The 144,179-nt window shown below is 43.2% G+C and overlaps 2 protein-coding genes and 3 long non-coding RNA genes across 12 annotated transcripts in view; 1 reads left to right on the forward strand and 4 right to left on the reverse strand.

The window, feature by feature from the left end:
* The window catches only part of LOC142055521 (uncharacterized), a 17,360-nt gene extending 14,440 nt beyond the window's left edge, over positions 1-2,920 (reverse strand). The window contains exon 1 of one of the 2 annotated variants that reach the window (XR_012659964.1): positions 104-2,920. This is a non-coding gene — a long non-coding RNA (uncharacterized LOC142055521). The other variant, XR_012659963.1, reaches the window with a different exon arrangement.
* A 28,330-nt stretch (positions 2,921-31,250) lies between these two features.
* Positions 31,251-87,131, reverse strand: FAM120B (family with sequence similarity 120 member B). Of its 7 annotated transcripts, none has more exons than XM_075089550.1 (11): positions 87,035-87,131; positions 82,639-83,684; positions 79,512-79,692; positions 72,750-72,845; positions 66,404-66,576; positions 62,198-62,290; positions 44,792-44,998; positions 40,840-40,948; positions 39,493-39,606; positions 35,280-35,358; positions 31,251-33,145 (listed from the first exon to the last, which is right to left on the reverse strand). In XM_075089550.1, the coding sequence occupies exons 1-10, from the start codon at positions 87,075-87,077 to the stop codon at positions 35,297-35,299; spliced, it is 2,124 nt and encodes a 707-aa protein (XP_074945651.1). In that variant the 5' UTR covers positions 87,078-87,131; the 3' UTR covers positions 31,251-33,145; positions 35,280-35,296. The 7 variants fall into 7 exon arrangements, with proteins under 7 accessions (XP_074945651.1, XP_074945654.1, XP_074945655.1 ...); XM_075089553.1 differs by adding an exon at positions 84,154-84,328 and having other exon boundaries at positions 31,251-35,358; positions 87,035-87,056; XM_075089554.1 differs by lacking the exon at positions 87,035-87,131 and adding exons at positions 84,154-84,299; positions 85,487-86,961 and having other exon boundaries at positions 31,251-35,358.
* Positions 87,132-92,605: 5,474 nt separating this feature from the next.
* LOC142055526 (uncharacterized) lies at positions 92,606-93,442 on the reverse strand. The gene is made up of 2 exons (XR_012659967.1): positions 93,364-93,442; positions 92,606-93,268 (listed from the first exon to the last, which is right to left on the reverse strand). It is a non-coding gene; the product is annotated as an uncharacterized LOC142055526 (long non-coding RNA).
* Positions 93,443-93,510: 68 nt separating this feature from the next.
* On the forward strand, positions 93,511-102,685 carry DLL1 (delta like canonical Notch ligand 1). Its single transcript, XM_075089556.1, has 11 exons — positions 93,511-94,486; positions 94,703-95,014; positions 95,454-95,514; positions 95,803-96,060; positions 98,533-98,593; positions 99,074-99,204; positions 99,341-99,510; positions 99,649-99,865; positions 100,572-101,364; positions 101,482-101,596; positions 101,981-102,685. Exons 1-11 carry the CDS (start codon positions 94,427-94,429, stop codon positions 101,984-101,986), a joined length of 2,184 nt encoding a protein of 727 aa, XP_074945657.1. The 5' UTR covers positions 93,511-94,426; the 3' UTR covers positions 101,987-102,685.
* LOC142055525 (uncharacterized) lies at positions 95,327-97,896 on the reverse strand. The gene is made up of 3 exons (XR_012659966.1): positions 97,842-97,896; positions 95,901-95,998; positions 95,327-95,518 (listed from the first exon to the last, which is right to left on the reverse strand). It is a non-coding gene; the product is annotated as an uncharacterized LOC142055525 (long non-coding RNA).
* Positions 102,686-144,179: the final 41,494 nt, after the last annotated feature.

Here is a 144,179-nt window from a genome sequence, read left to right on the forward strand (position 1 = left end):
GAAAAGCAAAGGTCTGTCATTTTTTGCAGATTTTCTTATGCTACTAGTAAAACACCCTCGTACATGGAGATACTCTCCTCTTGCCCATTTACTCCCCTCTCACCTCTCACCTCCCTCCCAGTTCCTGGCAGGGTAACTGCCAGGAGACATCCACTGTTTGAGAGATGACACTTCACAGGTCTTGGGCATGTCTCAGCTGTGCCCCACGCTACGTTTTTCAGCCTGCATGGAGAAGTGTAGAGGTCCCCAGATCGAAACCCTGAAAAATCAGGTGGACTAGGTTAAAAATATCTCTTCCACTGGGGACGCTCAGCCCTTACACATACGCATATGTCTTGTTGCACTTCTTTGATACCTTGATAAACTACTTCTTTCCATAGCTGCCTCCCAGAAGCAAACTACCAAACACGATTTCTGATTGCTAACAGTACCCAAAGGGGCTGCTTTGCACAGGTTCTGCATTTGCACTAAAGCTCTGGAATGTATGGTGACTTCCAACAGGATCTGGATCCATCCATCCATCCATCCATCCATCTATCTATCTATCTATCTATCTATCTATCTATCTATCTATCTATCTATCTATCTATCCATCTATCCATCTATCCATCTATCCATCTATCCATCTATCCATCTATCCATCTATCCATCTATCCATTCATCCGTCCGTCTGTCGGTTTACCAACCCAGAGCGACCAGTGTTAACTGGTGTTAAACACTGCATAATATTTCAATGTTTAGAAAACCCAACAGCATGAGGTGAGATTTAAATAAAAGCACATGTTTCAAAGTCATAAAAACGACCATCAAAGATTGACTTCTTATTACTCTCTCAGCTGGCTGCTGTCAGGGCGAAGAACTAAGCAATTCCATTTTTTAATGCCATGTAAATTATACCGCGGTGTTGTGATACATCAATTAAGTTCTTTGAATAAATTAATCAGAAAATTCTGTAAGGATGCTTCTTTCCTTTCTAAAGGGGAAAAATAATAAACCCAAACACAAACCCAGGCTTTGTGTTTATCTGGTGGTTTGTTTTCCTCTGGAGTTAATTCATGGGTTGAGATCTCCGTGCATATATTTTCACACATGTAAATAAGGAATGAAAAGCTTCACATTCTGTGTGAAAGGCCTCAAAACACTTCTCATAATTTGACTTAATAGATGTTAGCAACATGCCAACTAAATAAAGCGCCTTACACACATTTAGATGAAGCATCAGTTTTGCAGCTGACTGACTACTGCTCCATTATTTCTACTAATTACATATTTATCTGCCTTAAGGAGCAGTTTTACTATTGATTCAACTAGAAACAGCTTGCACAAAGCCAAAAATAAAGCAGCATTATGAAGTCAGACTTTTACATGCAAATACAGGACCCAGTTAGCAGGGTCTAACGCGGCACAGTCGTGTACTTCACTAAGAGCTGCACCACCTCGTCACACAACCAAAATTGTTTCATTTCAGGTTTTAACGTGAAAGCAGGGAAGGTGGTTAAAGTCAGATGAACTTATGAATAATATGGTACGTGTGAACGCCCTCTGGTTCGTGTAAACCCATCAGTGCTACGCAAAAGAACAAGAGTCAGATTCACAGATGCCGAGTATCATCAAAGCCCTCGCCATGGCACGAAGAGCTTGGGTCCTTTGTGAGGGAGTAATGCTGTGTTTTGAACAGCACCTAATTTCTCAAATACTAATAGACTCTCATCTCTGCTTTAGTACACACAGAATGAGCCGAGATCAAATCGTGGTTATGCCTGAGTTTTGCTGTAGCGTGACCTATATTAAAACATTATGAGAGTCAACATCCTTCCTACCTAATCCTTGATTGCTGCATCAAACTTAAATTCTGATTTCTAATTTGAAACCTGAATTTTATTTATTTAAATTATGATTTTTAATGCTTACAGTTTCTCAGGAGTGGCTGTCTGGGGAAATGAGTGCAATGTTTATCTGTTGCACAGAACTCTCAGATGCTGGCTTTGCTCAGGCATCTCCAGGTATAACGTGCTTTCATTAACTAATGAAACAGGCATCCTATCCCTTCTCTCCTCCAAACACCCCACACAAAACAAAAAAAAAACTTGAAAAAAGGAAGCATCATCAAATGTCATCGACCCAATCTCACCTGGTGTGAGCCAAAACACTTACGCTGAGAGGCTGCGGAGTTGCACTGATTTATGCGAACAGCCTACATGCTGAACTGCTGCAACAGCACGCCCATTCTCAGAATCGGTCCCTGCAACGTCCTCCAAAACTCAGAGCCCGCAAGGGAACACCACAGCCAGGTCAGGCAGCAAAAGCTGAGGAGTCACTGGTCACAAGACAGTGGGAGGTGATCTCACAGGGTGGCTTTCTTTTCTTTTCTTTTCTTTTCTTTTCTTTTCTTTTCTTTTCTTTTCTTTTCTTTTCTTTTCTTTTCTTTTCTTTTCTTTTCTTTTCTTTTCTTTCTTTTCTTTTGTCTTCTCTTCTTCTCTTCTTCTCTTTTCTCTTTTCTTTTCTCTTTTCTCTTTTCTCTTTTCTCTTCTCTTTTCTCTTTTCTTTTCTCTTTTCTCTTTTCTTTTCTCTTTTCTCTTTTCTCTTCTTTTCTCTTTTCTCTTCTTTTCTCTTTTCTCTTCTTTTCTTTTCTTTTCTCTTCTTTTTTCTTTTCTTTTCTCTCTTCTTTTCTTTTCTCTTTTCTCTTTTCTTTTCTCTTTTCTCTTCTTTTCTCTTTTCTCTTCTTTTCTCTTTTCTCTTCTTTTCTTTTCTTTTCTCTTCTTTTCTTTTTTCTTTTCTTTTCTCTCTTCTTTTCTTTTCTCTTTTTTCTTTTCTTTTCTTTTCTTTTCTCTTCTTTTCTTTTTTCTTTTCTCTTCTCTCTTCTTTTCTTTTCTTTTCTTTTCTTTTCTTTTTTCTTTTCTCTTCTCTCTTCTTTTCTTTTCTTTTCTTTTCTTTTCTTTTCTTTTTTCTTTTCTCTTCTCTCTTCTTTTCTTTTTTTTCTTTTCTTTTCTTTTCTTTTCTTTTCTTTTCTTTTCTTTTTTCTTTTCTCTTCTCTCTTCTTTTCTTTTCTTTTCTTTTCTTTTCTTTTCTTTTTTCTTTTCTCTTCTCTCTTCTTTTCTTTTTTTTCTTTTCTTTTCTTTTCTTTTCTTTTCTTTTCTTTTCTTTTCTTTTCTTTTCTTTTCTTTTCTTTTCTTTTCTCTTTTCTTTTCTCTCTTCTTTTCTTTTCTCTCTTTTCTTTTCTTTTCTCTCTTTTCTTTTCTTTTCTTTTCTTCTCTTTTTTCTTTTCTTTTCTCTCTTCTTTTCTTTTCTCTCTTTTCTTTTCTTTTCTCTCTTTTCTTTTCTTTTCTTTTCTTCTCTTTTTTCTTTTCTTTTCTCTCTTCTTTTCTTTTCTCTCTTTTCTTTTCTTTTCTCTCTTTTCTTTTCTTTTCTCTCTTTTCTTTTCTTTTCTTTTCTTTTCTTTTCTTTTCTTTTCTTTTTTCTTTTCTTTTCTTTTCTTCTCTTTTTTCTTTTCTTTTCTCTTTTCTTTTCTCTCTTTTCTTTTCTTTTCTCTCTTTTCTTTTCTCTTTTCTTTTCTCTCTTCTTTTCTTTTCTCTCTTTTCTTTTCTTTTCTCTCTTTTCTTTTCTTTTCTTTTCTTTTCTTTTCTTTTCTTTTCTTTTCTTTTCTTTTCTCTTCTTTTCTTTTTTCTTTTCTTTTCTCTTTTCTTTTCTCTCTTCTTTTCTTTTCTCTTTTTTCTTTTCTTTTCTCTTCTTTTCTTTTTTCTTTTCTCTTCTCTTTTCTTTTCTTTTCTTTTCTTTTCTTTTCTTTTCTTTTCTTTTCTTTTCTTTTCTTTTATTTTCTCTTTTCTTTTCTTTTCTTTTCTCTTTTATTTTCTTTTCTTTTCTCTTTTCTTTTCTCTTCTCTCTTCTTTTCTTTTCTCTTTTCTTGTCTCTTTTCTTTTCTCTTTTCCTTTCTCTTTTCTTTTCTTTTCTTTTCTCTTTTCTTTTCTCTTCTCTCTTCTTTTCTTTTCTCTTTTCTTGTCTCTTTTCTTTTCTCTTTTCCTTTCTCTTTTCTTTTCTTTTCTTTTCTTTTTTCTTTTCTCTTCTCTTCTCTTCTTTCTTTTCTTTTCTTTTCTTTTCTTTTCTTTTCTTTTCTTTTCTTTTCTTTTCTTTTCTTTTCTTTTCTTTTCTTTTCTTTTCTTTTTTCTTTTCTCTTCTCTTTTCTCTTCTCTTTTCTCTTCATTTCTTTTCTCTTTTCTCTTCTTTTCTTTTCTTTCTCTCTTCCTTCCTTCCTCCCCTCCCCTCCCCTCCCCTTCCTTTCCTTTCCATTTCCTTTCCCTTTCCCTTTCTTTTTTTTAAATAATTAATTTATGCATCTAGGGATTTTGACATCTAGCATATGGAAGGCATGTATGTGATTACTGTACGCAAAAGGAGAAAGGGTATATATTGTATATAGGTGCTGAAGGTGTATGCATGCGTGTGTGAAAATGCCCATACATGTTATATATTTTCAAGGGAACACAGGAGTGTTTCTTTTGGAATAACGAACAGAGCACTAGTTTATGGGGAGGATGGAAAAGTTCCCCCACCCCCTTGTAAAACCAAGCATCATCTGTACTGCATTCTGGCAAAGAACAAGCATTAATGCCCTGAAACAATGTATGCTTGAAGAAAAAGGCTGGATGGATCGAGGGAGAGGAGGTTTGTAAATATTGCCCACAAATCATTCAGTACTTCTTTCACAGTGCAGTATTAAAGCCAGACTAAATTAGCAGTCCACTTCCCCCGCTCTCCTTCCCACTCAAGTCATGTCTGTTTACCCTCAGTAATGACAAAATGTAGACAACTGTCTGCTAGGGCTGTGGTGACATTGGCACACACATACCAGACAAGCAGAATGTTGTGGGAAACAGAGATTGAAGCATCTTGATATACGAGAAACAATTATCATGGGAATTGTTGTTTCTCAATGCAACAGCTATAATAAATAGTTGCCATATGCTAAGCACAGATGCCTCCTTGAAAAGCAGCCCTGTGATGGCACAGCCCAAGTTCTCCAGAGTCTGGGGCTTTGATGAAATGATTGGCTTCTTGCAAGCAGAACTGCTGCCCCAAGGAAAGGTATCTCAGGCCACTGAAGAGCTTAAGGGAAAAAAAGGCTTGTGTTTTGCTGGTAGGTTTTGCAGGGGAATCTGAGCTGATCTCTTCGATCGGGCGAGAGAAACTGGGATGCCTCTTGGTAACGGGGATTTCACCTCTGCTGGTTTCTCTAAAACCAGATTAATGGAGAGGCACAGAAAAGCTTTTTGGGGAAGAAGTACTAGTTGCCTGCTTTTCTCACGTATCAGAACGGCAAGAGGATTTGGTGCACTGCAGGGGTCTCAGCCTTTGTTTGATTTCAGGAGTTACGGGTGGAATACTTCGAATACATATATGCACACACATGCACACACATGCACATACGCGTGTGTCTTCGCCCATATACCACAAGATTGTTCTGTCAGTCTAGACAGGAAAAAGCTATTTTTGTAGCAGAGGAAGATAAAGAAGCAAACGGAAGCCTGTGAGGTTCTTCCACCTATTTCACTAACACATCGCAGGAGGCTTGTGCTGTTCAACACAGAAAGCAAAACAAAACCAACAGGTCAAAATAAGCCAGGCAGACCAACGTACACAGTTTCCGCTGAGGCTGGCAGGACTGATGCTATTTTATCAGCACTCTTGTTTTTGCATCTGCCTAGATCCCAAGTTCTTTAAAGCACTACCTTCCGTGCATTCACAAAACCCCACAGGCACATCTCCAGCCTTTCCCCCTGCACAATGCAAAGGCTAGATTATCAAAGTTGAGTGCCTAAAAAGGCAGAGACAGCCTGGATCATGAAATGTCTGAAGGCACCTAACTACCAGATTTCAGTGAGAGAAGGGCAGATTCTTCTGGGGGGGAAATAAAAACAAAACAAAACAAAATAAATAATTAAAATAAAATAAAAATTTTATCTGTATCATTAGGCATCAAAAATTTAAAAGAAACCCTGCCTCTGTATTCTTCATGATTTTACAACACTCAGCAGTCTCAACCCTTGCACTATGCTACAAGCAACTATTAATTTCTACTTCTTCACTGGTACTAAAATGGGATTACAGTCTCAATCTGAGCACCTGGGTAGCTACTGTAACAGAAACATCTGTTTAACACTCAGGGCTTCGCTGCCAGCACACACAAGACCTGACACTCCAGCCGGCTCCGCGAAGCAAGAAAACTGGATGAAGATCTAAACCTGCCAATGATCTTGGTGTGTGTCCCTTTAAGAACATGGCAGGGCATATATTTGGAAAGCCAGCTGTAAACCCCTTAGATAGGCTTTGGAAAAAGCCAACCCTTCATGCACAGCAGATGCTGGCTTCATAAATGTCACAGAAGGCAATGATGTAACCCGCTGTACTCTTTGGCTGACGTAATTTATGTGGGCTATCATACAGAATGCTAATAGTTTTTAAAATACATTTTTTTAAAGTGTTAACCAAATTAATAAAACATGTTACAAAAACCTTGGCTAGTTTTTCATTTCTCATGTGATTAACATGTGACAGTGATTAACAACTAAGAGACATTTCCAATAACTTTTCAAATTTTTCATTCATACGGTCCCTTTTAGTCAGAAACTTTCTTTTATCTGAGGTCAGTTGTATGCTTTGTCAGGAACTGTAACATCAACAATACCAGGAACTTCCTTATTATTATCCTATTTATGCCAAGGATTCTGATTGCTACCCCCCGCTCCCACCCCAAATTTAAAGGAAAATGGAAAACAGTTAAGGAAAATTAAACCCTGCCAAGTGGTTGCTATGCATTTTGAATAGCCCTTTTGTGCATTTATTTAACATACATACATACTACAGGAACCTTTTATTGGCTAAATTTGTATCTAGTGTATGTTTATTAAACAGCCAAAAAAAAAAAAAAAAGCCACTGTTAAGAGGCTGCCTGTTTTCAGCTCTTGCTGCATTTGCAGCAACACTTGCAAGATAGCTGAATAAAGCACAAATGCTCAAGCGTTAAAGATGCTTTTTTTAGCATACGAAGACTTTACAGCTTCACACTTGGAGTTCTCAGAAGTTCCCCTGTTTCCAGGATCTTTTGGGGCTCTTACTGAAACCTTTGAAACGAATTCTTTTTTAAAGCTGAGCTATGGGTCATCAAAAAAAACCAACAAAAAACCACAACAGGATTTTTCTCACCAGCCTTACTATTAGCCTATTAAAGATATTGTACAACAATGACAATATCAATATATGAGCTATTTTAACTCTGTGAATTCCACAGCACCGTTTTATCTGAGGGACGTACAGACCCAGACCCCACTGCTGCACCTGGCTGCTGACAGAGCAGCCTTTCAGCCTCTCAGAGCTGAAGAGAAGGCATGAAATTCAACACTGGCACCAGGGTCTGTTTTAATTTAGATCTAGGACTGGAGGCGTTTTGCAGTCCTTACTTAAACCCTCCCCTCACAACATTTGTACTGAAATCCAGAGAAGCCCCAGCTGGAGTAAGGACCCCTTTGGGTGCAGCCTGTAGGTAACCCCACGCCTAACAAACTCGTTGCTGAAATGAGGCTGCCCTTGGCTAGAGTGGCACGAGGAAGCAGTTTAGCCTAACAAGTCCTACCCAACAGTTTAGGTCAATACATGCAGGAGAGAACTGAAACCATGCGAGGAAGAGAGAAGCAAAGTCCAGTTATTCCAAAATGAAATTTATCTGCAATGCACAAGTTGGCACTTGGCAGCTGAGAAAAGCACCGGGAGACACGCAATAAGAAGGAAAAGTCAGGATGCTTTAGAGTTTATTTGAAGGAGAAGTTCAGGCACATCAAACAGCATCTATGATGGACCTGAACTGTGTTTGCAGAGGGCAGGAAGCTTTCCTCCTCTTTTAGTCCATGCTCATTAAGGAGGGCAATTTACTTCTGCTTCCTCTGGATGCGAAAGCTTGTTCTGGAGATATTTGCAAGTGAAAAATCTGACACTCAGATGAAGGGAAGGGCTAGAAAACCAGTAGCGGATGGAGTTAATGACAAGAGGTATATGCTCCTGAATGTTACATCATGGTGTGTCTAAGAGATGTGACACAAAGCACTCCACAGAATAGATCAAGTTGAACAGAATGGCAATAACCTCCTGAGTTACACATTTTGCCAAACTCTTCTACCAGGAACCTCGCCCTAGCCTCCCTGCATGGATCCTCCCAGCTGAGACCACTGCTGAGTTATCAATACATCAGGGCATGCTTCAGGAGCTGAGTTAAAGCTTGTAGAAAAACTGCAGCTCCAAGTTATTCACAGAATCACAGGATCACAGTCTGGAAGGGACCTCAGGGATCACCTAGTCCAACCTTTCCTCATTTCTTCTTACAAGCTAAGGTTGAAGTGCTTTTACAAGCACTGTTATGATACACTGCCCACAGGGAGTTCTCCAGGTAAGCCCCGAGCTTGGACTTCAATCATAAGACAGTGTCTCCACCATTCCTCAACACCAGCAACAACAGCCGTGCTTGGCAAACACCCTCCTCCGCCTGTCCTCTGAGTTGCAGCAGCAGTGGGGCAAGGCAGCCGTCGCACCCGTGCCTCATCAGCCTTTGGCCGCCATGAGAAGGACAAGTATGTATGGCACCGACATGTCCCGCTACAGTCTGAATGCCACCACGATGGAAATACTGAGGGACAGATGGCCAGAGAGACACAAGCGCAAAATTGCTAGGGATGTTACTCTTTGCTGTTGCCATCGTGCTTCTCTACAGCCAAATAATTTGAATGCTTATTTCCTCACCTATAAGCACCTCAGACAATTTATTTCAGGTGTTATATTTGTATTTTCTTGTGGCAGATAAGATCCTAAGTATTGTTGCAAACCTTATTGGCAGCAGTTATCTTACAGCACTGCTCTGAACGGGGGTTATCGCAGCCATCCACAAGCAACACCTCCCGCTCATGTGGCTCGCTAGGCTTGCAGGGCCCGAGAGGAAGATGGTGGTTGTTTCTGGCTCTCCCTCTCTTTCACTTCTGCTGCCCCGATGGCTAATTTCTGATGGATGCAGCCTCCGGGGAGCACAGCTCAGTCTGCTGGGCCCAGTGGCTATTGTTAGCTCTGCTTTCTGACAAGTCTAATTCAGGACAGGCTCTTAAGCTTGTGTCTGCAGTGTCAAGAGTTCCTGTCAAGGGATCTTCATCTAATCTCCTCTGGGATAGTCTTAAGTGTCTTGTTTTCCCTTTTCCTCCTGCTCGGGCTTTGTCTCTTTTGGTTTGCATGGCAGCTAAATTCTCAAGTTGACGACAGTTACTGAGAATCTGGAAGTAACTTCAAGTAACTCTTTCACAGGAAGAAATTCCTCCTATTTTCCTCAGCTCCACTTTGCACAGAGTGAGTAGTTGCCTTGGCTGATGACCTTAATTGCTCTGCTCAAAGACAGATACGGTGTCTGTCTTTGGCGCTCAAGTTTTCCAAGGCATTAAAAAAAAAAGGCAAGAACAACCAATGGTTTCAAGCATGTGGTGCATGTTTTAAATAGGACAAAACCTTACCTTGAAGAGCTGTGTCCATGTTCCTCTGCAGTAGGCTGGGAATAAACACAGGAACTTTGTACTTCACTACATTTTCAAAGGAGATAAGCCATTAGAAAAGTGACCTTCACATCAGATTCCTAAATGCACACGTAAGCAGATAAGAAAGTGCCCAAAGCACCAAGGATTCATAACTGCAATGCAGTCACTAGGGGCTGATTGAATATTACCGCACAGAGGTAAGAGCCTGATGTTCAACAACCATTTTAAGCCAAGTTTACTGAAAAAAAGGCAGGTTTGTTCAATAATTTTCTGCACATTTGCCTATATTCATGTATGCTCAGCTCTCTTAATGGCCTTTGAGTTAAATAGCCAGTTTCCACCAAGTCTGATGGAGGTTGAAATTACACTCCAAGATACTAAATTCCTGCAAGTCTCACGAAAATGGACACCTGGGTTGAAGAAGGTGGCTCTGTTTGTGCCATTATCAAGGAAAATTCTTCAGCAGAAGCTAAAGCTTATTAGGTGCAAGGAATCCATAGGGGAGACCTTATGAATGTCTCGGTCATGGGGAAAACCCTCAACTAGAGCCAACACTTTATTAGGCATCAGAATACACAAGCACAAAGCAGAAGTCCCGCAGAGATCGTGCTCCTCCAGTTCCTCTGCCCTTGCCACAGAACTTCTCGTCTTAAATTTTTTAACAAATATTCTTAGGTGGATGATTCTCAGGTTTCCCTGTCTTGGTCACTGTGGGCCATTTAAAACATCCAAACCAAAGGAGAAATACAAAGTATTATGCAGGCAGTCACGCTACCTTATTCATAGATGATTTAGTATGTTACCACTTGTGTGCTGCTTCCATTTACCATCTAAATGCAGGTAATCAAAGAAAGATGAGTGCAAGAACTGTGCTAACAGTGTTCTGCACGGGCAATTACTTTCTGAGGGTGGTATTTATTTCATTTATGGCACTACCAAATACTACCAGCCAGGGCTGATGGGGGCATTTACAACCACATGAAACTTAGCCAAACATGCTGTTCTGCTAAGGATGAAATGCTTCTCAGAAACACATCCATTTCAACAATTTTCTGGTCCCTCTGGTCACTTATTACAGAGTAGCGAATGAACGGAAAAGTTTGTTTTCAAGACTATATATATGAAAATCCAATAACAAAGGAGTTATCCATCTGATTCTGAAGGGCAGTCAGAAAAATATCAGTAATGTCAGAAGTTTATGTGAGTTGAATAACACAAAGCACTGAATGAAGCAGTTTGTTCTGAGAGGAAGCCACCTTTGCACTATTTTGCTGTTGTATCTTACCCAGCTGTTGAATTCTGCCCTGTCGCTAAAATTTCATACCCTCTGCTTCATTAAGGAAAGTCAGGTATAGAGTAAAGAATATCTATCTCCTCCTCCTATGACTGTTCAAGTGCTTGCTGAAGTGAAGATAACAGCACTTTCCCTCTTAATCAATGACTCTGGGTAGTTAAGTGGTATAATTTGAAGGGGCAAATTTTGAGTTAGGTTGGATTTATCTGTATGAATCAACAGGCCTCTCATTATGGTTTGGCTGTTGTTACAGAACTTATCTATGTGGTTTAGCAGTTTCATGGCAAATCACAGCTGTCCGTCTGGTTAGCTTTTCCAAGATGGTCACCAAAAGAAAACTGAATGCCAAATATCAGTTTTTGTTATACATATGCTCATTCTGTTTATGTTTATGTGATGGTGAACTTTGCTGCTGCCTCCAATACAAGCATCTTTTATTGCAGGTTTGAAATACTAGTGTCATCAGTGAAAGTAAGCAGTAAAGAGAGGAATGACCACCTCTGAAACAGCACAGAAAATGCACACACTTCACACAATTTCAGAAGTCTAAGCTCTAACCTAAACCCACACCTGAGAATGTATTTGCAAACACTCTTCTGAAAGCTGCCTAAGTCTGCAACCAGGTTCTGTTTCGGGACGTTGCCAAATGCTTGAACAAAAACAAAGCATCACAGATTCAGGATTATGACAACTATGAATAACCATGGCCAAAAATAGGTCTTTTGGGACGTCATTGGGTCAAAGGAGTAAGGCAACAATGGCTGAGAAGGGAGAAACTTCTAGGAAAACAAAGAAACAGGGTCCAAGCAGTACGAATGCGTCTTCCACCAGAAAAAAAGCCCAAAACTTAAAAAACCCAGCCCCCAAAACAAACCCCGCCAAAGGACTTGAAACCACCTGTAAAATGTAATACACCATGCGCTGATGTGCAAGTAAGGAATATCGCAACGAACGAGGAACCCTGCAGCGAAACTGTGGCTTCAAGAGTTCATTAATTACTGGTGGTGTTGCTATTTGTACTCAAAGGCAAAAGCAGCCAAAATAACAGCGCTGAAGAATTCCAGATGGAAAATCCAAATTCTGAATACTCTGCAGGAAAAACCCCTCTGTATACCAAGTGATCTTTGCATTTATGATAATCCAGAGATGGTAGCAACTTTTATCTCAAAGCAATAGCGGCTCTATCAAAAACGAAACAGTGTAAACCAATAAATAATAATTCAACTGAGAAACAAAACCTTTGGAGCCCGAAAGACCAGGTTTGAAGGAGACACTAGGTATGTATCAGCCAGGGTGACAACGGGAAACGGATCATGTATCCAGACAACTTGTTGATGGACATGCTTGCCAAAGATAATTTAGTGCTGAACACAGAGCTGAAAGCAACCGAGTGAAAATCAATAGGCATCCAAGTGGTGCTGCGTAGAGCAGTTTTACAGAGGACAGCAGACATCAAAGTATGCAGCGAGAGTGAGCTGTGGCCTTTTCAGCCCTCAGAACTGAATTAAGTCAAACGCACATGGCTTCTTCATACAATGCTAACAGGATAGAAGGAAGACTTAAGCCCATCAGCAAGAACAGAGCAACGGATAAACCTCTTTGACTAAGACTTAGTTTATTTAGTCAGACGGGGGAAAAAACGATCCACCAAAGCCCCCCTGCAACCATCACTATCCCATCTGTCTGTGTTATTAACAAAGACTTGTCCAAAGGCTGAGTGGTGTTAACAAGGCATCTCTGCTCATTTGAGCTATACCAAGGTGCAGAGAGTCATAAAGTTAATACATTGTTAAACATTTACCAGACAATAACAACAAAAGGTGGTGAGAAATCCAAGAGGATCCACTACCTGCGTTTATTTCAAGGATACAACTGCAGGCTATGAAACCCAAATAAGAGACAAATTTTTCTCTTGTCCCAGCAGCAAGTCAAACATCATCAAATTCTTGCTTAAAAGATAGCGTGTGTTTGTAAATCACAAAGGTAAAGTGCACCACGTCTCTATTCAACTGCGATGATCATTTTCTTCCGAACCAGAGACCATCACAAGAAAACCGAACTTCTCGATGTACCATTAAAGAAGGAAGATGTGTGTTATACTGCATGCTCAAATGATGAGTAAAATCCAGCAGTAATACAGATCTTGGATAATGCATGAGAAAGTCAGAAAACAGACACAAAGCATCACTCACTGACAGTAATATAATAGCGTGCTCCCCCTGGGACGGACGCATGCGGAGTCCTGATTGGCCTGCATCTCTTTTTGGGATGCAATGATGGTAGTGGCTTTTTTCAGACAAAGGAAAACTGGGAGCCCTAGAACTCATGCAAAGAAAATGCCATTATCGATATAACTTTTCAGTGTTTGGACAACCCTGGGAGCTTTCATCAGGCTTCTTTCAGAAATTACAAGAATTCACATGCCAACTGATTGCCCCTAAAAGTGCAACAACTGATGCCATTATCAACCCTTCTCTGCCAAAAGGGATGAAATTGGCTCCAGCCAGCTTCCCCCATGCAAAGACTGCTTATTCCAGCATGAGCTGCATGCAAACTGTTACGCGGGAATTTGGAGACGATTCCTGCAATGTGAACCCACTCTGCTGGATCCAACAAGTTATGGCTGGACAACTGATGCCAAAGGAAATTTGGACATTCAGTGGATGCCTGAATCGTCATCACCCATGACTGCCTTGAAGCTTATGAATTACAGATGCGTAATGTCCTTTCCTGCCAAATTGATGAAGGCTTATGCATTAGTAAAGGATTCAAATGCACAAAGATACTCAAGTTCCAAGCCATACCAACTAAGTGACTGATGGTGGAAAGGAACAGAGTTTGCAACATCACTCCAGTGAAGATTTGGCAGAGGAAGATGAAAAAGAGAATAATCACGTTATCTGAAATACCGTGTACAAGAAGCGTAGTGTTATACAAGACCTGTGAAATAAATATCTGACATGCTTCTACAGGGGGAAAATATGTTTATTGATGGTATATTTAAACTTATCAGTTCCTTACTTGTGTTCAGGGTCACTTTTTTACCCACAAACTGTGTAATCAGATCGAGTGAGGATCATCATCAAAAACATGCTTAGCAGGGCTGAACTATGCCACCGAGAAAGTTATCACATCCAGACAAAGCCTAGAGGTAGAAACACATGCAAGGAGATTCATAAGACACTTGGCCACAGGAATCACCAGCAACAGCAACGCCTGACCTTGGCTCACCAGCTGCTGGCTGGACAAGACACTCACTCATATTTTGCAAGATCTCCTCGAGCGGTTTCTTTTGGCAGGTGCTAAAAATGGGCAAACTGGCCTTACCAAATGGGAAAACAGGCTTCAATGGAGACAATAAGCTAGTGCTAATAGAAGAAAAAGTGGTGTTGCTCGCTCTCTGCCCTGGCTGCTCGGTTACCCTTGGTGGTACCACGTGTTATCCACTGACACAAGGGTTTGTGTAGTCATGCAGTGAACTAGACTGGGGGAAAAGGGTCCAGCTACATCCCCCCACCCCCAAACTCTGAAGTAATTTGAAAAGGTTGTTTCCAGCTGAATCTGCTCCAGTGCACCATTAGGCTGCAGAAAGAAAAGCATGGTAAAAGGAAGAGACTAGAACAAGGGTGAGAACAAGCAGCCAGAAGCAGACGAAGTGCGCAACTTCTGCTTTTATCAACACTGACAACTTATGCTGCCTTGAAGTATTTGTCTGACTACAGCCCTGGGATCTTCCAAATAGCATCTCATTTCAGCTTATATATTACCACTCCATAATCCTGTCGTCACTGCGTGAAGCTGGTCAAAACACTGCAAGGAAAGAGTTTTTTGGAAAGGAAAGTTTATCTTCAAAAACTAAATTCAAGACTTTCTTCAGGTGTGTGAAGGACTGAATACCTGAAGAGTATTCCTGCACATTTAGATCCAGCATGATCCCTCACCCCAAAATATGTCTTGCCTCATCAACCTTGACAAGCGCTACTTCCCAATTACCAAGCACCAAAAGTTTAAATCAGAGAACCTCCAGTTGGGAAGACGACTGAGAAGGAAAACCCAGAATAAATTCGGGAAAGCCAAACCTGAATAAATCAATCATGCATATTCAGAGACCCTTTCACCTCGTGCCTGACTAACCTAGCTTTAGCACTCCTCTCCCAAGCTACAGAGGCAATAACCATTACCTACTCCCTTCTCTTCTTGCACATCATGCCCAGTTTGTTGCCCAGGTCTGAGAGTGTGCAAAACCTGTGCAGGACTCTCACCTCCAGTGGGAAAAGCAAGCAGTTCTCACGCAGCTCTAGACCACTCATTTCTGCTCACCAATGGTGTCGGCTACAAGTGCCAGCTTGAAAGCTTTAGGCCAGGATTTTAAAAGAAATGTTTTTCTGTCCATTAGCCCCCAGCCCCAGGATGCTTGAATTTTTTACACTGCTATGAAAAAAACCTTCGAACATTCATCTTACGCTTTCATTTTGTTCGGTTTGGCTCGACTTCTTAGCTTCAATTCATTTGTTATTAAAGTGAATTGACTTTTGATATTAAAATATTTTTAAACACATTATACCAAATATTTTATTTTAAAGCTTACCATAATCTGCTATATTTTATCACAATTTAATGTGCATTTTAATAGTGCATTTTTGTGTATTTTAAGATAAAAAGCATAGAGAAACTGGCACGACTGAAATAAGAATTTCAGCCTTACTGAAATAAAAATATTCAATCAATCCGGAGGAATAAAAAGTGGCATATCTCTTCTGTGACCAGTATAAGCACTGACTCTGAAAATAAGCGCCCATAACATTCGTTCCCCGTGTACTCCCCACCCCTAACGACAGCGACTGTGGAGCGGCCGTGGCGGGTACCCCGGGCCTGCGCCTGCGGACTCAGTGGCAGGGCTGCCGCCGATCCGGGGGACAAAGCAGGCAGCCTGCAGCACTCTCCCCGAGCTGCAGCTCACCAGTGACAATTTTTCTTGTACTTTTTTGTGAAATTGATTGTTGGGCTGAAACTTTTCACATTCAGCGCCAGTCCTCTGGCACCTGCAGACTCATTGACTTCACCTGAATCCAAAGTTTCTTTGAAATGAGGTTTTTTTGACACACGAAACAAACTCAGGCCGATTCAGATGATGATGATAACCTTCTCGGTGTTCAGGTGATGCAAGAGGTCTCATTTCAACCTAGCGACTCAAACCCACCTTTGCTTCCTATCCCAGGCAGCCTTTAAGACTGTCTGAAAAACTCCTTGAGCTACGACAGTCATTCTCTTTCCCTCATACACCTCTCCAGGCACTCGCATCAGTGCTGAAAATTATACCAGAAACAAGAAATTCCTCTCGGGGGAGGGACCGCGCTTTCGGGAGGGAGGCAGGTAACGCAGTTCCCTCCTCCTCCCCAGCAGACCCTCCCCTCGACGGGAGCACACCCCAAAGGTTTTATGAAAGTGACATATGTCTAATTGGCTGAAAGGTAATATTCAAAGGCCCCGCCGCTCCTCTCTGAGCTCAGGGACTGCAGCTGGCAGAGTGTTAAATCAGTTAACAGTTGGGCCCATTACTGCGCTGCACCACTGCTGCCGCTGCTGCTGTTACCGGGGCTGCTGCCCAGTTTGGCTCATTGAGCTCCACAGTCAATGGAGAAGGCATCTCTATTGTGCACCTCAAAGCACGCTCACAGCCCCTGAAAGAGAAACAGGCCCCAAACTACTGGGGCAGATCGTATGACAGGATTACTTGCTTGTTGTTCCTCTTTCTTTCTTTTTTTCTTCTTTAAAGGACTTCTATTGGACTACAGGAAGGAATTACGTGAGGGGGAGACCGTATTACATAGTGACAGCTGGAAAACTGGGGATTGCAGACTAGTAACAGAGCTGGGTTCCTTCTGTGCCGGCTGGACACCTACCTAAGGCATCTTTTAATTAATTTGTGCGGAGAGTGATCTCCAGGACCCAGAGCAAATCCCCGCGCAACTGATGCTAGCGGCAGCCCTCCCCCACGCTGCGGTGGGGACAGGATTTTTTACACAAAAGCACACGCAACGGCCCCGCTTTGCAAACCTTAGAGCGCAGCAGTGCAAACAAGTAAAATACTTGTGTTTGTACAGGATCCAACCATCCAGATGCAGGAAATGTGTTAAAGCTGTGATTAAGCAGAGCCGGGAATGCCTAACGCTCCAGCCATGGCAGAGATCAGGTTCTTAGCTGGTAAAAATCAGTATTTCTTTAATGGTGTCAAGGGCCATTGACCGGCTCAGGAACTCCCCTAGCAGCCCAACAGTGCTTCTGTAACTAGTTCTGATACCCCTGTCTAAGCAACATCAAACAGGTAATTTGCATCGACTCCTCTGCTTTTTGCAAGCCACGGCTACGTGTACACATCTCAGAAGCCCATATATGTGCTTGCAATGAAACACCTACAGTTTCCCTTCCAGTGCTGTAGACAGGCACAGCACCAGGGACCTCCACCACCACTTAAGATGAGGACGGTAATCGTTACATAGCTGCCCACGAAGGCAGCAAGGGCACTGCTATCTGGAATTTCAACATGACCCTTTGCTGCTACACTCTCCTGGAAATGTGCAGACATTACAAATTTCTGGTAAAGTATATGCATATGCCTCATCTCGCCTTGTTAGTAGCATCTCGGAGCTTTGAAACTCTTTAATTTACAGCTCTCACTGTTCAAATCCTCAGTAAAGCCATGCTATAATCTATCTTCTCAGCCACATGTAGAAAACAGCGCAATCATTTAATCTGAGTCTAAAAACTGCACACAACATGCATTCCTGTCCTGGGTAAAAATAGCAATTTCAGCTGGGAACTGCAAACCCTGCTGGAGGCTGGGCAGATGGTGGCTCATGCTACCAGTTTTCCTTCACATTTTTTGACTGAGGGAAAAATCAAGTTGTCAAATCTTAAAGCAAAGTGTTAAATTCTGCATTGTTTTGATCTAAAACGCATAGCAGTCCAGGCCTGTAAAGCCAGCAAAAACCCCAAGCTCTATGACGTTCTTGTTGGGGAGAAAAGATTGGCCCAATTTTCATCCATGTACTGGCACATTTGCACCATTCTGGCACCAAACAAGGACACGAAAGTGGATTTAAAAGCAGACTGGCACCAAACGAGTTGCCACAAGAGAGGGTATAAATTTAGAGTGCTGAGGCTCCGCTGTGGTAATTGTGATAAACTGCAGATAAATGCTTTTATCGTTACTACGATAAAGGCAAGGTGAGAGACCCAGCTTGCCACTCAACAAAAGCAGAGCACACTGCCTCACACGTGCCACGGAGTAAGACCCAACACCCAGGCACTCACCCCAAAGCAGATGAGGCAATGTAAATCCCCACCCTTGCTGGCTTTGCAGTAATTTGTTCATGTACTCATCCCCAGGGTGAATAAAACCAGCCTGTTAACGTCCTGAAATAGCAACATATGCTGAAGCTGTGCATTATTATTAACACCTAGGATTATGTCAGTATGTATCATATCTTATCCAGCTCTACCACACACACCACATAGTCTCTGAGCACACGGCATTATTGTACTATTCAGTCATTTAATTAAAACAATAATTGATGTATAAGGTGAAAAATAAATAGCCCTTTTTCTGACAAGCTTACAGCTTGGCCTTATGAAAAGATGGTATAGATATCTGACAGGATGCATTAAAAAATGGGAAGAGGATTTTTGTGCTAGGAACAGAAGAAAATTTTAGAAACATGAGATGCAAGGGGAGCTGGCAGAGAGGCCAGCCAGAGTATGACTGACCGGCCAGGCTACAGGTTCGATAGACAGAGGACCGTGGTAGGGGGTAGAAAGGATAGGCTGGAGGAGAGAAAGTCTAAAAAGTTTGCTTTTGCTGTGTAGGGATTGCAAGAGACAACATATCTGAGAGATTACGGGAAAACAGTGAAGAGGCCAGGCTGGACAGCAGGGAAGGGAATAAAATGGAAGGACGACGGGAGAGTCTTCAGCCCTGAGGCTGGGGCTGAGAGATCATATATGTGGCTGCTGCCTTGCAGGGACCAAAACGCCAGGGTCAGTGGGGAAAACACCGAGGAATACCAACACAGAAAACAAGAGACCAAGACATTTCACAGATTCAGAGCATTTAACTTGACAGAACATCCAGACTTTCTGCATCCTAAAGGCTTTTTACCCTAGCTATCATCAGCAGCTTTGGCAACAAAGTTAATTTATCAGATGCTGCTCTATTCCCTTCACATGTAAAGATGGAAGGAACTCCAGGACACAGTCTACTCGGCCCTCATCGCTGGTACGCAGCTCCTGTTGGCACCAAGGCTGAGCTGGGGCTCTTGGGAGTGTAACGAAGGGCAATATGGTCTGGTGATCTCAGCAGGCAAGGGCCGGGAGGTGGGCACACCGTGCTTCTCGTGCCAGCTCCCACACTTTGCTTCTCCCTTTTAAAATGGGAATAGCACCTGCCAGCCCCACAGGCTTGTCATGAGGATTGATTAACGTTTGTAGACATTTTTAAGAGAGGCGGAAAGCTCACCAGACAGAGCTGCAAAAAGGCTGCGTGCGGGCAAACGGTTTTATTATCACTGCTCGGCTTAAGATCGCTTTCACTCCACCAACCGAAGCCTACCCCGTAAAGGAATGGTTACATTTGGATTCAGTTATGTCTGAAAGATTTGTGGCTGTCAGGCACAGCTACAACACACAGCAATTACAGAACAAGTAACTCTTGAACAACGGAAAAGTTGCCCATCTCTTGCCTTTTGCTTGGCTCCAAAAATCCCTCTGTAGCCTTGCGTGTCTTCAGGGCTACAGGTGTTTCTGCGTGATGCCAGTCACAGTCTCATCACGCAAACTTTCTAACCACCACCAGACGTGCTCCCTCAACCCTGCGCTTCCATCGGAAAGCGTGCCTGCCCCTACGTCCGAGCCTGTAATGCCAGCAGTTTATCATGGGCACATTAGCTCTGCTGCAGCCTTTTCCAGTTGCCCTAAAACTCGTAACTTGAATTTTGACTGCGCTCCCCCCGCGACTCGAGGGAAAAGGCAGGGATGGGGTAACCCGTACCACGGCGGGGCTGCCATTCCAGAGCACAGATAAAAGTGAAACCTGAGCGGAAAATGTTTGCGGTGCCACCGGCAATCAGGGGCCGGGTTGTCCCAGCAACGGGAACACTTCATCAGCTCAGCTAACAGATGGTCAGTGAGCAACAGGCAGCATATGTTCCAATAAGCACTGACATCAGCACAGATGGAGGGTGGGCAGGAGGCTGGCCCTGAAACATAACCTGACATTTCCTTCTCATTTGGTGCTGCATTGTTATAACTCACACAGGAAGATTAGCAGGGAAAAGTGAATAGCATTAGGGAATCTGCTCAGGAACCGATTACTAACACTTCACTGCAGTTTTAGATTTTTACTTAACCAGAGTGCAACATTGTTAACAACATTCAAGGGCAGAAAAGGAAAATGCAGTGGGTTTTAACGATGGGGCTTTATTTTCATCACAGGCAGGTTTTCCCAAGAACACTAATTAACAGATTGCCACCTTCTAGGACTCTAGATCTCCAGTTCCACTGATTTCTACAGCTTTTTCTTTTACTCCTTCCATCCCTCCCCCAACAGAATGCATCCAAATACCCCACAGGATTAAATAAAGCCCCACAACACATTGTCACAAAGAGTATAACTTTCCTCAGCCCGCAAATAAACTTCAAGCGTTGCTACAAAAGACAGAAAAACAGCCACAGAAGGAAAAAAAAAAATCAAGCATACATCCCTGCTGATAAGCATTCAATAAAAACTAGGAATCAAAGGAGACTATAGTCCTTGGAAATTGACAACAGATTGATCTGGGCACAGGGAATCAGTATGCAAACAGGTTACACACGAGTTGTATATTTATAGACTTGCATTGAGGATAACGGGAAAGCACCCTGGACCGCTCCGAAACGCCTCTTTGCGACAGACAGCAAGATGTCAAGTAGATACATCCAAATGATGTAATCATACAGCTGTGTCACAGGCAAATATTAAAGAAATGCGACATGTGCAGCAACAACCTTCTGTTACCTCGCGAGATACCCTTAGAAGTCTTTTCCTCCGCTGATGTGTGGGAAAGTTTAGCAGGCACCTCCCTTCAGTGCTAATGGGACCTGTATGTACATCCATCTCTCATGTCAGCAGAAGAACAGACCCTCCCGTGAAGCCCGTCTACAGTTCTGGGGGACTGCCAAGCTGTTTTGGGGATGGCAAACCCTTCCATCTCTGTTCCTTGTGCCTTTCTTTGGAGAGCATGAATTTGATCAGAGATTCACAGTCTGGATAAGCCCCTGTGCACCCCCCTATTTATTCACAGTTTCTTCTCTGAAGCTTTACACAGACACTGCAGTCCTATAGCCCGTTCACATAAGGATCTCCTGCCCTTCTTCACGCTGTAATCTCTCTGAGAGGTGAATATCATCAGCCCTTTCAGCAAACAGCAGCACAGGGAGTCAATTGCTCATATTTTCAAGTGGCTTCTAGTTTTGCACACCTTGGCACCTGGCCTCAGCATTACAGAGTTATTAGCAGCAGTATTCCACACATTTAGTGCCTACCCACTACAGCAATCGGTGCCAAATGGATCTAAGCTTCATAGAGGCTTCTAAAGACGGCAGGCTGTGCTCCAGCAATGACGGCAGGCATCACGAAATATTAGTGTGTCTTGACCAAGGTCACAGAGTTGGCAAATGGCAGGTCTAGGAAGGTGCAGGGGAATTAATCAGGTTTCCTCTCTCCCATATCCTACTGATGAGATAAAACCTTACAACAGACCAAATAAGACACTCATCAACTCTGAAAATATGTTCAGTGAGAACTCCCTAACAAATGATGTATGGCCATGAGCGGACAACCACACAGAAGCTGCAAATTTCTGCATAAGGAGCAAGGTGTCCCAAGCTCTCATTGCTAACTTCCAGAGGCGAGCACTGTAACACTAGTAAAGCCATTTAAGAACACTTTTAACCTGAAAAGACCGAGTAGCTGAACCATTTTTGATTAATTTCAAGTACAAGGATGCCAGACTGCTGAGAGGTGCCCATTTTATGTTCTGGCCTGCTCTACGCTTTACGCCATTAATGACTTTTAGTGTATCAAAAAGGCAATCTGCAAGTCTGGGATTGTGCTGTCGGAAGCCCACCTCTTTCAGTGCTGTTTGGGGGACGCTCTTCCAGTCATAGGGGGTGTTTTCTTCCTTTCTTCCACCACATGCAAGCAAAGCTTGTACATACTTACTAGTTTGGTGCACCCTCGCTGTCCCGATTACACCAAAGACTTTGTATTTCATTGTCATTTAGTTCTTCAGCAAATCCTCACCGAGGTTAAAGCAGCACAGATCCTTTACGATCAATGGTCTTCTTACATGGTAGTTGAAGATGGTCAAAGATACAAAAAGTCAAAGTGGAAAAATTCAAAGCATGTGTTTTAATTGTGGCAACAATGCTGACTGTTTACAAAACAACTGCAGGGTGAGCACATACAGCCAGTATCTTCCACTGAAGGACATGTGGAATGACGTTTAACAAATGAAGCCTTTCAGGATCCAGAAGGATTGGTCTGGTTTTGTATAACGTGCTCTTCATCAGAAAAAGTATCTTCTGTATCTCTATTTTTACTATGTATGTTCCAAAATATGAGGAAAGTAGGGCATTGGGATTAGTTGTCCAACAAGACAGACCCTGAGTGTGCCATTTCTCCCCACATACGTTTGAGACAGCATCTGGACAGAGGTAATTTCTCCAGTAAAACCAGCAGCCTAAGGCTGTTAACATTGCCTAGACCTCCAGAAGTCTCCTGCTTCCACGTACATCCATTAAAGAATCAGGCTGGCCAAGGTACCACAGCAACCCCTTCCCTCACTTCTCTGCAGCAGTACGGGTAAGGGCTTGGACAGGTGGCTAATCTGAGCAAGGAACAGAAAGAAAGGAGATTGTTTCCACCTCTCCTTCGCTCTCCAACTTCCTCATCCTCAGAATGAGCAGGACATTCATCTTTATTGAAATAAAAGTTATATCTCCCTCCCATTCACTGTCTTTGTTCTGACTCACTGCAGCCATCATGCCTAATGTAAGGTACCCACTTGTCAATGGTTAATCGATTTTGCTGATGACACTGAACTGGGTGGTGAGATGGACACGTCAGAAATGAGAGACATCCTGCAGAAAGACCGTGACAGGCTGGAAGAGTGGGCTAGCAAGAGCGGTATGAAGTTTAACAAAGACAAGAGCGAATTCCTGCGCCTGGGACAACGTAACCAAGGTGCCCAGTACAGGGCAGGATCTGTGTGGCTGGGGAGCAGCCTTGCTGAAAGGGACCTGGGGGTCCTGGTGGACAACAAGCTGAACAGGAGTCAGTAGTATGTCGCTGCAGCAACAAAGGCAAATCGCACCCTGGGCTGCATCCGCAGGTGCGTTGCTAGCAGGGATAGAGACGCGATCATCCCGCTCTACTGAGCATTTGTCAGGCCACACCTGGAGTACTGTGTCCAGTTCTGGTCCCCATAATTCAAGAAAGTCACTGACAGACTGGAGAGGGTCCAAAGGAGGCCATGAAGATCATCAAAGGGCTGGAGAACCTGCACTGTGAGGAAAGACTGAAGCAGGAAAGACTGAAGCAGGAAAGACTGAAGCAGGAAAGACTGAAGCAGGAAAGACTGAAGCAGGAAAGACTGAAGCAGTTGGGTCTTTTCTTGCTGGAGAAGAGAAGGCTCAGGGGGGACCCTATCAAAGTTCCAGTACTTAAAGGTGCACCAGGGGAGGTTTCATCTCAATATAATAAAGAAATTCTTTCCAGTGAGAACAACCATTCACTGGAACAACCTCCCGAGGGTCCTCACCATGAGAGGTTTTCAAGATGCGATTGGACGGGGTGCTAGATAATGTCATCTAGGCTCCCCTTCCCATGAAAGGTTGTGCCAGATGATCATTTGAGGTCCCTTCCAACCTGGGCTGCTCTATGATTCTACGTCCCCCACTGCTTTAAAAAAAAAAAAAAAAAAAAAGGAAAATAAAAGAAGTTTTACAAAATGCTTTTGGGAAGAGAGGCTGGGTTCACCTTAACGTGGAGCAAATCCTTCCACTAACGGGAAGGTCCTGTGCTCCCACAGCCGCTCCCAGCTACCAGTTCCTGCCTCTCCTTTGTGCTGGCACCAGCTTTCGTGCAGCCACAGCAGACGGATCGAGTAACTGATCAAAAACGTATTTATTTTTAGTTTCTTGAGCAGATTAGCTTTCATTCAAGCCAAGTCCCTGACTTTGTAAACAAGGCTTGAGCAAAGCACATCTGCGGACAGTAGTTTTTAATTTGCTATAAGGCAGCCCACTGGATATTTTCAGGACGACCGTAGCAGCGGTTGACTTCAACTTCTGTGGACATGTAGCCACAAAGGTGTCCAAGAATTAAGTGGCAGACAGTGGGCAGCGTGGGTCTCGTCCTGAATTTTACCCATCGAAGCTGCAAAGTACTAGCACAGGTAGGACCTACAGCAGATGCCCTACACCTACAAGTGAAACCTCTGACAGGGCAGAGAAACGAAACCAGGGCATTAAAAGTCAGTTCACTGGGGGTTTCCTGAACACTTGCCTTTGGGACACAGAGAGCAGGGGCCTTAAAATATAGAATCCTTACTGAGAGCAGGTCCTGGAGCCTATGAGAGAGCACAGCAAGTGGTGTAGTCGCTTCGCCTAAGGTCCCCATCAACATGAGGGCTTCAGTGACCTGTTAAAGCACTGCAAACAGGGACACCCCAGCAAAATTTGCTCTGAGGAAGCATAAACAGAGCAGTTCTAATGAGGCTCATGCAATGTTAGGAGCATATCTGTGCAGGGACCAGCAGTGTTTTACAAGCAATTGCAGGTGCCTGATCTTAATGCTAGCAACCGCTTCTTTTTGTCTGTACTGTAGCCAGGACTTGTGAGCCTGAGAGAGATTGAATGCTTTGTAATGAAGGTATATTGTAACATTTCTCTCCAGGTGGCACTTTGTTAACAACAATTAGATCCTGATTGATCTTTGAAGGGCTAATTCTTATGTGGTTTGCAAGGGTCCTACAAGGAGCAAGTGTTGAGTGGGGGCACTTTAAAAGTATTAGTGAGAAAAAAAAGAAGAATAGTGCCATAAGAAATTTGCAATACAATGCCCAAGCCTCCTTTGCACCCCATAGTAATTTGTTCTTATTCCTGTTATTATCCCCTCGGGCACTAATGGTCACTTTATTAATTAGTTGAAAATTGCATTCTAGGTCAAATGGCAGCTTTTTTCCCTCCCATTGTTGCAAATTGCTAGTGGTATGGCCCAGTAAATGGCAGTGTTACTGCAAAATGGGAAAGATCCTTTGCTTTTCAAGATAAAGCCCGTGGACCAGCTGCACTTTCCATGACATTTCTAAGCAGAGCATTTCCCCAGGCCTGCTTTTAAGCAGTTGGAAATTAAACAGAACTCACTGTCATTGTTAAGATTTCTAATCATAGGCTGTTACTGTATTTGCTCTCACTCTCCTCACCCTCCCCCCCATTTTAATTCTAGCTGAGCCTGTTTTCTAAGGTGCATCTCTGCAGTGCTTAGACCCATTTTCCAGGAAAGCAGTCAGTGTGTTTAGGTGCCTTCCTTTCTGGTGCTCTAATATAAATACTTTAGAGACATCTGCTTTAGCAGAAGAGGACAGATGCTTAGCCATTTCTGAGAAATAAGGTCCTGTCTGTGGCATCTGAAGTTAAAGACTCGAAAATTACAAATTGCTTTTGAAAATATTTGCTCGCTACTGAATGCAGAAAGAGAGCAAACCACAGACTCAGAAAACAAAATGAGAAATTACAGATTTTGTGAAGGTTTTTCGTAAAGAAAACTCCAGCTGAGGACAATAGATGTTTAGCCTTTAAACCAGAGGATCAGCCCACCAGAAGTGAACATCAAAGCAGTCTATTTTCCATTAACTACTTTCTGCAGCCTACTGTGCTGGATGCAATCTGTCATGCGAGTTTTTAGTCCAGCAGTCAGGAAAGCTACCAGAAGTCAGAAGGCCTGGGCTAATTTCCCAGCACTGTCAGCCTAAGACGTCTAAAAGGGTGCAATTAATCTGAAGTCAGTTGCACAAACCATCTAAGACAAAACATAGTCCTTAATTTCTATTTTTCAAGCACTTCTGGCCTCATATCCTCTTAATCTTCTTCTGCAAAGTTATCTTTAAGTTGATTTATCTCCTTTTCTGGTGGGCCCAATTAGAAACCAACAGAATTCAGAGGAAAAACACCCTCCCTCTGGCCCTTCAGAGATTTAACTGAAGTCATAAAAAGAGTGAGGAAACCTTTTGTATGGGACAAAAATGCTACAGAGCCTCCTACAGAAACTTTACATGCGCTACCCTCACATACCTAGAAGTACAACTGTTTTGGGGTTGAAACTATTCCTTCTCGAAGGATAAATCGTATCCAGCACAAGGAAAGGCGAATGCATCTTATCCCCCAGCAGGCTGGACACTCATCCTCTCAAAATCTAAACGCAGCAGGCTGGCACCAGCTGTAGCCCCTAGTGAGCATTACACGGGGCAGTTAACACCCCCCTGAATCACTGCACTCCTGGAGCACAAGCAACAGAAGAGAAGCTTCCCCCCCACCCCAATCCTAATTTCTGAAACAACAAGCTATCAGCCTTGCTAGGTTGAGCTCTCTACAGTCAGATGGGGGTGTTTATCAGGGAGAGGGATGGTGAATTGATTAAGCAATAACACGTTAGCGTAAACAAATGCACAACGACAAATTTGGGATTTCTTTCCTACTCCCAACAAGTAAGTGATAGGACACAAACTGGCTCCTATTAGCGCTTAATATTTTTCTCTTTGATGCTATTTTTTAGCTTGCTTGGAAGAAAAGTTTCTCACAGCACTATTTGTTGCCAAGAGTTAACAGAGTAATCGGTAATGCAAAGAAGTAAAAGAATTCCTTCCTCAAAATATAAGGAGGATGAATTTGCAGGCTATTAATTACTTCTTTTGTTCGACCACTTCAGGAAATCATTCAAAATGTAACCTTTATGTAAAGCATAAACCACAGTCACTGTCTAGACTTGCAGAGACACCACACAGAGCTGCAAAGTCAGTCTAGATATGAAGATAACCCATTAAAAAAATATATATAACTGCATTAAGTGTACTGCAGCGATGACGGAAGTACAGTATGCCCTAGGTTTCTGAATTGTTTTTAAAACCTAGGACTTCTGGTCTCCTCGATGCACTAGCCACCTTCTTAACGCTCCGCACTGCTGCGCATCAACTGTGTAGCTGCTCTCCCTCTTTTGTTTGGAAATGCAACATCGCTAGTGGATTATTTTGAACTTCTCCTATTTGCTCCTTTGTGGAGTCTCCCCTCTGCATACGGAAGGTAGAGTAGAAATTAAACCACACCTACGAAACGAAGGCTTTGCTGAAGAGAGAAGTATTGCAGTTTGCCCAAAAATGGTTACGATTCTGAGCCAGCCTTATCACCATATTTAAATGCGGTGATCTTTCACATGTGTATTACATAACGAGGTCTAACTTTATCATCAGCATGCCTCAAACCTGGATAAACTTTACTCAAATTGAAAACCCTCCAGCATAATGTAGATCAAAAGGACTAAAGGATCTGATGGGTAATTAAACCAGAGGGCGAAGATGATTATCAAAAGGCAGCACATTATAAACTTACATCCTTTTAGATGCGCTGCATCATCATCACAAATGAAAATTAAAGTGTTGTCAGAAAGTAAATACAGAGCCTGCTGGGCCTCTGCTATTAGCAAACAAACCAACCCTTGACTAAAATAATGCTGGATCTGATAAAGCTAACTCCTGAATGGTTACCTTGACTTAAATTCTTCAAATGCCATAAACAGCATGGAAGTTTCTCACTGCTTTTCTGAAAATTATGATTGCTTTCACTGAACAATGACTTTTTTAGCTACCTGCAGCATATTTAGAAATCACACCTGGGATCAGAACAGCTCTTACAGTAGTTTTGCTCTTTAATAAGAGCCCAAGGGCCAGCTGCAGACTTGGCTATCCAATTTTTGAGACAGGGGGCACCATTCTCTATTTAAAAAGCCTTCAGTTACCAAGCATTTTCAGAGGGCTTATACCCAGGACTGGCTTCTGTGCCTAGTATTTCTTGTATCTTCTGGCATGAAAAAGAGAAGATTAATATATTTGAAATATCAACGTATTTCACATCAAAATTCATGCCCTGATGAATATATTAACATTGAATATATCCCTTTTATCTATGTGACCACTATTAATAACAGGGCATTCTGTAAGTGGTCTCATGACTAGCTATGGGAGAATAAAAAGAACCAAAACAAGGAAAAAAGCCTAAAAATATTAAATGTCGTATACATCCCTCATATTCTATGTCTCTTCCTTGCTTCCTTAGACTGTGTAATTTGCAGGTCTGTGACTGTATCAGATTAGCAAATCACATCTTTAATCTCTGAAGGACTGGTGACCAGTAGCTGCAAATATAATCAATGAGGAGAGTCTTTTGGCGATGATTACTGATGAAACACCATTTTCCTATCAAATATGAACACCCAGTGCAGAACGCAACACTCTGTGTGACCGAAATTCTGTGGTCAGAGCGGTTCTTCGGCCAAAGTTAAATGTCTATCTCCCTATTTGTAGTATATAGAGATACAGGAGACAGAACTTGAAATTATTACAGCTGAAGTCATGCCTGCACTGATTTCAAGCGTGTTAGAGACTTCTCAGCTGTGCGCTACCATAACTCACGCTCATGCAATGAGCAGCACAGTACAAAATCAGGGCCAGTACTTGGTTTTGATTCCTTACCTGACAAACATTTGTCTACCTACCAGACTGTAGGACTGGTTTTAATCCAATAAAGATATATTTTCCCAGTTGGCAGATGCAAAAACAAACATTAGTCCTTAATTTTGTAGTAACATTAAATAACACATTTAGGCTGGTGAGTACTCACACAGAATACCCTGCCAGATGCCTCTTTGTCTTTTAGAGACAACTCTTCAACTCGTGTTGTCTCAGCTCCAGAACCCTAAGAGAACTATACACTTCCAGGTACAAAATCCTAGCCAAGATGCTGTAGGTTAAACTTAACGCCTAACATCCTACCTAGGACTTCAAAAGCAGTACAAGCCAGCAGAGCTCTAGGAGTATCAGTTGCAAGAACATATTCTTTAACAACAGAGCTTCCGTGTTCTGAACCAGCTTCACGTTTGTGGTGTGCAACGTTGAAACACGGTGTACTCAGTAGCCTGATTATGGGTGAGGAAGGTCTGGATGTCAGCTGCAAGGTCTTAATTTGTATAGAAATACGCAAAGGACACTTTGCTGGTTGTAGCTGTTTTCAGTTTTTCAAGTTGTTTTCAGCAGCAAGTAATCCCACAGGCCATATCTATTATTTTGACACTGTAATTCTGACACTTTCTGACCACCTGTGCTGTCAGAGCCTTAAAGCCCACTGTCACAGAGCAGCAAGGGTGGGCTGCTCCATGAGGGAAGGCAAGCCAGCAGCTGAGTGGCAACGCAGGTAGGGCGGTGACCTCGCTGGTGAGGGTGCAGTCCCACAGTACCTGAACAAGGGCAGAGCAGGTCTGATGATGGTAACCAGGTTCACACAACAGTCCTGTGATCACTTGACAAGCCTGGGGCGATGCGGGATGTCTCAGGTCAAACCAGGAAGTCAAATCAGCGAGGCAAGGGCAAAATCAGCAAGGTGCCAGGCTGGACACAGGCATACCTGCAAAGTAGATTAGGCAAGGACCTGGGCTTAAATGCCGCTCTTGAGCCAAGAGGCAGAGGCCTCCCATGAGACTTTTCACAGCTCTCTCACATATGTCTTTCTCACACACCAGCTGGACCCAAGGTCACCCAGCTGCTGGCAGCCAACCGCCTTGGGGCCAGGAGGAGAGCCTGGAGAAGCACTCCGGGTGCAGAGGGCCATGTGGCTGTCAGACACCTCTGCGCCTGGGACGCTAGGAAACACAAGCTTGAATACTCACCATCGCTGAGACCTGTCCTGGGCAACCTCAGCAAGCCTGAATAACCTACCTTCAGGAGCAACCTTACCAGGTCATCAAAATATATCTAAAAGGGCAGCTTCACCAGGCTCATAAAATGCCATGGTATTCTACACTCTCAAGCATGATATGCCTATGTGGCTCAAACAAGCCAAGATTTCTGCTTATTTACTGGGCTGACCATGCTTCTATATCACCAAAAGATATTCTCTAAGAATTAGCCCCTGCATCACAGAGGAATCACAAAGGGAAGGAGCATACACTAGCCTGCCTCCCAGCTTAGCTGACAAGAGGGAGTCAATGTTTAAACATGAACATGTCAACTTTTGATCTTCTTCCCCAACATTTAATTAAAGACCACCTTTGCAAAATAATACCATGTGTTTGATTATCCTTATAACTTTGCCCAGACAGCACACCACAAAAAGAATTGTAGAGCTTTAGCACTGCTGTTCCCCTCTGCCTCAGCACAGCACTTGCTAAAATAGCAACGCAATTAAAACTGTAGTTTTATAAGAGAGGCCTAAACTATATGCGTTTATACTTACAGTGCCACAGCATACTAAGATTAACTCAGTGTTTTCTGCAGTCTAGATGCAGATTCCCAGGGTGATGCTGCCACAAATGAGCAAAGTAATGTACGGTGAAGGGTACGTAATAGATAAAAAGAGGAAAGTTGACAAACGTCTTCCTGGCGGTCACACTTTCTCTCACAATGACCACGTCATGATTTCTGTTGAGTCACAGTTGACTGAGTTACTGATGTTAATGAATGTTCTCTGAATCCCCTTCCAAAAGGGGAATAAATAAAGCTAGTAAATAAACCCACAATTTCAGTGAGCACTTGATGAAAGGCAGCTACCCAGTGCACCGGTTAGAGAAGACAGTAAGCAATACAGCCAAGTAGGAGGAATTCTTTCTTCACAAACATAGGTTCCTTCCTTTCAGATCCACACGTCTGTTTTTCCTCTGTCCTGTGCCCATTCAAACTAACCCTGTAGTCCACATATTAAGGAAACCTAATTAGACTGGAATCTTTAAGGTCATGTTCTTGTGTATGATTTCATTCCACAGTCCGTAAGCTTTATGGTACTCTGACCAATTTAAAGTTTTGTGAGACAGGAAAGTATCACCCTTCTCTTTCGTCTTCATGCTTCTGCTTTCACTGTATGATTCCTGGTGGGAAAAAAAAATCTTTTGACTTGGAAATAATAATAAGCAGCTTCTGCTTATGGTCTAACATTAGGAGGAAAAAAACCTCACAGAGAAGCTAACAATTCTTCAGTAGTCAGGGTAATTATTACCAACAATTCATAACATACCACAACTAGCACAGCAAAACTCCCACTCTAACTGCATTTAACTTTGTTTATTGAAGCCAACAGAAATCTTTTCTCATATCAAAGCCTGAAGGGGGAAATACCAAAAAAATTTCTGGCACACAGTTACATTCTTTTCAAATACACTACTGTACATCATGAGATTCCTGAAACTAGAGAACTTTCCATAAAACTCAGAACACATTATTCCAAAAGGCTGGGGGGGGGGGAGGAAGAAAAGGAAAAAAGTGATAGTACAATTACAACCAGTGACAAATCAACAGAAAAAGGAAGCAGGAATGCCCCTATCATGACAGGATTCATGGAACGCAAATCAGACATTGTGTTGTGTAAAAATTGTGTCTGTCCAAACTTTTAATAAAACTAGAAATGCTGTATTGCTGCCAATTTATTTGTTTAGCTGGACTGTTGCTATATGCAGAGTACGAAAGGATATATTTATTGGGTTACAAACAGAAAAATACATGCGAGGAAATTATAGTATTGAGTTACAGATGTCTGACAATACTATACATTTTGATGTAATGTGTATACTAAATAGGAACTAATTTCCACTGACAGTTGACTCAAAGGAGTTACCTGCGCAAGGCCTAAGAAACAACATTAACTGAGCAAATAACAAATCAAGAGAGTTTAAATCAGTCATCACTGTACCATAAAGATAAGTGCAACTTGTGCAATAGCTATAGTACTTATTCTGGAAACAGATTTCAAAATTAGAGGTAAAATTTTTCTTTGGAATATGAAAATAATGCCTTTTCCTCATGCTAAACGCTTCTAAAAGACATTTAATTTCAAGTGTACATATGTACTATTCTAAAAATACACATATCTCCAAAGTAATAAAAAAGTCTGTGTGATGAATAATAGACCAGTGGAAATTAAGACAGGAGATACCCGACTGCCCTACCTGTACTCTGACATTTACTTAGATCTCTTGGGACTACCTTATCAGTATGGAGTGAAATCACAGTGCCGCTAATATCTGCAAAAGAAGCATCGATGATGCCAACAGGAAACAAAAACTTACTCTGCGGGCTTCAAACAACTGCTTGCACTCAAAATGTCTGGTAGTTTCCCCTTGATTTAGAATTTTCTCTGAAATGATACTGGCCGAAGGTTCACATGGACACCTTTACTTAGAGGCTAAAGACAGATGTAAGGTTTGGCATAAACCTTAAACGCTCCATAAATGACTCACTACACATGGAGGAGAATTCTAGGTATTCCAGAAGAGGACTATATGTTTGACTCAGCTCTGAAAGGCCCCAAAATAAAAGCCGTAGCAGTTTTGTACATAGAAACTAATGTTATAACTTTCTGGAATGTTTTAGTTACCCCTTTCTCATTCTCCGAGACTGAGGAACTATAAAAGTAAGCCACATGACAGAAAAGTAAAATTTTTGAAGCGTGGTATGATTGTAAATGCCTTAGAAGTACCCTTTTTTGTCCAAGACTGGGCACTTTCAGCATCATATAGCATAAAGGTTTAACAGAAGAGATAACAGTTTTCATGACAGAACTAGATGAATTCATTAAATTTTTCTAGCCTTCTTCAACACCTAGGACTGGCCTCTACTTTTGAGACATAATTTTTCAATCATCATCTTTCATAACTGTGCCAAGAAGGTTTTTGTAAACTGCTCTGAACAATACTATCTGGAACCTAAATTATGCTTCACAACACTCCATAATTTACTTCTCTAAGCTATAGGCTAGGAAAAAGTATACAAAATAAAATGGAACCGAAAATGAGGCATGATAAATTTCCAATTAAAGCCTTCCCACCACCACTTTTGAAATACCGAAGTTTTTATGATCTTCAGCACATAGCATTTCATAAAAACATTTCTTGTTCTCTCATGCATTTTCATCCACTTCCAGAAATGAGTAGGGTCACCTGGGTGATCTAAAAGACAAACAGTTGTGAGGAACCAAACAGGACACATGAACATCAAGACCGAAACAATTTTAGAAGTTACGGCCTGTTGCAGGGTAAGATTTCGTGATCTGTATTATGCAGGTGATTAAACTACTGTAATGATGCGTTCTGGGTTAAGTGATCTGTATAGTAATTACCCAGATCAGCACTTATGTTTTGAACCTTAAGTTTTGCAAGCATTAAGTTTTCTAGTGTCTGCTACTCTCTGTTAGTGTGGATCATGAGATAGTTTTCAGATACAAATTTAATTTTCAAATTCTTATAAAAATAAATAATCCTGGCAGTAATACAATAAGAAGCCTAAGGCTGAGAACTACACTAACGAGACACTAATCAATATTATTCAAAACAAAAAAGAAAAATAATGCAAAAGAGTGGATTTTCCAACATGATAAGCATCCAAGCCACAGCTCTCTGTGTAAATAGAGAGTTTTGTCCATGTGCAACACCACTGACTTCACTGTTTGGAATAGTCATCGTCCTCAAGAGCTAAACATGCTCTTACGAAAATCTGCAAACTGTATCAGGTTTCAAAACTCACTCTTAACATTTTGCCTCTATCTTTGTATATCCTTTTTTCTCCTGCTCACTCACTCTATTTTTTTAAGAGTAGCAACAGGACATCAGGCTTTCATCTTCCTTTCATCATATAATTTCTCTTCTTCTCATACAGGAGGAATTATTTAACTTCATGCAGTGAAAATGCTGAAGTACAAAACCAAAAATCCTGTGATTTCAAAGCACATAAACAGATGAAAACCGCTCCGTTCCATAAACATCCGTTTGAGCCAAACCTATTCAGAAATTGCTAGAAACCTAAGAAAAGCAGGGAATCGTTGGAGATTACATAGACGGAGACAATTTTCAATTAGGTTGAGATGCAGATCCGTAAAGAGATAAACACGGTTCTGAGTGTGCCACCCATTTGCTCTGCAACGTAAGTGCTGTTGACACTTTTCTCCTCTGGTACAATTTTTACACTTCATGATTTAAAATGGGATTGCTACATAACGGCCTAATATTTGTTGGCCTGAAGACAGTAACTAAGTAAAGCACGTCTGATTATTTTTAACTGAATGGGTATGCAAATGAAAGACATAAGAAAGTTGTTGTAATCTCTAAAAGAGTTTCTTAAAAACACATGTAATATGTTTTTTGTGACTTTACCAGGATATGATCCGACGGTGCCGTTAAAAATTGATGTGCTCTGTTATTTTACATTTCTTCAGTATTATTTATATTAACTCTATTTACAATTCATTGATCTTATAATTAAAGAAATACATACATGACTGGAATGGAATCAAGAAGTGAAATATACCAAATTTTAAGAAATAATTCTGAAGATTGTTTAAATTGGAGTTCTGGATAGGAAAAATACCTAGTTCTCATACATATTATTTATTACACAAGTAAAGCATGACTGAATCCTCCTCTCCTCAGCAGCGATAAGGCTCACTCCACACCGTCAGCTGAGATAGAAAAAGTTGCTTAACTACAAGTGCTAAAAGTAATGGCAATTTTTGGCTCTTGTAAGAAAGTGCTGCATTTTACAGGAAGGCCATTTTGTTTCACTGGCAGATGACATTTACGTCAGTGATGTCATGTTTCCAGCTTTTCAACAGGTTTCAGTAACAATGGTATAACCCTTAAGATAAACATATAATCCGCAATTAAGACACAAGCCACAGTTCAACATGGATGTGCCACATCAGTCATGGTGAGCAAACTCCTGTAATATACACAACTGTAACAAAAATATGCAAAACTTACAGTTTAAGTCATTAAACTTACAGTTAGGGATATCTAATAATGGTGTCAAAATACTTCAGACTTTCCAGTGTCAAACGGGCAAAACAATGAAGCTATATTGGGATGCTACTGTGCTTCAGCTGGTACCTTTACCTTAAGTTTTAGTGATTCCAGTCTCATGGGAAGCTCAGACCTAACATGACAAGTGATTAAAAAGTGGAATAGCCTCAGCGTTGAGCGATTTCATCCGTAGTCACATGGTTCAGTTACTATGTAAAGTTCATAAAAAGAGGCTCTCATAGACAAAAATTATCTCAATGGCAACTGTCCCATCATCTCGGTTTGCTACCTGTACACGTGTGTTCTTTACTGAGGAGGAAGGTGGAATCTTCTCTTCCGGCCTGGATGTCCCAATCTGTATTCTCTACCTGGAGGGAGTAGGAGAGGGATGAAATATTTTTAGTTAACATTAAAGCAGGAAAACAATAGCTTATTCAGATAGTCTGCAAGAAAAATAACATTTACACATATTTTGAAAAAACACCATATCCCTCTCCATTTGGTGTATAATTATGGCTGGTATTTTGAGATGTTAGAGGATAAAGTCCATGGTGGCATCGCTCTTAAAGCTCCTGGGACATGGTAACTTTTAAAGCTAGTCCAATTAATGGGTTGGCATAGTGAATCGTACAGATCATACACTGTGTTTGGTAGATCAGACTGTGTGAATTCAGGAAAGGAAAATACACTATTTAGAACCAGACATAAGCTATATTAACAAACATTTTCATACTGGTTTAAGTGTGCCTGTGAGCAACACAGCTTTAGTTATAGATTCCTGTAAGCAAAGTGGTACTCAAACTGTAAATGAAATCTTTTCTTCAGCACCAAAGTTCTACCAAGTTCCACCTACATTACAGTTCCATCAAAATCCTATTAATCAATAACATGCGTGAACACACAGTACGCAACATGAGTGGGGAAGCCTTGATTAAACATCTAGCAAATGAAAACTTGCTTCAAGCTCAGATCCTTCAGTAGAGTTGCATTACGTTCAGCTACGTGGTTTAGCTTAGCTACAGTGTGCTAAGGCTCAAGTGAATGTACCCTTTTGCTGCAATTACATCCCATGAAGAAATGGGACTCTGGATAATTCCCTTTTGTCTTGGGCAAAAGAGTTTCTCTTAAGTGAGATATACCTCCAACAATTCTTTTTTCCATAGCTTTACTTGACAATCATATTTCCTTTCCCCTGAAAAACTGCTTTCAATTTTCCATAAAAGCTTTTCTCCAAGACCTTGTTTTTAAAGAAAAATAAATCACTTTTGAAAAAGCGATATTTTCTAAGTTGAATTCTTTAAAAAACAGAAGCTGCCCATTTCCCTTTTTCTCTTCTTTTCCAGTAGAGAGATGGAAGAAAAACAAGGCAAAGGTGGATGGAAACAAAGAAAGCAAAACTATTTTTTGGGAGAAAACATTATTTTCTTAGGCAGGATAGAGTTGACCCCTAAATCCAACAAACAAATTCTACATGCAAGTATGAAATTGTCAAAACGCTTCACGATCTCCCCATCCAACTGTTTATGATTCTGGCGGTAGGTGACTGGTAGCTGAAATGGTTATCCATTACTTCTGGCTCTCTCACAGCTCTTACTCATTATGTCCTCATCCCTCCCCTGGGTCCATCATACCGAGAGTTCTGCTGTTTACTTTACCACTGGCAGAAATTCTATATCCTTGCCAATACCTTTCACTATTTCCAATGCATCAGGGTACCCTTGATTTCAACCATTCATGTAGCTGTTACAACCAGTCCCATAGACTCTCTCCTATGTCTCTCCCTCTCCCTTATCTTCAGCTCATTTTTCAGGCAGGTTTTCAAATAGTATGAGAACTGTTGTCCAAATCACTGACATTTTAAAATATAGCTATAAAAGTATATAATACAATGCATAGATAAGACTGGAATTACTTTTTATTTTCCTTTTTTTGCTAACTTTTGTATGTTGATTTAGATATAGGTGGTTATTTGTATGCTATGGCAAAAAATCTCAGTGTTTATCAGTTGGACTGCTGAAGAGAGTGACAAAGACACACGATCTCAATAGTCTCAATACTGATTTCCATAGTTCTTAGTGCTCAGTTTATTTTTAGCGTTTTGTAGAACGAGGTAACAATGTGATTCAAACTAATGTATTAGTGGTCTTAACCGCTAATTAATGAAGTTTTGTCTACCAATAGGGTATATGGCATGTGGTGTTTCAGCCACGAACCTAGAATCCATAAAGTCATGCTTTATTACAGACACCTATGCTACCTCAGACAAGACTTTTACATTCAAAGTGCACAGATTATGAAGTGCTGCAATGCAAAGTTTTATATCTCGATAACAGAAGCCTAACCTTAGCTTTCAAATGGTCAGACGCTCAGAATGGGATACACAAAAGCCAGCGTGCTAAATAGGAAGTCTTCCAAATTACCCAACAAGAAACACTAAGGGAGAATCTACCTCCCTGTGAGGCTTAGATGTCCTGCTCGGAGTTACATGGATGCACTCTCCGTTTGTGACACACAGCAAGAAATTTATGAAGAGAACTTAAAATAGATAAATACAATCAAGCCAAAACAAAAATACCCAAACCCTCTGAAAACCCCAAAATCCCACAGCTGAATTCCCTTCTCTCAAAATACAGCTAGAGGATGAGATGTTAATTACAACAGATCAGTGCTTAGAGTTCACCATAAAATGAGGGATGCCTAAATTCAATTCTTGTTCTGCCTGAGGGGATTCAAACCATTATCTCAGAGAAATACCAGCGTTTCTTAGGTTTATGTGTTCTGGGTGGAGGCACTCTTGCCTCCACTGTTCAAGTTAAGACATTGTCATGGAATTCTTAAACATTAACTGATAAGAGAGAGCAAAGGCTGCCTAATCGTTAGGTATGTTCCTGCCACAGAAGATATGGGTCCTGTGGTTACTGTTCTGTTACTATTTAATGCATTTAGTTCAATGATTTATATATAATATGCAACAGCAGGAACCATAACAGTATACCACGGGAAGATGGTATAGGATGGGATAGATAGGTATCAGTAATATTACTAGGAAGGTTGGTCAGGTAAGCTATCATGGAACACAAAATTGGTACATTTTTGTTCTACTTTTTCCTCTCTCTTTGGTGAGAGACACATGCATACAGCAAGACAACAGCTACATAACAAAGCAACCCAAATACCTGTCTTTAATATTAGCAAATATAGGAAAAAGAAACTGTCAAAATCAGTCATCTTGGCAGATCAGTGTAAAAGGAGCTCTAACACATTGCAGGGCTCTTACGTAAGGACACATATTTTTCCAACAAATCTATTTTACTTATAACAGAGGCAATTTAACTGCACTTATGGGATCACGTTTTAAGAGCATCCTGAGGGTAGTAAATAGGATTAGCGTAGAAGAAACCATGATGTTTTAATAATGCTACTGAAACACATTTATAACAGTTCAGCACAGTTATTACGGAACACACTTTGTGGAATACATGCAGTCGTAAGATCTCTGGAGCTGGTCAGAGATGACCTGACCCCTGAACAGCAGGCTTCTTGATATGGTCCCAGTAAAAATGACCAGTTTTGGTTTTGCTCACGGCCAGCAAACACGCTCTATATTTTAGCCTTACATTTTACATACACAATCAATCAATCTTATCTGTGAATCAGATAATATTTCACTCTCAAGCATACAACAGTGGAAGCTGAAACACACTGAAGACTTTACTGGACTTATTTATTATTTATCCTCCCTAATCGTATCATCAATCTTCTTTGAAAACCTCACCTGGAAACATAGGAGAAATTTAGGCTCTGAAGACTTAATAAAATAATTGATCGTTCTTAGACACGTCTCTTCCTTTTGCTTATTTTCTTTAATCTACGTGTATATACTTTAACTCATAATAATGAGGAAGTAAAACTGAATTACGTCAGCTCAACAGTGTTATCCTCAGTGAGGCTTCATTGAAATGCCTGTTCTGTTCAAGAAGTGAGATGGGTGAATGACTTGAGATTAATGCCAAGACAAGAGAGAACTTGCATTTGTGTTACTTAGGCAATGATCTGGAAGCTGAGACCCTGATCTAGAAAAACACTTAAGAATGTGTTTAACTTTATTAATATGCTTAACTGTTTTGTTGAAGTATGAACTAAGATCTGCAGCTAAAGACTTCAGACAGATATTTCTGTGCAGCTGTGCCAATTTGTTTTAGCACTATTACAATTTTAAACACAGTTCAGCTGAGACCAAGCATGGAAAGTTTAAACACCACATGAAAGCTTTTTTTGCCAGAACACTGTGAGTAAAAGATGACTCCAGATTATACCGCTACGCTCTACTTCACCTTGCAGAGGTAGTTTTTGCTAGTGGTAGTACACAACTATAACTGAAACAAGTTTTGTTACCAGCTGCAGTAGCCACAGGGTAACTGCACACAAACTGCATACAGACACAGAGCTGTCAGAGTGCTGATAGACAATTCCAGATACACACACGCGCACGCAGTTTTTACCTTGTGGTTGAGGATTTCTCCATGGGAACGCCCTCATCTGGTTATGATACGGAGGAATAAAAGAACTTCTGTGTGTTTGTTGGAACCTGGGATTAAATTCTCTTTGTTGCGTTCCTGGAAAACAGTATTTACTAAGCAACTCCAACTGTACATAAGATTAAATGACGAAAAAGAGAGACAGCATATTCTTTCTCAGGAAACAACATTTCTCAGTTTTATGCCAAAATACTTATGCACAATTACAATTTTTCCAACCTAAAGTCAGCCTAATAAGTATGGTTCTTGCCCTCATTTCCATCTATGCACGTCATGATTACAAGCTGTTAACAAATGTACTTAGAAACCAGACCAAAATTTTATGACACAGATTTGGAGACTGCAGTTATTAAAACAACACAGAAATCTCTGTCCAAATTGGAATCACAAATCATAACTAAAATGGTTACGTACAGCTCTCAAGCCATGGCAGATGCTAACAAGGACTGGTATCATAAATCACTGACAGATACCCTTCGTTTTCAATGTCCAGCGCCAGTACGGTGTAGTATATCATCAGAATTATTGCTGTCACGTAATGCAGAGTACTGAACTAGCAGAAAATCATTCTGTCTGTTGTAATTTGCTCAAGAAATTTTGAAGGGGTAATATTTATCCTCACAGACATTGTAACTGATCGGGTATTAAGCAGGTAATAAACACAATATCAGTGTAAACACTGAGATTCAGTGTGAATTATTTCAAAGCCTCAAGAGCCTCAACATTCAGGCTCATGATGCTAAAAACCTTTTAGATGTTTTTTTCCCCTGAAAGTCAGGCAGATCAGGTGGGGAAGAGAAATGCCTTTAGTAAGCCGAGCCGTAAAGTTGGGGGAAAAAAAGAGCCATTCTCCAGGTTGCCAGAAGCTTTCTTGTATTTTGAACTATATCAGTCAGTCCAATAAGGAGTATTTTCTCTCCAATGCCTCACTCAGAGCTTCAACTACCAATGTTAAAATAGTTCCCCTGAGGGAAAGGAAGAACGAACTCTTGAGTCATCCAATTCCTCCTATAAAAATAACTTTAGTCACTGAGCAAATAGCAGTGATGTTTCTGTCAGTAAATTATATTTCATTTACTGCACATATCTCACTAACTACGTAGCTAGATGGAAATATTCTATCCGAACTTAGGTAATCAGATTCACATGAATTCCTAAAATCAGGAAATACTTAGTTCTCTCCTTTGGTTTCTTGGAGAAGGACCAATTTACTTAGCTTGATGGGCTGCCTATGTAAATGCTGCTGCTGTTGAAGAATAATTGAGCTTACCCATATATTGGCTTTATTGAGAAAATTAACACAATGCCAACCTGGGATAAATCCATTCCCTCTTGGTCTGCTCTGTATCGTTCTTTTCTTTGCCATGCAAGCCTTGCAAATGAAAGACTTCAGATTCTGGAAGGGTGTATACAAAGACTCCTGCAGACAACAGGGTTAAAAAATCAATGACTGTTCTGCTTTCCTCTCTTCAGGTGCAGCACAAATCAACAAGCACATGCAAGGACATACACACCAACTAAAAGACTTCTCTTAGCCACACTTGTGCATATACAAAGGTGGTAGACCTGGTTTGCATTTTTTTAGGAAACAAAGTTCAAACATTTCATATTAAAAGTGGATCCTTGGAGGGATGAGTAGGGGTGCCGAAGGAATGTTTTCCCCTTTCTCAGTGAAGTTTGCTTTTCTCTGCTCACCTCTGTAAATCACTCGCTTTCCTATTCTATTACCTTGCACCTGTAGATATACTCAACTTCTATCAGCAATACCTCAGGCAGAGATGGTTAAAGCCTCCAATAAGGACTGATGAACTCGGGGAAAACACACCAGCGAAAATCAAACTCTCTTCATCTCATACATTAGAAACAAAGCTTAACGCAATAGCAATACATCTGCCCCAACTCCTGACTGATAAGATATAACCAAACCTAATGAGAAATGGGGGAATTAAATAAAACTGTTTACCTTGTGGTGTGATGAAAAGTTCTACTGTCAAAAGGACAAACGGAAGCTATTTAAAGACACAATACTAAGACATGATATATCCTTAACTTTCACTGATTTCAGTGAGCTCTGAAGTGTCAGACCTTAGAATCTTTTTCTTTCTTATTTATTTGTACTGGGCAGGTGGGCAGTAGTACACGTTGAAAAGAATGATGAAAAGACAGGTTTCAGAGCAATAGCATAATTTGTGATTTTCATAAAACTGATTTTTACAGGATGACAATTCCTTTCAGTAACCACCAAGGTGGAGGGGGAGCAGGAAGGAGGAGAGGATTACAGGATATTACAGGATATCCTAGCACATTTTTTGGGTTAAAAAGTCTCACATAGAGCCTTAAACAAAGCCCACAGATTTTTTTTTCCCCCACACAAAGTGAGTACAGTCTGCGAAGAACACCCACTAATGGGAAAAACCTTTCATTGTATTATTGGGAGAATAAATTTAGAATGTGTTTATGAAGGTTGGATGAAAGGCATGATCAGAAAAGGACAAAACATATCACTTATGCTGGCACCATTACATAATTTGGTTTTAATTTTAAAAAAATTCATCATGAACATACTCATTATCGAGAAGCACAATAAAAAGGCTAAGAAAGTGATAATATCATTGTCTCACTGCTTTGTGAGACTATTACATCCAATTTTCTGTGTGGATAAGCAAACTAACACGATTACTGTTATGAAAAACAGAGAGCTAGCATTATATGAACTTCGCATATTTTTTTAAAAAGCAAGATGGCTCTGTTTTTAATTCTTATCAGAAGCTTTCCATTTTTTCATCTTTAACAGATGCTAGGCTACAAAGAGCTGAGCTGCACAAAAACTAGCCCACAAATGTATCGACTGCATTTGATTTATACATTTTCTTCTTTTGGTACAAGAATCTGTGGGAAGCAAACCCTAAAATGTTCAAAATTTCCAGTATACGTGTAACTTTAACCAAGACTGTATTTCTACTGTAATTTTCATAAAGCTATTAGCCATATTTAAGTCCCTCATAATCAAAACAACACTGATTCTGAGATCTCCTGAACTCCCTCAAGTAATACAATTGTCCAGATCATAGAGAAGGGACCTTAGGAGTTAGAAGTACCGAACGCCAAAAGGAGTAACTTTTTCCTATTACTTATCTTTTCTATAACAAAACATCCCATGTAGAATAACCTTTTTTTCTGAATACAATGCTTTCGCTATCATCAGATTAGATTTATGGTGCTCAAGGGTAGATTGTTAACAAACAAGTGCTGAAAGATCTTGGCTTCCAGCGGTACATTAAGCTCTGCCAGGAACTAAGTACTCATTTTATTTATTAAAGTTGAACTTATAATAATAGGAAAACCCAATCACATATGCTTGTTGCCCTGCCAGTGTCCCCAGCTAAACTGGCATCTCTTGGCAATTCTCTCAAAAACAGATTCTTGCCTCAAACTGATAAGCTGGAAAGCCTTTTTATTAGTCTGGGAGCTACCTCTGCCATATATGTGCCACAAAATCGTACATAAAAAAGATATTTAAAGTATATGTACATGTACGTAAAGGACATTTAAAAATCACAGGGCTAGACTATTCTTCCCCACAACAGAATGGTTTATCTGGGGTTTAAGTTAAGAGTATCGGGCTTTTAAAAATCCTAGCTTAGATATTTTACTCGATCAAGAGGATTTCCAACTCTCTTTCAGGGATCTAAGCATCCTCCTCCATCTTACTTCTAAGACGGGTTAGAAGATTACTTGAACCTGACCACATCATGATTTTCAAATGTCAGCTAAAACATACTACCTAACACATTGAAAAATACCTCTCAGCCAATATAAATTTTGTATAGATTCAGATACATATTGTAAAAGTTATTCACTAATCTGAATTCTACCCAGATGGAAAAGAAGCACCAATTTCACATAGAGCTGTATAGTTTTGCGTTTTCCCATTTATTCTTTAGACCCTTTGTTGTTCTGCAAAAGTCCTACATGAAGAACTGGATGAACCACTGGCCTAATCGAAATCTACTGAAATCAACAGACCAATTAATGGGAACCACAGGATTTGGATAGAGGCTATAGTCCTAATGATGTGACTGATGTGATATGGAAAGGATTATCCTCCTCCTCCATGCAGAAAACACATACATTCCACCCAACCACAAGCGTTCCACTCATCACTCCAGATCAGGATGGTAGGTAATTGGACACAAAATTAGAAAAGAAAGCTAATTATACAACAACTGGTAGAGAACGCATGAGAGGAAAATCATTCAAAAGAAAAAAAAATTATCTGTAGTCACTTTCATTTATTTTAACCTCAAGTGAAAAAAAAATTCAAAGGTAAAATTTCCAAAAGTAATTAAATGATACAGGATTTTCAGTTCCACATTGAAGAGAGACACATTAAGTGAAGGTCTTAAGAGCTATCTACACAGATGAGTACAGATCTATCCCAGGCACCTCTCCACATATTCTGTACTGGTGGGGCACGAGCCAGGTCTGGTCCGAGGCTTCACTAGCGCATTAATACAGCCTTGCCCCCAGTCTAGCAGACCCTAACTCTGAGCCTGGACATGATGCCACCCTCATGTGCTAGGTATGGCTCATATCCAGCGAGACGCTGCTGATATCTCCCTGCCCTTGCCTAGGCAGACATATTTTAAATCATACTGTTTTTTTGGTAACATAGCACGCAAAGTGTACAAATCCCCAGCTTCTGGAAAGTGGGACTGAGAACTAAGTACTTAGAGGTACAGGAAGGTACTTGGTGATAATTTAAAAAAATACCTGGACACATACCTTCCTCTGATTTCCAGTTCCTTTTTGATTTTACCAAACCTTCATCTCAAACTTTAGGTTCCTTAATACCTTTAAAAATATCACTCTTAAAAACTTTAAAAATTATACTCAGTATGCTTATTTGAAGACATTCTTAATATGTTGACCAGAATCTTACAGGAAGAAGACCTAATTAGTATCTTAGTACTAGAAAACCATTACATGCATTTTCATTCTTTGAAAATGACAACCATTTTGACAATTCATTATTTTCTGAGTAATGGAAATAAAAATAAAGGGAAAATTACAGCTTCCCTTATATTCTATTTCTACCTACTTAGGTTTTTTTTTTTTGGCAGAGAGGATGAAAAGGAATAAGAAAGAGGGGTAAAACACAAAGAAAAGGGACCAGCGTAAGCATGGATATTAAAACAAACAAACATGGACGGGTACATTTTTCAAAGAACGCAGAACTGCCTAAGAGGATGCAGTTACTCACTTTGCCCTCCAAAAGCTCTTCCAAAGAGCAACCTCGGTGTGACCGCTGGTATTTTTCTTGAAAAAGTTTTCCATCAAACACTTCCCAAGGCATCAAATCATCCATTCGGAATGGTAAGCCACAAGCACTGTTGGCCATGAGCAGAGTTGTAAGGCCACGAACAAAGACAGCACCAAGATGTACACCTCTGGAGTCCACTTGTGTAAGCTGTTAACACGTTAAAAAAATAATTTAAAATAAAAGGTAGGCCTCACAAATCAGGAAATATAAGCAATCTTACCATCGTGTAAAACCACGTGAATGGCAGAGCAAATGATAAACAGTCCCAAAGTTGTGACAACGATGGTCCTCTACTGCACAGCAGAATCCATCAAAGGATTCCGTATCTAGTTTTAGTCAATAAAGTGAAAGAAGTGAAGTTTAACAAATACAGCATCTCACTCAAGTTTTTAAGATGGATATATTCAAAATGAAAATGGAAAGACAAAATAAATGGCTATTCTCCATAGTATTTCTCAAGCTCTAGCAGTTCCCCAGAAATAATTGTTAGTGGAATGCAAAGCATGAACTGGGAGTATAAAATGATGTGCAGAGTGATCCATTGACCTTCCCCAGTTTGATCAACCGGCAAATGTTACAGCACTTAGAGATCATTTAAATTGGAAGATTTGACAGAACAAAGTTTATTGTGCCCAGGCTTTTATTTTAAACACTCTGAAATTTCCTCTGACTACAGTCTGAAACTCAAATTATTTCACTTCAACATGGATGTCTCCAGAAGAAATACCGGAATGGTATGACAACATCCAGAAAATGTAAAATGAGAAATTCAACAAGACAATTAAAACTCACGGCCAAAATAAACTTGATGGGTGAATTTAACATCCTGCTCTGGCAGAGCACAGCAAACTATAAAAGCCTTGAATGCGATATGGGGAAAACTGTGATTTTAAGTATTGCTTAAACAATACAAAGCTCCTCTGTGGGGAATGCCTTTTCCATGGTCTGTACTGAAGCAGTCTGTCAGGACCAGGAGGGATTCATAATAGCGTGGCCATCAATACTGTAATCCATGGCAGCTGTATACCCTTACAGTACAGTTTCCTTCACAGTGTAAGTTATACCAGGTATGGAACAGCACCCAAAATAGTGCAGAACAGAAAGGACAAAAAATGTGGTTCAATTTTCTTAGCCCTAGCTCCTGAAGAGCTGTGAATTGTTTGTTTGAAATGCAATGGAAAGGGTTGGCCCATTATTACTGACAGTAACAACATCTCACATATTGAAAGATCCCCAAAAGACTTATAGGTATGTACATACACCAAAGTAATAGCGGGCAACATGAAATGGTGTAACTAATGGATCAGAATGTTTTCCTCCCCCAAGCTCTGCATAACAAAATCAGGAAACCTTTGCTAGCAACACGGAACTACAAAGCTTCTTCCAAAAGAGACAAACACAGTAAATCATTTGGAGAATATAGTTGGAACATGGTCAAGAATTTAGGTTTTCCATATTTTTGTGCAATGAGCTGATGTCTCTGGCATAACTTGACTATGTGAAACTGGCCTCTATGACAGGGTTCCCTCTAACCACAGACAAAGGGCAGTCGGGTTCTGTTAAGGCCATATGAAGATATGAGGTGTACCTCCACTGGCGGTTTCTTCTACAGTACAAAAGCAAAAGAGTACATAGAGATGATGACAATGATGCAGGCAAAAGATACCAGGCAGGGTGGTCCAGAGCCCTCTGGGAAGAGCTACTTCTGCCTCCAGTGATTTCTGGAAAGAAACGCTGGCCGCCAGGGCATGACACTCAGTACTTGAAATTCACCCAGTACAGACACCTGAAGACAACAACTGACATCCAGACAAATGCAGACAACACGAGCTAATTTGAGCAGTCATTTAGAAAATGAAAGGCCCATCCTTTTCTGACTGGGACACTTCATACTTGAGTAAGGGAGACCTTCTTCTCCCCTTCCTTTAAAATAAAAGTACTTTCAGTATGGGAGAAGGCTATTGAGTTTCAAGAAGCTATTGCCTCCAGATGTAAGCTATCATTTTGCCAGCTGAGACTAGTAACTATACGCACACTCATAACTCCCTCGCTCCAGCAAGTAAAGCGGGTTTTTGCAAACCATTTAATGACACTGAAAGGCACTTGAATGAGGAATGGGGTTTAAGTGAACCGGTATTATTTGTACTAGACAGTAAGAGCGCACACAGCCAGTTGGCGTGTTGCAGCCGAGAGATTCTTATATTGCACTAACCAGATTGTTTCTGATCACCTGATCAAATCTTAAGACCTGCCAAGGGAAAGACTCCACATCATTACAAGCTTTAAAATCAAATCTGCTTGGTTTGTGATCACAGCGAAAGACTTTAGGAGCAGGAAGTACAAAGAGTAAGAACTGCTGGGAATCCCCAGAACTCCCTTTTTTTGGTAAACTAATCCAGCTAGGGAATACTTTCAGAATTTACGCACCCTGGTCTTGTTCTCAACGCAACAATAAACTGAACTTTAAGTAACTTCAATAAAACACTTCAGAGTACTTTGACAAGTAGTAAAGTTATGCTTTTAAGCTATAAGGAAAATAGATACATCGATCTACAATTAGCAGTACGGGCCACGAGTGATGGTAGTGCACCAACCAGCTGAACCCCACTCGGCCAAATTTATATCAATATGATTCATACCACCAATAGTCTCTTTATTATAGATCAGTACAAAACCAGACGGAAATTTCTTGTCATACAAATCAGTATCTTCTGTCACTGAGTTATCAGTAAGTACCAATAATGTCAAAAGATTCAATTGCTGAAAACAAACTTTCAGGAAGAATAATGCAAACAAGTATTTAAGCTGCTGAAAAGAGTAAACGCTGTCGTCCGCAGCAAGCAATTTCCCATCTTCTAATTTAATGTCCATGTACTATGACTATTAATTCATACCTTTTTGTTATTTATTGGCAAAGATACTTTTACTGTCCTTTTTAATCCCACTGGTACCGAGGATGTAAAACAGCTGTTAGAGCCAATTACTAACACTATATGTGGATGCTGGATGCCATCTGGGCCTCAAATCTTACAATAACACTTTGTATCTTTATTTTACTCTGAAAACTCTAAGCATAGACCCAACGCAAATATGTGATTAACCCACCTTTCTTCAGTGACGTTATCCAAGTCAGTGCAATGCAAATGCACGCACATTTGCAGAACAAGTGTCTAAACGAGAATTTGAAAAATGTTGCTTTTGATGGAGATGCACCAAATAGGAAAATCCAGAAGAGGACTTTGAGCGCTGCCTCAGGAGATCAGTGTAGTACTGTCACTGATGCTGATTGCTACTTCTGCCTAAGTGAGTATAAAGCCTGAGCCACCAACGCAACCCTAGCTGTGCCCTTTTCAACTACACTGGAGACGCGGTGGTTAAAAAGATAAAACAATGTTGCTGGTGACAGGTTTTACAGGTGGAAGACTTCACTGCCTAGGGATATCAATCCAGAACTTTCCTAAAGCACTAAAGGATCGGGGCGGGGGGTGTGTGTGAACATCAGGTAAGGCTTGTGTTTTAATGGAAATCAATATTGGCAAGACCAAGGCAAGAACTATCAATAGTGATTTCTTTATTTTAATAAGACAGGAAATACATTTGCTAAAGGGTAATTTCTGTTTTCCATGTCTGGCAAGGAAAAACAAAGAAAATGAAAGCACAGTGAGTCTATAACAATGAGCCTGTGCACATTGCAAACCACAGACTTGCTTTGCCATGGGAATGCTCACAACTGCTTGGTGTCTGCAATGCAAAGACGTCAGGATGAGAAGTGGAAAATTCCAAAAGAAAAGAAGGCTTGCCATCCAGGGCACTACACCCTAGAGATTACTTCTTATTGGAAATTGTGTCTGTCCTTTTTACTATTTTTATAAACTCAGGACCCCAGTGAATCATGTGAGATACACCCCTGTGATCCTGCTGCTGCTACTCCTACCACCGGCTGATGACATTTCTGTGAGAGACAGGGAGTGCGTGAGAACTGCTCCTCCTGGACCAGCTGCCCGTGCTGTGCCCCTGCTGCTGCTCCTACCAACAGCAGCTCCCCACCCTCTCAGCGTCTGGGGGAAAAGATTACTTTTTGCATTGCCAGCGTTAACTGAAGACTGAGAAGAGAACTCATATTTCACAGTCCTCTAGTATTGCAGCAGGGGTTGCTGATATTGTGCTTAGAAGGCCTGAGCTGAACTGGGTAAGCCCACTTGGAAAGAGTGAGAGAAGTGCTACAGTACCCACATCACTCATGTACGATGTTTTTTAGTAACAATTTGAGAAATGTCCTTGCTAGGAGAGCCATCATCGTAGACTTATATCATGCCTTTTTGTGCTCTAGAAACACGGCTTTAGCCTGTTTTGCAGTTTGCAAATCTAGACCCAGAGACTGTACATCCTGCTGAAGAGTTTTTACTCACAGGAGGAAAAATACATGAATTCTATATATGAAATTCAGATTTCCAGTTCAAATTACATCTAATTAAATAAAAATTAAAAAATAATCAGGATGTAAAAATACCTTTATGTTTCAAGGAAATACTACTAGTACTCAGTCTTTGTGGATTTGCAAATGATTTTTTGATAGATGTGTAAAACTTTAGCCTGTACACTTTGAAATCTGCACAACCTATTTTCAGGAACGTAGTAAAAAAACCTTATAACTCCTTCTCCACCCTACTCTATGGAGTTTAGAGGGTTCAAATTCTGTTAAAAGGCTGAATAGGTTCTACTGCACTTGAAACGTGAGGGCAAGTATCTGAACATGCCAGACGACAGCAGACATAAACGAAGATCAGAACTGTACCCACTGGCAAAGCTGCCTCACTATCTTCATTTCTAGAAACCAAAGAGAAAGGTAAAGATGCGATAATAATTTTACAGTTCTTTACTTGCGCTACTTTACACGTCACCTGTATCTCAAAGCACTAAATACTATATTCAGTGCACTAAATACTATTTCATTTAAGAACTGGTTCCTTTAGCAGGATTTTCAACAACATTCTGGGGACGCACTTTTTCAATGAAAAAAAGCCTGTTCTAATAATTGTTACTTAGGTTAAAGTTGTTCTTGTGCATTTAATTTTTTTCCTAACCTGTTGCCTTCTTCCTGTGGTTGAGCTGAATACAGAAGATACGACTATGGCTAGCATTTTGAAATATAAATTTAAGACAAAATAACTTAAAAATGATACAAGACGTTTTTCCCCTCCCTCCCCCCCTTCCCCACCTCACCCACCCTCAGAAGAACATACCTATTTCTGTTATAAAATGGAAAACACAACACTCAAGGACAGGTTAGTATTTGCAAGTTTCTAGTTAAAATTAATCAATTGAAGAACAATAATTAAAAATCAATGAATTCTGACCCGAGCAATAAACTGCTGGAATTCAAGTGATGGTGATCAAAATCTGGGTACTTTCCTAGTTTAACCAGTCCTTTTTAGATCCATTTGAACTCGGTCAGCATATTATCAGTACACTACTTCTTACATTACCTCTCCCAAACCCACCTGTATCTTAAATGATCGAATATTTAACCATAGGCAATTTATGCTTGAGCAATAAAGGCAGCAGGTAGATCCTATCTCAGGAACTTGTCATCAAAACAGTAAGGCTCAGCTTTGCCTGGGACAGGTAAGGCATATTGTGTTCCAAATATAAAGAGATGAACTGTCAACTGATGACAACTTCACTAACATTGAACTCTCTTCTGTGGGAAGTATCACTAAACAAATTCTTTCAACCAAAAGACAGAGCTCTGTCTTGAATTCCAGGCGTTCCTACCTTCAGCCAGTAGTATAAATTCCTAGCGTGAGTTGTCAAAAGATGCTAAAACCCCTGTGCACTGGAGCCATATGCTCTATTCTTGAGCAAAGGTAACCTAAACTGGTGCAATAGGGGTAAATTTAAGGAGCGTTATCCTACAGAGATGGGCTAGTAAAACAGTACATTGACTTGGCATCAGTCAGCTTTAAGCAACAGGCTGCTGGGAGTGAAGTACAGCTTCCCTGACCTGTCAGATTGGCGGCGGGAAAGGAACACCAGTATTTTGAAAACATGACTAAGGTTTCTTCTGATCAAAGATTACGGCTTAAATTAAGCTCTTCCTGCTTAAACAAGGTGTGTGCAAAGGAAAATGGGGATTGAAAGCGATCCTATGAGGGCATCTGCTGCAACAGAAACTAGAAAAACCAGTTTTTAAACACTTCTAAGGCTTTGCAGTAAATATTTAGCAGTAAACACCCAATTGTTTAGTGTTTATATGCTGAGAGAAGTTTATTTACTGGGTTTTATCAGGAGTTTGATGTAAAATGATACCTCTCTGTGGAACAACACTGTTATTTACATTAAGCCAAAAACTCCAATGAAGTCAACCTAAAGAGAGTTCTAAAAATTGCTTTTGCCTTTAAGCACCCTTCAAAATAACAACACAGAAGTACTACTGCTAACCAATCCGCAACCAGATAAAAATCTCCTTGAGTTCCAAAAAGGTTGCTTCTCATTTGTTTAATTTTCAAAAATATCGGCCTTTATCAGAGCTCTGAATCATATCTACAACAAAACGCAGCATAAATGACATTTCTGTGAGGATGAATATCACCAGTTAAGAAGTTTCGCCCCTTCAGTTTATTTGTACACAGTTATGTAATGGACAGCACACCAGCACCTGAAAGAAAGATTAAAATAACATCGCTTTCCTTATTTTAGCCACAATTGCTCGCCTCTGATCGAAATGATTATTGGGCTAATGGCAGTTCATAATATATATCACATTGACAGAACATTTGCATAAATTTTGAGTTCTAGTCATCAGGCCGACAATCTGACCACAGCCCGGCCAGCAGCCACGTCCTTTGTATAAAAGTGAAGCAATGCATTAGGAGTCTGATTTTTACTCTCTTAAAAACGTGCTCATGTTTTCAGTGACACAGTTATCTTTGAACCTCCTCACCTTTCCCCCACGTAGATAATATTGGATTTATTTGGTAGCAAAATATATTTTGTTTGGAACTCTGAAAACTCTTACGATCACATTCCCCCCCCCCCCCCCCCCCCCGCATTTATGAGAAGGGTAAGTATCGGTAGCTCCGTCTGCCTTACAACTAATACAATTTGTCCCTGATGGGGGACAAACTGCTGACAGACTCCTGGTACATCTGCCCCAGGAACTGATGGGCTCCTGTACGTGCTATGCCACTGGCATCTGAAATGGTTCAGTAATTATTTGACATTTTTTCCCATACCTGTAGCACTGTCTCCCTCTCACATGGATGCCCTAATAACGTGATGTCACATTAAAGCTTCCTTCTGTCAGGCAATTTAGAGCGCCTCCCCCTTCTCCACAGATGTGTATTTAAAACAATTGGTAGTAACTTATTTCTTTCAGAGACTCCTACATCTCTGTCAAACGTGGTTGAAATTAGCCAACATATTCAAAAGTTATTAGGGGACACGGGGAAATATTTGAAAAACATACCAAAGGTCACTCCCCTCTCTTACTTCCAGTAACTTTCCACTGTAAGCCTTTAAAGATCAAACTTCTTTCACTCCCTTACCTTCTGACATTCACTATATATTTCTGTATTCTGCCCTACATTGACCAGCTCCTTTACCAAAATCTTTAATATGAGGGGCTTCATTTGCCACTACCTGCATCTCGACCGTTCTCCTGATCTAAAGCCCTTCTCATTGAATCACAGAATCATTAAGGTTGGAAATAACCTCTAGGATCACCAAGTCCAACCGTCAACTCAACACTACCACGTCCACCTTACCCCAGCACTTTCCCTTCATTTAATCATAGGACTGGTCCATGGAACAAAGTTTCATTTCTGGAGTAGAAATTCTGCCACCAACGCAACTGCTCGGCAGAGCAGGCTTGGCTACCTTTGCTAATGCAGTGTGCATCCTTTCACAGCCGCAGACTATACTGGCAAGCAATAGCTGGTTTCGCATGCAGCTGCTCAGTGTGCTGCTGTCTGGTGGCCTATCTTGTGGACATTCTTCACAGTGCACTGTGAAGCCGTTGCCGTGGATTAAGACATCATTGTGACTACAAAGACATTTTGATAGGTGGGAGTTCACTACTAAAACCATCCAAGGCCTAGTCAGCCAAGCTTAAGAATTAGTTTTGTCTTTTTTTCTCCCCAGAGCCAGAGTAGATGTTCAAGATCTATTTAATTATCCTAATGTATGACCATTCCCTCTCTTAAGCTGTTTTGAGTATATACCTCTAAAGGGCCTGATCTATTTCCCACTGAAACCAACAGAAAAAACAGTGAACTTCAGTAGAGTTAGATTAGGCAAAATTTAGTATGTCTGAAGCTCTGCAGCTTCCAGAAACATTATGACAACTGTTACTAATGTCATGTGTGGTATATAAGCTCTTCAGATAAAACTGTAACTGAAAAAGATGATTACTACAGAGAATTCCAGGAGAACAAATACTGTTTGCCAGTGCAATATAGGTTTTGGTGTTTTTTGTCTTTTTTTTTTTTTTTTCCCCCTCTTTTCTCCTCCTAAGGTTTCTTTGTATTGCAAAGCAGCTGCACTACAGGACTGTTGATACTATGGTTCACCTTTTGAAGTGATACGGTCCAAGGTAAACAGTTCTGGCTAAGGAATTTTCCAGGTGTTAAAGCCCGCAGGTTGAGGAAGAAAAGAAGAAATGGTCTGCTTCTGTTTCATGACAATCCCGAGGTCCGAGACAAATCGAACCACGAATCAACGCGGCAGTATCTCGGATGACCTATGAAAGGAACTGCCAACCCGCACCCTGCGATCGGTTCAAGATACTAGGAACTGATTAGAAATTAAGCTACAACAGAGCATCCACTTCCAGAACACTTATTTCTTTTGGAATGCAAAACTGCCACACATGGTTTGAAAGTGGCTACCTTTTGGCAACAAGATCAACCCCGTGCTGTAGTTCAGATGAACACATACAGTGAAATTAGAGAATCCTTGTTTGGTGCACACAGCTGTTACATAAAGATGGTCTTCTGAGCTATTCAAGAATGGACTGCAAATAAAGGTTTTAAAGAAAATAAAATTACTTACATGTAACAATCTACATTTGCTTGTATTAGCACTATGTCAGAGCAAACTGAATATAAATAGGGAAACATTTTCTGTGAGAGTAACATGGCCATTTTTAAAGGTGTACTTAACCTGGAGAAGAATGCTGTTTAAAAGAACATACATGCTCCAACATACATGATCCAAAGCCAAACTTCGGGATCTCAGCACTTCAGCCAGCACTGGACTCTGCAGATGCTTTGCTGATACAAAAAGCATTCACTAACATTCCAGCCTCAGGAACTGACCCACAGCCATTTTATTAAAACAAAAGGTGCCTATTTTTTTTGGCACAAGGTGCTGTGCCAAAATAAGCTTCCTGCAGGGCCACTATGCCTTCAGCCTCCTATAATTGAAGAATTATACTTGCCATTGTTGCTAGACTGAAGAATACCTCTGTTGTATTGAAGCCTCAGTGTACAAACACAACATACAATTGTATGATTTTGCTAAAAAGCAAGTAACGCTGAGCAGACTGACGGATGGTTTTTCAGAAGTGTATTGGCATAGCTCTGCTTTTATTAAATTCAGCAGCAGAGCTCTCATTGACTTTAGCAGGAACTTATGGAACTTCAGTCCTCGCAGAGAAATATTTTCTGCCAAGATGTATTTCTGTGTCCTGTACACAGAAAGTAAATAGAAAACTGTTGCTAAAAAGGAAACAATACTTAGGTTTGCATTAACTGCCCTTGCTAAAGCCAACAGATACATAATTTCCTATTTGGCAAGGCACTGAATGTCTCTTAAATCTATCAGGGGAAAATATAGCAGCCTAGCTGAATGTTAACATACCTTTATAATTAATGTGCCTATGCTTCCTGTGTGTGTGGTGTGACACTAGACACGCTGGTTAGATTACTAACAATTAACTAAATCTCCCCATAAATCACTAACATTGTTTGGAGGTTACACACAACCACCTTTACACATCTGGTGTTTATTGTCCCTGTGTGTTGTTTCCTCCCTTATAACACTGGGATACAATTGTCTTAATGAGTGATGATGTCTTGAGGTGCTAAGATACAACGGTGGTAAGGGATGTTATAATGCACATGTATTACTTTTCTCTTAACACAGCTCCATTTCTTTATAAAAAGCTCCTTGGCTACCGTTCAGTAAATGTCAAATGAAATAATATCCCAAAGTAAAGGCGAAGGGGAGGAAAATATAAGTGACATCAATATTAATGTTAGGAATATATTAAGAATTCACATTTATACAGCACTTTTGGCTAAAGAACTTCTATTATTGAGACTACTGTTGCACGAGTGTCACAAGTAAGAACTAAGTACGAGAAAGAACTGAACAATTTGACCAAAGTCACAGAGGAAGCAACGGACAGGAACTGGACACTGACCTGACTTTTAACCCCTGGACAATGATAATGTCCATCAAGAATACACTGGACAAGAAAGGTAACAAATCAGTTCTTGGTTAGCCTGGCTGCTTCTGGTATCTTCAAGACGAACATTTCTACTATAGTCATTTGAAAAATTCCAGTACACCCTACAAGGCACTGTTACCGTATGCCTAAAGGCATGTTTTGTCTTCTTTCTCCACCCACCTATAAATGGCTCATTAGATCATTTCAGAAAACATTTTTGCTTCTCCAAAGTTACACGCAGCCATCTGCTTCTCCAGGGAAAGCCTAGACAGATGTGCAGCTTGCACTCTGCTCAGGCGTGACAGGGGCGCGCAGGCAGATGCAGGCAGCCTTGAGCAGCCGACGGGCAGGTGCACGCGTGCCACCGCTTCCCGACCACACGCTGCCTTCCCTCCCCGGCTCCAGCCCCTGCAGGTCACCTGCCCTGCGGGGACGCAGGTCAGCCCCTAAAGGCAAGGGAGAGCAACCCCACCTACGCCATACAAACGCCACCCCCAACCCTCGTGTGCTGCTTGCTCTTCCTAACATATGACAGGCAAGGAAGTGAAAACTATTTATCTCATGAGTAAACGTACACTTTGACCAACGCAACAAGCTTGGCAGGAAAATGTTATTTGATACCAGAAATTGTTATTTTCTCTCTCTGTAACAGATTATCTCTGACTTTTTCAAAGCTGTCAGTTTGCTTAATATTTTGGGAGAGGTTTATTACTCTCACCACCAATAACTACATTTCCCATCTGCAGTATTATTGAGCATGGATTAAAAATTAACAGTAATTTTATCTGAAATTCCAGAGTGCCTTTTACCTTAAACATCATGAAAAATTCTTTATGCTATATAAAGCCTAAAAGCAATTTATAACTGAAACATTGTTCCTAATTCCTTGCTATTGAAACCTTGTTAATGAGCTACATGGCAGTAAAGGGGAAAACTCAAAGAAAAGCAGAGCAAACTCATACAATTACAGAGAAAAATACAAGATTGTCTTCCATGAAAAAGAATAGGAATCCTCTGGTTTCAGCAGTAAAGCCCTTGCTCAAAATCTTGCTCAAGACCTTCTCTGTAAGCAAACTGTGTCTAACTAAATGAATGCATTTTTCTCAGAAGGTAGAAGAGCTGCTGTGGTCATGCTGAGTTTTGTATTTGCGCCAGTGACACAGAACAGAATTCACACAGTTATTGGAATTCTGATACTTGAGCTTATGTCAAATGTAAAAAATATTCAGGGAAACAGACTCTAATAATACGAATAAATATGCCCAATTTGGTAAAGGAGAAAATGGGGGAGAGCAGGGCAGAACAGCAGTTGTGTCTGGAAGTTTAATATGTTAGCCTAAGAAAGTCTTTTTTTAAATATGTTTATGAACCAATAACAGCAAAGAAAGGTAGAGCCGGTTGCCCATGCAAAAGGACTAAGGAAACCTGAATTTCTTCAGAACTTCAAAAGATGATTTAGAGATGGGACTTTCAAAAAAAACTGTAAACAGTGACTAACTTCAGGTCTGGAGACATAATTGTATTTGCACTAATGCTTGATCCATGCAAATGCAACGCTTCGCTCTCAGTAATAGAAGGGGGGAGTCATACCCACCACTTCAAAGTCATTAGAGAAAATAAAGAGGTTCTACAGTACTGAACTAGGCATGCAGGCCTGGGAGGCCAACACACGGTTATTAAGAGAAAAGCAGGGTATGGAAGCCTGAACACATCCAGCCTTAATATACAGATTTAATATGAGCAGGTTCTTTTGATGCCACTTTCTCTTGATTAATCATGTAAATTTTTTAAAATGTTTTAAATCAAATTTAATTTAGCTGCTGGAAGGCTTAAACTATTTCTATTTGGATTAGTTCATTTAAGACTATCTTGAGTAAAGGAGAAGAGTGTGATATTTCTGAGGTTGAGCAGGGGCTGAACCAATCTCAGCTTGCAATCGCATCCCATACTGCTGCCTTTTGTTCCAGAGTAGCGCAGAACACTCGAGAAAACGTGAAGGCTGCAGATGGGCTGGGAAGCAATGCCAAGATCAGTAAACCACCTCAATCCCCCTCGGTTCCCCATCCCCTGCCAGCTACAATCTCACCTATCATTTTAAAAACACTTTTGACAGATGCAAATTTTGTGGGAGTATAAAGCCCCGATTCAGTAAAGCATTTGGAACTGCCCTCAAATTCCACTTCAGTTAATACCAATGCACATCACAGAAGCAGGCCCTAAGTATCTGAGAGAGGTTTATCTTTGAGATCTTAACAATATTCTTACTTGTATTTTATGTTTTACTCAATCCAATTAGACTTCAAGCAAATATTTACTAGGAAACAGTCACATAGGCACAATAAACATACACTCCCTGGGGGAGAAAAGATTTCTTTTCAACAAGTATATTTTGAAAAATATAGATAGCTCATAAAGGCTGTTTGGAGTCTGTCTGAAAAGTATAACATCTAATGGTGCTGACAAACATAGCCTGGCTTGCCAAATAGGTCAGAAGACTGAAATTTGGGAATGTTCAGAATCTGAGTATTATTTATGCTTTTCTGCGCACATGGCAAGGGAGAAGAAGGAATAGAGAGTTTAATAGAATAGATTTACCAACATCCTTCTGAGATTTGCAGGACCCTAACCAAGATACCTACACAATACTCTAAAATAGACTGCTTTTTTTTTTGCATGCATGTGGTTAAGTATCCCGTAGGAAAATATTCAGAGCAAAATAACTTGTGTAATACTGGTATAATACTATTACCAAGCTAATTCTGCTTCCATGACACTGTACAAGGGAAAATATTCAAAGGTTCCATGCAACTACAATTCTTGCTAGAGCTACTTCTGCTACTGAGGCTGAATCACGACAGCCTGTCAAACTAGTTAAAATAAAAATACTCACCAAACTAGTTATTATTCCAAAAGCTAATTGAGTAATACTTAATATGTATTTTATGAAAGTTCAGTTGCAATCAAATTGCAATGACACTCTGGAGCTTATAATTTAAGATCTAAAAAGACAGTGCTCATTTCGTAGCAGTAAGGCTTTCTAAATAACTGAAAGCACTTGAAAAATGGAAGGAATACACTTCAGTGCTTGACTTCCTTATACAGAGCCAAACTGTTCCTTTTCCGGGTGCCACAGAAGATGTAGTTACTCCAAAGCAGATATTCTGGCATAACTGCATATTTTACAGCAAAGCTAGAAAGAGCTTGCAAATGCCACAGATTCCAGCAGCGATGTGTATGTCCACCCATGCACCTGCTGCTAACTTCGAGTTCTTATCTTCTGACAGACATTTCAGTTTTTAAAAGTATTTAACGGGACCCAGATTTCATCTACTAATTTCCAGGTATATTTCCTTTCTAACCAAATTTTCCTATCTCGTCTTTGGCCAAAACTTTCCAAAAAGATGTGATTCACAACTTTACACCTCCGATATAAATATGTGAATATATGAAAAATTTGTAAGTCTTATTAAAAAAATGTATTTGTGTTTACAAAACATTATGGCCTCTTCCATTTGGGCAGTATTTTACATGCATTAGAGGCGAAAGATGATCTATAATTGCACTTGTAAACAATCAAAGCCAGCACAATATAAGAAACAAGACTTGACTGCTGGTGCCTCTTTTTCTCTACGATGGCCTCAAAGTTAGACTGATGGCTCTCTGGGCTTCTTGCCAAAACCGCACACCAGATTGAAATAGAAAGAAGGGAAACAGGCAACCTGGGGTCCAAAATTTAATTCTGACCTTATGTATAAGCTCTATGGGAGGCTTGGACAAAGCAGAATGTTAATCTACCATATAAGGGGGGGGGGGGGGGGAGGGGGCCACAAGGAAACTAGAAAAAAAACTTATGAGACAAAGAATGTATAAAATCTCTATCGTGTGTATATTTTGGTATTTTGAAACTATCCTTCCTGAAAAATAATAAACTCTTCATGTATAAACGTTTTGTTATTCTCAGAAAGTAACTATTTAATGTGCCTTTCAGTTATACGTCCACAGCCCGCTTGCTTTCAGCATGAAATAAACTATATTTTTTATGCCTTTAACCCACTTTACTCAAGCCATGGACATTTCTGTTTCATACATTTATGGGTTTATGGATCTCATTAACTCTGAAATATGGATAGCATATCAGAAAGCAGATTTGAAAGTGAAGGCTGAAAAGTTCTCTTCATTCATCAGAAGAACAGGCTCTCGTTACATTTTCTCTCATACTTCAGAGTGGAAGTTAAGGTTTCTTCTGCTAAAACATATTTGCTAATGGAGTCCTTTGCAGAAACAGAGCAATTTTTTATCAAATCAGTGGTCTTCACAGAACAGTTTACAAGGAGTAAACATTTTTTTCCTCCATTTAAAATTATAATACAGCGTTAAGTCCAAAATTGCAACTGAGCAACCATTTTCATAACAGGTTACCGATGCTGACTATGTTTAACACGACTGGCTTGAAAGCTCTGTTATTAAGTTGTTTCTAGGGATCACATTTAACTTCTCAGTGGAGAAGGAAAAAATATGATAAAGAGATTAAACTATTCCTCTGCTTTCCTACTATAAACCCATATATTAATTAGCTAGTACTCGTGTAATTCGTTGCAGTTGGATCCTTCAATTTTAAACACAAATACCAAGAAAATTAAGCTGTTAAGTACCTATTGACACCCTATTCACTAGCTATTAAAATAACCGCATCACTCAATTTTGTAAAGCTACTAAACATAGTAATGAGTAAAAACAGTTTAAGCTATTCTGAGATGGAGTCTTGAAAATGAGATGCTTGAATAACAACGCATAGAAAGCTTGCTTTATTGTTATTATTTTCAGAACATTTATAGAAGATTTTCTGTTAGTTTAGTCTCCTGCCCTTCCAAGAGAAAATTCACAGGACATTAAGCTCACCTACACATCACATTTCAGAAGCACAGAAACAAGAAACGCCATTTTTTTACTCTTCCTGTGACAGTGAGATTAACCTCACACAAATCTTCAAATTGATCCTGGTGCTACCACAAAATTACAGGTGGCTTATATATGAACAAAAAGAAGCATTTTAATGGCAATTAATACAACATAACAGCCTCTCTTGATATAGCTTGACAAGTCAGAGATACGTAACAAGCTGAGAAGCAGCAACTATTTTCCACTGGGAGATCCAGGTCATCAAAACACAGGAAAGGAGGTTAGTTTGAAGGCAACAGGGGAACATTTTGAAACTGTTATTCACAACCTCAGAAGGGAAAGAGGCCAATATCTTTCCTCACTATTCTCTTTGGAGGGATTTATTCTGGCTCAAACTACTAGCAAAGGCACTACTGTGAATTTCAATCGAGTAAGACAAGGAAGTGCTCTACAAAATAGCCTGACAGAAAAATTTCAACTGCATCACATGAAGCTTTTGTTGTTTTTTTAGCACAGTAGAAGGCATTACACCTCAGTGCTTGATGCAACTTTGGAAAGTACCTGCCAATAGCACGCGTAAGTCAATTCCCACACCACACTGTCTGCCTCGGAGCGATCATGGTACAATGTTAGACCAGCTTCATGTTTCATGTACTTTTACATCAACAGCAGAAGAGCAGACAGTATCTGATTTGCCATAAGCTTTGTGGGAAGGTTACAAAATTTTGTGAACAACACATTAGTAGAATGGCTGCTGATAGGTAGTATACGTTGATTAGTATTACGTGTTTGGATGCAACACTCAGATTCATCATTTCATAGAACCACAACACAAATGAATCACACAGACATCTAATTCAAAGAGAATAAACTTCCAAGCGCTTTAGAAACTTAGATAGTAGTACCTGTAAGTGGCACCTGCAAACAAATTGTTTCAACCCCCCCCTCTTGTGCTTGGCTTCCTTTATGCTTTTACTGAGTGACTGCCACAACAGCCTTGACAAAATAATGATACCCTCAGCGTTAAGTGTAACTCTGTGTGCAATAATGTCTTTGACAGAAATAAATCCTACATTTTTGCTGTTTTCCATATTGCCTTTATCTCACTGCTTCCTTTTTGTTATGCAGATCTAACACTTGATCAGCTGCAGAACAAATTTGTGATGAATTCAGAAAAAATTGATAGAAGGCTGGACTTCATCTGTTACAACGAATCAAATAATGAAACTGGAATCGCACCAGGTTTTTTTATTTTGGTTCCTGTGCACTAGAAACCAATGGATAGCAACAGGAGTGGTTGATTTACCTTGCTATCAGCAAAAAAGTACTTTTAAAACTCTAACATGGAGTGTTCAACCTGATCGAGAATATATTGGAAATGTCAGATAGATTTTCAGAGTGAAAATGCATTAAGGTTCCAATCATTTCTAACCCTTTCCCCCTTACTTTTAAGTAAACCCACAACTCAGATATTGACATGTGCAGTCTGTGCCGTACACCGCTAATACTTTGAATAAAATCTCAAGCTATGAGATTGAAAATACCCTTGTGTAATCAGATATGCAAGAAGAACTATTTATATGGTTCTACTGCAATAACCATCTAGGAACCTGCTTTGCCACATGTGGATTCAAGAAGACAAGAAAGGAAATAAACAGATTTGCACGGAGTATATAAAAATTTATATTGGAATATAAATATTGGAATAGGTATATGTATGTTATATTATTGGCATATGTAGTATGGAATACACTTCTAGCTGGAAGTCTGGAAGCCAAGTCAGGAAGAAACCTGAGACTAATTCACTCACGCCAGGACTGCAAACACTAGAAAATGCCCTTTCCTTTTTTTTTTTTCCTATGATTAACAAATGTAAGCATTTACATGGACTGCAGCACATTAAAAGCCTATTTATTTTTTTAAATTTTCCCCAAAAATATTTACCCCAGAGTTACCACGAACATTTTGTATTACTCAATTATTTCAGTCCATACCTGCAAACCTGCCAGTTGAGCAGCTGACTTCCCTTTGAGGCAGAGAATGAGAGCCACAAATGCATTTAAATCCTCCAGAGAAAGGCTACTGACCTAAAACAGGTGAAAAAATAACACATTATCTGAAGGCTCTGAAGAGGAACTTTCTGAGAATTGGCTCCTCTTGCTCAAGCACAGCAAACTTAGATCAATGACCTCAAGAAGTTATGACCACCGTGAATGCATTGTCTAGGAGGAGACACTTAAAGGGAACAAAACACTTGCTTTCACAACTGAAATGAAGTGCATACCCCCATACCCATGTATCGTGTACATACATGGATCTCCACACACCAAACAGAATGACCGCCCTTCATGTATTCCCTTCTCCTCTTCCTTTGGAGTTTCTTAATAATAGGAAATGTCTTCATCTCCATGCCACTAAACACAGTAAAAAAATGAGATTTAAAAAAAAAATTGCTTTATAATCAAGACCCAGAATAAAAATAACCTCAATGAGGCACAGATGTGATGACCATTAGGACTTCTTTCAAAAGCTTCCATGGTTATCTGTTGGAAACTTTAAAAATAACCTAAAATATTTGTTACCTATTTAAAGCTAAATTTCAGGATTTAACAAAACATATTTGGATTCTTTTAGGTTTTTAGGTTACATATTGAAGTAGGAAGAACTCAAAACTGTAAGAAAACTAAACCTAAAAATGTTCAAGTGGGCAAACATAAAGGAACATTCTAGATTCATGTAAAAGATCACTCTAATACTTCTATCAGAAAAGGCAGAACAGGGGCATTTACTGTTGCCAAAAATGATTCCGAGATTCCGTAGGGGCACTTGCTCACCTCAGGAGAAAGACAGTGCCTCCAGAGCAGCTGGGCCGGTTCCCTGACAGTACCCTTCCAGTTCTGATCACCTGCTTCCTCTTATAAGAGCACTACAGATAATACATGTGCACCACTACCAAATATCTGTTACAAATGCTGAGGCTATAAAGATGGCTGTAGGTGAGATCCATAAAGCATTACAATTCTTTATCAATTGGAACCTGAGGGAAGGTTTCCCCTGCAAAGTGTGGAAATGTGCATTGTGGGCTTACGGTATAGTTAAAAGGCTTCCTAAAACTTTGCGTTGCCTTTCTTTTAACAGCTTGATTTTGGGGGAACGTTGTGTATCTCTCATTTCAATCCACTAAGAATTTCTATTAAGGCTATTGAAATAAAAAAGTGACAGAAAAAATGGAAAGAAATTAACAAAAAAGTATTGATGCAAATCAATAGAAAAAGAAAAAAAACACTAAGAAGCCATTTATAATTACTTCATTTATTTGCTTAGGAGGAATAATCCATTCTTTCCTCCTCAAGATAAAAATTATTCAACTTATTGAGAACTTATTTCTTTTTTTTAAATCAGCCCTTGCTGCTTATCCCACTGTGAGATACTTTGCCCTCTATGACTGTTAAAACTTGCGTAAAGCACAAGAACGTGAGGGGTATCAGAGAAGTTTTAAGCTTTCAGAATGCTCCTTGGTATTCATTAACTCCACCTGGCTGCTGAGATCTGATAATACTTTACCCCGTATTCCAAGTCAGGTGTCACCTTTGTGTAGACGGCAACGAGAGCTGTTCACTAACCCTGCACATTTTATACATTGCGGTAACAGGAAACGTGACTTTCAACTACGATTCTTAATACTTGCACAATTTTGTCCTAAAAGTAAGTCAAAGATTGCTTGTAAGTAGAACAAAGGAAATGCCCCCAACAGAGCAAATCAGCCGAAATGCTTATGAATGTCAAAACATTTATTTAGAGAAATATTTTATCCAGTAACCGCACTTGGTGAGTTAGCACACTTCCATTATCAGATTTCTTCCAAAACTGTAAGAGCTTGAAAGAGAAATTTCCCCTTTCTTTGGAGGCTCCACAATTTGATATTTGAACTCATTCACTCCTTTCCCTAACTTTAAAGGCAGACCTGGTTTTGTGGGTTTTTTTGTGTGCGTGGGTTTTTTTTGTTGTTGTTTTACTATTTTTGTGCTTAATTTGGAGGATATTTGAAAAAGTACCCTCACTGAGAAGATTACTCTTCAGATTGATACTTTCTGTATATAGTTAAGATTTGCTTATTGGAATTTTCTTCTCACTTACAAAAAAAGTGTCTGAAGTTTTCATTAAATACTTGCATATAAATCTTGAGGAAGCCAAATGGGTTGCTCTGTATGCTGGTTCCTGCAAAAACCTACGTTTTAGGTTAGATTAAACGAGAGGTAAGAAGTTTTTAAGAAGTTTATTTCTCCCTCATATGAGCTGAAGGAAATGTTGTCAGCCTGCTTCAAGGCAACCTACAATTACTCAACTTAAATCACCTTTGGGGTAACAATCCACCTTCCCTCTCAGAGACAAACGTTAAGGCTAAAGTGTAAAGACAAGAATTAGGCCACAGCCAGACAAGCATTGTTTTCTCAGCTATAAAACAAATGGAAGCAGTATGGCCAGCTCACAGCATGGCTGCTGACAGTCTTGCTCTCATGTTTTCCTCTCAAACACCCCAAGAAAACAAATGGACAGTATCAGAGAACTAACCAAAGTTTAAAACACTTCAGCAACGAAAAACATTTCAATCCAAGTCGATTCCCCAGTCTGGTTCACCGGGTAGATTGTGTCAGTGCAACTCAGAGGCGAAGGAGAATGAGGAAAACGGGACAGGTGCTGAGAAACTGGCACTGCCATGACAAACCTTCCGTCAAACTAAGCCCGTTGCATGATCTCTCTGTTGTTATTCTTGTTGAAAACATGAGCTGCAAAACTGTTTTCATCTGTTTTTAACATTAGCCATTGGATAGTAAGTTCTGACAACCATATCCCTAACAAGCGTTTCTCGTTTTAATAAAACGCTGTGATCAAGGCTCAATGAATGCACATTTTCTGTCCTGTTACTCCTCCTCTTAATCCCACGAAAGAAGCCCTTCTCAAATAATTTAGTAATCATGCTATGAAAGGATACACAGGATAGCAGAATAAATAAATGAAACAGTGAAAATAGATAAACAAATGAAACGATTTCATATCCAAATATGAAAAACACTTAAAGTATGTTTAAAGCTAAGTACACTATATGTGTCTTGCTGAATTGAAACCGCAATGCATGAAATGAGGTTAAATGAGTTTGATCTTCAAAAAACTTTCTATTTACATTCTGCCACAAAAAAAAAAAATTAAGAAATAAAAAGAGCTACATGGCTCATTTGTATAATACCCGTATGCACTTCCTCAGTGCATCATCCCAGTTTGAACAAACACACATGAAGGAAAAAGAAAGAAAAAGTCAGGGAGAACTTGTTTTCATTTATCACACACCAGTATAAATCTATTATTGAGAGAAGTCTGAAAAAGCAAAACAAAAGACAAAATACAGTCCCATGTAAGTAAAAGTGCAACAGAGCTTAACAGATTAGGTAAAGGCATTTATAGTTTTCTCATTCTCAGAGAGGAAAGTCTGCTTGTGAGATCAGCATTTGAAAGGTGGCAAGTACAGACATACTGTCGGTATTAAATACATATTAAATACCTAAGAGAAATGTAAACAATGAAGCAATATTATATTTAATTTTATTTAATCTTGTGTTCCTTTTTATTACAATTAAGGTAGTCTGCAGGCTGCCAAATGTTTGGAATTATAGCAGAACTGCTACCTAATGATCACCTATTACTCAGAATTTAATGAGAAGAGCCATATCCTCAGTTCTGGCTTGAAACAGAGTAGACTGACAAGATGGTGTGAAAAAGTAGTGAGAACTGACTAAATATTTATATCGCCTGTTTGCACAGCCTGCATAGTCACCTAGGGAAATGACTTCTTTTGATGACACAAAGGAAACAAAAAGAGAAGCTTTAATTTGCAAACAGGTCCCCAAAAGCAGGGGAAATCCCTCAGTTTATACTCTCTGTTAAACTGCCCAAGGGGCTTTGTCACGGGCATGTGAGAGTTATGATTAACTACGAAAAAAACCCAAGCGTTTCTTGAACAGGATGATGCATGTTAAATGGAGTAATTAAAAACACTGTAATGCAGTACTATTATATTTGATCAACTATGCCTACAGTAAAGATTAAGAGCAAAATCCAGCACAGGCTAGCAAGAAACAGTTTATTAGTCAATCACATCTATCAGGGTTGACAGCTGGAAAAAAAAAAGCAACCGTCCCAGTTACCTGCATCATAAGATAGGCCAGCAAGCAGCAGAATGCTGCAACAGGTGCTTCTAGAGCTTGGAGCTCTTCCATCCTGTCCTGAAGGTCAAAGCATGCCAGAAATGTGCTATACCGTTGCTTTTCCACGTCAGGTCCTTTGGCAAACCACAGTGTTTTCAAATTAGGTGTTCCACCTACAACAGAAATCCATTATTTTATCTTGGCAGCAACGAGATAAAACATGCCTACCTCATTACAATCTGAAAGGAAATAACTGATCTGCTCTTGGCACTCTTGCAAGGACCACATAGTTGAAAATAAAATGTATTTGACAAAAGTTGGCATTTGAAAAAAAATTAACAAAAGAATTAAGGCCTGTAATTTAAACAAATTGCATTGAACACAGGCATGTTTAAGCAGAGAGGACTGAATTCAATTGTTACAACAATATAGACAACTTTGAGACATCTGGCTTTTACCCTTTGCAAGAACAAAGTTTGCCTACAAGTGTGTGCTTTCCCTTGGGGATCCACAGCACTAAATGAGGTTAGCTTCATCATAAAACAGTGATTCAGCAGAAAACAACCATATCTGTTTCTTCTCTCTCTCCTAGAGCTAGCATTTTCAGGGCTCCTTGAAGGATCCTCACATTGCCTCCCTTATAAACACCTGTTTTAATGAACAAACCGGTCACCTGTGCCATTTGCTGGCAAACACGCATTCTCCACAAAATACTGTGCTGGTATGACCTCTTTGCAGTAGGTTCCAGTTTGGGAACATAAATCAAGGCTATCTGGTACTTTGCACTCCTTAGGCTACTGTATGAAACACTGCTGCAAACACACCCAAAAGAACTGTCGTCGGTCACGTATAATGTATCTTTCCACACTTTCTACAGTATCATTCACCCTGGTCTCTAAATCCTTAATATTTACCCCATGTTACCGTCTCCCAACTTGTGGCACCTGTGAACTAATGTCAGATTTGCTCCCCATTTAGATTATATTTAATCCATTAACAAAACAAACACTAAGGCATGTGAAATAACAGAACAGCTAACTGGTTACCCTAAGAACCCCAACTAAAGACAGAATCCTCCCATAAAGTACTGCTGCTTCTGTAGTTAAATAAAACAAAGTGTGAATTTTGGAAGTGGACTAATTAAGCTACATTTGGTAACAACTCTTCTTTTTGCATGACATGCAGCAGCTGTAGTCCAGTTAGGAACGCCTGGTGATAATAAATGGTTAAAGTGGCAAGGTGCTGAAATCTACGTAGACAATGTTTATTTAACCAAGAAAGCTCATTAACCAAATGGTACTAATTCTTTGGAGAGGGGAAAACTAGAAAAGTTTGTATTTTCTTTCTTCATGTCCCTGATAGATGTTTCTTTTACTATTTTTAAGACTAACTCTCCCATCAAAAGTTTTAACCATGTAAAGAACTGCCATCATACAATCTGTAAGTTCCTAACCTTATTTTGTAGGGAAATAATTATATTAAGAAAAACTATCAGTTGCTCGGCTGGAGTTGGAAATACAGGTTAGTGATAACACAAATAGTGGCCATAAGCAGGGCCAGTTACAGACAGCAAAATAAGACTCAGCCGACTGATTTTGATACTGGTAATTGCTGCCTTAAGAACAAAAGAGAACAGCAGAGACTGACTTCCAGAAAGAAAAGTAAAGATAACATGCATAAAACCAGAGCAAAGCCAACTTTTCCTACCGAGCAACTTGAATGCGAGATGATTTTTACATAGGTAAACTTGAATACTTTTTGTGGTTTCTGCTTTCCAGAACGTTCCTAATCAGCTGCATATGAAGAGATATGCCAAGAATCAGTTAAAAGAAAGTATTCTTCCCATCTGTTCAGTTTTTTTTAAATTTAATTGCATCCAGGGGTATACCTAATAATAGAAATCCTTCTTTCTGCAGAGTAAAACCATGAACGGCATCAATAATCAAGATTACATATCTATATTGAGAGAGCTCAACAAAAAATTCAAGACATCTCTTCCATAAACAGTTTCTTATACTTTCAGAAACAACATCTACTTGTGCCTGGGAAAAAAGAGGTACTGATGAATTATGAGTTATTTACTCTGGGAAAGAAAAATACGCTATCTCCTTTTGGAACATACCAACCAAAAGTGTTATTTTTCTGAAAGGATTTCTTCTACAAGTAATTAAATTCCATATCACACCCAAAAGCGATCCAGTCTATTAACCCCTAAATGAAAGATAAGTAAAACAAAGAAACTAATACACTGAACTTGAATGACTCTCCCATCTTGCCTCCAGTCAAGACACCTAAGATTCATATTCAGTAGACCCCCAAAACTGTTCTCTGCTCTAGTGACATCCTCACTACATACTTCGCAGCAATTAGAAAACATTCCGGAAAGAGAGAAATGTATGTGGATAGGGAGAAGATGTATTTTATTTTCTGAACATATCTAAATAGTTTTTAAATTAACGTTCAGAAAACCCCCAAACTGCGTAGCAAAAGGGACACAGAACAAAACTTACTTAAGTATATATAAACTGACACACCTTTACTGTAAAATTTAGCCATGAAAAAATTATCTATCCTACAGGGGTCGTAGGAACCACAAGTTCCTAGGAATTACAAAGAGAGACTCAAACACTGCATATGCTTATGGTTATTCTCACCATGCGCAAAACTGCGTGAAAACCGTATTCAGCACTATGTAAACCGTAGTCCCTGGGAACTCCAAGAGGAGCACCAAAAGACCTCTGTGGAGGTCAAGGGGTACTACTTGCCTAATGCAAAAATGGAGAACTGACGAGTTCAGAGAAAAAGCATTGACTGAATTATTCTTTTTCCTTTTCATTCACACATTTAAAGACATTGTCATATAGAAAGCATCACAATAAACAAAAGCACTTCAAGGGAATACATAAAGATTTATTTCAATTGTTTGACCTGGAGTAACTGATTTATGAATGTGCAATGCCCGTAAAAGTTGTAGAATGCATTGATACTATGATATCCTTGAACTCAAGGCTTATACAAAGGTGAGCCTCACATTCATACCAACTTAAAACATGTCACCATTCTGTATATAGATATCAATATATAATATTAACTGTTCGTCTATATTTGAAGTAATGACTATAGAAATTTCATTTTATAACACCAGCAATAGAACCTTGACACTTTGTTGTTGTACATGCTCACGTAAATACTGAGCAATAAAAATAAGTCTATAAAAACGTACTCACTAGGACCAACCAACAATAACTTGTCAACAACTGTGGCCAATTTTAAAAATGCCATAAACCCAAATGCCAATTAAATCTGACCATTAAAGAAGCACTCCAGAGACTGCATTTTGAACGCAAGCGTATTCATGATACACTCCTGTAAGATGCAATGATTTGAATACTGCAAGAACATCCAAACCCCTATGGTACGATGCTATAATATCCTACACATTTTCAGAAATGAAAAGCAAAATCCATACATTTCCAGTAAAGAACTTAAAACTTTCTCTGTTCCATATAAACTGCACACATATCAAATAGATCAGCTATGCTCACGAGATAAAGGTGTTAAACAGTATTTTCTTGGATCACAGATCTTCTAACAAAATTCATTTCTCAGAGGCATTTTTTATCAATCTAAGTGCTGCTCTGTCAATGTGTGGGAAACATCATGATCACATTCATTCAACTGAAAGGAAACATTCCAGAAGGGAGAGACAGACAGAGAATGCGAGCAAGCACAGATGCTAATGCAGAAGACTGTCTCTCAAGAAAAATACATATACATAATACACACTATATTTTAAATACATTTTAAGCTATCATCTTACAGCCTTTAGGATTCGATATTTCATTTTAAAAAAACAGCTAACATTCAATCTATCACCTGCAGCTTTTCAGATGCAAGACAGTTCTGTTTTATACACACAAAAACTCAGTGGGAATTCTACTTTTTGTTTTTTTAAGATCAGTGCGAAATTTGAAATATTTATCGTTATGTGCATTACAGTCCAAAGTTCATACCAAATATTCTTTCTTCAGCCTTTTTATCTAAATCAAATTCAGTAGAGCCAGGATTTCCCATATATTCTCAGTACGCTTCGAAAGCAGTTGTGATGATGAGGTTCTTTAAAAAAAAAATAAATAAAACAAAGAACCTTCCCAGATTAATTGCACCTATGATTTTTCAAATACTTTCTGGTAAGGTTTTTTCTCTTTTTTGAGTAACCTGATCTTGACTGACAGCTTTGAACCCTAACTTCCTATAACAACTTCTTTAAATTTAGCTCTAAATATGATCCCTGTCTGAAAAATGTGATGCGCTGTTGAGAACCTTATTTGGTGAATTAGAAAGTCATGCTGTGGAAAATAAAAGATGCATGAGCGAATGTAAGGCATACAAATATGGACTGCAAAAATTTTAGAAAAATATTTGTTCGCTGAAGGAATGACAACAGAACACTAAAAATAAAACAGCAGAAGTCCTCCTCCCCTTTTTTAATAGTCGGCTTGAACAGCCTTTCATTACTGAGTTAGTAAAGATTATGGCTGAGAAGATGCTGTTTTTATAAACTCCTCTTATGTAGTTGCTACAAACAAGCAAACACACAGAGTGATTTTAAATCCTGTTTATTGTCAACAAGAAGGTGGGTTCTATGTGTAGCATGTTTGCAGAGCAGTAGAACCAGACTACATGAGCTTAAGTGGATTCCTCTCCAGAAAGGGAAGAAGGTACTGTACTGTCTGGGCAAGAAAATTTCACAACAATAAATACAGTACATTCGCCACGCAAACTGAAATGTAACTACATAGGTATGGTTTATACTTCGCTGAGTTTTGTTTGCTTGTTTTACAAATGCATGTTTCCAGACCATTGTGTGCTGAAATAAAACAGTTGTACAGGACAGACAGATCAATTTTTGCCCTGCATATTCATATCCATTTGGAAAATTTCACAGTAATTTCATGCTATCATCAAGTCAATTAGATAATCACTCTCCTAATATTGTACCAGGGGTACTGGACAATGAAACCACTGTATATGAAATGAAACCTTGTTTGTACTTTGTCTATGTAACTCATTTCTTTCCAAACAGTTCCTTTCAAAAGGATTTTGAAAAGGCTGATATCTAAAGAGCAACTTGGTCTCCTTCATACCTGAATTTGAAGACTCTCTTTAAATATATGACTTTCAAATATAAGATAAACCTACAATTTTAGGGTACCTTAAAAGAAAATTTACTATAACTATAGTTATAGTACTACTATAGCAAATTAAAACCAAGTAGGTTCTAAAGCAATCCCTAGCCCCGCCCCGCCCACCTCCCCCCAGAAAAAGGTATGCATTTCAACTTCTTCTGAATCTGGATTTAGACCAGATCGTTACAGAAAGCTCTGGGTACTGAGGGAAGAGGCACTGGTGATTACTCTCAAAAAGCTGAGTGGTTAATATTTTTTCTTAACAAGATATCAATGGTATTGCATATCAATGGAACTATTCCATTTTACATGAAGACTAAAGAAACTGAGCTCCTGATCCATGTAAGAGCAGATGACTAGAGAGAGCGAGCTGTGAGAATAAAGACAGAGGGGTTATGACTACAATAGCATGGACAGATGAACAATCTTCCCTCTGAAATAACAACGTTGGTACAGTTCTGCTTACTTGCTATCCTAAAATTGCATTGTGTGACACAATTCAGTGATAAAGTGATAAGTGACATAGTCACTTTTCTCTATGTATCTCTATCTTTAATGTATATAATACTTTTTCATAAATTTAAACACATTGCTCATAACACTAATTTCATAAGAGTGTTCATAAATGTGTCCTTTGCCAAAGGAAAGATGATAGGAACACACAACACGCTTGATGCTGAAGACAGTAGAAATAGCTTCACAGAAACAGCCTAATTAGTTTTTTGCTGAAAGCTGGATTATCTTTTTTGGGTTGTTGCAGGTGATCTAAAAATGGCCCTTTTTTATATTCTCTGCCAGTCTTGTTAACACATTCTCTCAAAGAACTTAACAGAAGAATTTTAATATGGCCCTACACACCACTTATTCTGCCCTAGAGCAGTATTTAGAACCTCTAGGAAATTGTTTGCATTTTACAACTGATGTCTGAAATAGCACTGTGTTTAACAAGACAGTAATAACATGTAGCTCAAAGCTGAATCCTATTATAATTATACAGGGTAATTAAAAGCAATTACAGGCATGTGGCATTTCTACTTTAGCCCCTTGTTCTCCACAGTCATTTTGGATTCCATATCAAACATGTGACAATGGACTGTCTAACCTGATTTTAGGGGTGTCATTATTTCAGTTCAGATTTAAAGACATTTCTATTCTACCTGGAATAGAAGGTTGTACAGGTTGTATGAGCTCCGGCTGCTGGAGAGGATTTCCAAAATAGACAAACCACTCTTTTACCAAAGGATAGGCTCCACCTAAAAAAGACAGAATTCAAATGTAAGCATTGACACTAGTGTAAAAGTTGGAAGTGGTGATCAGGATTCTAAAGTAATAGAAGGCGCTTCATAATGACTTGTTTGCTTAGCTTCTTTAAAAACAAACCAAGAAAAATTAGTTTTAGTATCTTTATGACAAATCATCAGAACAAATGAAGAGAGTTGGAGTTATGTGCTACAAACATGAGTTTGGAGTTGGGAACTGCAGCCAAAAACATAAGTACAAGAGTCTGTGGAAAGCATCCTAAAATGGCTTTCAGCCAATTTTAGGCCTTCCCATTCCAAGGCAGTTCAGGAAGCTGTGGAGGCATCTGGCATAGCTTAGGGACCCTCACAAGCTACCTCAGTCTTTCAGGCCTGTCACACTGCCACATATGCAAGCAGTCTGCAATATGATTCTCCTCCCAACTTGCCCTGACATTTCCTGTGTCAGGGTTTGAGACAAAATCTTTATAAGGAGGCCTTGATGGCCGTTTGAAAGCTGACAGCAATGGAGTCATCCCACTGTCGGATGCAGAGCTTTTACAGCCCATTGTTCCAGACCTTTTATCTAGTATAAAAGGATTGTTTATGCATAATAGCTCAAGTGGCTTCCTACCCCCTAACCCCAACTCTGCCCCGCCCCCCAGTAAAGTGTAGGGTGCCTCTTAAATTAAAAATTTCACTACTTGAGTTGTGCATCTAAATGCTTGATGCTTTTAAAAAAACAAAGAAAATACCCTCAGAAAAAACTCAGTTAAGAACTTTTGTAATGCAGTCTATCCAATTTCCAATAGTCAGCTCAAAATCATTCCAATGCAAGTCTTCATAAAAAAAAAAAAAACTAGAATCATTATCATTATAAATGGTGCTGCTGCATTCTGTCCAGATTTTGCTTATGGTAACCATGTCATTGGGCCACTCTCCATCGTCTGGTAAACAGTATGAAGTAAACAGATTTATCTAGTCCTGGGCACTTGGAATAGTGTTTTCAAATCTTCTCCAGGCAAACCTCAAAGCATGTTTTTTCCTTCCCTTGTCCCTTTCCAGACTCACAGAATTGCATCTCTAGTTCCTTCCAGCTCTCACCCAGAGCTGAAGCCACTGTTCTTAAAAAGTCCTGCCTTTTATCATCAATTCCAACCAATCACCTGCACAAGTATTTCTGATGTCACATTATGAACCCTAACCAAAAACTTCACCTAGCTTAAACCAAACAAATCTCTCCAACACTCCTTCCCTTCCCTCCACAACCCAAAAAAGTCTGGTCACATTAATTTCCTGATCTCATTCATAGCTCCGTGCTGCAAACGACTGTAGGCATGAATGAACGAGTAGCATGCTATGGTGCACAGGCAAAAATTCCTCAGATGGAGTTCTAGTGTCAGAGACAAGAGAGGGAGAAAAGAACTCGACGAGATCTGTTTTACAGCCCTGCTTCCACTTCCTTCCTTACCTGTGGACCTGCAGCATGACCTCCCAATAAAGGTGAGGGACTGAAGAACCAACAGCTGGACTATGAGGGACGGCATTACACCTGGCTTGCCATGCTTCACTGTTCAAAAACTGATGACATTAAGAATAGAATGAAAAATGCCTACACTGGGGGGAAAAAAAAAACCCTTGAACTGCACATTCCAGAGTCTCACATCTTTATTATACATCATTGCCTATGATAATGCTATTTCATGAACAAAAGCCTCCAATTTAATATCCCAAAGTCACTTTCAGAAACATTCTGATGTTTTAGCATTCTGTTTTAAGATTTATTGTGCAAATTACTCTATTTTATTCAATCTATTCAGCTCACTCAGCCTCCCACGTCTTAGCCCGGCTTCTTCAGGAAGCAAGCCTAATACAATTAGGACATCTGTCTTATAATTAATTCATGGATGCACTGCTCTGTTTCAACTAAACCTGACAGAGGAGAAGAGATTTCAAATGTATTAAATTCCCAAACATTCTGTGAAACTGGTGACTCAGCTGACGGAGGAATCCTATTTGGGCACCAGCTGAAGGAAAGGCAGGAAAGACAAGTTACCTGTTTTATCTGAACCTTCTGGATGGCAAATCAATACACAAGTAGCTATGGAAGAGATACAGCTGAATAAAAAGGTAGATGGATCTGGGGAGAGCAGAAGGGAATATACTTGAGAACACCATATATTGCACGAGGGAGTTGGCAAGGACGTGGGGAGAAGTTAAGAGGATTCTAGGAAGGAGCATGGAAATACAGAAGCTCTGCTAAGGGGAAGCTGCCGGGGAGAGTCACACTTTGAGCTCCACAACTCACAGAACAGCTTATCAAAATGTCTCTCAATTCCAAATGCCAATGAAATACTATTTTTTACATCACCCACTGAGCTCAAGCACAGTAAAAGAGAAGTCAGTAGGAAACCTCTGGGTTTGTTCTTTTAATGTATGTGGATGTTGGTATCGGACGTAGCACCACATTGGCTGAGTGTTTTTCCACTATTACAGTAGATTAGTAACAAAAGTATATTATTGCTCACATAAGTAGCCAAATAAACACAGCTGAAAGCAAGATCCTGCAAACTGACAGCACATTAACATACCAAGAACAAAATGGAGACATGCTTACTAAATGCAGTCTTCCCTGCATGGAAATGTCTCTGGAAAAAAACCCAGTACTTTTTCAAACTTTTTTCCCCACAATGCACATACAGAATATCACCAGTGAAAGTAAAAATCTAGCAGTTCCTTTGTTTAAATAGATTCTGCACAACCTGTGGAAGCATTGCTTAGGCTTCCTAGGGAAAATTTCAACTATGTGCAAAACACCAACACACGAGACAGTCTGAAACGCTGTTACGTGTGCTCCTCTACACCCACAACAACGCCAGGCCTCCTGAGTGGTCACTGGTGATAACTGGCCACAATTCTGCTAACGGAGTGTCTCTGACAGTTTCAAAGTAAGGGTCAGTCTGGTCTGCTAATGTTAGAACTGGGAGTGATGCCAGGACTTCCAGGAGCCGGCCACGGGCTTAGGCTACATTACTCAACCTCCTAACTGGCAACAGTCACGCAGGTGCAGGTATTGCCGCAGACTGCACTAGTGCCAAAACCTGCCAGCTTTGTTCTGAACTCTTTGCGCACAAAAGAGCGAGCTTTGCTGGCCTACCAAGGAGCCTTATTTGCTGTTATTTTCCCCTCCTCCTTGAATTTTTCCAACAGTACTGTCTAGGAAAGATGCTAAAAGTTGACAATTTGTATATCGTTATATGCAATACTCCACTTAATGATCAGAAATAGCTCAATTAATTATAAAAATACCTTTAAAATACACAGGCAACAAATGCCATGCCAACAGGATCACTATCAACCCTTTATTTATTTTGCTATTGTCAAAAATAAGGCTGTGATTCTAGTAACATTTCTGCGACTAAAGGTACGCACATGCTTACCGTATACCAAACTATGCCAAAGGCATAGCTACACGAGCAACTCTCTTCAGCAGCACAGGTAACATTTTCAGGCAACCACAGATTTGCTCATTCCCATTCCCTGCCCTTCCCTTGAGCTGTTTCACCACAGCTGTTTTGTGGCTACACAAAGAGTTAGATGGGGAAACAGAAGCAGGTTAGTTACCTGACTGCAAGCAAGGGAGGGAAGAGAGAGCTATTTTCAGTTTCTCAAACTAGGCCACCATGCAGCTGCACAACCAGCTGCACCAGCACAACTGAAAGGCTGCGCAGGGACTGAAATGAGTGGCTGTGCAAGAGAATTACTTAAACTGGCACTGAAAGCAAAAGAAACGCTTATCACACTATGGCTTCAGGCAAAGCAGCAGGGTCTAGGTGGGTGATTTCAAAGGATATGAAAACATCCAGCTCCTATGGATTCTTGGGTCTCGCAGGCACCCTTGGAAATCTCAACCTAGACATTCAAAACGAACAGTTTTTGGTTTGGGGTAGAGGAAACAGTCTACATTCTTTTTAACCAGTTGTCATGGTTTTAGCTGGGATAGAGTTAATTTTCTTCACCGCAGCTGGCACAGTGCTGTGTTTTGGATTTAGTATGAGAATAACATTGATAACACACTGATGTTTTAGTTGTTGCTACGTAGTGCTTACACTGATCAAGGACTTTTCAGTCTCCCATGCTCTGTTGGGTGCACAAGAAGCCGGGAGGGGACACAGCCAGGACAGCTGACCCAAACTGGCCAAAGGAATATTCCGTACCATATGACATCATGCCCAGTATATTAGCTGGGGGAAGTTGGCCAGGGAAAGCAGTGATCACAGCTCAGGGACCAGTGGTGTCGGTTCACAGGTGGTGAGTGGTTGCACCACACTTGTTTGTTTCGTCCCCCGTGTCCCCCCCCCAAGTTTTCCCACCTCTCTCTCTCAGGATTTTCCTTTTCATTACATTATTATTGCTATTATTATGACTGCTATTACTGTTTTATTTTATTTATTAAACTGTTCTTATCTCAACCCATGAGTTATCTTACTTTTGCCCTTCCAATTCTCTCCCCCATCCCATTGGGGTGGGAGAAGTAAACGAGCAGCTGGGTGGTGCTTAGGTGCTGACTGGGGCTAAACCACGGCACCTGTTCTTACTAAAACTGTAACTGCTGCTTTTACTGAATGTTGGTTGCTTCCTTATCCCTATTTAACACTAAACATACAGAGTTGCAAACTGCAAAGAGGTCAGTTTCCAACACAGGAATCTTTTAATTGGGGGATCTTAAGGAATAGAAAAGAGGATCGCTAACACATACATCTCCACTGCAAACTGGAACATTGGGTAGAGTTAGCTACATTAGCTTCAAACAAGCTACATGAGCAACTGTATCACAATGGCAGTGGGCTCCACATGGACTAATTTAATTGGTCAACTGCTTCCAATAAGTTCCTTTTTAATGCCAATGCAAAGTAATTCTACATTATACTACAACGAACATAGGGTGTAGGTTACTTCTTCCCATCCTACCCCTCACCGAATTACAAAAAAACAGTCGACATCATCTGAGGGAAACCGGAAAAGGATTCTGCTTTGTAAAGAGCAAAACTTCCTTGTAGGTCTAGCAGCAAAATCATAAAATATAATGCTGACATTTACTTATGACTTCCCATACAGACTCCGATTAATGATCTACACTCTTGACTTAGAAGCAACTACGCAGTGCAATAAAAAACAACCCATGAACTACTAGGATGTGACACAGTTAAAGCAGTTAAGAGGTAGATACATGCACTAAAAATGCAGATTTAATAGGGATGCCCATGCAGACACACTCTAACTACCTTTCTGGCAGGGTTAAGGATTGAGGGTGCACTGTGATATACTTTAGAAAATTATCTCTGGAATTTGAAGCATGAACGGAGAACAAATAATACATGTTATCTGTGGTTTTACTCTAAAATCACTTTCTTAAAAGACGACCTCTTTCACATACAAATTTCATTTTCAGTAAGATTCTTAATTAATGTTTCTGTATTTAAATCCTAATCTTCTTCAGAGTACTACAAATACTGTAACACAAATGCAAATCTGCCTACTACCCTGCCATCCCACAGCAACAATTAATTAGAAGTTTTGGCCTGGGTGTTTCTGAAAACATCAGTGACTATCCTGCTGCTTAGAGGAATAAACAAACCCCAACCAAGTTATAATTGTCTACAAAATTTAGAGGCAGTTGGCCAAAAAATGAAAAATGACAGATGTGCATGATTACTGCTCAGATTTTTATTACTCACTCCAAATGACTATGTAAGCTCTGATTCAGTTTTTCCTTTTTTTTTTTTCCTCCTATTATGGCACAACTTCAATCTTTAGTTGCTGAAGGAAGTCAGGTACTTAATTACCTTCCTGTGCCTTTCTGAGCACATAGTTTGAATATTAGGTTTGATGGCGGTGCACTTTCATCAACAAAATGTAAAGTGATTACCAAGGAGAAATCAACACATTAAAAAGAATAAAAGTTCAGTACATTTTTAACTTTCAACTCACTGCCTAAAAGACACTAAAGATAACATTTAACTAATGGAAGTCTTAAGAACATAAAATTTGTCCAAGTATGTGAATAAAGAATTCTCTCTCTTAAAGCAGATGAATGAAGCACAGATACATACACCTGCTACAGAATCTGTTGATACCACTGGATAAAGAAATCATATTTTCTTGCACTTTGATGAAAGAACTAATAATCAGTGGCATGACTACTTGCATTTGTATTACTACAGTAACTATATTTGACTATCCACAATTGCAGACTTAAAATCCACAGAAGGTAAAACTGTAGCAGTGCGTTACTGTTTTGCAGAAGCATATTCCAACTCACTAATTCATCAGCAGCTACACTTATCAAAGCAAAATAAGGTTTCATATCCTCTCAAACTTTTAAAATCTTCTAAATGTCATTGTTTTGCTCAATCTTCTGATCATTAACAACTTTCACAACTTCCCACTTAACAAGGAGAAAACCTCCAATTTTTATAGCCTCTTTAAAAGCACTGAAATTTAACAGTATGTAGAAAAACTGCAATTTCATTGTCACGTTTTCTCTCGATTCCTTAAGGAGTACATTTCAGCTGCCCACAGTTTTTATCCTAAATGCCATGCTGAAACAATGAATTCAAGATTTCATATTTCAAAATTGAAAGTATACCTGAATAATGGCATAAGTAGTTTAACCCTTACCTTTTCCAGATTCCAACAAGACAGAATAAATATGCTGACGAGCAGGGCGGTAGATAAGTGCCTGTCCAGGAATCTCTGTATCACATTCATCTTCCAAAGAGTTGCTGCACTCAATCTCTCCATTACTCAGGATATTGAAGATTGTATAATTTTCAGATCGGATATGCTGTTCTTTAGCCAACTGTTCAAAGAATGAAGAAGGCATTACCTCCAAAATTAAGAGGGATCAAAACCTAACAAAATTATGGACTGTTTGAGGAAACAGTACTTTCTCTATTAGTGGAAATGGAAGGAATGGCCAGGGAGGGAACAAGTGCTTTTTTCAAATAACACTAGTATATTATCAGATATTTATCTTTTTGTGGGCAGGAATCCTCAGGAAACCCATCACTGCCTTTCTTAGCTCCTCCTTGAATTCTTAAAACTTGGTTTTTTTTAATGACAGTTTTTTTAGAGAGGAATTATTCTTAAAATGAATTCTGAATTCAGACATAGAAAAACGAGCTGCCCTCCTTTAATCACCTGAAAATGTATCTTCCCTCTTTAATAGAGAGTGAAGGTATGACAAAACCCAAACTCTTAATTTTACTGCCAGACAAACTACATAAGACAGCTCCCATTTCTTCCCCGAGATGACTTTGCATAGTTTACATTGAGGTAAAATTAGAATACTTAACTCCACCACACTTCTACTTTGCAGTAGCTCTTCCCCAAGAGAAGAAATACAATCTACTTTAGTGAGGAAAACCAGGTCTGCAGGCTGTTGCTGAAAAGCACAATCACAGCATCACCCAGGCTGCATATTAACCACACACTGGATGCAGACACATCTGCCTACAGCAGCTGGCTACAAGCAGCCTCAGTACCATCAGGGACTGATGGTCTGGAGCAGCTTAGATACAGAAACAACAAAGCTGCTCTGAAGGCAGCACAGAATTTCAACCAGTAACGTTTGTAACCTGGACTGGGCAAGTGCAGAAGCAGACACAGTTTCTACTTCGCTACCTCAGACCAAAACTATGGGGGTGTTCAAACAGCTGAGCTGAGCCAATTATTTCCATGGGGTGCCACTAATAAATTCTCCTGGACCCGTGCCATACGGTGAGCAGGCACTGAAGTTTCTCTGCTCTGCATTCCCTGCGTGTGTCGTGCTGTGTTATCTGGGCTGTGTCATCCACACAGTTATCTCGGCCTGTTTCACTGGCCAGGGCCAAATTCACAATTTCTGCAGAATTCCAGTATCTGCAAACCTGGGAAGTCAGCAGGTCAAAGCTGCAGTCAATCACAGGGTCTGATCAAAACTAATTGTTCTGAAATGTCATACCTTCAGAAAAATTCTCACCTAAGCATAAATCAATGATAGGCTTCTGTGAGCAATGCCAATCAACAGAGCATTTTCTTATAGCAATAAATTAATGGTTGCCCTGGAAGAAATACTTCATTATTCCTAATATACATAAACAATGCAATCCCCCAAATCTATTTTTGTATAAAACAAAAACAGAGTTAAGTATTTTTAAGCATGATTTGAATGAAGCACTGAACTATAATGCAAACCACTGTCACAGATATGAGACAATTTGAGAATACTAGTTTCATGCAATTTGCCAATAATCTATACATCCTTATGTACTGAAAAAAATACAAGCTGATTTCAAAAGTATTGCCGTATTCAATGCTGTATCTTGAAAACTATTTCTGTTTTACACCAACAGTCAGCTAGAAAGTGATGCTCTTCTTTCCTGAGAGAAGCAGCAACATGAGGCTATGTCCTCAAGGTTGGAACTGAGCCATGTATGTCATTTACATGCAGTTCGGCTTATGTGCAAGGTAAGCAGAACTACATACGGGCTTCCAAATATGAAGCAAAACACACACATTACACATACAAATATTTAAACACCTGTAAGAAAAACAAAAGACAAGTTAACACTTCCACAACTTGAACTGTAATTTCCTTGGCCCCGGGACTGGCTTAACAGAGGATTTAAGCAGCAACAGTGAGGCATTATTCAATGGAGTCTCTAAACATTATTATTTTATTACAGCAGTAGCTCAGCATGACGCTAGAGAACTGCAACCCTTCAAATGAAAGATCTAGCCACGAAATAATGACCACTTGTCATAAAGACCACATGGTACATTCTCTCAAGGAGCAAGGGTATTACCACTATTGTCCTGGCCGTAATCCAACCTAGATAATTACTTTCGGGCTAATTTTTCCTTGCACTTCAAGCATAAACAATATTTTTCAACACTTTATTAGGATGTAGGGTTGTTGATTTTTTCAAATAACATCTTCTATTTAACTACTACAGTCAAAAGTGACATGTATTGTATCTATGTATCCTTAATTAGAACACACAAATATATCTGCAGTTCAGCTGAAATTAACATTGCATAGGTTACAATGTAGTTTTGACATGTTTAGAATCTTTTTAGAAAAGGAAAAAGTAAGTTATAGGATTACTTTTGAGTAATATGAGGCAACAGAAAAATAGTTTTAAAAAAAATGCTCAAGATAAGTAAGACACACACAAAAAAGGACTCTCTATTTGAAGTCTATGGGTACCTAATAAAACAGGGAGTAACAGATGGGTGATACAGCATCTAAAATACGCTACCTCAAAAAGATTTTTTTTTAATTATTAAATCAATATGTTATCTTAATTGCCATGAATTTACAGAGTTGTACTCTAGACTTACTACTGTTGCATGAACTCTAATGCAAGGTAGCTCAGTAGCTACCAAGGCTGCATGTGCCAGGCAGCGCCAAGCAGACCACTAAGCAGCTGTAGCTGCCCTTTGGTTCTCAAAGGAAAAAGCAAGCCATTACATCGTGCAATACATGGGAAGCACATCTCTACGCCCAGGTATATGCCTATACAGGAGCTGCTCCCCATTATTTGGCCTGACACTTCAAAATGAGGGAACCAGTTTTAATTAAATGTGCTGCATCTGCCCTCCTTGTGATGCATGCAGTAGTCCTAACCGTGGCTGTACTTAACAGACAAAAGATTTTGCTCAAGCAAATTTCCATCAGTAGGTTCCGTGTACTCACTACCAAGTTCCAATGAGTAATTGTTGTAGCAATAAAGTGACCACTAAGCTTTAAAAAAGAAGGTACCTGAAAGATTTCCTTATCTTGACACACGGGTGTTTGTTGTTGAGGGGAGAACGTTTGGCAATTTGTTGCACTGGGAGGAAACCATGGAGACTGCTGCCCGGGCAAAAGATAGGACTCCACTCCTCTGTAAAGCAATGTCTTGTCTGATCCCAAAGGTAGCATCTCTTCTAAGTGTTTCAGGCTGCTGTACGAGCACGGAATTTTTGAGATGTAATTTGCTACAGCTAAAAGTATGTTTGTTCTTCGGTTGTAGCTGTTATTCTTGTGGGGACTGGTGACTAAGCATTTATGCCAAAAGCCTTCCAACAAGCTTTCTGGAATGACATCGTTGCCAAGCAAGCAAGCAAAAAGAGGGAGATGCGTCAAACTAAGACCCAACGCACGGCAAAGATCTTCTCGAGAGTACATAACAGTGACCAGTCTGTCCAAACAGAGCTTCTCAATGGAAAAGTAGGGGCATGTATTATAGATGAGGTAGTCGCTATCTTGCCCGAGAATTCCTATGCAGTTATGCTGCAAACCATATGCAGCCACCTCAAAGTCTGCCTCTTGCAAAGTGCATACAGTTTTCTGACCAAGTGACTTCAGGGCAAAACGTGTAAAAGTAGGCAAAGCTGATGGAACAATGAACATTCCCCTCCCTGGTTGTTTCCTGTGAGTCTTGATAAACTGAAATATTCTGGCTATGTCCTTGTTATTCTGCAACCTCCGTTTGATCCACTCATCTCTCTTTTTCTCTTCTACCACTCCATCAAAGTAAAACACCAACCTGATACCAGCTGCCAAAAAAGCTTTAATAAAATCCTCTAAAACGGCAAGGTACTCCCGCCACTGGCCACCGCACACCCAGGATTCTGGTGTGTACCAGTATCTAATGCAGCTCATGGCATCTACTACAATAACAGGTGGGAAATCAGGATGATCAGTGCGATGTTTTTCTGCCATCTCTCTCAGATCTACCGTTCTGCATGCATCAGGGCAAACTCTCGCCACAAATGCCTGCAAACCCTTAATGCCCATGGCTGATCTCTGAAACTCACAGCAGCCTGAAAGAAGAAAAATAAAACCAACATTATAAAATGCAATACTGAGAAACGTAATGAAAGTCTAAAATAAAAAAAAAAAGAGCAGCTTGGGAACAGAACTGTTATTTTTCTGCTTTTGCTGATGATAGCTTGTCGTGTTGTCCCAGCCTTTAAACAGTTTGAACCAGTTTTCTTCCCATCAACAAACTGGACGTTAAGTGCCCATTCACTTCTGCTTTTTCTATCAGTGAAAACTGTAAATATCAAAAGGTTTTAATAAGTATGACTGCAGAAATTTCAGATAAATAGCAAAAAACATAGAAAAGTATGCCTTGCTAGAAAAACAAATATAGACATAATTAAAAGCTTTATAACATCTTAGCTGACAGTGTACAACAAGAATAAATGGCTTGATTTTCACGCTAGAAGTATACGAACGTCTTTAAGTCTGTGGAAAAATATACCGAATAACTTTGGTAATGTCTTGTACCTCAACTGTGCAAACGGCTCGGTTACTGTCTGAGTTTATAGGCGGCAGTCCATGGATATGGCACCAGCTGCAATGCCTCTACTTCTGCAACGGTTTTGGTAGTATCAGTTCTGCTTTGAATCAGAAATTCAATCCATTTTACCATCCTGTCATTTGAAAACATAATTTTCAAGACCTGTTTAAAGAATTAGAGGATTACCTATATTTTGTGAATGTATATATCTGACTATCATTAATAGTGAAGTTAATGTATTAAATGGGATTTCTAACATGCACAGCAATTTCGAACCAATCTATTTTAAAATAAACACACATGCAAACATTAGGTAGACATTAAAAATGTAATAAACCTAATTTCAGTTTAGGAAATACCAAAGGATTGAAGAAGAGTCTCTGAATTCTGTGGCAGAACTTAACAGCACGCCAAATGAACCAATTTACATGTTCCATGGAGAGAAAGAGTTGCAGGATAAAATTGAAACCATTGCTGACCTCCATTCTTGTTTCTAGAAATCTCAGCACAAAGAAGTTTGGCACAGCTCTTCCCTCTACTACAGCATCAATTTTATTTACAGCACCATTTTATTTTAAAGGACCTTCCAATGAAAAATGGAGGTAACAAACTCCACCAAGCTGTGCTTCCTTCTTTATTCTCAGATAACCTGGTTTTATTTTGATTTTACCCAAAAGTCAAATCCCTTCTCAGTTAAACAGTGAAGAAATTAACTATGTTTTCATTAAGAGAGTTACAATTTTTCTTCTTTTTCATACTGCTGATTTCTGACATTTTGATTACAAACTGTCTCAGGGGTGTTACATTGCAACATACACACTTATGGTATACAAAAAGAAAAAAAAGGAAGTTGAATTTACAAAAGTATTGTGAATTGACAGCTTTTAAAGGTATTCCTGAGTCCTCCTGAGTTTAAATATCTAATACCCTCCAGATACAGATTTTTAATACCATCCTCTTTAATCATAGAGTGGTTTATGTTGGAAGGCACCTTTAGAGGCCACCTAGTCCAAGCCCCCTGCTGTGAGCAGGGACAGCTTCAACTAGATCAGGTTGCCCAGAGCCCCGTCCAGCCTGGCCTTGGGCGTTTCCAGGGATGGGGCATCTACAGCCTCTGGGCAACCTGTTCCCATGTCTCACCACTCTCATTGTAAAAAATTTCTTCCTTATATAATGAACTACATATGAAATAAACCTGAGAGCGTACAGTAGAGCTCACTGTTATAAAATCAGAAATAACTATGTATGAATTTGCTTCACTGCTACACATGGATACAAGGTAGGGCACTGCTCTCTCTGTGATGCTGCTACCAGCATTACCTGGGTGCCCCTAAGATCCAGCCATTTGCTTTTCCAGGAAAGCTGAACCTCTGATTCCAAACAGTTTGAGCACTGGTAGGTTATTGATTTTTATTACTTGCCATGGAGACCTAGCAATGGGTGTGAAGGTCTTCATCTTTCAATCACTAACATGTGCGGTCAGACTAAACGAGCTGAGGTGACTACACAGACGCAGTACCAGTACTCCACAGCAGGTCTTACTTCTGCAAAAATGCGCTGTGTCCAGGCAAGTTTTAGTAACAATTCAGTACAGATTCTGTCCATAGTGGCTACATACCCAGAGCAAGAAGTGTGATAAACATCTTACTGGCTACACTGTACTGTACTAAATGGAAAGAAACGTTTTCCTACCTCCTCACGGCTGTATTTGAAGCACTCCTCTTGCCTAACAATTTATGTAAGTCTACGATACAGAGATTATCAGAAAAATTTCCATTGCCAGTACTAGTTTAGCTCAATAAATAGCAAGTTCACACCCAAACACATAAGCAAGTGCCTTGGCCACAACTAGCATTTTAATATTACTGTCAAAACACATCCACTGAAAGCAAAATAAATAAAAAAGTTTATATTCTGCCAACCATCTTGTTTCACTACTAAAAAGTAAAAGTCATGTTAAGGAAATGACTCTCTAATCCATTACAGTAACAGAAAAGAGCGCAAGTAAAGTCTACTGACTTGAAAAGTACTTTCACCAGAGGCACCTCAATAAAATTGGCAGGATCAGGCCTAAAATGTTTTATGCTGTAATGTTAAGTTTCCCAAGAGTGGGAAACACGCTCATTCTGTGCAACAGATGAACAGTTTAAGGCTGGTCGCTGATTTCTAAGGATACTTGTGTGAAACGGAGCTCTCTAGTTACCACAGGATCTCAGCTGCGCTACTGTCAAGCACACGAATCTGCAGAGGCGGGGGAAAAGAAGTTTTCTCCACAAACTGAAATACTCAAAAACGGGCCCGCCCCCGCCCATTTTATACAGGCACAAAAATTCAGAGAGGTGACCCCTACGTCAGCTGATGATACCACTAAACTTCATCTTGTCAGCAAGCAACTACCACCACACAAATCTGATGATGCCCATAGTAACGTGGAGCACTGCAAACGGTCGTTAGCAGGAACGCTCACGGTAACCGCTCCAGCCCTCGCAAGAGCCCTCTAGCCCAGGCCCACAGCGCCAGGGACGAGCAGCAAAGTCCTCCACGTCTGACGGGCAGCAGCAGCGCACGGACGGGCCCGCTGCCCCACGCTGCCTCGGAGGGCCGGAGCCTGCCCCAGAGGCGCGGGAGCGGCTGGAGGCCCGGCGGTACCGACCCGCCGCTGAGGTGAGGGCCGAGGCCCGCACCGGGCGAGGTGCGAGGGCCGAGCTCTCCCCGGGAGGCCGTGCGGCGCTCCGGGCCCCGCCGCGAGCCACAGCCGGGGCTCCGCTCGCCCTGCTCATCCTCCGACAAGCTCCCCGCTCCCGCCCCCGCGCGGCGCGGCCCCTCAACGGCCACCCGCCCCCTCCTAACGGCTCTCCCGGCACTGACCCGAGCCTGCGCTTCCGCTTCCCGCGGGGGCGGGGCTGCGCATGCGCCCGCCGCCGGGCCTGAGGGGACGGGGCGGTGGCTGCCACCGTCCCTGTCGCCGTCCCTGCCCGCTCCCCCCCCGCCCCCCCGCCCCGCCGGGCACAGCCGGCTGCGGCGGCGCCCTTCGCATGACAGCGGCGGGGGGGTGGGGGGTCGGGCTGGGTCGGCCCGCGGCTGTCCCCGCCCGCGGCCTGGTGTCCCTCGGCTTTGTACGGCCACAATGGGGCCGGAGGGGCCATTGTGCCCCCAAACAAACCCACCCGGGGCGGGGGCTGAGGGGGGACGGACACGGGACGTGGCGAGATGAAAGCGTCCCGCACAGAAATGGCTTAATCCCCCCCACCTCCCCCGAGTCGTACGTGGGAGGTTTATGTCGCCCCTTGGCTGCGCGGACGGGCCTCGGGGGAACAAAGCGGGGGCCGGGGTCGCTCCCATGGGCGGGGGGCGGCGGGGATCCCCCTCTCCCCGGAGCGCCCAGGGCCTGGCCGCGGGCTTGGCGGGAGCCGCGCCCGCTCCCACCCCGCCGGCAACAGGCGGGGACCTGAATAACTCCACATCTTGTCGTGGGAGAAGGGGGGGAGCCGGTGGGAGGATTAGATCAGATGTTATTGCCGGTGAAAAATTAAACAGAGCGGTGCTCTGGGGAGCGCAGATTAATATATTTGGTGACTCCGCGCGCACAAAGCCTCACCATTGTAGCCGTGCCTGAATGCCTGTGAATAGGATGGAGCATATGTGGCCTGTCACCGCAGGTGCCCACATCTGTTCGTCTCCGGGCAGATGCTCTCAGAAAAGGGGAGAGCGTTTCCAAAAGCTCGGGCCCGCCCCAACCATACCCATCCTTTTTCTCATAATCACCTTCTGCAGGGGAGTTTCTGCCCCCTTCTTCTCCCTCCACCCCCCACACCTTCCCCGCGCATGGAGGTGGAAAGAAGTAAAAACGACGCAAGTTGGAAGTAGCTCGGAAAGCCCTGGAAACGTACTTCCCCCAAAAAGTTTATTAGCAGCAGGTTTGGCGCTGCAGCCTGCGCACAGGGCACAAGACGCGCACGCCGCACATCGGGGGCTGCGGGCCACGGGGGAACAGAAAAACCCTTCGCGCGTGACATGGGGTGCGAGCTGGCGGCATGTCGTGCTGGCTGTCGTAGGCGAAGAGCGGCCTGTGCAGCTACTGTCTGGAGCGGCAGTTTGCAGCTATTTACAGTTCTGGCTTAAGATGATGATTAATAAAACCAGGGAAAAGAGAAGAGTGGGTTTCCCTATGAGAACTGGTGAATGCAGCGGATATTGCTACTGAAGGTGGTAACAGAAGGGAATATTTCCATCTGTCCCGTGAAATCTGATAGCAGGAATGCAAAATATTTTTCTGAGAAGTGCCATCAGGTTTTTTATCCCACGTACATGATCTGAGCCCGATCGCTCCCCCTCCCTGCTCTGGGGCACCCCACCAAGACAAGCCAGGCCTCAACGCTGCAGGGTTTAGGCTGGGCTTGGCCGATGGGGTGCTGGGGCACAGGGTAAACCTCAGGATCGCAGGATATTTCGGGACGGCAGGGACCTCGGAAGGTCATCTAGTACAAACACGATCCGTGGTTTCTAGCGTGGCGAAGATGCTGAGCGTCCTCGGAGCTGAAGGGGGGAAGAGAGGCTGCATCTCCACACGCAAGGCCGAGCTGCTCCCCAGCGGGGCACGGGCGGTGCGTGCGCTCGGATCGCCGTGTCCCGGAGCTGAGAGCGGGGGCGGCCCGGGGTCCCCACGGGGGACACCCACAGGGAGTTGCGGGGGAAGGTGCTGTCCCGGACCGGGGGTGGCCGAGGGCCCAGGGGAGAACGAGGCTGGGGAAGCCTCCTTCCCCCGGTGTCCCCTCGTCCCCGGGAGGCCCCGCGGCTCTGCCCCCCTCCCCCGGGGCGGGCGGGGGCACGCAGCCCTTCACCCTTCCCGCTTTGGGAGCAACGACAGCTCAGCCACACGAGTGACCAATTTTATCCCTCGTAGTTTCCCACGAGCAAAATCCCGTCGGAAGCGAGCCAGGGAGCAAACCCAAACAAACAAGCAGCGCAGGGGAGCGGGGGTTGGGGGGGTCGCTTTCTCCTCGTGTGCGATCAGTAAAACACATATAGGGGCCACTTCGGGATTTGCCCAGGGAAGGGTTGGAGAGCAGCTGGCTGCGGTAATCTCCTCGGGAGACAAAGGAATGCCCCGTCGGTCCCAGGATCGCAGGTAAACACACAAGCATTGTCATGAAAATGAGAGGCGAGGATAGGGCCGGAGCAGATGATTTGCGATTTGAAAAAGGGGGCTGGGGGGTGGGGGGGGAAGGCCCAGAGCTGCTTATCTATCATCTGGCCTCGCTGTGTGCCAGCTGAGCCACGCGACTGCCCTTTCTTATTCTAATCAGCACATGCCTTTGCAACTTTGGGCTAACCTACACGCTAAACTCCTTAATCCCCCCCCCCCTCCCCGCACACGGCAAGGGCTGCGGAGCGCCCCTCCGCCCCCGCGCCACCTCCGCGCTCACCTCGGGTCGGGCCGGGGCGCCGGGGCTCCGGGCAGCGCCAGCACCCCGCTCATGCCGCCGAGACCGGGGGACCCGGAGCCCCGGCCCCGCCTGCCCTCCCGTCCCCTCCGCTCCCGGCCCGGGGGGACAGGTGAGGGGGGCGTGCGGGGAGGGCTGGGGCGGCGGGGCAGCCGCGCACACATACCTCCGTAGGGACTATAGACCTAATTAAAATATTATGCACACTCGGCTACACATAGCTCCACACGTACACGTCCCTCCGCCGACGCACCGTTCGCCATATGCCCGGAGCCCTCCGTCCCGGGAAAAACCAGGGTTGCGCGCCAGCGATGGCAGCGGCTCGTCCTAATGAACAAACGGACCCCCCCCACACCGCCCCCCCCCACACCCCCCCCACCCCGAAGTGACTTTTCCCATAATCTGCCTCGCTTAGAAAGAAAAGCCGGGACTGGCGGGGGACTCCCGGCGCGGCGGGACCGTAAATCCTCCTCGCCGGGGCAGGAGCGGGGGGGGGGGGAAGAGTTGTGCGGGAAGGGTATCAATTAGGGGCGGGGGGGGGGAGCACAATACCCCACCAGCCCCAGCGAGGCGGGGCCGGGCCCGCCGCGTCCCGGCCGTGCGGGGTCACCGGGCACCGGCCGCCCCCGGCATGCGGGTGGGTGGGGGGGTTCAACCACCGGCCCTGGCTCACCCACCCCGGCGGGACGGGACGGGACGGAGCGGGCGTCCCCCGGGCGGGGGCCGACGGCGGTGCCCGGGTGCGGTTGAAACCGCGGGGGCGGCGCGGGGGGCGGCGCGGGGGGCGGCGGGCGATCGCGGTGCGGAGACACGCGGTTGGGAGCGAAAAAGCGCCATTTGGTTGGGAGCAGATGGCTGGCTGGGGGGCTGATCGCGTCTAAAGGCGTGTCATCCCCCTTCAGCGAGAATCCCTAAGGGCTCCCCTTGTCTTCGAAATCAATGAAAATTAAAGTGCAGAGAATGGATGAATAGTTAGACCTCGAGTCCCTCCTTTGTTCGCCTCAGCTACTGGTGGGCAGGAGTTAAACTACAACAGCCTCCTATAGAAACACTTAAGTTAAACAGTCTCCCCGTTAGCCCAGCATCTGAAAGAGAGAGGGAGAGGGGGGAAAAAAAGCAGAAAAAGGAGCTTTCTGCTTGATTTCCCCAATACAGAATCGCGTGGCATAAATTAAGCCGGAGAAGAATGAGCGCCGTGGGCAGGATCCTGCCGGCTCTCACGGCGCCTTTCAGTCACGCTCAGCAGCGGTAATCGAGAAATCTGTGCCATGTCAATTTAACAAATACCCGGTACCGAAGGGGGGTTGTTAAGGATTTGGGGGCAAGTTTTTTTTCGGGTCCTTTTTTTTTTTTTTTTCCCCTATCGCTAGGTTAAAGCCCTCGCGCGTGTAACTTTTTATTTCCAGTTTTTTAAGCAAGGGGATGCTAATGCACCAACTTTCTATCTCCCGTAGATTAAAAGATCCGCCGTGATATATCATTTCTCGCCTCCACCGACAAGCTACCCCCAAATTTCAAGACAGTTATATCCCCCCCCGCGCCGCCCCATTCGCTTAGTAAACCCGATGCGAAATTATTTTCTTTTGCCCCCCCCCCCCCCCCTTTCCCGGGGCTAACGCCGCAGCAAAGTTTGCGAAGCAGCGGCAAAGCCGCTTGAAAAAAAGATGTTGACGCTAGGTGGCAAAAGTAATGTACAGATCGATGCGGCGTTGCTGCGGGGTCCGTCCCCCCCCCCCCCATCCCCGCTCCCCCTGCAGAGACCGGGCCCGGCGGGATGGGGGGTGGGCCGTCCCCCGGGGAGCCGCTCCCCTCCGGGCCCCCCTCCCTCTCTACCCAGGTATAACGCCCGTGTTAAAGAAAACAAAAACAAAAACCACCACCACCAAAAAACCCCAATCCCAAACATTCCTGTACATTTAAGCTTTCGCTTAAGCGTCGAGGGGAGGGGAGAGGGGAGAAGAAGAGCGCCTGGGGGTAGATGGCTCTTTCGACCAAAATTAGATGTAAAGGACCCACACGTTGAGCCGGCGAAGCGTTGCAGAAGTCTGGAGGGTTGGTTAAGTACCGAGGGTACCTGCCTGGGTCTGGGGTAGGTGCCACAAACCCCCAGTAAATGAACGCGGGCAGCTACGGTCCTGGAACAGTCAAGAAGAGCTGGGCTGAGCGAACTCATTAGTGATTTTCTTTTAATTGGTATTACCCAGTGCTTTTACTTTAAGAAGTCTTTAAGAATTTTTTTTTTCGCCTAGCGCATTGTAAGATAATTTGTGATCAAGACATCTGCTTCAATGAAAGTCACATTTTGCCATGCAAATGCACGTTTCAACCCAATAAAGTCGCCGTAATAAGGCTTTTAGCACGGCATACCTACAGTGAGGTTATTGTAGCCAAATCCTCTCCTTTCGCACACAAGCTTAATCTGTGCTGAAATGATCTGTTACAATTAAAATGACATTTACAGAGACAGTTACACCTTGCATCCTAATGAATCCGCCTGCGCCTACCCAAGGTGTTTAAACAGAGGGTCCGGACAAAGTGGAAAACCCGGCTTCGAGTGACATGCCAGAGTCGCCCTCCAACTTTTATCCCCCGCTTCACCCATCATTAAGAAACCGCTCAAATGGCAATCATCTCTGGCACCAGTCAGCTCCTTCCCATGTTTTTAAGATCAAAACAAAAGTTCTAGTGTCTGATGGATATGTAAAAAATTAATAAGGTGACGGTTGGTGTAAAGTTGGGGTTTTTGGGTTGGGTTTTTTTTAAATTTTTTTTTTTTTTCTTATGGAGGGGGAAGCGCTGGAAGGGATTTCTTTAAAAAATGTGCGGACATTGTTGTAGAGGCAGTAGCGTGCGCCGAGGGGAGCTCTTTCTCTCCCTCGCATTGTGCAGGGAGCAGGTGCTGTCTACATTACCATACAGCTGAGAGCACAAAGAGCTAACTGATTCAGCCCTCACACAATAACAAACGGCCTTAATGACAGCCACGCGAACGACACACACCAAACTCACTTTTTACTAAGCTGAAGGAGGAAAAAAAAAAAAGAGAGAGAGAGAGAGAGAGAGAGGTTGCCGGTGATGATGATAATAATCATAGAGGGGTGCGGGACCCGGGCGGAGCGGGTGGCTCTCTCCGGCAGCGGTGGTGGCGCGGACGGGACCCGCGGAGCCCCGCAGGCGGGTCCCCTTCACGGGTCCCCCCACACGGGTGCCCTCCGTGGGTCCCCTCCGCGAACCACCCGCCCGCGCCCTCCGCCGCCGCCGGGACCCCCCGGGGACCCCCTCTCCCTCCGCCGACGGGACGAGCCAAGGGAAGAGCCAGCCCCGGCTCGGGTCGCGCAAATTCATTGCCCCCCGCTACCCCTCCCCAATTATCCCGCTTAGTGCCAGGGGAAACGCGGTGTGAATTTCCAGGGATCAGATTCCCCTCGTTGCGGCGCGCTGGCTCCCACCTCCCTCGTCCCTTTAAAGCCGACGGTGCCCCTCGGAAGCGGTCGGGAGCACCGAGTCATTTTTTTGGGGGCACGGCGGTCGCTTTGCACGTTGCCAGAGGTAATTACAGCCCGCCGTCCCCGGGGTTGTTTTCTCGCCGGAGCGTGTTGCTTTGCCTCTCTCCGGTGCGGAGGGGGTGTTACCCTCTCCCCGGAGCAGAAGGGGGATTCTTGCGGTTACCAAATTTGCAGGAATGTAAATGAGCACGTTTTGTGAGCGCGGAGGGGAGGGGGAGGAGGGTTGCACATTTTACAGCTCACTGACCATTTGGCGATCCATTGAGAGGAGGGTTTGGAAAAGTGGCTCCTTTGTGACAGCTCTAGCCAGATTGGGGGGCTGCTCATTTGCATATCATTAGGCATGCAGGCGGCCGGCGGGATATAAGGGAGGCAGGCGCCCAAGGAGAGGCAGATCCTTAGCGCTTCACCCTCGGAGAGAGCCGCCGAGCCCAGCCGAGCCGCGGCGCGGTGCAGGGCAGAGCAGGGCCGAGCAGGGCAGAGCAGGGCAGGGCAGGGCAGAGCAGGCACCCCCCGCCCCCGTAGCAGCACACCCGGACACGCTCAGTGCGCCGCTATTGAGACACGAGCTTATTTTTGTTGGCTGGGATTCCTCTGAAAACAAAAGTAAGCCCGCAACAAGGAAAGAGAGCTTCGCTTCTTCTGAAAAAAAAAAAAAATAAAGAAAAAGGAAAAAAAAAAAAAAGGGGATCAAGGCTCCGACGTGACCTGCCCGCCGCCGCTGCCGTTTGACACCCGCCCGCCCCGACGTGCGCAGGGCGAGCGCAGCCGCGCAGAGCCGCGCAGAGCCGCGCAGGGCCGCTCCCGCATCTCACCGCACCGGGAATTATCGCCGCGTCCGCCGCTGCCTCTGCAGGGATTTCCAGATCGCCGGTTCTTAATCTTCCTTGGGAAGCCTTTTCTCTGCCTCCGTTGGGAATTAAGTTGCTTTTTAAAAATTTTTTTTTTAATTTTTATTTTTTTCTTCCTGGAGAAAAGGAGGAGCACCGTGGATTGGGAAAGAAAAAGAGTTTAGCAGATTAATCTTAACCATTTTTTCCCCCTCCCTCCCTTTCTTTTTCTTTTGCCATCCGAAAGAGCTGTCAGTCGCCGACAGGCTACACCTAGAGGTACCGACAGAGGGGGGAAAAAAAAAAAGTCAGGGACACTCCTGAAAGAAGGAGACCGTGACACTAACTCTTCCAGCTCTGCTGGGGCGAGCGGTTTTGGCCGCTGTCTTTTTCCCTTTCCCCGAGAGACACTTTCCCCTTTCCCCTCTGACGGGAAGGCAAGGGGGAGGAAAGCGAGGGCACCAGAGCTGCCCCTCCAAAATGGGAGGTCGGTTCCTGCTGGCGCTCGCCCTCCTCTCGGTGCTGCTGAGCCGCTGCCAGGTAAGTGCCCGCGGCGTGGGGGGCCGAAATACCTGCGGTGGGCCCCGCACCGGGGGGGGGGGGGTCCCGCGGGGGTGCCGAGGGCCGGTGCCGCCTGTGGCAGCCGGGAGAAGAGGGGAGGGGGGTGCCGGTGCCGCCGGTGCCCGGCGGGGGCTGGGGTCGGGCCGGGGGAGCGGGCGGCTCGGCGGGCTGACGGCCGCTATCCCCGCCCCGCAGGTCGGCTGCTCCGGGGTCTTCGAGCTGAAGCTGCAGGAGTTTGTCAATAAGAAGGGGCTGCTCAGCAACCGCAACTGCTGCCGCGGGGGCGGCCCCGGCGGCGGGGGGCTGCAGCAGTGCGACTGCAAGACCTTCTTCCGCGTCTGCCTCAAGCACTACCAGGCCAGCGTCTCCCCCGAGCCGCCCTGCACCTACGGCAGCGCCATCACCCCCGTCCTCGGCGCCAACTCCTTCAGCGTCCCCGACGGCGCGGGCGGCGCCGACCCCGCCTTCAGCAACCCCATCCGCTTCCCCTTCGGCTTCACCTGGCCCGTAAGTGGGGGGGCGGCGCGGGAGGGGCTGGCCCCCGTCCCATCCCGTCCCGTCCCATCCCATCCCTACCTGTCCCATCCCATCCCATCCTGTCCCATCCCATCCCGTCCTGTCCCATCCCGTTCCCTCCTATCCCGTTCCCTCCTATCCCATCCCATCCCATCCCATCCTATCCCGTTCCATCCTATCCCATCCCGTCCCGTCCCATCCCGTCCCGTCCCATCCCATCCCGTTCCATCCCATCCCATCCCATCCCGTCCCGTCCCATCCCATCCCACACACCCAGGCCAGCCCAGCTGGGCAAGTGCCTTTCCAAGGGGTTACCCATCCCCCCAGGGAGGTCTGGGGGGGACCCTGATAACTCCTGGGGGGCTGGGGGTGCTGCCCCCTGGCCCTGCCTGCTCTCATGATGGGTTGTCTCTGCTCCTTCTTTCTCCAGGGCACCTTCTCGCTCATCATTGAGGCACTGCATACGGACTCTCCTGATGACCTCACCACAGGTAACTGTCCCAAAACAGACTCTTACCCGGAATAATCCCTGTCCCATGTGGCCCCTCTCTCTGCAGTGTGCTGCACATTCCCCCATCCCATCCCATCCCACCCCATCCCATCCCATCCCTGCTCCTCTTCAGGAGGCCGCAGGAAGAAAGGCCAACCTGTTGTCATGCAGACCTATCGTCCTGCCTCTGCAGTTCCCCTCCCACCAGAGGCCCCCAGTTGAACATCTTCCTACGCCCCTGCCTGCTTCAGGCTCCCTAATCACGTCTCTCCTCTCCACTTTCACACAGAAAACCCCGAGCGCCTCATCAGCCGCCTGGCCACCCAGAGGCACTTGGCGGTGGGTGAAGAGTGGTCCCAGGACCTGCACAGCAGTGGCCGCACTGACCTCAAGTACTCCTATCGCTTTGTGTGCGACGAGCACTACTACGGAGAAGGCTGCTCTGTCTTCTGCCGCCCCCGGGATGATGCCTTTGGTCACTTCACCTGTGGAGAGCGTGGCGAGAAAGTCTGCAACCCGGGCTGGAAAGGCCAGTACTGCACCGAGCGTGAGTGTCCACCTCCTTGTCTCCCTGGGTGCTGGCCACACTGGTGTCCCCTGAGCTCTTGGGGGGTGTTTCTCTGACATCAGGCCCCACGGGAGAGGGGGAACCAAGCTACAGTGGGTGGAGGTCTGGTGCTGTGTACAGGCTTTACTGGGGCGGGGGACGGGACGTCGTCAGCATTGCCGCAGGAAGTTAACGCAGACAGCCCTTTCTCAAGCTAATAAAATGTCAGTGTCAACGTTACACCCTTGCTTATTTGCTGTAGACATCAAATCTGATAGCAAAATGTTCAGCAGTTGCTTGAGGATTTATTAAAATATATCAGGATCTACTTTTTATACCTAGCCACCCCTTTAACCATGGTATATCAACATCATAATCTCAGGGAACATGGCCTCAGGAGAGGGAGCTAGGCTTTGGCAACATCCACGTGGCAGGCCTATCAGTAGGCTTGTTATGGTCTGATGTCTTGGCACCTGGTATTGAGAAAATCATTGGGAGGTCCAAGATATTCTCTGTGGCCTCTAGACTGTACAATTCTCATTTGGGGTATTCATAAGCTGCCACTGGCAGAGACTGTTGGACCTGGAGCCGCAAGAACATTCAACAACTTCCTCATATCTCTTCTGTGCCATTGCCATGATCGTTCCTACTCATAAAGTACCGAGGGACATGAGTTTTAAGGTACACCTGAGCTCGAAGTTGTTGAGGAATGCGGTGTGTTGATACAGCAGGAAAAGCTGGGCCGGTAAGCAGGTCGCAGAGAGGACAGTCAGGGATGTCAGACGCTTGCAGCTTTGTACAAGATTACTGCCCTTTGCAGATACGCAGCGGTGTACACCCAAACATGCCCGCAGAGCTCCTGCTGCAGCGTGTGATGGCATTCTCTGTTTGTGTGCCTACACGGATCTAAAGTACGCAGGCAGATGACGTGCTGGGCGAGTGCTCCTCTCCAGTCGTCAAAGGGCCAGGCAGGCGGGGAGAAAAGAGTTACAGGCTGTAAGGCAGCCTCTCGGTTTTCTTCTTGTTGTGTTTTTGTTTTTCTTAAAGCCCACCTACGCTGTGGTCTCAGCTGAGCTGCTATCAAACGGGCCCAGATCGATTATTCACAGTGACAGTGACTGCTAGGATGTCTTTAGCAGTTCATGGTACAATGTTGCACAATAAGCAGCAGGCAGAGGGGCTCGCATTTCCCTTGGTAGTGTTTTTAATAGGAACTACAACCTTTCCCATGATCAAAAGTGCCTAGCCTGGTTGTGTCAAGGGGTGGGGAAAAAGGAAGCGTTTTGATAATGAGCTCTTTCGGGGCTGTCAGCACTTTTGGATGCCTGTACACCGCTGCTCTTTCCCTAGCAAAGTAGAAGGCTGTCGGTCTCGTTACATACGCTCTTCGCTCTGCTTTCCCTCTCAGAAAAAAAAAACCCAACAGCTTATAACAGCGACGCAAACCTACTGGGCAGGGGAGATGTGTTTATGTGTGCGTGCAAAAAGAATGTTTTGCTGTTAGCGAGCGGAGCTGCCAGTTGCAGATTGCTTCCCGTCGCCTTGCCCCCAGCTCCATTCTTTCCAACTTGGAGGCGATCTGATTATCAGTGTCGATTCTTTCTTTCTTTTTCTCTCCCCCCCCCTCCCACCCCCTTCCCCTGACATGCCATTGTCTCCGGCTGGCTTTGTTGAATTAAAACTTTGCAGTGCCTGCTTAATGAGTTCCATAACCAGGCGAAGTAATGAGCAGAAGTCCCTTTTTTCCCTTCCCTCATCCACCCTCCCGCTGGCCCGCTTACCTCTTTTTACCACGGCTGCACCCAGCCGCCCGCCCCTTTTTGGAGCGGGGCGGGGGGTGGGGGTGGGGGGGAAAGGAGGGAGGAAGAACTTTAGACTTATTTATTTGAATAAGAAAAAAAAAAAAGTTTTTTTTGCAGCGAAATCACGCGCGTGCCATAGATTAGCTGTGGGCAGGGATAGGCTGCCCGGCCGCCGGCCGCCGGCCCCATTGGCTCCGGGGCCGGGGTATTGTTGCAGTGGGGCAGCTGCTGGGAGAGAATAGACAATAGAGCAGCTGTCTTGCACTGGCACCCTGCACACCAGCTGTCCACTCTTATCTGCACACACACTTTCGGGGGATATTAAGAGGTGGAGCTGTGTGCATAGAATTGGAAAAAAGGACTTCTGACCCTCACTGGGAAGGGAAGGGGGGTGAGGGGCTGTGGGGAAGGGAGCAATTGTGAGCCCTCTTTTGTCTGTGTGCAACTGTATTAAGAAGAATGCTCATCCCCGGCGATAAGTAAAGTGCCCAGTTACGGGGAGAGATCAATACTCCTGCAGACTCCAGAGATTAACTCGGCTGTGCTTAACTGCGCCGACCTAGTAAAAGGGGCTTGCTCCCCACCCGCAAGGTGCTCCCGGGATCGGACTTGTAAAAGGGAGGCGTTTGGCCCTGCTGCTGATGTCTCTCCCTGCTTGGTTTGTTTGCAGCGATTTGTTTGCCTGGATGCGATGAGCAACACGGCTTTTGCGAAAAACCTGGGGAATGCAAGTAAGTTTTCCACTCCGCTCCTGTTGCCTTCTTTGTCTTCAAGGTTGATGCTTTCGTGTTAAGTAAGCCATTGGTCATTTGCAGGGTCAGTTTAAATGCCTTTCTTCATATTAGATGGAAATTTGAGAAATCCAGGTGATGCCAGATCAAAGTATTAATCTACGAGTCAAACATCAGTGCCATTAATATTAGCTTAATGAGTTTACAGTGCTGTGTGTAAGGTTTAGCTGTTTGTTATTAGAGTAAACAAATTAAGTACCTGGAACCATGGCTTCGTCTAAGGAAGTAGAAGAAATAGCTGGGACCGATGAAAGCTGATGCTATGGTTGGACTTGGTGACTTTCTCACATGAAGGATCACTAAGGGCTTTTAGGAAACTTGATCCCTGGCATCGGTGTGTTTGCAGAGTTTGCGATAGAGTTTCCAACCGTGAGAAGTCTAAATCTGATGAGACTTTGTTGTTGGTTTTTTGTTTTTCAGATGCAGAGTGGGTTGGCAGGGGCGATATTGTGATGAGTGCATCCGATATCCAGGTTGCCTTCATGGTACCTGCCAGCAGCCGTGGCAGTGCAACTGCCAGGAAGGCTGGGGCGGCCTTTTCTGCAACCAGGGTGAGTTCTCAGTCCTCGCCTGAGGGTCTGTGCAGAAAGTGCAGAAAGCAAGCGGCTATTTCCACCTCACCCACACTGTGCTAGCCTTGCAAAGCTGCAAGTATCTTGACTGCCCTCTTAAATGAATCTTTTACAGACCTGAACTACTGCACCCACCACAAGCCCTGCAAGAATGGTGCCACATGCACCAACACTGGTCAGGGGAGCTACACTTGTTCTTGCCGACCCGGGTACACAGGCTCCAGCTGTGAGACTGAAATCAATGAATGCGACGCCAACCCTTGCAAGAACGGTGGAAGCTGCACTGTAAGTTTGAGTTGCTTGTGCCATCTGAAACCCCAAGGGAGGAGTTAATGTCAGTTTTACTGATTTTCAAAATCCCTTTTTGGATTTCAAAGCAACTTCACATAAACATTTTAACCATTTCTCATTTCTTTCCCCCAGGATCTCGAGAACAGCTATTCCTGTACCTGCCCCCCAGGCTTCTATGGTAAAAACTGTGAGCTGAGCGCAATGACTTGTGCTGATGGGCCATGCTTCAATGGTGGGCGATGCACCGACAACCCTGATGGGGGATACAGCTGCCGCTGCCCGCTGGGTTATTCTGGGTTCAACTGTGAAAAGAAAATCGATTACTGCAGTTCCAGCCCTTGTGCTAACGGTAAGGCCAAACACGCTACGGTGACCTTCTAGAAGGAGACCATCCAGTTACTTTGGCCTCTCTTTCATAACGAGGTCCACTGATCCATCATGGTCCATGTCAATAGTTGACTTGGTGGAGGAACTGTGCTTAAAAAGTAATGGAGTGGTTTGGGCCACTGCTGCAGATGGCATTTTCTCAAGGGGTGTCTGTGGCTAGGTAACTTGGCCTGAAGATTCATGCATAAAAATGTGGGGGTTTATACTTGCAAATGTTTTGCAAAGACTCTTTGAGGTCTGTGGATGCAAAATGCCATATAAATGCTAAACATTATTACTCGTAATCTGGTAACAGTAATCTTTCTGTTTTGATTAAACTAGTTAAGACTTTCTTTACCGCACTCCTCCTCATTCACTGCCACTCAAAACTTTTTAGCATGAGATTGTGGTGTTAACCTGATCTGGACTAGCTGTGTTGTCCGAGCTGAGGGAAATATTAAAAAGGGAGTAGGATGGAGAATGAAACATAGATCCGATTAATAAATATTTCCTTAAAGAAACCCTGTACGTTTTATGGTAAATCAGACTTGGCAAAGCTTGAGCTAACCTCTCAGAAAGAAAGCTTTCCTTAGTTGCTGGTTGTGATGGTCGCCCCGAGAGCAGCAGGTGGGAGGCTGTCGGGTCTGGCTGCCCACCACTCAGCGCTTGTCCCCCTTCATGTCTTGCAGGAGCCCAGTGCGTCGATCTGGGGAACTCCTACATATGCCAGTGCCAGGCTGGCTTCACTGGGAGACACTGCGATGATAACGTGGATGACTGCGCCTCCTTCCCCTGCGTCAACGGAGGGACCTGCCAGGATGGCGTCAATGACTATTCCTGCACCTGCCCCCCGGGATACAACGGGAAGAACTGCAGCACCCCAGTGAGCAGATGCGAACACAACCCCTGCCACAACGGGGCCACCTGCCACGAAAGAAACAACCGCTACGTCTGTGAGTGCGCCCGAGGGTACGGCGGGCTCAACTGCCAGTTTTTGCTCCCTGAGCCGCCTCAGGGACCGGTCATTGTCGACTTCACCGAGAAGTACACGGAAGGCCAGAACGCCCAGTTCCCCTGGATCGCCGTCTGCGCCGGGATTATTCTGGTCCTCATGCTGCTGCTGGGGTGCGCTGCTGTGGTCGTCTGCGTCAGGCTCAGAGTGCAGAAGGGGCACCACCAGCCTGACGCTTGCAGGAGCGAGACTGAGACCATGAACAACCTGGCGAACTGCCAGCGTGAGAAGGACATTTCCATAAGTGTCATTGGTGCCACTCAGATTAAAAACACGAATAAGAAAGTAGACTTTCACAGCGATAACTCTGATAAAAATGGCTACAAAGTCAGATACCCATCAGTGGATTACAATTTGGTGCATGAACTCAAGAACGAGGACTCTGTTAAAGAGGAGCACAGCAAATGTGAAGCCAAGTGTGAAACGTATGATTCGGAGGCAGAGGAGAAAAGTGCAGTACAACTGAAGAGGTATCTCTCACATCTGAGCGTGGGGGGCAGCTTGACTCTGAAGGGGGTGTGTGTGTCTCATAGGTAGCATTAAGCAAGAGCCATCTGACCTGTGTTGTCTCTTTTTGTCTTCAATAGTGATACTTCTGAAAGAAAGCGACCAGATTCAGTATATTCCACTTCAAAGGACACAAAGTACCAGTCGGTGTATGTCATATCAGAAGAGAAAGACGAGTGCATCATAGCAACTGAGGTTAGTATACTGCCCGGCAGTTGGAACAGCAGAGAGAAGGCTCAGTGTGCAACCCTCATCTAACACACATTAGGGCAGCTGAACCCTTTTCCGCAGCGATTGGCACCTGTTGAAATCCAGCCAGCTCGAGTTTGTCGTGCTGTGGATGTTGCAAGGACGAGCTCAGTGACTCGCTGCTGTGGATGGTATGGGTGCGATGACTTCTGCAGACAAGGGTACAATAACAGTGTGGTTGTGGTCTGCTGACCTACCCCTTAGTGTGCTTCATGCACAGCCCATTCTTGCCCGGCGTAAAGACGGAGTCCTGACCCTCCGCAGCCTTACAGCCCTCTTCTTCCTTTCCAGTAACCTCTCCTGATCTCTGCTCGTGTCTTCTCTCACCAGGTGTAAACCAGAGGCGATATGGCAAGGTGGTTGTTCAGAACAATTTCAGAGGAGACGTGCCCCGATGAATGCTGCTGAAAGAGGAATGGGAGATAGATTCCTTCACTGACTGCTGCTGAGAAACTAAATTCAGGCTTGAGCTGGTTCTCTACTGAAGTTAGCAAAGTGACTGCAAAATAAAGAAACAAGATGGACACCAGGCAAGGGTCTGTGTTCAAGGATTACTGTTGCACTGCCTTTTATGAATTTTATCATTGCACTATGGTCAGTTGCTTTTCTATATATATTTAAATGAATGGACTTAATTACTACATAAGAAGCATGCACTGCCTGAAGTGTATATTTTGGATTCTTATGAGCCAGTCTTTTCTTGAATTAGAGACACAAACACTGCCTTTATTGTCTTTTTTGATACTAAAATGTGTTTTTACTAGGTGAGAAAAAGTGTGTTATTTTTTTGAATCTGTAAAAATATTTTCATGATAATTGTAAAGCTTGAGTATTTTGTGATGTTCATTTTTTTATAATTTAAATTTTTTGGTAAATATGTACAAAGGCACTTCGGGTCTATGTGACTATATTTTTTTGTATATAAATGTATTTATGGAATATTGTGCAAAAGTTATTTGAGTTTTTTTTACCGTTTTGTTAATAAAGAAATTCATTTTTAAAATATTTTTCCAAAATAAATATTATTAATGATAACCGGAGCGCTATGTTTATTCCATAACCGATGATGAACTGACTGAACCTTGTAACCAGGCATCTGACAGGCTTCTGTGGACTCATGGGTAGATGGGGTAGGACCGAGACCTATCACAAAGACTGGGGAACAACTTGTTCTGTGTAGAACCCCCTCTTTCCCCTCCTAATCTCCTGAACTGCTGACCCCACGGTTGGCCTCACCCTTACCCCAAAGGCGAATGTCAAAACCTTGAGTAATGTTTGCTCGGTCGTGTTGGGCCGTGTATATATAAACACATACGGCATCCCTTCCTGAGGAGAGCGGTGCGAGTGCACTCCGTCGCAATCCAGATGTGGGGCCCGTCATGACTCAGCTCTTCATTTCTCGTAACCTCAAACGCTTGCCTGGAGTCCAGGCGAGTTTGGGGCACCCAGGGCATGCCAGCAAGAGCCCCCAGCTCAGGTCCTTGGTGTGCACCCATGGGATGGGAGCTCCCCTAGTCACACCTGCCAGGGGGTGGCACTTCCCTCTTCAGGAAAGGGTGATGCTGAGCTGACCGGTGGCCACAACAGTCCTGGCTATGATACCTGTATTAGTTACATCTTTGGTTTCCGCTCTGCCCCTGGGGCTTGCTGCCTTCACATTGGGGCCTGCTGCCTTCATATTGGGGCAGGGTGTGGTACCATCCCCTGGCTTGGCCCCAAATGCTCAGGCAATTTCCCCAATTTAGTTTGCCCTAACTAGCTCTCCTTCAGGTTATGCTGCGTGTCAACTAGCAGGGGTCCTTCAGAAACAGGCAAAGTGTTCTTCCACTTCAGGAAAAAAAGGGAAATCTAGGAAATAATTTCCTTTTTGCTCCATTAAAGCTGAAGCCGGGTCATTGTGGGGCACCTCCCGCAGCTTCGAGGAGCTCATGAAGATCCTCTGTTCCCTTTCACTCAGGGGAGGGGGATATAATATATCCGGGGTAGCAGATATAATCAAGTTATTATGGCAGCTGGTGATCTATAATTGTAAAGTACATATGTGCTTCCCTTGTTTTAGTGTAAATAAGTACACGAACCACTGGAACTTTGGTGTGAGATCAATGGAAAACTCACAATGACTGCAGGTGCTCGTCCGGCTATAAGGCCTTCTCGCTAAGCCAAACCTTAGATAAGATCTACCAGCTCACTTCTCATGAAGTGACCTGACAGGGTCATCCTCTTCATTTATCCCAAACTGTCTTTTTAGGGAAAGTTTTCATGAGGAGAGTGATGTGCGGTATTAAAAAGGAGCCTGTCGGTGATGGTCTGAACAGCTTTTTCAATCTGAGCAGTAACATAACAACCTGCCAATAACCAGTCAATGCATCATATATCAAACAAGGCACAACGGTGTGTATGGCAGCAGGTGTTCAGAGCAACATAATCTCACAGACTGGACAAACAAGTGAGCCTTGGTAGGTTTTATTGCCACCTCTGTTGCTGATTTGCTCTTCAACCTTGAGCAAATCACTTTATTTCTCTCTGTTTCCTCTTCTTCCCCAGCTTTTTGGAGCAGGCTTATCTCTTATGATGTACTGCACTTTGCACAGTCAGTGCCATGGTCTCAGCTGGAGCCTCCTAACGCTGCTTCTGTACAAATAGCAGTAACGAACAGAAGCTCGTTGATGGCTGAGAGCCTCCATAACGTCAGGTCTTTAGTGCTACAGCAAGTACTACTTTAGTATGGTCTCAGGTAAAGGACTGGAAAAGCACAGAGCTCCTTGCTTTTGTGAAGAGGCACAGCATTGACATCTACCTAACTTTGCTTAAAAGTAAAACAGCTTCCGAAAGCTCAGTTTGGCCAAGTGTGCTAATTACCAGAAGTGCTGAGCTTGGTGAGCGAAGGAAAACGTACTGTGGGCAGAAGAAAGGCACGGTCTTGTCCTTCTGAAGCACCTTCTGAAATGATGGCTACATGGATGAGCCTGATGGCTCCTTCCATTTCCGTCTTGAGCAGGGTTGGGGCTACTGCCACGTGCAGGATTTATTTCTTGTACAAAGTTACTGAGTCCCCCAACCTGAGTGTGTGGGTATACAGAGGCTCTCAGTGACCAGAGCAGGTGAACGCGTGCAGTGTGGAGCGCTGGATCCACGCCTTTAGCTCCTGGGCTTCTCTGGGGAAAATAATGAATGATCTGGTGGAAGCCATGTTTGCTTGAGAGAGAGGGGGCGGCACATGCAGGTGCTGAGCCATGCGTGCAGGTGGTGCACACCGTGGGCAAGGGCCGGCAAAGGTGCCTGCCCGCCTTGGCCCTGCCCGGGCAGCGCTCACCCGCGGACGGGAGCTCTGCTGCCAAAAAGCGGCAGTAACCTCCCTGTCAGCAGGGTCTCCGAAAGGCCTCCTCGTTCTAAAACGAGAGGAGAGCCTGCCTGGGGAGGCCATTTATCCGGGACAGCTGAGAATTCAGGGCCTGATCCAAAGTCCATTAAAATTAATGGAAAGGCTCCAACGAGCTGCAGGGACGCATGGCACCGTGCCCCTCCTGACACAGCACATCCCCAGCTCTCCCCAGGGAAGTTGCATGTACTGATGCGGCATGTGTCCCCGCGGGTGGGGGATGCAGAAACCCACGGCTGGTTTAGCCACGTCTGCCCCCCGGGCGGCTGGTGCCAGCCCGCACGCTGTGCCGGGGCCTTGGGGATCTGGGGTCCCTCCTCAGGCTGTCGCTGCAGCACTGTTCCTTCATGCCTCCGCCTCGACCTGCAGCATCTCCTCCCCTCCATCCTACAGCGGCTAGGGAGGGCTTGGCCTTGTCTGGTGCCAAGTTTCAAAAGGGTGGCCAGGGAGGGCACCCCTCAGCCCACGCCTCTGCCTGCAAACCTGTCTATGTGTGGCAAGCAGCATGGGTTGGCGTGGACAGGACGTGTCAGGAGCTTAGAGGCACTGAAAGAGCAGGAGAGGTTAGCTGCAGGGAGGTAATAGCTGCCCTGTTTGTGGAAGAGGACTTTTTAAGTGAGCTTTTGAAACATAGGTAGCTTAGAGTTCAGACAGCATGTCTTAGGTTTAATTGCAAGACACAGGTTTATAAATTGCTTTAAATTGATATTTGTGCTTACTTTGTACACAGTGCAGGAGGACAGCTTGGGTGTCAGGAAACTTGGGTACTATTCCTGGCTCCACCACAGACCTGATGTGTAACCTTGGGAGAGGAAGGATGGTCTTGTGGTCAAGGCGCTGCGGAGGGACTCAGGAGGGCCCCCTCCTATTTCCAGTGCTCCCTCCAGACTTCCTGTGCAACCTTGGACCTGTGTCACTTAATCTTTCCAGGACCTTAGGAAAATGGGGGCCTCCTGGTTGTGCTAACAGGGAGAAGGTCATTTGTGCTTTTGAGAGGATACCGCAGTGGTGGGGAATGTTAAAATACCCTCCAAGGCAAGTAAGACTATTTCCTATCTCTGCATGTCAGATTGCTTGTCTGCGAGGTGGTGAGCTATTTTTGCAAAGCGCTTTCAGATGCTTGCATGGAATAAAGACCCCTATCACAATTGAAACATCCATCATCTCAGGGAGGATACGCAATCCCTGCGCTGGCAGCAAGGAGACAAACTGGCGGGGGGAGGGAGGCAGCTGCGGTGGTATAAGTGTGTGCGCAGGGGGGACGTGATGCAGCTGTGTGCCCATGGCCCAGAAAGGATGCCAGACATGTCAGCGTTAACGTGGGGGGACCACAGTGCCGTCGGCCTCCTTTCACGGATCAGTACCTGCAATCAAGGTCTGTAGCCTGCTCTCTGCTGTAGCAGGCCTTCTTCCAGCAAAACCATTTTGCAGGTGGAGATACAGACTAAACTCAGCTTGGGACTATGAGGGCCAAGGAGGAAAGCTGCAGAAATGACACAGATGGGAATTCTTCACTGACAGACCCTGGGAAACCTCCCTATTGTAATGGCTGAACATCCAAAGTCATATATTTTAAAGAAAATGACCTGAGAACTACTTCTAGGCCAAATCCCAAACTGAGCAGCAATCTCTCATGGTGCCTGACATCTACTTGTGTCGGACGAATGGGGAGCCTCTCCATTCCCTTCCCATTTTGGGAGCCACTTTTTTCACCTGGCTGTTAAGACCCAGCTTTCTGCCTGTGTCTCTGCTACCTACGATGCAAGTCAGAAATCAAGAGCCTGGCAGAAAAAAACCCAACGTGCACTACGAGGCAGATTTTCAGATGAAACGCGGGGCCTATTGTTGTGAAAATGTGACGGCTGATCCTGCTGCTTGCAGCGAGGCAGAGGCGGACGACAGACCCGCTGCTGTGTGGGGGCTGCTGCCTGGTCAGTGGGGCAGGGAGGTACGGGAGACGGGGCTCGAGGTCACAGCATCCTCGTGGCACGTTGGCCTTTTTTTCTTAGGAAGAAACATCCCATGTCTCTTCTGCTTCTGTGACCTCATCTCCTGCACCAATAAATGCAGCGCTGCTGGGGCTGCTCTCTGGCCCTGCAGCCAGTCGGTACGGATCAGTCTGTGCCTATAGCGTTAAACTGTGTTACTCTCCCAAACCGACCGATTACATGCACACCGCCTGCGGGGGACAGCTCCTGCTTTGTGCCTAGAAACATCCTGGGACACTGCTAGCTGTGCAGGCAAAAGCATGGCAGGACCACTGTAGCAATGCAACAATACAGATTATTGCATTCCAGAGATCGGGAGCCGCTAAATTTCCCAGCACAGGTGTATCCAGAGCACCTTAGTGCCGTGCTCAGGAATGCCTTACTCCTTGGCTTAGACGAGGAACTCTGACTGACAGCTGTGGGGGTAACCGTGAGGGTCAGTGCAGACTCATGTCACCTGCTAGGGGCAACTATATAAACCGGCACTGCTTACTTTAAAGCCTGCTCTATGCATGGGTTATATATGACCAGCGTGATTTTTTTCACGGCATAAAACTCTATCAGCTGAACAGCCAGCGTGGATGCAGCTACACTGAAAGAAAGGTCATGTACATCAGTGCAGACACCTTCCCTTCCCATGCTCATTTATCTAAACTGCGCTAGGATAAGCAACTTTATACCACCGTGTTCTCCAGAGCACGGCTGTGTGCCTTTAAAGAAGCAGGTATAATTCAGAAAAATACATAGCTGTTCGGACAAGGCTTGAGCGCTCACAGCTGCGTGGGCTCAGGACTGCTAGTTAGTGCATGTATCTCCGTGGGGTAATTTCCCAGGGTGCTGAAGGCTGAGCAGGAGAAAGGATCGGGATCAGGGGGTGTCCTGTGTTCTCTTTCATAACATGAAACCGGAACTTTGTGAAATCAGCACTTTCTGTGGGAAAGGACGGAGCAGACAGACAGCTCTGCCTAGCCTTTAGTGCGGGGAGGGCACGTGCTGCAGAGCCACTTCGGCACCCAGCTCCCGCCACTGCCAGGATGTTCACGCAGGAGGCGGTTGGTGATCATTTCTAATCAGAATTTTTATCGTGCAGAAAATTATGTTTTTCCACAACACTTCAAAGCCAATATTTTTACGAAGCAGATTTTCAGTGGGGAAACTGTTTTTCAGCTATGGTAAACTGAAATACCCTTTTGAAAAGTTCTTATGAGTTTCACTTTCTTCGTGAAGCAATAAAACAAAATGACAAGTAAGTGTTTCCCAGCAGACAGCAAATTAGATGAAAATGTCCTTTCTTTTTCTCTGCCCTCCCTCCCCTCCCCATCCCAAAAATAGAATTCATCCAGGGATTTTATCTCATCAAGAGTAGTATATCTTACTTTTGATTTTGCTTTAGAATGTGAAGATCTTTAAAGATAAGTTCTGTCTCTCATCCAATTTTCCAGCCCTAAGTAGCACTTCAGTGGCCTGAGGAAGGTTGTATTTAACACAAGCGAATTCCAGGATTTGGCCATATGTCAGAAAATACTTCTAACGGTAACATGCGCAAGGGAAAACTGGTGTCCTCAAGAACAACTAATTACATGAGGCACTAAACATTATGAGATATGAACTCCTGGCATAAAAGGCTAATATTGTACTATTAAAATAAATAAATTAAACCTCTTCCGATCAACAGGCATAGAGTCAAATATCTGACCTACAGTTAAAATAAAAATAGTTAGGAGGGGGAGAATCAGGCCTCCAACACTTGTATCCGATATCCGCATCCAAGATAATTTGAATATTACGTGTGTGCTTTCCTTTTCAAGGCACTAAGAGATTTTCCTTTATGAAGTTTTCCATGTATGCAAACGTGGATGTTTACAAAGGCCACCTGTCTGAAAAATGTAAGCCCCTGGCTTCGGGCTGGTTTCACCTTGGTTTGAATCAAAGGGCCCGTGGAATTCTCCATTGCCCCGCAGTGGTGACGGTTTGGCACAGCTGCTGCCGCCGTGGTTGTGGGTGTCTTTGGAAAAGTCAGATTCCCCGCGCTCTCGCTCAAAGAGAGCGGGATTGTTCAGAGCACAAAACTAACATGGAACAACTACATATCGTGCTGGTCCTAGCCTGTATCTCAATTTTCTTTCTTTCTTTCTGTATCAGTTTAAAGAAAGGAACCGTGAAAAATGTATGATGTTGTGTAAGTTCTTCTAATTGGCTTCAGGAAGTGTTATCTGGAATGGCAGTTGTGAGCACACAAACTCAGCAGACTTATCTGCGTTATCTAATTACCAGACTATAAAGTTCTGCTGACATTTCCTTTTGATAAATACAATACACTGCTTTCTTTATCTATCTGTATTAAAGAAACAATGTTCTCCTAAATCCAACCCCATGCACGCTTTTTACTAAAACAACGTTATAAACCCAAAGACTAACAGAAATGCTGCCACAACTTCAACAGTCCTAAATGAAAACAGTGGCTTTCAGATGAAAAACATTATCTAATGGTGGTAGGAAACCACTGCAAATCTCAATGTTTAAACTGCGAATAAGCATGAAACAGATTTAACTTATTTATTAAGCAAAAAGAGAGAGCTGGAAAAAGAAGAAGGAAGCAAAGAGCAGCAATATTACAGGCATGCTTGCATTTCTTCACTGCTGCTGATGTGTTTAACTATGTGCAGAAATACAGAATCATGGAATCATGGAATCACTGAGGTTGGAAAAGACCCTTAAGATCATCAAGTACAACTGTAAACCTAAAACTGCCATGTCCACCACTAAATCACATCCCTAAGCGTCACATCTACACGTCTTTTATATCATGTATTATTTATATTATATATTATGGTTTACCATAAGATTTTCAAACCAGGATTGCCAGAGCTGGATGGACTTTCAGCACCCACTTCTGCCCGTGCACAGGAGGGTTTTGGATGATCGTGGAAAGCAGGACTTCTCACACCAAGCTTTGGTGCTAGAAGCCTGCAGGTAATGGATATAAAGGAAATGTGCCTCTGAACAACGTTTGTTGCTGTTCAATCTCCTCTGTTTTGAGAAGAGGCTTGGATGCCTCCTGCACTGGGAAGGGAAGGGGCAAGAGTCAGCCGGGGGCTGTTGCAGGAAGAGGTCACAGAATCCCAGAATCCCAGGCTGGAAGGGACCTCAGGGACCATCTAGTCCAGCCCTTCTGGGAAGAGCCCAGCCTAGACAAGACGGCCCAGCACCCAGTTAAGCCGACTCTTGAAGGTGCCCAACGTGGCCGAGCCAACCCCTTCCCTGGGGAGATTATTCCAGTGGTGACCGTCCTCACTGTGAAAAATGTCCCTCTCGTGTCCAGTCGGAATCTCCCCAAGAGCAAGGTAAGGCAGGGCACCATTTTGCCTGGGGAACCCCGCTCCTCCAGACAGTGGTAAGGAGCTGGGGGGGCATCACAGGGCCGTGCTGGCGGAGGAAGGTGGGTGAGGTAACTGGGGGACCCTGGCTAGGCTCGATATGAGCAGGGAGGTGGAGGCTCTGACAGAAGACAAAACTGACACAGAAACATTACGACACCTGCAGCACTGAAATCCCAGCTCTGAGTTTCCATTTACCTCAGTAAGAATTAGGCACAGGGGGGCCGTCGTGGTTGGGAATCCTCTGGCACCTCTACACACCCCAGAGTCACCGTGTGCCCTTGCCCCTGTGACCGATTAACCAGGGCATACCAAAGACTAGAGGCCGCACAAATATTCAGCAAAAGACATGGGATGTTCAGTGCTTTTCAAACCTACATTTAGAATAAAGAAAGAACCCACAAGTGAAAAAGAAAAGCTGCAATACCATGCTGGGGTAAGCTGTAAACACACGTTGCAGATCAAGTGTAGCCACCAAGTTCTGGGGATGTTCCAAAGAGCACTTTTCTATCAGATAGATAGAAAAGATACCCATTTCTGTCAGAAATGCTGAAGGAAGTGTTAATGACGGGAATAAATAACAGGTGCTGGGAGCAGCTGTTACTGATTAATGACTTGTCTTTTTTTTAAATAGGTTTTCTGTTGGGGGAATCAGAAGTTTTCAGTAACGCTCCATTGTCAGACATTCAAGGAATGTTTTTTCCTTTTTCCAATAAAGTGCTCCCCCATTATTTCTAAGGCAAAACAGATTCAAGAATTGAGCTAAATTAATATTTGAGTTTCAGGCCATCAATAGTTGAGGAAAACACAAACTATAATGCTTCTCAGTTGCACAAATGACTTGCTTTTTTCCCTTCCTTTCTTTCTTGCTGCCCGTTTCCATCTCATGTTCCCTTACTCTCTCTGTTTTTTTTTTTTTTCTCTCTTTACCTCTCCATCTCCCTCTTGCTCTTTACCTGAGGTATCTAGAGATGGTGGTTGCAACGCCATGTATATTTGGCCCTGAAGTTGTCTTTTATAAGCAGGGATGATGAGATTGAACGTTACACGAAAGACTGGCACTGTTGCCATTTTTCAATGATGAAGTAATTTAAAAGTCATTGAAGACAGCTCAGTGAAAACATCTGCTCTGTCCTCGGGGCTGTCAGAGAAGCAAACAAAATAGTGTGATGGAAACCAATATGGAAAATACATTAATAATGACAATTTTTTTTTAATTTAATAATTTAATTTTTATATGCATCTAAAACCACTTCAGAAACAATGGCAAGTACCATAATATCCCATTTTTCAGCACAAAAATGAAGGCACAGGGACTGTTACCCAGGCCCCTTTGAAGTCAGTAGCAATGCTGCTGTTGACTCAGAACGAGCTAGGATTTCTTACAGAAATGTAGGTCACTCAAGACTGCCTTTCCAGTAGTCTACAGCCCCATCTCCCTGCATCCTAAAATGGTCAGAGCCACAGTCAGTTCCCATCTCTGCATTTCAAAACAGGTATGCTCAAATCTGAATGGACCACAGAGACTGACAGCGGAGGTGATGAGGCATATGGAAATGCTTCCACGTCATGACAAAATGCGAGGGTTTCCTTACTAAAGGGTAGGTAAAGATGGAACATGACAACACATGGAACGGTGAATTGGCTTCTCCTACTTGCTTGCTGGAAAAGGCCAAAATAAGAGGGCTTGAAACTACAACGTGTAGTTCACCAGTGGAATTTTGTGCCTATGAACAAGTTTGATGCCACTTCAAGAGCTTAGGAGCTTAGCATGCTTTAGAAAAACATTGTTGTTCATATCAGTAGTGAAGATTTCTACAGCTATATTAGAGATGGCAAGTAATAGAAGACAAGACTTGATATGATGAAGCATAACATTACCATACGTGGGACACGTCATGTGTTACATACTCTTCCAAGGGTAGTTGCTGTCCTTATTGGTCATTAAAAATATTTGCCTTTTTCTTTTAAAGTGACCATTTAAAACCATCACCGAAGACAAGATGCAGTATTAAATAAACACAGTGATTCATTCTGGTTTAGAGACATAGCTGAAGTGACGAGTTGCTTCCCCCCTGTCTGGGAGTTTTCAGAAACTCTGAGTTATCTTCATCTGATCTTGGTTTTTCATTCATCTGAAGATAATGTTAAAAATAATGCTATCCTGCTGTGACTTCCATGTACTGAGCTCCTTAATTATCTTTGCTTACCTAAGGAGAACGACTTATTTTGCAACAGAGCTGTAACTGGGGAAGAGCACAGCGCTATTCTGTACAACAGGAGTCACCTATGACAGTTTTGAAGAGAAAAGCAGACATAACCATCAATATGAGGGGAAGAGGTGAAGGTTATGGTTACGCAGGAGTTAATGGTCCTCACTGACATGGATGGCGAAAGCCATTAACTTATAGTCCTTGAGGATAAATCAGCCCGTTCTGCGCTGCGCACAGTGGTACCCACTGAGTGTTGCTCCAGTTGGAGCAATGCCACTCGCTGCATCACCCCCGCCGCCTCCTGAGCCCTGTGACACCAGGGCTGTGTGCTGAGCGGTCCCACTGCAAACCTAGCACTGTCTTGTGCCCTCAGCCCCTTTGCAAGATGTAGAGATTGTAGTTCAAGGTAACACAGACACATGACTATGGTCCTAAGCAATTCTAGAGCATCCATGCACAGAAGTCTCCTTTCATCATCCACCCACTCTACTTCTCATCTGTAACCACATCTAAGGTTTTTTTTTCAGCTGACATGACAGAAACAAAAAGCGTCTCTACATTTAGATTTGCTGATTGTTATGAACGAGCCACTTCACAGTGCTTCCAACAAAACATCCTGGGCTAAAATGGCTTCTGAGAACATGAAGTACCAACCCTAAAGGATCCGTTTGGTTTGCATGCTAGCCATGACCATCCCTGACTGGTATAAAGATCTTCAAGAAGTATTCCCTCTGCCCAAAGAAATCCATTCCACAGTTTTCAGCATCCCTCTCTGACAACCAGGATTTCAAATCCCTTTATCTGGAGACAAACAGAAAGAGTGTGCTTGTGGTGAATAATTTGAGCTGATATTCTTGCCAGCTGTTAAGGGACACATGCAAAAAAAAAAAAAAAAAAAGTCAGTGACATCTGGTCAGCACTGATATTTCCTAACAGAAGTATTTGTTTCGGGATGGGGAAGGGGTGGTGGGGGTAAAGAGAAATACCATCTCCATGCATCCCTTTGCCCCCTTTTGAAAAGTGAAAGCGATAACATTGACCACAGCAACTGGAACAAAAATTGCAACTTACATCATGGGGAAACACTGACATTACATTAGCCCGTATTACACAATGGTTGAGCAGTTGCTTTCACACACTAAGCTTCCACTTTAACTTTTTTCCCCCCTTAAGCTACACAATGGATTTTTTTGCTGAGTTGGAAAATATCAGGAGACAGGCAGAAAGCCTTCCTTTTGTTCCTTCATCCTGCCGAGCACCTCATCATAAAGATTTTTTCCCTTCTGTTTTGCTTTCCCAACTTCCTTTCCCCTTTTCACCCTCCCCCACTTTTTTGTCAAATAAATGTGACTAATTAACAGCATGACTTCTTTCCACTAAATTGTAAAACCACCTCCTTTAACTGTGAAGGTGATAACACTACATCCTGGTTTGCTCTTGGGAAGTAGACTTGTAAACTACCTTGTAAGTGCTTTGTTTCAAGCGGTGGTTTTCTTGGGCCTCAGACTGGAAGACAAGTTGACTTTAGTTCAAGAGTAACTTCAGCTCTCTCCTTCTCTTTTGGGCCTTTTCACGGAAGTACACCCAGCTCAAGTCAGTAGATAATAGAAATCCCAGAATGGAAACACATAAAAAAAGTTGTTTCCTGGGGTCAACAAAGGACAGGAAAAGAGCCAACAATTACTTAAATAAACAGTATTCAGAGAAACAAAAAAAACCCAAACCCATGCCTGTACAAACTGAGTTACATATGAGGGAAGCAATGATTTAAAGCAACGCAGTGCTCGTTCTGCTGAAGTTCAATACTGTTAGGAAAAGGAAATCCAAACCAAATAAAATTTGGAGAGCACTTACTCTCAGAAAACACCTTCCCCCTGTCCCCTGTTTCACCTCATAATAATATTCTGCTCCTATATAATACTTTTCATCCTAAAAGCAGTAATGACTGCAGGGTGGACATTTCCTGGGGATTAATGACTAGCTGAAGGTTAACGATTTTCTTCGTCACCTCAAACCAACAGCTCCTTCTGACTTGTCAGTAACTCTTCAAAAATAATCCCTGCACCTCAACCATTACTGCTTAAGATCAGGAATAGAAGAGTGGTAGAATAATTGTGAGTTTTGTACTCTATAGTTATCTTAGAAGAAGCATGGCAGGAAAGAAAGTAGAGGTGAATAATGTCTTTAAGCTGCAGGCAGAAGATGCAACATGGGTAATTCAGTATTTGCTTACTAATGACTACTACTTACTGTCAACATGGCAAAAATCAACCATACTAGCAATCGCTTTAGGCATTTCTGGCTTCTCAGAGAAACCATAGGGCAACTGCAGGGGAGAACAGGCAAGAGAATTTGCCTTGCTGGGAGAAAATGCTTTGCCTCCATATCCAGAATGCTCAAGGGAAAATGCAGGCTTGACGGTAGGCAGATGATCTGTGAATTCAAAGTGTGGGATGCCATTTGCTCCCCAGCACTGGCTCAGCTGGCAGAAGAAGCCATCCTCTGAGAGTTTCATGGCTGGTAAAATTTATTTTTTTTTCTTTCAGAAATCGGTATGAAGGCAGGAGCTGGGAGTTGGGACTCTGAGAAATCTGTGAGAACAGTGGGTCTGGCCCTTCTTGAGTCCCTGTGTAAGGAAGGACATGTGAGGACGCGCTATTTATTTTCTTAATTCCTTTGGGCTGTGCCTCCTACATTTCCCTCTGCGCTTCGGTGTTACAGACTGGCTCTCTGCCCACAAGGTGGGTGAGGTGCTCTGATTCAACCCATCTGATACGATAGACCTAAAGTCTCCATTAAAGGAAGGAGCCCTAACTCTCTTGAATAGCTATTTCCAGAAACACAAAACCTATCAGAATACATGTCAGGATCAGCTGAGCCACTCAATTCTATCTAATCTGCGTCTTCCTAATTGTAATCTCTTCTCGGAAATGTTTGAGTTCAAATGGGTAAGACATTTAAGGCCAAGTGAGGAGAGGTATACTTGTGCCTCCCATTTGCTGTAGTGCCACTTTTTACCTTCTGAAGCCTTGTGGATGAAATTCATACCTGGCAGAAGATCAATAAAAAGCCATAGGTCCTTAGCATTTAAGTCCTCAAAACAAGGCTTCACTGGCACGCTGGTTTGTTCTGGCTGTATGTGCAGAGGCTGTCTTTGCTCTATTAGAAAAACCTGGTGCACCCTGAAGCAACATCAAAAGGTCCAAGAAGTCCCCCTTGATTCTAGGATTTGGAATGACCTCTTTTTTTTTTTTTTTTTTTAAATTTAGTTATTAAAACACCTAGAAATAAAGAAATGAAGCAGTAAAACTAATGAGAATACTTCCATTAGGAAGAAACTATATTTATACATATATATATACACACACACACATATATATTTGTCTACATCTATATCTGTATCTATATCCATATCTATACGTCTATATCTTCAGACATGCACACATACACCACACACATCACCATATTCTGTTTCTTTCTATTAACTCCTCTAAGATTTTATTTACTTAATGAAACTGAATTGTTCCTTCAAATATTTTTGAGACTGTCTTATCTCTAATGAATTCATTCCCGGGGCAGCCAGCAGCAGCTATTACCTTCCCCAGGGCTCCCCTGCCTAGCCTTTATTTTAGGAGGAGGGCGCTCTCACAGTCGGGAGAGGGGTCTGGCACTCCTGGATCATAGTTCTCACTCTGCCCAGAAATAAGGATGAGATTTTGGGCTAACTGCTTTACTCTGAAGTCCCCATCTCCAAAAAGGGAATTGTCACACTTCTACTTCTTGCGGTGTTGTGGATGCACCCCTGAACATCAGCGCTCCAGTCATTGCTCCCAAAACAAAGTAGAAATAGCAATGGGATCACTTCTACCAGGACCCAAGTGGCAACCTCACAGAGACCGCAAACAGCCCTTCAAGAGAGCACACAGCACTCCAAGTACAGTATAATCAGCACTTCAGGTGCAATGGCTTGGGAAGAAAAGTGTTGCATAATTAGATGAGCATAAGTGGTGAGGTTCAGCAGTGAGTGGCAATGAAAGCCTTTTGGATTATGAGGTCTTTGAGAGCAGTCAGAACTATTTATTTAAATTGTTGATCTTGTGTAGTTGAATTTCAATGTTATTGTCACTGAAGCAGCATTGAATTATAGAGTGTCACAGGTCAACTGAACACGAGAGCAGAGCTAGCAGGTGATCTGAAGGACAAGAAGCACTTCTGCAGTAGAGTAACGAAAATTAAGCTGGTCACACCAGGGAGATTGCTCAGAACTGAACTTAACTTTATGAGGATCAGCCTGAAAGGTGTGCTAACAAGTAACCAAATATTAATCTTATTTACGTGACTCATTCAACTATAGCACCTTGAATCGCCAGTGAAGGATCAGGTGGGGTTGAAATGCCCTCTTCCAGAACTTTATACAAGAGCTAAACAAGACTGAGGCACAAAGAGATTAATTCAGAAACCCAGTTCCCCACTGCTGGGGAGGCCGCCCCTAGACTCCTCTCTGAGGAATTTAGAAAGCAAGGGGGTCCTGTCTGAACCTCGTGACTCAACGGTAGGGTCTCTCCCTAGCCACTCCTCAGACTCCTACTATTAGCGCAACAGAAAATTGGTGAACTTGGCAGGATTACCATGGACAAATTGCTGCAAAAACACAAATGTGCCCCTTCCCAGGGTGGGAAGGAGTGAGCTGAAAAATTTTGGAGGGATGAAGAGAAAGTCGCAGACGCATTGAGCAGCGTCAGGCTGCACAAAGGCTGGGAGCAAACAGTAAAGGTGTAATTTGTGTGGTGCTAGGAGCCCGTTGGTCTTGCGCTCAGCAAGAAGCGAAGGAATCCCCTGCTCCCCAACAAATTTCAAATGTAGAATATACAGCTTTAAAATCAGAAAATGAAGTATTAAAATCATCATTGGCCTTTGAGAGGGAGACAGGCAAAAAACTAGGAACCTGAGTTGATGAACTTGTGAGTGAAAATAATCAACTTGCGAGTGAAAATCATTATCTTAAACAGCAGTTGAAAAGGTTGAATTGGCTGACAGATAAAGTGCTACCTTCCACCCCGGTTAAGCAGTTTCCCAGATTGATGCCCTGGACAGACCCTGAGACCCTGGGATATTTGGCTTGATAGCGATGATGAGATTGCAGAAACCCCTGATCCCGAACCAGAACCAGTTCCTTTAAGACCTTTGATTAAAACCGAGACCGCTGTTGATGACGATGACGGAACCCGTATTACTGTGTGAACAATTCTGTGGTCACCAGCAGAGTTACTGAAAATACAGGAGAAATTCCCAAGGTGACCAGGGGAATCAAAAGCTGAGTATGTGTGGCGAGTTTCTCTTCAAGGACGAGACCGAATTATGTTAAGTGAGGAAGAAGCTGGAAGCTGTTGGGGGCCAGGAGTATTCTTAACCTCCACGCCAGAAAATCATAGCTATTCCTTAACTGCACGGGTTGCATATTGGGCGGGTGGTATAGATCCTCAGGGGAGAGAAGAACCACTGGAGATTAAAGCTACTGGTTTCTCTGACCTGGCTGTGTCAGTACAGAAAGCAGCCTGCATACAGGCAATGTACGAAAGAGGCAAGTTCAGGAAATCCCTGATGCCAGCTCCCGTCAACCTGGCACAATTAACCCCTCTTATTCGCGGTCTTCCTGATAGTCTCAAACTATTTGCAGCAAACACCCAAGATCGCATACAACCTGGCCAGCGCAGGGTTAAATTCACTGGAATCAATGGCGTGGAAAAGGAATGCTCTATGGGGAAAGTTTCACTTTGGCTGCCAGGAGAACAAAGACTGACCAAGGCACAGATATTAGTTGGTGCAGCGCTCACTGACGTGCTGTGATTTAACATACTGCACAGACGGGTGTGGAAACCCCCAGACAGGACAGTGTGGAGTTTTGCAGGAAATGAAATAGGGTCAGACTTAGTGAGATTAAATCTTTTAGAAGCATCTTACCCGCCTCTCCTACCCATAATGTTCGGCAATACCCATTACCAGCAGCGGCAATTACGGGGACTGACGGGGTGGGAACAGAATTAGATGAAAGAGGCATCATCAAAAGTACTGATTCACCTTATAATTCACCAGTGTGGCCAGTAAAGAAGCCAACTGGGCAACGACGTTTCACAGCGGATTACCGACAGTTAGATGCTAATATTGCACCTTTAAATGCTGCAGTTCCAAACATTGCCGAGATTGTGACTTTGATACAGGGAGCTGCCCAGCCTTGGAGGTGGCGGCCCCAAAACGGAAGCCTCTTGTGTATCCGCTAATACCATTGCCCCAAAGGTTCCTACTGAGCTGAGGGAATATCCTATGGGATTTTACACTGGAAAACAAGACAATAATAACCCTGTCGGTTGTATACTCAACCGAGCATGCTTCCTTTCTCTTTATATTTAGAGGAATCACCCTTGGTTATGGCATAACCTTTTTGGGAAAGACTCCACCAGGACCAGCTTCCTTCTAATCAAAATTAGTACATTCCTTCTGGTCCAGGCACATGATCTTTGGAACCATGAACTTCTCACCAAATTTTGTCCCTGCAAGCCACACTAGGAGAAGAAATACAGATAGGGTGTTGAACAGTCAATGACTCTACTGACGGCAAACCCTCTGAAATTTGCATTCTGTCTCTGGGGGCAGATGTGGTGCAAAAATTATTATTTGACTTTATGATTACTGAATGTAATATGTGGAATCCATGTGTGACGGGGTGGCCATGGGTTGAAGCATATGCGCTTTTTCTTTAGCTTGGGCTTTCGATTCAAAATTGACCATATCCACACACCCAACCTCCTATTGAATTGTCTTCTCACATCAGTAACATTGGTCCCTACATAATTAAAAGCATAGGGCAACAGTGAGTACTCTTTAATCCATCATACTCCCTCAAACGCGTGGAATTAGCAAGGCAGACTAATTTCTCTGCAGTTAAACCTACCTGTTCATCATTCCTGGCTACATCTTACGCAGGATGGTCAGCATGGTTGCACAGATGGACCTCTCAAAAACGACCAAAGAGAGACATGATGGGTGCCTTAGGAACGGGACTGGGAGTACCCTTTACAATCTTCTCTTTCAGTTCTGGGAGATAACCAATGGCTTTTATCGGATATATTGCCTCAGTGGGGAAAAGGTAAATAAGAAAGACCACCAGTTGATGACAGATGCACTTGGTGCTGCTTGAAAGAATTCTTCCCTAGCTCTTAGTTGTATCCAAGCTCAAGTGTGGATACAATCTATAGTCGTTGCAGTTCTAAGAGAAGGTGAGGGAGGCACCCTGCCCACTGAAATTTGAAAGATAATTTGGGATAATGCAACTAAATTTGAGAAAGAATTCCAGTCCTGTTGGTACCCAGTTAATTTTACCTATGACCCTACTGATGGCAAAGCCACAGCTTTTGTTCTGACAATATGTAATGCTTCGGTATATACCATATACCCAATCATTGCGCTGGGGTTGAACCAGAATGGGGCCGTACTCTACCCATTGGAACATCAAGCGTGGGCCCGATGAAGAGAAGACAAATGGGAAACCCTTGAGGTTGCTGCATGTGTCGTGCGGGAGCAACAAGGATTTATTTGTGAGAGCAACACCATCAAAACCCAAGGCATTTGTCTCGACGCTGAACAAAATATTTGTCATTTTGAAATACAACATGATGAAACCCCTAAAACTGTACTTATATATATTGGGAAAGGATGCGCTTGTGTGAGAGCCCTTTGTGATTCTATACTTGTAGACAGCACCACTGTAGTTACCTATAACCACTCTAACATTTGTGTTTTTAACTTTACTGACATAATGGGATGTGACTTTAATTATTCAGCTCCTGCCATGTCCTACCAATTGCTGCAATCTAACTACATGTCATATCAAGACTTGTTACCTACCCCCATTGGAATGAATCTCACATCGGTGAGAAAACTGTTGCGACATGATGATCTGAACCAGTTTCTGCAAAGAATTCGGAACAATGGAAAAGGAACTCTAATTACTGTCCATCATGACGCAGAGGAGATACACCGTGTCTTAGAAAGAGTGAAGAAGGATGGAGAACACCACTGGTGGGACACTTTGTCTAGATGGTCCACGACCGCAACAGGAAGCTTCAACAAGATGCTTCACCCTGTCATGGTTTTACTAATACTTACCATATTGGGATGTATTTTAACAATTACCTTGTATGTTAAACTTTAGCTTATGGTGAAATATTTGTCTCACCAAATGTCCCCACAAGATATATATGTCCTCGATAGTCCTCACCACAAGAACACGTGTGACACACCCAATGCGTCCCAAATCTCGTGAAGCTTGAGTGACTATAGTCACAGGGTAGATTATGTGGAATAATTGCTGGGGGTGACTTAGAAATTAAATGTATGTTTTTAGAAAAGGCACAGCATGGAAGAAGCTTGCAGGGTAGGGTGCGGCTGACAGGTGAGAAATCCGTTCCATGGAAGCTCTCCATGTAACCTTAGATGTCAGCAATGCCAGGAGAACTTGGTGTACTGACTCTAAGAGGATTTGTCCAGAGGGTGGAACGGTGTGGAGACACAATGGCCAGGCTCCATGACCAGGGAGCTGGTACACTGTACACCTGGCCAGGCTTTGTGATAAACGGGAGCTCGCGGTACCATGGAGCTGGTATGCTGCACATTTTCTACCCTGAGCCAACAGTCTGTCATGCTTTTGACAAAATGCTGTCCTTTTTATCATAATAATACCACAACACACCTCCACCCCAAAAGCTACCTGCCTCTAAGGTGCAACCACCCCTCACTGGGCAAAGCAAGAAAATTTTATACCAGTCATAATGAAGGTACGTATGACTAGAGTCACTCAAGCTCCACCTGAAAGGTAAAAATTAATATAAATTAGGTTAAGAGAAAAGGGGCCTTGGGGAAGATACCATGGCATACCACTCTGTCTTCTGGGACCAGTTGACGGCCTGAGCCTCTCTTCCCCGCCACTGGGACTCCTTTGGGTAAGATTTGAGCACTTCACTATACCAAGTGTTTCCCCAGAAAAACTTAGGAACCTCTCTATAGCTTCACTTTAAATCTCCAGTGCATTAGAGTTGCTTCATATTTGCTTAACGCACTTGTAGCCTAGCAGTGTTACTGATTTTCCTAGTATTTGTGTGTGTCTTATAACCAGCAATTCTATCACCGGTAATCCAAAGAACCTGTGTACCTGTTGCTTTAATAAATCATACTATACATTAATCTAGCCGTGGTCATTCTCAGTGAATGTGACTGGCCTGGGCAGCTGCCAAATTAGGTATTAACAACCAATACTCTGATGGGTGGTTACATCTACAGTCCTTAGAAAATAAACTGTTGACCAAGTCTGAGACTAAGACTGGACTTAGCCACACCTAGACTCCACTCTGAGAAGGAGTTTAGAAAGCAAGGGGGTCCTGCCTGAACCTCGTAACTCAACAGTAGGGTCTCTCCCTAGCCGCCACTCAGAGTACTACTATTAACACAACAGGCAGCTAGCATCATTTAGTTTCTGAGATTTGGATCACAAAGTTCCCTGAAATTGCCCCATTGCACAGGACCTTTATGATCCTGGGGGCAGGCAGGCCAAGCTCATGGAACTTTGGACTCATCCATGCTCTGCCTGAGTACTGTGACAAGGTTGATCTCTTGGTGTGTCTGGATCGTGCTTAATGGACCCTGAGAGCATTGAGGCCCTTACAAAGGATGCTAGATGTGGGGGAACAGGTGGCTGCTTACCTCACTGAGCGCACAGAGACGGAGAAAAGAAGTGTGTGTAGAAGGATGAAATGTTTGATTTGCAGCCATAATAGTTTGCTGATCAACTGGCAGCAGGAGAAGTCAGGTAAATCATCCTCTCAGCTGGGGAGTTAGGAAATTTGTGGGGAAGGAAGGTAAAAATACTCCTTCATTGTCCCTCCAGAAGAGTCCAGATGATGGCATTCATGCAAGCAGTACATCACTCATAATCTGTGATGGTCAAGCTGATATCCAAAATTAAGTTGAAAAAGATTCTAGTTTAAGGATTGAGGAAACAAACCCTACTTTGATGGAAGTAAAGCCTGGCCTGGCCAAACCAGAAATAGAAACAAACTCACATGACTTCTGTGAAGCTCAGATGGCAAATTGTGAAGAATGAGAATGTGCTGAAAAAAAGCCTGCTGGGGACAGTTTGCCAGTAATCTGTTACTATACTATTGCCATGAAAGCTCAGGAGCAAAACAGTTTTGCATAAGGAGGAAATTAGGCCTGACCTTGGAGAACCTCACAAACAGCTGAGGATTAGCACTAACAGAGGCTATTTTGGGTCACAGAGGGTCTTCAACTGTGATGTATTTCCCATTTTTCTATTCCTCTTTTCCCCTGGATGCTTTCTGATCCTCAGCTGCAATGCGGAGATCCTGACACAGCAGCGAGGTCAGCTTCAGCAGGTGAGATCAAAGTCAGAAGGCAGACACAGCCCCACACTGTGCTCTCTGGCCATCCCTTTTTCATTATCGGAGGCACAGTCCAATGATTGCTGCAATTCTTGGCACATACGCGGTCGTGAGACTAAATCCCTCCACACCAATTTTTTTTTTGCAGAAACACAGTGGGGATCTCTGCTCCTTGCTCTGGCCTGTCATCTTTTTGGTGATTGCAAGTAACAAAAAAGACAAAGCGTGTGTGTGTTGGTGTGGCGAGACTACCGTGTTTTACAGTAGGTGGATGGGGTCATGGCGCGTGTGCACGGCCCGAGCGGCAGCGTGCAGCGTACGCCTGGAGCAACGTGCACTTACAATTAGTTGAATTTCACTGTGTTGGAGATGGAAGCTGACAGGCCACCACACAAAACCTCCCCGCAGCCAGACTCATGCTGAGATCCAGAGCGGAAAAGGATTTTAACTGAAAGGCTTTGAAGGCTTTAAATATGGAGGCAGTGAATTCACGCACTGTTTACCTTTGCGGGCCTGGCTTTGACTCTGTCTCTCATTTTGTTTTAATGAACTAGGTGGTCTCATGTAATTCCCAATTACCGCAAAACTCCAACCCCCTAAGCCCCATAGTTTACAAGTTATGAATATTCACCGAGGTTCACCCAAATTCTGAGGAGGTGACAATATTGCAGTATCTAGACAGAAACAGCCTAAAACAGGTATATCCTCAGAGAACTATCTTTTACAGGGGTGTAAGAGCTTCTGAACAAGCCTGTGCTGGTGGCTCCACCGGGGTACTGAATCAAATGGGCCAGAGGTCTGAGCCACTGTGGAAATTTCTTCTTTCCAACTGAACCGGCGTTCTTCCATTTGCTGCTTATTTATTCCAATACAGACCTAATCTCTGAAAAGACCAAATTATTCAGAGGAAGGTCAGAGACTTCGCAGGTGCAAGTCACCTCTGGATGATGTTTCTACCTGCCCCTGAACATTTTGTTCTGGTTTGTGTACTAAGAGATGAGGACTATCATATAACATACATGTATGTTTTAGTTTACCAATTGATGCTATATGAATTACATTCCTCGTAATATAATTCCTCACCCTTCTATAAACCGCAAACCTTATATCCCACAGCATACTGTGGAGATGGGCTCATCCCACAAACTCTCCATACCAGTTCTGCCCTTTCGCTTCCTTGCCCGTGGCAGGACATTCGCCCCAGCTCTTTATCCATGGCAGCAAAATTCACCTTGCACCTACCCTACTAGCAAACCTCTGAGCAAAGTGAGTTTAATTTGGATTAAATAGAGGAAGGATCCCAAGGAGTACAAGACTCCAGCCAAAGCCCAGCTAGCTCAGGTGTCATAGTGCACATCTCTCACTTGCAGACCTCTAAGTGCTTCATCCTCCTGCCTAAGGGCTGGCTCAGGCTGAGGTGGGAGCAGTGCCTGTCAGGCCATTACCTCTTCCTACAGCTTTCCAAATAATGTCAACTAGTGGGAAGGCAACAGCTCCTTTTTAGATTTTGGAGATACCCTGAGCATTCCCACTTTTCAGACTTCTGAGCTACAAGGGAATTCAGTGTGCACAGACAGCTTCGCTCGTGGTCAATGTTCATTAGTGTCCAGACTGAAGCTGCTCAAAGTTTCCAGGCACTTTCTTTTCCCAACAGTAATATGAGGGATCACCAGTGAAAACTGAAGAGGAATTTACTCCATGCAGGCACATCACTTCTTTCTCTCCACCTCTAGAGAAAGGGAGTAGAAGGTACATGTGCTGGTGAGGACCACTGCCAGCCTTCCTCACAGGTTGCCTCTAGCCACGGTCTATCTGATGACGGAAAGGGAATGGTGGGAGCTCAGAAGGGCGCCACATGAGAGACTATCATGTCTTTTTCTTGCCCCTACTTTGGGAATTGAGATGTTTTTGTTACCTAGTGTCCAGTCTGTCAAATAACAGTGAAGTTTGATGAAAAGGATGGTTGTGTATATGTGAAAGGCGAGCATGTACGGCAAAGACTTCATTTCACAAGGCATGACTTGCAAAACCCAAGGTCCTACTAATGTTTCCAGGCTTCTTTTCTTCCTTGCCCCTAACCCATCCACCTATGTCTCATAGCTGCAATAATGCACAATCTGCCCATGAAATGCAATGCTGGGAGCAGCTCATTCAGATGCCAGGAAATCCACCTGCAGCATGGATCCTTCCACCTGGAGATGGACCTCACCTTCTTACATGTCTCTGTGTATCCCTGAAAGGGGAAACAGATACTCACAAGGTGGACTTCCCCCTTTGCAAGGCTTTGTTTCACCACTTTGCCAGCAGTTCTGACACCCTTCACCACTTTCCCTTTTGTCTGCAGTGGCAGGCACAGATTTACCTTGTAGAAAGCATCACTGGCCAGCACCATCTGGGCAGACTTCGGACCACCTGTTGGTGCCCCAGTTAGCCAGACCGTCCTGGCATCTCTGATGTCCCATGGCAAAATCACTGTTCCCAGGAGGCATCTGAGGGAGACAAGGTGGCCGTGGCTTACAGTGTAATTGAGTCTCCCTCATAATATCCTCTTCATAATACATTATGTCCTCACACAGAGGAGGTATCAGCTGCTCAGAGAAACATTGATAAAATTCATGATTAAAACTGCCCTCTCCAGGGCATTAGTTTTTATTAACATCTTGAAGTTAATCTTTTATTTCTTCCTTTATTGTTTTAACATCTTAGCTTCAGCTCACTTTGTCAGGTTTTCCTTCACATGAGCTTGTTTCATTAAAAACTGAAATTCTCTGAAAATGTTATTAAAGTCCTTTGGAGGTACCGGCATGTAAGAGAGCCCCAGATGTCCTTCCACTGACATGATAGGCCTCCTTGCTCCTGTTTTGCAGGTGGAGTTGTAACTATAGACCTTCAGCCCCAGGGACTGAGCTCGGTCGCCTGACGGGTCCTTTCGGAGTCCCATGTTTGCACAGACACCCTCCCATGGGGCCACCGACAAACAATGGTAGCCACCTGCAACTCACTGCAGGCCTGAGGCCTCTACCACCCCACATCCTCCCCAAGAAATCTGCGCTCACAAGAGGTCTTTACCACTTCAGAGGACTCCCCTTTGCCCTGAAGCCTTTTGTTGGTTCAAAGAGCAGATGTGGTGCAGGCAACAGCAATGCCAGCTTCCCCCGGCGTCCCCCAGCACTCACCTGGAGGCAGCAGCTGAACAAGAGGAGGAGGTGGTTCAGCCCTACTGCTTTTTCCATTCTTCAGCCTTTTAGCTGAGCTGGCCTCAAAAAAGTACCAATTACTGCCACTTGTAGCAATAGCCTTGATGATGGGGAGAGCTGTCAGCTGGGAAGTGGACTGACACAACCAGTTCATTTCACATAGGTCAGCAAACAGCCATCAGATTAAAATGATTTTTGTTCACTATCGACCTGGGCTCGATTGGAACCAGTGACCCGGAGATGAAAGGCTCAGAAAGAAGGGTTTCTATTTTGTGTATGGTCACACACCACTTCTGTCTCCACCTCACTAATTTTCTTGTCCAAAACTCTTTCTTTTCTTTTTCTTTTCTCCACCCCAAAAATTATAAATCCATCCTCTACTCTTTTAATTGCAATGCACCATATGGGGATCTGTTGAGGTTTTGTTAAGGCTTCCGTAATCTATTAGTCATTCTCTCCTTTGTGTTACAAAAGATCTATCCTTCAAGAGGCATGTATTGATTTCAGCATTTCTGCAGCTTGTTTGAGTTTGTGAAGTAAAGCAGAGCCCGGTTTGAAATCAGCAACGATAGCAAAATAGCATTAACGGTATCAGGAACGATCTTATAGAGAATTCAACGTGCAAAAGGAGAAGTTAAATGAATGGGAAAGGAGATACACTGGTAGCCCACGTCTGCTTCTTTTGGGGAATAAAGTCATGTTCTCTTGGGTCTGAAATTTGTCTATTTTTAAAACATGGGCAACTCTCTAATTCTATCTTATTGCACCGTTCTTTCTCATTTTTTCCCCCTAGCCTTTCGCTACAACATATAAATGAAGCTTCTAACCCTCTTCTTTTTTTTTTTTTTTTTGTTAGAAAAAAGGACAGGTACTGGGAAATGAATATGCTTAACAAATTTTTTAGTGCTAATATATTGCTCCAGACCTTCACCATTCATCTTTCATTTGAGAGAGCTTCCCTCTTATATATGCTTGTGTTTAAGTCCCGCTGTAATAACAGAGGTCTCAACGTTCTCCAGAATTAGGATCTTTGTTGCTTATGAATGTCACAAAATACACATCTTAGTTTCTTTTTAGCGCATGGATAGTTTTTTCTTTCTTTGCCAGGAACAAAACAAAGATGATATAAGTGAGACTCAAGTAAAATTTTAGAGCTTATGAAAATGATACCAATAAACATGTGAGACTCTATAATGGCTCTCCTTACCACAGTCATGACATTAACATCGATTTCTTTAAGGATGGCAAAGAATATCTACATAAAAATGCTACATTCTCTCTTCTCTTAAATGAATAGTGCAAATATGGTAGCCCACTCCTTAAATCAATGTAATTTTCAGGCATTCAGAACAAGGCATTTTCCTAGGACCATACTCCCCTGTAAAATTCATTATCTGTGATAAACTATTCATTTGATTAAACCTGTAATCCGTCCCCTAAAACACTGGTTATTATCATCCTTGCTACAGTTGAGCAGTATCATCATCATCCTCACCACCATCATTACCATATGAATTGCTGGTAATAACTGATTTTGTTGGGATAATTGCTTCTTTGTCATGTCTGCTGTTGCGTTTCCAGCACATGGGTGGTGGCTGAAGACCAGGAATGGGCAGTAGTTAATTCTTCCAGACACTTGCACTTAACCCACCGAAGCCTGCAGGCACCAGCCCTTATTCTGAAGCTTATACCACTGACAAGCTGGGGCTGGCTAGCACTGGTCTTTGGGTCTTTAGAGGGACAGTTCTTGGGCTTTTTTTTGAGAGTAAGCCCTTTTCATTCAGGTGGTAATACCAAAAACATGGAACCCAGAAAAATAGTCCTGGAAGGCACCTTTGGAGGTTGTCAAGTCCATAGCACTGCACCAAGGGAGGATCAGCTCTGCTTATGAGATAAATCGCCCTTCCTGAGAGATATTTTCTAGTTGCTTCTTTAAGACCTTCAGTGACACAGATCCTGCAGTCGCTCCCAGTGACCCAGTCCGGTGCTTCACTGTCATGACTGTCAGAAAGTTTTCCTGATGTCTGAACGAGCCCCTGATTTGCGGATTAGGAGAGCAGGTTATCCCCTTCTTTACTGGCAGCCTTTCACATATTTGAAGACTCTCATTCTGGTGTCCTTCACACTTTTCTGAGTGTGGCCATCCCAAACTGTTCATCTTGTTTGGGGTTCCTCCAATTCCCGCACGTCTTACTTTAACAGTGATACTCAAATTTGCACAGAGCACCAATGGTGAGATAAGAACAGGACTGTCACACACTGCCAACACCTCTGTAAAGTCAATATACATTTATAACATACAAGATATTTTATAATATTACATATATTTATTAATGTAGAACATACTCTTATGTTTATAAAAGCCAAACTAATACAGCAGAGGCATCATTCATTAAAAGCATACAATAACTGCAGCCTGGCACAGTCCTGGCATGGGGCTGGCACCCGTGGCTTCACCAGTTGTTTTCTTAGGAAGAACGCTATTCTGTCCTTGAAAAACTGCTAGGCTAAGTCATGTTGCCTCTTTCCCTGGAGAGTTCACTTTCAGCTTTAGAAGATTTTCACCCCTGGTTTTGCCTAACTTAAATGAATTCTAGAAACAGCATTGTTTCTGATTAATTGTACGGCATTATTTTTTGCTGAGAGGTCTCAGGCAATGGACTCTTGAGGGGTTTTTGCCCATTTCTCATGCACACAGAGCACACAGAATACATTATTGTATGGTGTGGTGGCTGTGTGATACTCTGCTTGTTGAGTGATGTAACTGGACCCATGACAGCTCCAAACTGGGAGCTGTGGCTAGAGGGACACTGAGCCTTTGCTAAGAAGTCCTGAGAGATGCAGGGGAAACCACCTTGGATCCATGCAGCACTAATACAGCTGCACGGCCGCTAGAACAACATTTCCTTGGTTTTGACCAGGGCGGAAAGGGTTTGTGCTTGCCTGGAGTGTGGGCAGAGGGAGCTTGTGTCAGCCTACAAAACTTTTTGCAGCCAAACCCTAAGACAGTGATGCAGAGTCTAGGTATTTCTTTAATACGTTCTGATTCATTTCAAAAACTCTGGCCCCTGGAGCTTTTCTGAAATACTGTCTAGCCAGTTGTTTCCCAGCCTGAGTGCAGTACACCATCGGCTGCCCAAGGAGCTGGTTTATGGAACAATCTTCCCTTTAGAGCGTATTCAACTAAAAGGTGAATGTTTAAAGTACCTCATGACTGACAGAAATTTGAATGGCTGTCACAAGCCTCTGATTCGGAAAGCCTGATAACTCCCACGCTGAGAAAAACTCCAGACTCTGTATCACTTCTTCTCCAACCAGTAGCTGGTTTGCAAGACCACGAAATCTGGTACTGTTCAACAAGAGTACTGGTGCCTAAATAGAATGGGTCTACAAACAGGACTCTGAAATACTACAGAAATATGAACAACAACAGAAGAGGCAATGCACAACACAACAAATGACGGAATAGTTAAAGCTTGGAAAAGTGTTTATTGCTAGATGTTGTGCAATTCTCTGAAAATGTTACACATATTAGCAAAGTCTTTTTATTGCCGTGCTTAGTTCCTTTGCTGGCTTATTTTTAGGCACAGCTTCTGCCTAAAAGATATTTCTGGGTAAACCAGGGATTGCATGGTATGCGGACCAAAGCAAATTGTGTGAATGCTGGTAAATGGAAATTGCAGAGTTTTGTTCAGTTTCTTGACTGTTTGCTGCAAAAGGAGGTTCACTGCCACTGGCTCCAGTATTAGGAATAGAAAATTATGCCAATAATAATAATAATGCCACTTTTGCACTTTTGTGATTGATTTGTAAGAACAGTTGGCTTCAACCCTTTGTATAATACTGTGTTGGGTTGCAGTTATTGGATGTAAGAGACATTAGTGCTGGACGATGTCGTGACTCTTCTTAAAATCTCATAGTTTCTTCTCTAGGGGCAGTAGTTTTATTTAAAATCTGGCAATGGGTTCCTGTACAGCACCTTGGCTCCTGTATTGCCTAATCCGTATTTTGGCATTGTTTCCATGAAGCTCGGACTCGGGGATTTGGCATCAGAGCCCAACATGTTTCTCCTCTCACTTTTCTCCCACTGCTTCCCACCAGCTAAACTGGAACAAGAAATAATGACATCCTACATGTTCCAAGTGAGGGGTGAAAAAGAGGCCTATGGTTGGACTGACAGACCTTATTCTGTATAGACATTTCTCACCGAGGGAAATACTTGACCTGCAAGTAGATAGTGAAATACTAAAAAACACACGACTTAAAGGTAGGTGGGTGAAATGCAGAAATATTTATTCTGTTTTCTTTTTGTTGTTGAGTTCTTACTTGAGTTTAGGGGAGATATTTCTCCCTGGAACACTGTTTCTTCAGTGCGGAATAAGAACTTTCACGTAGTAAGTGCCTCAAAATGCCTGGATTTCTCTTTCTATTTAAGAAGCATCTAACACCACATGTGCTCAGACGCTCATTTCACACAGAATTATCCAGGGAAACCAAGCCTACCTGCAGACTGGCTTGGGGGTGAGAAGAAGGAGTGGCAGTACCCTAAACTAGCTGTAGGCCCTGTCTCCCTCAAACCTTTCTGCATTCAGGGGGTTCCCGGTCCCATCAGCACAAGCAGAGCAGCGCCTCGGGCCAGCTGTTGGGCCATTGCTCATGTGTGGTACGACTACAGCGTACCGAGACAGTCCTGCTGGTGGCTGCACACCTACCATGTGCCCACCCCACCCCATATTTCTGGCTGAGGTTTCTTGAACTGGTTTTGATGCCTCCCCTGCATGCTCTTGCCGATGTGACGCAGCCATGGGAATGCAGTGGTGCAGCCCGTAGCTTTGGACTGGGGCTGCATCGGCAGTTATTGACATGTTGGTATATATCTCTTTTCCTCTTGGAAAGATGACTGCTTTGCACAGACTCACAAAGCGTTTGTGATTTCTTAGATTTCCTTTAGGGAGTCTATCACAGTGTCGATATGTTAAAAATGCAGTACATTTTTATATTTTCTCTGAAGAGAAGTGATATTTTGCTGCAGCTGTGCACTTGAAACAAGAAACAACAAAGCATTGGCAAAATAGTTAAACCAGCAGTCAGAAATAAAAAAGTGTAATGAAAAAAGATAAAATCAATAATGAAGGATGAAATAACAAAGGGATGAAATGCAGAAAATTGACAGGGAAGGCCAAAGTTGGGTAAATCCCTATCGAGTTGCTGAAGACAATGAACATGAATTTTTTAAACTACAGTAAGAACAAAAAAATTTCCTAACAATGGGATAGAAATACTAGCAGATGGAGATTACAAAAAAGCATTCCCTGGATGTGGAAATATAGGTATTTCACAGGTATTTTTTTTCTTTTCTTGACATACTTCTATTTTATGGAGGTCACAGAAGCTCCTTTCAGACACTAGGTTACTGGAAGGAAAGCAAGGCAACATGTTTTAGTGATAATCATTTATAAACCATCAGGGCTCAGTGCCTTACACCCAGAAATACAGAAACGATTGACTAAGGAAATCTTCAGCTTGTTGACATTCATTTTCACTTCATCTCAGAGCACCAAGGATGTTCCTGCTGTACAGAGTGCACGTGGCCTGCCGATACTCAAAGAGGGCAAGTAGGATGACCCAAGTAAGAGTGGCCCAATTAGCCTACCATTTATCTGAGGGGAAATAATGCTTAGACTGATAGAGATTTCCACCAACAAAGAATTAGAAGATGGAGATATCTTTGAATTAATGACACCAAAGAAAGATGATCTTGTCAAATAACTGCCAACTTCTTCAATGAGACTCAAAGTTCAACTTTTAAAGATAACTACAGAGATCAATGCATTTCATACAGCATTCATGCTATAGGACACTAATTAAGACTAAAGTTCTTTAAAACATCACTAGATCATGTGATAAATAGATTAATAGCTAGATACTGGCTTGTAATGAAGAGAAGTCGCCCCTGAGTAATTATCTTTCAATTAGATTTTTCCTAGTGTGCTTGACAGCAGCCAGATGTAAGCCTCATCCTGCTCATCTTGGAGTAAAAAAAAAAGCCCTTCTAAATATACATTTACATACAAAGATTAGTAGAATGGCTGAGGACAGAGGAGTCATATGGAGCAATATGATCATGCATCAGACACACAATGCTTTTAAAACTGTAAAACGGTGCACACTTAGGAGAAAAGAAGGTGGGCCACTCCTTAAGAAAGTGGGGTTGCCTCCTGGAATATGGCAATGTTGCAGAGGGTTGGCACTCACAGTGGACAAGCTGCCCGAACACGGCGATAGGAAAGGGGTCAAAGCAGTCCTTGTGTGCCTGCACAGGATTAGCAAGTGAGAGTAGGCAATCCCCACCTAACAGCAAAGAAAGATCAAGAAAGTGCCTTCCAGTGAACACCCTAAGGAGTTCAACCAGTTTGTATGGTCAAAAAAAATGACATAAAGACACAAAGATTGCAAATCTACGTACTTTCACCAGATGAAGATACCAGGTTCAGGAAGGCTCTGTTACTCCTGTAGAGCCAAATTGGGCAAAAACCAACACCAAAGCCAGGCCCACTCAAATGAGAAACTAAGCACATGTTTTTGAAGAGTGAAGGCCATTAAAATACTGGCACAAACTACTACAGGAGGGGGTAGTTTCCCATTTTTTTAATTTCATCTCATTAGGATAGGATGGGTGATCTGTTTTAATCAAGTATAGGTAATTAGGCTCAATATGGGAATAACTGGGCAAAATGTGATGGCATATGGTATGCAGAAAGTCAGAGCAGATGATCTAACAATCCCTGTGGTCTCTGACTCCGTGTAATTATGAAATCTGTCTGATCAAATTTAGTGCTAGCAAAGTGCTGACCTCCACATCCAGGCTTGGCCCAGGAGAGTCTTTAACGTCTTTGGACCCAGACAAATCAGCCTGCTGTTACTGCAGGCTTCACAAGTGGATCCTGGAAATTTGTTGAACTCATTGAACTCATTAAAGTCAAGGAACATTGAACTCAGACAAGTTTACAGTATCAACCAACTGTGAATGGGTCTGGGAAGGCCGAAGGAGGTGGTAGGCAGCAGCAGATGTTTGCTGCTCAGCAGTGGGTGTATACAGAGGCAGCGTTAGGGTCAAATCTAGAAATCAGCAAAATCAATGGGAGAAGTCTCCCTAAGTTAAGCTGGCTATGATGAAGCAGACCAGGGTCATGATATTTCCACTTATTTATATAGGAATGATTCAAATCCAGAGGAAATGATACAGGGTTTAATATAAATACTAAATGCACACTGCACATGGAAGTTGATTCATTCTCACTCAGTGGCTATTATCTGCTGAAAGCTCCTCTCTGAGGTGTCAGACATATTAGGCTTTTAAATATTTATCACATCATAAACTTATAGGTTGCAATGTCATCTTTGCTGTTATCTGTGAAAGAGGTCACAGTCTTTGACTACTAAAATGCTGGGCGGAAAAATGCAGAAAAACTAGAGACCATTTAGGGTCTGACCCAAGCTAACGGGAGGTAAAAACCACCAAGCACAGACTGACACGTAGGCACCTATCCTGCTCCCCTTGGCGCCACGGAGCAAACAGCCCTATGGCCTGTGCTGGCAACAGGACTGTCACCTTCCATCTGAACGATGCTCCAGCACGTGATGTGGTGTTGAGTCAAGTTGCCCTCTCCAGAACTTGCCAGCAACACTCCCTTCTTCATTTTTCATCCCAGGTATGTACTAAAGCTAATCAAAGCTGTGTCCTTTACTCCTTTACACTCTGTGTCTGTGTAGAAAAAAACAAATGAATGAGTTAAAGGTAAGGCATTGGCCACTGTGTGGAATTTCCTGTCTTTTGTGGTCAGCCTATCTTACAACACCCAGACATTATTTCCAGGCTGTAGTAGAGACGAATATACATCTGTATTTATTAATGATTTTAGTGTATGTGGGGGCTACTCACTTCTGTGTGCAGTTTTGTTTTTTTTTTCTTTTTCATGTTCTGTTGTTCTTCCTGCCGCAAACACTTGTGCCCGGAGAAAAAAAAAAGAATTAAAACGGGGGAGAAAAATAGATCGGCCTCTATCAATTGGCCTGTTCAGCAAAGAAGGAATAGATTTTACTCTAATCTGTACCATTAGCATAACAAGAGAAATGCTGGAGCAGTTGTTAATAACAGCAAAGAGGTTGTTTAAGTCAAGCATGTGTTTCAGCTCCACGGGCTGATTAATCTTGTCACCATTTTCTTTTTTTTTTGTTCAGAAAACTTTTCACTGGAGGCAGAGGGGAAGGGAGGGGGAGGGAAAAAAAAAGCCAAAAAAAAAAAAAGAGGCAGCAGAAAAGCCACGTCCCCGCCTTCAAACCTGTCTCTGTGTCTACCCTTACTTCTGCCTGGATTAGTCGACATAAAGCTGTTTTCTACAGCCAGGGCCCTCAATGGCAAGTTAAATTCAGACAGATTGTGAGGAGTGGAGAACATGGGCCTGAGAAAAGGGACCCGGCTCCCGCCCTGACCCCGCTTTGTTCCCCCGCCGTGGTCACCTGCCACCCCGCACAAAGGCCCGCGCCGCCGCCGCCACCGCGGCCGCTGCCGTGCCGCTCTGACCCATGCTGGCCCCATTGGCTGCCGCCCCGCTGTTGCCGGGGAAGGAAGGCTGGGGAAGGCTGGGAAGAGGCCAGGGAAGGCCGGGAGAGGCCAGCGGAGGCTGGAGGAGGCCAGCAAGGCCAGAGAAGGCTTGGGGATTGGATCCCGGTGAGCACAGCCACCCAGCTGGCTCAGCCACTGGGCACTGGCGCAGGGTGGCTGGGCGGAGGCCATGGGCTGGTGCCTCGTGGGCAATGGGGAGGAGGTGGCTCGATGGCGAGGACGTTGCTCAGTGGGGAGGAGGCTGCTCAGTGGGGAGGAGGTTGCTCGATGCCGAGGAGGTCGCTCCATGGAGAGGAGGTTTCTCGATGATGAGGAGGTCGCTCCATGGCGAGGAGGTTGCTCGATGCCAAGGAGGTCGCTCCATGGCGAGGAGGTCGCTCCATGGCGAGGAGGTTGCTCGATGGCGAGGAGGTCGCTCCATGGAGAGGAGGTTTCTCGATGATGAGGAGGTCGCTCCATGGCGAGGAGGTTGCTCGATGCCGAGGAGGTCGCTCCATGGCGAGGAGGTTGCTCGATGCCGAGGAGGTCGCTCCATGGCGAGGAGGTTGCTCGATGGCGAGGAGGTCGCTCCATGGAGAGGAGGTTGCTCGATGATGAGGAGGTCGCTCCATGGGGAGGAGGTTGCTCAATGGTGAGGAGGTCGCTCGATGGGGAGGAGGTCGCTCCGTGGGGAGGAGGTTGCTCGATGCCGAGGAGGTCGCTCCATGGCGAGGAGGTTGCTCGATGCCGAGGAGGTCGCTCCATGGCGAGGAGGTTGCTCGATGGCGAGGAGGTCGCTCCATGGAGAGGAGGTTGCTCGATGATGAGGAGGTCGCTCCATGGGGAGGAGGTTGCTCAATGGTGAGGAGGTCGCTCGATGGCGAGGAGGTCGCTCCATGGAGAGGAGGTTGCTCGATGATGAGGAGGTCGCTCCATGGGGAGGAGGTTGCTCGATGATGAGGAGGTCGCTTGATGGGGAGGAGGTCGCTCCGTGGCGAGGAGGTTGCTCGATGCCGAGGAGGTCGCTCCATGGCGAGGAGGTTGCTCAATGGTGAGGAGGTCGCTTGATGGGGAGGAGGTCGCTCCGTGGCGAGGAGGTTGCTCGATGGTGAGGAGGTCGCTCCATGGCGAGGAGGTTGCTCGATGGCGAGGAGGTCGCTCGATGGGGAGGAGGTCGCTCCATGGCGAGGAGGTTGCTCGATGGCGAGGAGGTTGCTCGACGGTGAGGAGGTTGCTCGATGGCAAGGAGGTCGCTTGTGGCCATGAGGCTTGGGGCAAGCGCCTGGGCACCACGCTGCTGCCCCTGAGGTGGAGGTCGGGTGGTTGATCTCCCCTTGCATGTGATATCATCCTCCAATAACCCCTTCCGGAACCAAGTACAGGCCTTCCCTGCCTCTGCTTTGTTTTATTTTAATCTCTGCTTCACACGGTGGGAGCTGTAGCTTCTTGGTTAAAGTAAAAACAAACAGAGGTGAGTCAGAGCAGCCTCCAGCGCACGCTTGCTATCAAAACCTACCTGCACATGGAAGAATTATTTTTCTCATTTGCAAATAGATCTACTGACAATAATGCTGGGGGGAGGAGAAGAGACTACAGATCCTAGCCTAAATACCCTGCTCACCCATAATAAAGGAATTTTGTCCATACTTGTTCCTGCTGCTGAAACAAACACGGAAAAAATATTGCCTGCCTCCTTGCAATATTTCCTGTTTCAGGAACACATTTATACACATGCTTGTCTGTAAATGTGCCAGTGCTGCTTTTCATTCAGTGAAGCTGCTAGAAGGCCTGAAGTTAGTTCTGGTTTATAGCACTGGTGAGGTTTGGGCCCCTTTTTGGTGTCAGAGGGGCTGGGTGCACCCACCACCTCTTGCAGGAGCCATTCACTGACTTCAGCCAGGGAATGAGCAGAGAGTCAAAACAAAGAGCAACAGACTCCCTGTGATTGGCCTGAAATAGGAAAAAACATCCAGTGAGGCTCGTCGAAGCAATGTTATGCCATTAGGTTGCAAATCTCTTTCTGTTGAAAGCAACGCTTTTGTGCCTCCTTACATCACACCTGGGGTTCGCTGTATTTTACTGAAGATCTCAGGAAGGTCATAGTGCCCATCATAGTAGGTCTTGCTTTGGTTCACCCTGTTACAGGAAATAATAAACACACAGCTCCTCCTGCAAAAAAGCTGTCATTAAAGGATCCTGTATCCTAATGGAAATAACAAAGGCTATGGTGGTGCCTCAGGGAACTACAGACTCGGGAACGGTGGTAGGTTTGCAGCAGCTGAGCTTCCACAAGCCAGCCTGGGAGGAATCTTTAGCTTGGTATCTGTCATTTGGAGCATCTGTATGTTGTAATCCTGCTCAATGATTCTGTCACAAGTCATGTTACCTGCCTGCTAGGATGGTCTTATTTCTTTCCATTCATGGATATTAAATGTTTTATAAAAGTGTGTCACACACGGTTTGTACTTATGGATTCCTTCACATGCTCACACTCTCATAAAGAAACCATCAATTTCTCCATGCAAACCTGCCTGTGCAGATTTTGCAGCCAACCAGAATCATGGAATCAGAGAATCCCAGACTGGTGGGGGTTGGGAGGCACCTCTGGAGCTCACCCCGTCCCACCCCCTGCGTGAGCAGGCACCCCCAGAGCAGGGGCACAGGGCCGCGTCCAGGCGGGGGGTGAATGTCTCCAGGGAAGGGACCCCACAGCCTCTCTGGGCAGCCTGTGCCGCTGCTCTGGCACCCGCACAGGGAAGGGGTTTGTCCTCATGTTCAGGTGGAGCTTCCCGTGTTCCAGCTTGTGCCCGTGGCCCCTTGGCCTGGCGTTGGGCACCGCTGAAAAGAGCCCGGCCCCATCGTCCTGACACCTGCCCTTCAGATATTTATAGGCATTGATGAGCTCCCCCTCAGCCTTCTCTTCTCCAGGCTGAACAGACCCAGGTCTCTCGGCCTTTCCTCACCAGGGAGATGCTCCAGCCCCTGATCCCCTTGGCAGCTCTGCCCTGGCCTTGCTCCAGCAGCTCCCTGCCCTTCTTGACCTGGGGGGCCCAGAACTGGCTGCAGCCCCCCAGATGTGGCCTCACTGGGGCAGAGCAGAGGGGGAGGAGAACCTCCCTCGCCCTGCTGGCCACGCTCCTTTCCATGCCCCCCAGGGCACCACTGGCCCCCTTGGCCCCAAGGGCCCGGTGCTGGCTCAGGGTCACCTCGCTGCCCCCCAGCACCCCCAGGGCCTTCTCAGCAGAGCCGCTCTCCAGCAGGTCCCCCCCAGCCTGTGCTGGTGCGGGGGGTTGTTCCTCCCCAGGGGCAGGACCTGGCACTTGGTCGTGTTGGATTCCCTGAGGTTCCCCTGGGCCCAGCTCTCCAGCCTGGCCAGCTCTCGCTGGATGATGTAAGTACAGAAGTCCAGCTCTAGGTGCTCTCTTTCCTTCCCCAGGCTCATTCTGGCTTAGTGATAAAAAAGCTGCAAGTGAGCCACCCAGCCATGGTTTTCCTTCTGTTACCTGTCGCTTCTGGAAAAAGGATTTCAGAGTGCAGAGAGGAACTTGCTCTTGGATTCAGCAATGTATTTTTAATGGTCTTAAGCAACAGCAGCTCGACAGATCTGTTATCTAACATCATACCTGGCTTAGTGCTTCCTCTGTAAAGTGCCTTATTCTCCCTAGACTTTTACATGCACAGACAGAACGTAAAAGAGTTTTAAATCAGACTTCCTATTTTAAATGTATGATAACACTGAAAATGGACTTTAAATAACTAGCAAAAGCGTGAAGATGAACTGGTGCCAAAGAGAGCAGTATGTCTTTACAGTACTTGCTCTTTACGTTCCCTCCATGCCTGTACAACAGTCAGCATTATTAGAGCAGACAGAGTAAAAACAGTTGAAGTAACACGGGGCCACTTAAAATAGGAATCACAGAGATATAAAACAACACAATTTCCCCCTTCCCTAGAAGCACCCTCCCCGAGAAAATGTAATATAAGTGATGCAAAGTATAACACAAATGAGGTTAATGGGAACACTTGCCAAATGTAGCCTTGTAAATGCTGCCCTGGTACTTGCTTTGTCATCATGTGCTGTATTGCACTGCCCGACAGTTCCTCAGGGCTGGGCAGAAGGAGAGATGAGAATTTTGAGGGGGGGGCTTAGTTTTAAAAGCCTTCTTCACAAGTTCCAGGGTTATTTTCCCCTGGTTCCCCCCCATCTCTCCAATATTTTGGTCTGCTCTAAGATGGATTTAAAAAAATCAGCTAATTATCATTGCTTCCAGAGTCAGCCACCTTGCTTACTCTATTACACAATTGTGAAAGTACCTCTGAGGGGATTTAAGTATGATTCTGTATGTAATAAATAGCCTCAAATTAACGAAAAGTTTAAAAAAAGAGGAAAAAAGATAATAAATTATGTGTGAAAGCATTTGTGGTGATAAAACGTCACTCACGTCCTAGGTATTTGAGGGAGAAATATTTACAATTCTTACACAGATATAGAAGTTACCATAAATACAGCTGTAAGTGAAAACTATATTATTCAAAAGTCCACGCTGTTACACATGCTCTGCGGGGAACGGGAGGGGCACAAACACGTGAGAGATGCAATGCCTATTTTAGTTGCACTGATTCTTTACGCAAAGATTTATGTGAACAGAATTGACTTAAAAAACGCAGCCGCTAGGAACCTGGCTGTCTTTTAAGTGGGTTTTGGTCAGAAGGTACATAAGGGCAATATCTTTACAGAATTGTAAACATGGTTTTACTAGTAACATCTGTTGCGCTTTCTTTCCCCTTGCCCCATAGTGGGCTATTCTGGGCTGACACCAAGGATATTGTCGTGAGTTAAAAGTGGCTCTCTGGAGACTGGACCGTTCTGCACTTAGTCTCCTGCTCTAAAAGTTCCCAGGAGAAGCGCTTGACACACTAACTGTTTGACAGAAGGACAAGGCACGATGACAGCTTGGGACGCCTATGTCCATCAGAAGGCTCAGTCTGTATCCCACTAGCAGAGGGTATTTAAAGATCAGACACATAAATAATAGCACTCACACACATTTGGTTACAACGCTTAATAGCCGTATCAGGAATCAGGAGAAAAAACAATGCATCCTTTATAGTATTTTTAGAAGAAGTAAAACTGCTAGTTAAGATATTTTTTTGCTTTTTGTCTTTTTGTTTGTTTGTTTTTAAACCTCGAGTTTACTTAACGACGAACTGTCATTATTTAAAAAGAAAAAAAAGAATACAACCCAACCAAAAAAATCTGTTTCACTTTCCCATCCATTGCAAGCCCTGAAGGTTTCCCTTCCAGAAATGGTCCAGCCTGTTTCTTTTTATTTTAATGGTTTGATGCATAGGAAAAGGGTTAACTGCATAACTCAATCACACAATATCTTAGATTACAGATAGCCTGCAAGAAAAGGTTTTGCAGCGTGGTAATAACTACCACTGCATCGTGGGAACAGGCTGTGGCAGACAATGATGGAATTGACAATGGTGCATACAAAGGCCACCTTTGGGAGAAACCATATCTCACAGCATGCTGGGAAAAGTGAGAAATAGTAGCAGATGCTGTCAGGACTATAAGCAACAGATGCCTCCTGGCCAGCGTTCAGCCAGTACAACCAGATCACACCATTCATAAGCAGGGAACATTTTTTTTTCCTCCCTCTCTTTGTAGAAGGGAGGTAGCAAATACAAATATTGCAGAGGAATTAAAAACAGCAGATGGTGGCAGCAGGATTTGATGAGATCAGGGTCAGGTATGGGTATACATTTGGTAGTGGCATTAATCATCCTTTCCCTTTGGGAACTGAAAGTTCAGGCCACTAACACAGCATTAAATTGACCACCTTCAGGTTATGTTTTACTTACCCAATCACCCTCAATACCCCCTTGTCATCCTCCCCCCACTTCAACAGCATGGCCGCATAGCTCTCCCGCGCAAGGCTCTGGTAGATTTAAGAGAGTTTAAAAGAACATATGTTCAATATTTGGTTAATTCAATTTGTGCTTAAATCATTAATAAGCCAGCCAATCCTGAACAGGAAACATTAAAAGCCTCCTATTAAACCCACTGCATTATCTCTCTCTCTCTTGTGCCAAGCTGGTTGTTTTCACCTACAAATGCTCTCTGTTTATTATCGGCTTGAATATATTTGGTCACCTTTCATCTTCCATCTATTGCTCGAGACATTTAGCTTATAGCTCCCATCGTAAGAGCTCCAAAGGAAATGAGGAGGTAAATAATACAGCTCCCTTGGAAAAACAAAGTTGGAAGTGCAAATGAGCTCTCTTGCATGCGTTGCTCAGTGCGTTGGGTTCAATACAGTCAGATCATTAAAGGAATGTAAATGAACAGTTCATTTCAGAAAGTGACACAGATTCCTTTTCAGAAGCTTGTTTCAGGTTTTAGTTTTAAGAGCGGTTTGAACTCGTTACAGGTCTCTGTGTGAGGACTCGTCAAATTTCTGAGACCATTTTTCGAAAACGGAATGTATTTTCTCCCGGTAGTTGCTCTATTACCACATTGCTGAATAAACAGGATGGCGATGAAGGTGTAATAATTCTTCTGCTAGGATTGTGGGTTTATTTGGCAATTAGGAGAACACAGTCCAGTAATTAGATGACCTGCATTCTAGCGTTGTCTGTGATGCTGGTTTCCTCACCTTAGGTAGGTGATATTTTTTCCATTCCTCAATTTTCTTTGTTGTGAAACAGAGATTTTCATTATACCTGCATCAAAGGCCTAGTGTGGGTGCTTAAACAAATTATTCTTCATTTGCCCAGTGAGTTTGTGGCGTCTGAAAAACTTCCCCAGTAGGCATGTTATGTCAGATGCCGAAGCCTGACAGTTTGGTGGTTGTAACCTGAAACTTTGCCACAGAAAAAATAGGTTCTGAAATCCAAGGTGCAGGAGAGGTGAGAGCTGACTTCTCTTTACTGAATTTCTTTTTTTGAAACTCTGGTCCTGGGCTTCTGCGGAGTGTTCTGGGAAGACACCCAGCATTGCCCCAGCACCCTGACTTTCCAGGCCAGTGGACTTTTCTGGCCGCCCAAAGCACTGCTTGTCTAGGGACATAACAGGGGATCTGGCAACCAGTTCTGGGTCAAATCAGATCCTCCAATCAAACCACTACATTTTACTTTACATGACTTTGTAGATATTTGCTATGTGGATGATGAACTTCTACATCCTCATTACAGGTTTTTCTTTTAATTCTTACTTTAAAATTCATCCTAACTATCAGTTAGGATTTGGAGCATGTTGTAACCATATGCTGGGGATAAACTGGAGATTAGGGAGGCACTATTAAATTTATTAACCTGTCTGTTGCATAGATACGCTGGAACAGGCAAGAATGAAGAAGATATTCTGTGGGCAGCAGTGGAAGAAAATATTTCCAGTCTTCTCTGCATAAGTTTTCCTTCTCACAGATTACTATCTTCAGCATCATCAGATTCATTTGCCTCAGGGTCTATGGCTTGTTCTTTGTCCTACGAAAGCCAGGTGACTCATCACTACTGAAATGGTAAGGAGACTGGGCTTTCATTATTCAGTATACTCTTCTGTTGTAATTATTTAACAGAAATGGGATAAATGTGTGTGTTCAACAGGAGACTGCTCTGGAGATAGATGTTATTTCCTACTTCTGCACACAGAGTACATGAAAAAGGAATGCTCTCAGTTAAAAGGCAGCGGGTGTGAAATGAACGGAAGGTTCTTTATGCGAAGATTCTTTAGGCTGAGTTGTTTCCCAGAGCTCTGAGCTGGATGGGACAATTAGATAATTTAATTTGACCTTGAATTTATCAGAAATGATCACATTTTTCCCAGTTACCTCTCTCTCAAACCTGTCTGAATGCATGCTTGCCTAAAGCATGCTTTAGGCCAAGCTTGTGCTTGGCTGATGCACATGTGACTGTCTGGTGGAACTCACAGCTTTGGGACATTAATAAATAAAATAAAGAAAAAGCAGCAGACGTCTGTATAGTTAAAAATATTACCCACATCAATGTTATCCAGTCTTTGATTACAAATGGTAAGGCTCTCCTGGGATGTTAACATTCAAGGTATCTACAGTGACAAAACCAAGAGCTTTATGAGGCATTTTATTACTCTTCTGAAGGCTCTGGCATTGGCCACTGTATTTACAATACTGGCAAAGTTATGACAGAGGAATATTTATTCTGTTACTGCTGTGATATCCCACTCGACTGAGAGGATATGGCAAACCTCTTGTTGGATAAAATGTTTGTATCAAAATCCGGGCAAGCACTCAATTTACAACTACCAGCAGCTAAATGCCTACGGAGTCGCTTAATCAAAAAGAGTGCTTTTACTAGATAGAGAGGGTTCCTCTGACTGAAAGAAATCAAGTAACCATATTGGCTCCGACTTCTGTGAAGTCTTGAAATGCACATGATTGTGCTGTACAAAGAGTCGGATTGAGAATGAATTTTTGCGGAGGCCAAACCAGCCCTTTCTCTTCCAGAGGTCTGGATAACAAACTAAACTGACCCCTGAACCAGACCCTGTAAATATGAATTGGAATGATGATGTTTTGGAATCCTTGTTTAGTTATGGAGCCAACTATTCAGAAACGGGGAAAAAACTGTCCCTGAAACTGAGCAATCCTGAACTTTGAGGTACCGAAATCTTGCAAACAGGGCGATAGATTTGTTCTGCTGAAATACCTTTGATTGTAATAAAATGACACGTTTCTATAAATTGGCTAAATGATCCTATTCCATGTTACCCTTTGACATGCTAAGAAAGACACTATGTATTAAGTATGTACTACCTGATCCTTAAAAAGACATCTTCTGAGGATTACGAGCGAAGAAATTGCCCAGCAGAGAAGGCAGAGCCATGCCAGGGTGGTGCAGGTGCGCTTCGCAGCATGGAGGCAGAGCTGGGGGCACTCACGGATGTGGCCAAGGCGAGACGTGTCCGTGCTCCAGCAGGGATATGGGAATGCAGCTTTGGAGAGTTTGGAGCACCTTGGACTGCAGCGCTCTGTGACTCTGGCAGGGTATGATCCTGCTTGATCCTGCAGTCCTGCACGTGTTGAGATATGGGTACCCAGAATTAGCTGCTCAGCAAATCTGGCCTGACTAAGAGTACTCACCTCCCTTTGAACTTACTTAGGGCTACCAAAAGCTTTGTAGCGCCTCTGCGCATCAGGCCTGTGATTGAAATTCCAACAGCTGGATGGAGCTCCGACCTCCCACGCCTGCCTCGGAGGATCGTCAAGAACCATTCCTTCAATTTCCAAATTGTAAAGAAAAAGACTTGCTTAGGAATGTATTTTACTAATAGCCA

This window comes from Phalacrocorax aristotelis, chromosome 3 (assembly GCF_949628215.1).
Source record: "Phalacrocorax aristotelis chromosome 3, bGulAri2.1, whole genome shotgun sequence".
Taxonomy (NCBI): domain Eukaryota; kingdom Metazoa; phylum Chordata; class Aves; order Suliformes; family Phalacrocoracidae; genus Phalacrocorax; species Phalacrocorax aristotelis.

Bases quoted from the DNA above. Each gene is read 5' to 3' on its own strand.
- DLL1 (XM_075089556.1), top strand. From the start codon at position 94,427: ATGGGAGGTCGGTTCCTGCTGGCGCTCGCCCTCCTCTCGGTGCTGCTG. The intron at 96,061-98,532 runs GTGAGTGTCCAC...GTTTGTTTGCAG, and splicing joins AGGCCAGTACTGCACCGAGC to CGATTTGTTTGCCTGGATGC. The intron at 99,205-99,340 runs GTGAGTTCTCAG...AATCTTTTACAG, and splicing joins CGGCCTTTTCTGCAACCAGG to ACCTGAACTACTGCACCCAC.
- FAM120B (XM_075089550.1), bottom strand. From the start codon at position 87,077: ATGCGCAGCCCCGCCCCCGCGGGAAGCGGAAGCGCAGGCTCGG. The intron at 72,846-79,511 runs GTAAGGGTTAAA...TGTCTTTTTTAG, and splicing joins CTTGTTGGAATCTGGAAAAG to GTGGAGCCTATCCTTTGGTA. The intron at 66,577-72,749 runs GTAGAATAGAAA...TTTCTGTTGTAG, and splicing joins TGTACAACCTTCTATTCCAG to GTGGAACACCTAATTTGAAA.